The 134,197-nt window shown below is 39.2% G+C and overlaps 9 protein-coding genes and 1 non-coding gene across 12 annotated transcripts; 4 read left to right on the forward strand and 6 right to left on the reverse strand.

Moving 5' to 3' along the window:
- Nucleotides 1-2,906: 2,906 nt before the first annotated feature.
- On the reverse strand, nucleotides 2,907-32,086 carry LOC122639775 (UTP--glucose-1-phosphate uridylyltransferase 3, chloroplastic). The gene is made up of 17 exons (XM_043832734.1): nucleotides 31,355-32,086; nucleotides 30,937-31,117; nucleotides 30,663-30,812; nucleotides 30,352-30,513; nucleotides 30,061-30,233; nucleotides 29,869-29,935; nucleotides 27,710-27,876; nucleotides 23,033-23,191; nucleotides 19,023-19,114; nucleotides 18,831-18,925; nucleotides 7,480-7,557; nucleotides 7,136-7,231; nucleotides 6,711-6,785; nucleotides 6,531-6,622; nucleotides 6,274-6,436; nucleotides 5,527-5,587; nucleotides 2,907-3,367 (listed from the first exon to the last, which is right to left on the reverse strand). Exons 1-17 carry the CDS (start codon nucleotides 32,041-32,043, stop codon nucleotides 3,255-3,257), a joined length of 2,613 nt encoding a protein of 870 aa, XP_043688669.1. The 5' UTR covers nucleotides 32,044-32,086; the 3' UTR covers nucleotides 2,907-3,254.
- Nucleotides 32,087-36,742: 4,656 nt separating this feature from the next.
- On the forward strand, nucleotides 36,743-41,380 carry LOC122641596 (pentatricopeptide repeat-containing protein At2g30100, chloroplastic). Its single transcript, XM_043834887.1, has 2 exons — nucleotides 36,743-37,775; nucleotides 40,350-41,380. Exons 1-2 carry the CDS (start codon nucleotides 37,002-37,004, stop codon nucleotides 41,121-41,123), a joined length of 1,548 nt encoding a protein of 515 aa, XP_043690822.1. The 5' UTR covers nucleotides 36,743-37,001; the 3' UTR covers nucleotides 41,124-41,380.
- Nucleotides 41,381-61,784: 20,404 nt separating this feature from the next.
- TRNAA-CGC lies at nucleotides 61,785-61,857 on the reverse strand. Its single transcript has one exon. It is a non-coding gene; the product is annotated as a tRNA-Ala (tRNA).
- Nucleotides 61,858-67,931: 6,074 nt separating this feature from the next.
- LOC122670584 (ethylene-overproduction protein 1-like) lies at nucleotides 67,932-74,532 on the forward strand. The gene is made up of 4 exons (XM_043867526.1): nucleotides 67,932-70,176; nucleotides 71,054-71,345; nucleotides 71,449-71,758; nucleotides 73,890-74,532. Exons 1-4 carry the CDS (start codon nucleotides 68,201-68,203, stop codon nucleotides 74,126-74,128), a joined length of 2,817 nt encoding a protein of 938 aa, XP_043723461.1. The 5' UTR covers nucleotides 67,932-68,200; the 3' UTR covers nucleotides 74,129-74,532.
- Nucleotides 74,533-76,002: 1,470 nt separating this feature from the next.
- Nucleotides 76,003-79,564, forward strand: LOC122659203. Of its 2 annotated transcripts, XM_043854342.1 has the most exons (5): nucleotides 76,003-76,161; nucleotides 76,284-76,428; nucleotides 76,549-76,706; nucleotides 77,579-77,663; nucleotides 77,748-79,564. In XM_043854342.1, exons 1-5 carry the CDS (start codon nucleotides 76,070-76,072, stop codon nucleotides 79,254-79,256), a joined length of 1,989 nt encoding a protein of 662 aa, XP_043710277.1. In that variant the 5' UTR covers nucleotides 76,003-76,069; the 3' UTR covers nucleotides 79,257-79,564. The 2 variants fall into 2 exon arrangements, with proteins under 2 accessions (XP_043710277.1, XP_043710283.1); XM_043854348.1 differs by lacking the exon at nucleotides 76,003-76,161 and having other exon boundaries at nucleotides 76,290-76,438.
- A 626-nt stretch (nucleotides 79,565-80,190) lies between these two features.
- On the reverse strand, nucleotides 80,191-80,890 carry LOC122646972 (non-classical arabinogalactan protein 30). The gene has a single exon (XM_043840553.1). The coding sequence runs from the start codon at nucleotides 80,854-80,856 to the stop codon at nucleotides 80,323-80,325; it is 534 nt and encodes a 177-aa protein (XP_043696488.1). The 5' UTR covers nucleotides 80,857-80,890; the 3' UTR covers nucleotides 80,191-80,322.
- Nucleotides 80,891-83,514: 2,624 nt separating this feature from the next.
- On the reverse strand, nucleotides 83,515-89,324 carry LOC122648673 (inactive receptor-like serine/threonine-protein kinase At2g40270). Its single transcript, XM_043841890.1, has 9 exons — nucleotides 89,080-89,324; nucleotides 88,839-88,977; nucleotides 87,124-87,195; nucleotides 86,872-87,015; nucleotides 86,640-86,777; nucleotides 85,557-86,122; nucleotides 84,920-85,110; nucleotides 84,700-84,832; nucleotides 83,515-84,148 (listed from the first exon to the last, which is right to left on the reverse strand). The coding sequence occupies exons 1-9, from the start codon at nucleotides 89,186-89,188 to the stop codon at nucleotides 83,547-83,549; spliced, it is 2,094 nt and encodes a 697-aa protein (XP_043697825.1). The 5' UTR covers nucleotides 89,189-89,324; the 3' UTR covers nucleotides 83,515-83,546.
- A 7,729-nt stretch (nucleotides 89,325-97,053) lies between these two features.
- Nucleotides 97,054-98,549, forward strand: LOC122663697 (F-box protein CPR1-like). Its single transcript, XM_043859364.1, has 2 exons — nucleotides 97,054-97,122; nucleotides 97,234-98,549. Exons 1-2 carry the CDS (start codon nucleotides 97,054-97,056, stop codon nucleotides 98,464-98,466), a joined length of 1,302 nt encoding a protein of 433 aa, XP_043715299.1. The 3' UTR covers nucleotides 98,467-98,549.
- A 4,295-nt stretch (nucleotides 98,550-102,844) lies between these two features.
- Nucleotides 102,845-103,950, reverse strand: LOC122663790 (uncharacterized protein At5g39865-like). The gene has a single exon (XM_043859470.1). The coding sequence runs from the start codon at nucleotides 103,661-103,663 to the stop codon at nucleotides 102,845-102,847; it is 819 nt and encodes a 272-aa protein (XP_043715405.1). The 5' UTR covers nucleotides 103,664-103,950.
- A 4,106-nt stretch (nucleotides 103,951-108,056) lies between these two features.
- Nucleotides 108,057-117,622, reverse strand: LOC122648579 (ubiquitin-activating enzyme E1 1-like). Of its 2 annotated transcripts, XM_043841796.1 has the most exons (7): nucleotides 117,490-117,622; nucleotides 116,840-117,201; nucleotides 116,128-116,345; nucleotides 110,730-111,524; nucleotides 109,691-110,559; nucleotides 109,153-109,585; nucleotides 108,057-108,819 (listed from the first exon to the last, which is right to left on the reverse strand). In XM_043841796.1, exons 2-7 carry the CDS (start codon nucleotides 116,982-116,984, stop codon nucleotides 108,223-108,225), a joined length of 3,057 nt encoding a protein of 1,018 aa, XP_043697731.1. In that variant the 5' UTR covers nucleotides 116,985-117,201; nucleotides 117,490-117,622; the 3' UTR covers nucleotides 108,057-108,222. The 2 variants fall into 2 exon arrangements, with proteins under 2 accessions (XP_043697731.1, XP_043697729.1); XM_043841794.1 differs by lacking the exon at nucleotides 117,490-117,622 and having other exon boundaries at nucleotides 116,840-117,266.
- Nucleotides 117,623-134,197: the final 16,575 nt, after the last annotated feature.

Raw genomic sequence — 134,197 nt, forward strand, 5'->3', positions numbered from 1 at the left:
AATTAATTTTTATATATAGATTTTTTATTCTATATCCAATTTTCCACCTTTGTTATATCTTGATTTCATATCTGAAATTTGAATATCATGTTCTTATTAGGTTAGAAATATCACATATCTTCTCATGATTTTTATTAATTTTTTGTACTTTTATTCTGATTTTTCTTTCATGTTAGTTTAGGGTTTTCATTATTTTATGCATTTATTAGTTTCATCTTCAAGTAGTGATTTATTACCTAGGCTAATCCAATGCGTCATGGATTTGGATCCTCTGTAGTGCAACACAGAGTGTAGCGCACTATCTGACGGCCCACAATGCTCGGGCACACAGCCCAACACACAGGCGGGGTGTTGGGTTGTGTGCCCAAGCACTGTGGGCCGTTGGATGTGTGCTATTCACCTCTGTACTGAATCCGATAATTTTTTTTGTGCACTTAAAGTAGTTTTATTCTATTTTTCATGTAATAGGATTATTTTCATCGTTAGGGTTTCTATGTGTATTAAATGATTTCATGTTAGTAGCATAATCATATAATCCAGGGGCGTTTTGAATCTAAATTATTTTTGTTTTAGTTTTTCTTTAGCATATTCTAGCATGAGGGGCATTTCTATGTTTTCTTTTTGGGTTAAGCTGTTTGTAACCAACCCGGTTACAACTATGTATTGTAACCGGACATATTTGCCCATCCCATACCACTTATCAACCTCTTAAAATATAATGCATTTTGTAATTTTACTCTCAACCTCCCTCTCCTCTCTCCTTCTCCCCATCTTCTCCGTCTGCAGAGATATCCGTCATCGGATTCGGCTCCCCTGCCCTCCCTCTCCCCTCCCTCGCCGGAACAGCCAACCACTTCTACACCCAAACAAAGATTTTCAAGCTTTTCGAATATGCCGACAACTGTGCGATTTCTTCGAGGAATTTTCAAAAATCAGAGAAGATTTTACAATGCTCATTGTAGGATGGGTGCTCTGCTACAGGGTGGTGCTTTCCCGAGAAGACTTGCCGCTGCAAGTTCACCATCTATCAATAAGGCATACAACCTTATCTCGCTTGTGGCAAAGTTAATATTCTGATCCTCCTAGGAACCTCTCCTGATTGTGTGAAAGAAACAATGGTTGTAAGCTCTTCAAATATGTAAACCAATTAGGCCGGTAGTACACACCAGGTAGAAGGAAGACGTTTCAAGATCTCACTTTTTCGACCCAATTGCAGAAACAATTTGTTAACGCAAACCCAAGCTCGAAATTGCTTCGATCTTAAAAGAGAGAAATAGACTCTTCCCAAATCCCTTTCTTGAGAACCCCAATTTCTAAACAATAATTGACACAATCCCTCACAAGCCTGCTGCTGCAGCAACCCCCATTATCCCTTTGGCAATATTTGCTCTTAGCATTTAAGCAATACAGAATTGACCATGCCATAAATCACCTGTAACTTCCGCCCTTCCCAATCCCTGCCCCCACCGGCCATCCCTGTCACCGTTGCTCGGAGGGAGCAGCTATGGATGGGGACAGCGGAGGCGAGTTGGGAAGGGTCCATTTCTGAAACAAACACAGGGAAGGGTTTTCATGCCGGCGGGAATCAGGAGGAAGAAAAACGAAAAAATAAAAAATAAAATAACATGTAAATGTGAAATTACATCATGTGCCCCTCAACTAAAAACAATGCATTCTATTCAAGGACAAATAAAATCCGGTTACTGATTCTGCATGTAACCTTCTTGGTTACAAACAGACGCACCCTTTTTTTTATATGTTAGATTTGAATTTTTAAATAATTATGTTTTGCATAATTTCTGTGCTTATCAGTAGTTTTTACATCATTTTAGGATTTTTCCTATTGCTATCTATTTTTTTAAAATTTATTTTAATATTGGATGTATCATTAGGGGCATTTTCATCATTTTGAGCATAATATCTTCTTTTGATTTTCAAAAATTATTCTCTAGATTATTTTGAATTCAGTAAAATTGTTTAGGCCTGTCATGATTTATTTTTATTTTTCTGATATTTATAGGATATTTCGCACATTTTTTAGTACTTATGCATTGAGGGCATTTTGGTCATTTAGGATATAATATGTTGTCATGATTTTCAGAGACAGATTTTATGAATATTTTAGATCAGTATGTCATTTATGTGTTCTATGATTTATTTTAATTTTAAATTAATTTTAGAGTATAACCTAGATTTTGACCGGATTGTACACTTTTGTGTCTGGCTACATATATATATGGATGTGCATAAAGAAGGGATATCTCTCTTGACATGAAAAGAATTTGTTATGAGCAAGGATCGGCAGCCTTCTATGATCCCAATCCAACCATTAACCGCATTAAATGCTCCATTCTTCAGGAGGCTAACAAGATAACAATGCCATCAAGATGTGTGTTATAGCTCAATGGATGACCAGAAGCTCAATCAGAACTCGGCAGAAACAGTTCAAGCTCCATTCAAGAGCAATGCATGGATTGTTGTAATTGTTGGGTAACTGGGTACTTCATCCTGAAAGGGAAAAAAAGAGCATTAAGGATACTTCTTAATGAATAAATAACACAGAAATTTTTTTATTAGGAGCAAGCATGCATACTTGTGATCATCCCTCATGAGATTTTAGCCAGCAGTAGTGATATAGAACAAAAAGAGGCAAACTTCTGTCATCTGAAACTTAGGATGTGAGCATCAGAGCTGTGCTATAATGCAGATAGTAGAGCCATGGAGGAAGCCCCTCTTCCTATGTGAGCCATAAAGGAATGCAAAGCCAAAATTATAGTGGACCTGTAAGCTGGAGATTCTTCAAACGAGGTAAAATAATAATAATAATATGTTTTTATTAGTCACTAACTGAAGCTGTCTGACAATTTTACAGCTAAATCACTTGAGAAATGCATCAAACTATCACGATTGACAAGGATTTAAGCCTTTAACTCAACCTTTTATTACATGGCCAATGCATGAACTCTCATAGTCTACAAGGCTTTATCTCACCATTTTGTTACATGAACAACAAGTGGGACCTCCAATATACAAAGCTTTCATTCAATCTAATTACAAGAGCAACGCATTTTGCATCCTCAAAGGCTCCAAAGATTTTGAAAACCATTGTGTTACATACATATAATAGACTCTGCAAGATGTTGAACTTCTGTTCAATCGATCAGATGACAAGGGCTTCCAATGTGAAGGTGAGCTTTCAGTTGATATGTGCAATGCAATCAACAAAAGGTAGGGCTAAGGGCCCGGTTAGTCTTCTACAAGTCTACCATCTCCAATTGAATGTGTGTCCCATTTAACTTATACTTCCAGAACCAACTTCCACTATCCATCATATTCTTTTCAATAGGGTCTAACTTAACTGAGAAACCTGAATCATGAACATAATAATAAGAAACAAACTGCTTAGCTGAAAAAGGGAAGAAATCAGACCTTTTTTCTCCAAATAAAGATGTGCATTAAACTAGTAGCTAAATATAAATAAAAATAGTTATTAAAAGTATTATGGAATCACTGATAATATAATATAATGACATGACAGAAAGATTAATTTCTAAAGAGTGAACCCCTAATATTTTAAAGTCTCAAAGAGATAATTTTGATAATTAAAATTCTAAAATATCTCATCACAATCACACCAGTCAAATATAATAGATTTATTGTGGCTTCAGGGAAAATCTTTAATGGGAAGAGACATTATATTTCAATCCAAAGTCTCCCAATAGTTGCAACAAAATATAATTCATTGATTAGCAAAACCAATTTAAGAAGATTATAATCTGAAACTCACAGTTATTTATTAAAGATGGTGAATCAAACCACAAAATAATAAAGGAACAAGAACAGAGAAGAAAAGAAGTAGAAGAGGAACACAGGGATTTAACATGGTTTGGCCAAAGCCTACGTCCACAGTAGAGAATGAGTCATTAGGGTTCTTCCTTCTGGAATAGTGTAATATAAATACCATCGTAATTGCAGAAACACACACACGCCCCATTGGGTACGAGTTTTATCATAATCTGACCCAATACAAGTAATACTCCCTGGCCCCTCAAGGTGGAGCGTGGATATTATACACGCCCAACTACCTTAACGAATAACCAAACTGATCATGCCCAAAAGATTTTGTAAAAATGTCTGCTAATTGTTCAGTTGAAGCAACATATTTTGTCTTGATTAATCAACCTTGCAGTTTTTCCCAAACTATGTAACAATCAATTTCTATATGTTTTGTCCTCCTATGAAAGACAAGATTTGAAGCTATGAGTAACACAGTTTGATTAACATAGTAAAGATCCATCGGCTCTGAATGGGAGATACCAAAGTCCTTGAGGAGATATTTCAACCAAGCTAACTCACATGTGGCTATTGCCATAGCTCGATATTCGGATTCAGCTAAAGAATGTGAAACCGAAGTCTGCTTCTTACTTTTCCATCAAATCAAACTATTGCCTAAAAAATGCAATAGCCAGTGATTTATCTCCATGATGTAGAACAGGCTGCCCAATCTGAATCACATTATCCTCAGACATTTAGGTTACTGTCTGCTGAAAGGATAATACCCTTTCTTCAAATAACACAAAACTCAATGTGCTGCATTAAGATGAGGCTTTCTTGGTTGTTCCATGAATTAACTTACCACTTGAACATCATAACCAATATCTGGCCACATTACAGTTAAATAGATTAATCACCCAATTAATCTTTTGTACTCAAATGGATTGTTCAACATCTCCAAAATCACTAGTTCAAAGTTTGTCTCCTAATAAAGTGGGATAGCCCATGAAATACCACTTGGGGGTCCAACCCAGAAGCTTAAGCTATTGGGTGCAGATAGCCTAATGGTATATGAAGACACATCAAAGGTCCCACATAAAAGATTTGGGATTATACCTCTATAATTCTCAACATCTCACACTCCCCCTCACGTATAGCTTTGGCATGCCTAGCTCTACACTTGGACAGACAATTTAGGAAGGACAACAAAGGGATATGGTCTTTGATACCATGTTAATGATGGTGAATCCAACTAGAAAATAAAAAAGGAACAAGAAAATAAAAGAAGAAGAGGAACACCAGGAGTTAACATGGTTCAGCCGAAGCCTATGTCCACAGTAGAGAATGAGTTGTTAGGATTCTTCCTTCTGCAATAGTGTAATATAACCCTGACTGACGAAACACACACACTCCCACTTGGTACGGATTTATCATAATCTGACCCGATACAAGGTGTAACATGATTGGACGAAGAAAAATTCAGATGTAAGAATATGTTCATAATCAGTTCTCAAACACTTCACCAATATTTTATATAATTAACCATTCATACCAGCACACTGAATTGACATGGATTTTGTGACAGGAAGTGTTTGTCACAATATGTTTCTGATAAATGTTGAATCCCAATCAGAAAAGGGAAAAGGAAAGGTTCTAATCTTGTAAGCCAATGAATTGGTTCCCCTACGAAATAACTCCAAAACATCACTAAGTCATCGTGCTACAAAGCTAGAGTGAGTTTATAAATGGAACCTGGATTTCCTGCTGTAATCTGCAGTTTGTAGCCATTTGGAACTTCAAAAACATGATTTCCCTGAAATAAATGAGAAAGCATTAGGAAAGGCGAATTTTATCAAAGAATATAAGGGTGAAAAAGCTTACCAACTAACATTGTAAACAATAAGTCCTATTTATATCTGGAATACCAAGAAAAAGGTAGTATGGGACTAGAGGGAACCTCAATCCCACAGGTCCCACATAGGAGAAGTCCAAGGTTAACACTAATCCGATTGGCTGATTGTATCCACACAGTTTAGAAACTCAAGGATGTTTCCTAGGCAGGCCATTGGTAGCCCAAAAACCTTTCCTGTTTGGCTTGTATTCCAATACTCAACATAGGGAAAATTTTCGATCTCAGCATACAGAATTTGTAGAATGGCCGGAAACCCCAAATCTTGCCACAAGTCTGTGGACAGAGATGATTAAACAACCAATGCATGGTTCAATGTAAGATATTGCTACAACAACAATTGGCATGATCAGATTTTTCTACTAAAATTATTTTCCCATACTGATGACTACAGAAAAATTACATAACGGTAATATTTGGCCCAAGCATCTTTTATCAGTACATAACACTCTTCGTAAGGAACAGGCAGCCCAAACTGTTCTATAGGCCCACAGTTTGTAACATAACCTTTGATGAATTTAAAATATAAATTTGCCAATACGATAAAAAATAAAAAAAAAACAACTGTGATATTCTAATCCTAGTCTAACCTGTAGAACAACATCTGTAGCTTCAAATTCTGCATTTCCATGCAGTATGACCTTTAATGCCTCCAATCGCCGAACTTCATGCTTCCAATAAATATTCTTGCTATAATTCCAGTCAATCCCCCTATTTGATACTTTTACATTTTGAAGCTTACATCTTCCGCATCTTAAACCAAACACCAAATTTGTCAGCTTTGGATGCTTAACTTTCACAAAACACTTAACATTGTGAAGAATGGGGAAACAGGGCAGTATATTACCTGTGTCCGTACTGAAGTATCGGTTCACCATTTTCATCTATCTTAGTTGCCCCCATAATGTTTTCAGCTACAATAATTAGGCTTCCATCAAGCTGAAGTTGAAAAATACGTACTAGATTATTTAGGATCCAAACGCATGAACCATGGATGCATTTAGGGTGTGTATCTAATAATATCTACCTGTACATCCCTCCATAAGAACTCTGTAACCTCAATTTGTAATTCAGAGCCCATGGAAATGGAACCTCCATAGAACTGTGACATAAGAGACAATTAGAGTACAAACATGTCATCACTCACATGTTTTAGTAACAAAAGAAATTAAGGGAGAGAGAGAGAGAGAGAGAGATTAAGAGGAAAGCATATGAAGATTCTTAAAACATATCAAGAAAAAGAGTGGCTCATCCATTTCAGAGAAATGATGTGCCTACCATTATCATTAATAGTAGGATATTGATATTTGGTCCATTGGTCTGATATTTCTACTACATATGTCTATTCCATTGCATTAGTTTAAGTTATTAACTCCATCAGCAAACTTCACAAGATAACCCCTTTGAAACTAATCAATAGGGAAAAATTATAGCAATAAATAGAAAACCTACCTTCTGTCTGGTGACCTCCCAAAGTGGGCCCAAAGCAGGATGTAGAAGAATGAGAAATGGTGGCCCAGAATCGAAATACTTGTCATTGCCTTCTATCTGACACAAATGAAAGATCAAAATATGTCATAATATGGCTCAGGTTTGCAAGAGAACAGTGATATCAGAAGCTTGTTCATCATAAGCAATGATTACAAAGTGAACGTGCAAAAGTAACATATAACTCTTCTTTCTTTTTCTTTTCTTCAAATGGGAATCAGAAATATAATTTTAAAGGTATCCAACTCACATAAACAGGGAGGAGAAGTTCGGCACTAGCATTGCAGGTTTTATTTCAGAGAATATACCTTAGGAACTTTAATGTTACAGCCAGAAAGAAGATCAGAGGCATTCCGTATAATATCCAACAGTGAACCATCTGGGGTCTGCACATCAAATAGTTATCAGTAAATGGAAGAATTTGGAGAACACATTTCTGTAGAAGTTTTTCTTTGACAAGTAGGGTGTAACTGGGTAGGGTTCAGGCTGGGCTGAGGTAGGCCCAGCTGTCCAGGCCCATCCTGCATTAATAAATATTGGGCCAGGCCTAAACCCAGACCCCAAAAGACGCACAGCCTTAGAGCCCAAACCCAGGCCACCAAAATTAGACTCGACTTGGGCCAGCTCATACTTGGTGGGACCTATGGATCCATTCACTAGTTATTACTAGGGAAAATTGCCTTTACATGGTACCATTTTGAGCCCCATGGACAGATGCTGTGGCAATTCCAAATGTTGGATAGAGAGGACATAGTTTGGATTAGCCACATGTCAAAATTCAAAGCTTAATTCAATCAAATACCTTCCCGTGTAGTGAAATGCATACCATGTACGTTTATGCATGTCTACGGTACTCCGATCACTAGTGTGTTCTCTCTCATAGTCCTGGATTTTCAACGCTCTCTTACCACTTGGCAAACTCCGATTGGCCAGAAACTTGACATGTGAACAGGGGGCCTATGAGCCTACCTGTCCACAAAATTTGGCCCCCATCTGATCTGGCACATGTGGCAGAAATTTAGGACCGTTTAGGTAAGGCTTCCTAATAATAGTTTGACAGAAAATCTAATCCCAAGCTAGAAACTAGAGAATGATATGCAAAGCAGGATCTCCAACAAGAGAGAAAATTTATACAACTTGAAGAGATAAGTTGTAACTGCAGATAGAAAATAAGGAATGACCTGAAACTCAGGTCGAGTGGTCTATTTGAATGTTATATTAACCTACAAAAGATTTCAGAAATCTGAGATCAGGAAGAGTTGCGCAAGTGTTCTCCTAGTGACACTAGGAAAACAGAGTAGTGACATTAGAACTAATATTCCAGCAAATGTAACTCGGGTTTCAATTCATGATTAAAAAAGAAGGCTCAAGTACAAATTTGAGTCAATTCTGAGCAGTAATAAGCATGGTTGTAGGTTCAGTTGAAACAAACCAAAATCTCCGAGTTGTCTCGGTTTCAGGCCTGGCCAAAATGATACCCAGGGTCAAAACCCAGTGTTGAAACTTCGAAACGAGATCCGGCATGTCTCGGTTTTGGGCCTGACCGAAACTAGGTCCAAAACTGAGATCTCGATCCTTGGTAATAAGAAAGATAGGAATGAAGAAAACCAACTAGAAATTAAGTAAAAAAACAGGGGATCTGCAAGCTAGAGAAAGAGAATAAAAGAGAGAAACTAACATGGAATAGCAAATGGACGAAGGGGTAGAGGAGCAGGAAGTCCACGTGCATGCTACTGGAATATCAACAGATAGCCACGAGAGAATCTCAACGAAGTAGTATGCAAATCTCTCAGTGCACATAAGAAATCTCACACCTTTACCCATAAAGTTGTGGGTACGGCCTGTTGCCTTTACACATATATTGAGTTTCACAGAACACACTCAGAAGATTTGGACTTCCTAAGACTCATTTAAAACTAAGACTGAAACTAGAAAACTGGAAACTGGCTATTCCACACCTGCCGCATGCTGTGGACTATTCCTACTCCAACTAGGAGTCTAAAAAATATTAAAACTCAATTTCCATCGGTACGAGGAAATCAACTAGCATTCATATGAAAAAATTATCTTCTACCCGAACTGACAACCAGGCTAAAAACGAGACTCCTAATTACCACAGGAAAACTATGTGCCAGCTAAGGAAAAGTTGTACACAACCTAATTTCTTCTCCTCATGAAAATACTAATAATGGCTTTAATATCTATGTACATACTTATAGATAGTAGTCAAACAGTAACCATTTGCTCTCTAAATCAAATTATATAATAACCATATTTTTATCATTTCATTCAAAATTACACACTTACTATTTATTCTCAAATTGAAATTAAACCTCAAAAACCTAATATAATCTATAGTTATCATTTATACTGTCATTAAAAATAAATCCTTCACAATTCTATTTCCATTTAGTCTTTGATGTTTATATACACCATGCTTGAACAGTTTATTATGAATTGATAGGCATCACGTCAAGCAGTACATGTATTACATATGGTACACATAGATATCTACTATACCCCAGCATGATAGTAATATAATTAAATATACAATCCAAATAACGTATAGAAATAAAAGAATAACAAACACATGTCTAAAAATTACTTGTATCTATAATATGTAATTATTCTGGCTTGAGCTCGGATGAGCTTGGATAAAATTTTCTAGGCATAGACCCAAGTTATGCCATTTACAAGACATTCTGATGATTTAATCAATATTAAATAATGGATAATACCGATATAGCAGTTTTCTAGGCATAGACCCAAGTTATGCCACTTACAAGACATTCTGATGATTTAATCAATCTTAAATAATGGATAATACCGATATAGCAGTTTTCTAAGCATACACCCAAGTTATGCCACTTACAAGACATTCTAATGATTTAATCAATATTAAATAATGGATAATACCGATATAGCAGTAGAGAAATCCTCAATTGGCTGCGGATCCTTTACTATTATTGGTTAAGGTTTAACAAAATTACGGTCATAACTATAGAGATCCAGAATGTTAGCTATGACTAGTTGTAACTGCCATAATAATATATTCTACATTTTTCAACACTTCATGTTTTTTATGGGCAAAAATATTGGAACAACGCAGCTAATTTCCAGGTGTCGTTCAACCATATAACCTCACAGCACCTAGCCTTTTAGGTTGAAGATGTTGGCATCAACAGTCACTACAACCAGTCTAAAGCATGCTGCAAATATTGAGGTGACAAGTCCTTTTGAGATGTGTGAATTAATGGAGAAAAAGAAGAAGAACAAGAAGAGAAACCGAGAGGGAGAAGAGGAGAAGAGAATATGTTACTTTGGGTAGTCACACGATATGTGTAACTCTCCTCTAGACCTCAAATATATATATTCACTTAAGGGCAAAACAGGAAACAAAATAAAAAATAAAAGAAATAACTTAAACACCTCAAAGTACTAAACTACCCTCCTCACACCTCTCTCGGTATTAGCTCTTTGCGCTAATACCAAGCTCACGATAACACTCCCCCTCAAGCTGGAGGATAGATGTCAATCATGCCCAGCTTGTTACAAATATAATCCACTCTTGCACTTCCCAAAGACTTTGTGAACACATCTGCAAGTTGTTCTCCTGTACAGACATGGCCAGGAGAAATTACACCTTGTTGTAACTTTTCTCGAACGAAATGGCAGTCAACCTCAATGTGTTTCGTCCTTTCATGAAACACCGGATTTGAAGCAATATGGACAGCAGCTTGATTATCACACCACAGTTTCATTGGAGCACCATCAACAAAGCCAAGTTCAGTCATTAATTGTTTTACCCACATCAACTCACAGGTAACATGTGCCATAGCCCTGTACTCTGACTCTGCACTGGAGCGAGCAACAATTGTCTGTTTCTTACTCTTCCAGGACACCAAATTTCCACCAACAAATACACAGTAACCTGTAGACTGTAGTGGATCGCCTATCAACCGGAGATCCAGCCATAGTTGTCATGGCGTCGCCATGGCGGTGCCATGGCGTCCCTCTTTGATTTCTTCTTCCTGTCTCTCTTTCCCTCTTCGATTTCTTCTTCTTGTCTTTGATTTCTTCTTCCCTCTTCAATTTCTTCTTTCCCTCTTCGATTTCTTTCGATTTCTTCTTTCCCTCTTCAATTTCTTCTTCGATTTCTGAATTTTCTTCTTCAAACTTGAGAAACAATAGAGAAAAAATAAAACATGGCTTGATTATACATCTATTAAAACATTAAAAATAGAGAAAATAAAAAATAAAACATGGTCGACATGCTCGCCATGGCAACACCATGGCGGGCGACATGTCGATATATCGACGTGACACCCCTCCACCGACTTGGATCGCCGTAACGCCGTGACAACTATGGATCCAGCCCAATCAACATCTAAAAAACCTACTATCCGCCCACGACCATGATCACTGTAGAGAAGACCACGTCCAGGAGCCTTTTTAAGATAGCGTAAGATATGCATAACAGCCTCCCAATGAGACGTCCGAGGAGCAGACAAAAACTGGCTCACCACACTAACAGGAAAAGCTATATCAGGCCTAGTCACTGTGAGATAGTTCAATTTTCCAACAAGCCTCCGATACTTCTCTGGATCTCCTAAGACCTCACCATCCTTTGCAACAAGTTTTAAATTAGGATCCATAGGAGTATCTAGAGGTTTAGAACTTAGCATTCCTGTTTCTGACAGAAGATCAAGAACATATTTTCGCTGTGAGAGCGAAATCCCTTTCTTTGACTGAGTAACTTCCACACCCAAAAAATATTTCAACCTTCCCAGGTCCTTGGTCTGAAATTTCTGCTGCAAGTGTGTCTTCAAATCATCAATTCCAGAAACATCATCTCCTGTAATAACTATATCATCAACATAAACCACAAGAAACAATTTTCCAACCTCAGAACGGTGGAAAAATACAAAATGATCATGATCACACCGTGACAGCCCAAACTCTAACACAACTTCAGTGAACCTGCTGAACCAAGCTCTAGGGAACTGTTTCAGCCCATATAGAGACTTCTTCAATTTACACACCAAGCCAGACTCCCCCTGAGCAACAAACCCAGGAGGTTGCTCCATATAAACCTCTTCATGCAAATCACCATGCAAGAATGCATTCTTGACATCAAGCTGATATAGGGGCCAATGATAAGTGGCAGCAAGAGAGATCAAAATACGAACAGAAGTAAGTTTTGCCACAGGAGAAAAAGTATCCAAGTAATCCACACCATATACTTGGGCATAACCCTTGGCAACTAGGCGCGCTTTCAAGCGAGCCAATGACCCATCCGGGTTCACCTTCACCACATACACCCAGCGACAACCGATAGCAGTCTTCCCTGAAGGTAAGGGAACAAGATCCCAAGTCTGATTTTCTTCCAATGCCAATAATTCCTCATCCATAGTAGCCCTCCAACCTGGACTAGGCAATGCCTCTGCGACAGACTTAGGAATAGGATGGTTCTCAACAGTATGTAAACAAAAATGAAAAGTGGAAGACAAACCATCATAGGAAACAAAGTTAGAAATAGGGTGTTGGGTACAAGCCCTAACCCCCTTATGACGAGCAATAAGAACATCAAGATCAGAAGAAGGTTCCAAAGGAGGAGGATCATTACCTATCAGGATCTGTTGGCAAAGGAGGAGATGGTGTAGAAGTCGATGTAGCAGGGGTCCAAGCACATAATTTCCATTGGTGACGTTTATACACACTACGTTGAGGTGCCGGTAATGAGGCAGCCTGCGGAGCATGGTGAACAGTAGACCAAACAACAGTAACAGGAATATCATCATCCAAGTCAGACACAGTACTAGAAGAATGAACAAACGGTGTAGACTCAAAGAAAGAGACATCAGCGGTAACAAAATATTTTCGCAAGTCAAAAGAACAACAACGATAACCCTTTTGAGTGTGAGAATAACCAACAAACATACACTTGAGAGCCTTGGGATCCAACTTGGAAACACCAGGACGATGATCATGAATAAAGCAAACACTACCAAACACACAAGGTGGCAAAGCAAACAGTGGTGCAAAAGGAAACAACAAAGAAAAGGGAATACCACCACGTAAAACTAAAGAAGGCAGACGATTAATGAGATAACACGAGGTTAAAACAGCATCAGCCCAAAAGGATTTAGCTACCTTCATTTCAAATAATAAACAACGAGTAACCTCCATCAAATGTCTATTTTTCCTCTTGGCCACACCATTTTGTTGTGGGGTGTAAGCACAAGAGGACTGATGAATAATACCACGCTGAGTCATAAAATCAGCAAAAGGAGCAGAAAAATATTCCTTAGCATTATCACTACGAAGAACACGCAAAGGGTGTGAAAATTGATTATTTACTTCATTCACAAATGCACAGAAGATAGAAAATAACTCAGAACGTTGTTTCATTAAGTAGATCCAGGTAACCCTGGAATAATCATCAACAAAAGTTACAAAGTAACGAAAACCCAAAGTGGAAACGACAGGACATAGACCCCAAACATCTGCATGAACTAAAGAAAGTGGTTGGCCAGACCGTTTATTGACTCTAGGAGGATAACTCGCACGGTGGAGTTCCCAAACTGACATGACTCACAATTAAAACTAGAAATTGACCGAAAACGGCCATCAGGAAGCTTCAAACTCTCCAACGAAGGATGACCTAAACGACAATGAATCTGGTGGGGTGACGCCACACTGGTACACGCCATAGATGAAGTGTCCTCAAGTATATAAAGTCCCCCCGATGCACGACCTCTACCAATCATCCTCTTCGACGAAAGATCCTGAAATACACAAGAGTCAGAAGAAAAGGTTACACAACAGTTATGGGTTTTAATGAACCGACTAACAGATAAAAGGTTAAAAGGAAAATCAGGTACATAAAGAACGGAAGACAAAGAAAGAGAAGGTGTAATATGGGCAGTACTAATACCAGTCACTTTAGCCAAGGAACCATTAGCTAAAATGACACTCGAAGAGGATTTCTGAAAAGAAGAAAGTATACTTGAAACACCAGTCATGTGCTCGGAGGCCCCTGAATCAATAATCCAGGGACGGGAAGAGACAGTCGAAAGGCATGCAGTGGCATTACCTGTCTGAACAAAAGTCGCAGTTGGAGCCTGGGCTGACTAAGAAATCTGAAACTGTGTATAGCGAGCATATTCATCATCAGACATCTTCACAGTCTTACCTTCAGGCTGTGGAGATACAGGAGAATCAGCTGTAGCAGAGTTGGCAAACTGTTGCTGATTTGGTTTGCCATGAAGTTTCCAACAGAAACGTTGTATATGTCCCGGACGACCACAATGATGGCAAGTGCGCACTGAACCAGCAGAAACATCAGAATTACCTTGAGAACTCAAGGTAGGTGCCTTATTAGAAGAACCAGCCCCACTACCACCACCACCAGAACTGACATTACCACCACCACCAGCCCCACTGTTGGGCCCACGGTTGGATGGGAAAGAAGCCAGGGCTGAAGTATCACCATCAGTAGTATTCTCCCGAGAAACACGAAGAACCCTGGAAAAAGTTTCAGACAAAGTGGCTACCTTGTCACCACCAAGAATTTGGGAACGAACAGAGTCAAATTCCTTCCCAAGGCCTCCCAAAAAATCCATAACAGCAAGTTGTTCCCTCTGGTTCTGCATCTGTTCCACATTGGCAGTAATAGGAAGTAAGGAATTGAGCTCTTATACATTCTCTTAAAATCAGCAAAATATTGGGTCAAAGTACGACCTTTTCGATCAACCCTGTAGAACTCTTGGGACAAGTCATAAATGCGGGAAAGATTGTTTTGTCCAGAATACAAAACATTAAGATACTCCCACAACTCTTTCACTGTATCAATGTGTGTTACCAAATCTACAATTTGGTGATCCATGGAATTCAACATCTGTCCCAAGATACGAGCATCAACTGTATCCCACGAAGGGTCATTCTCAGGCTTAGTGTTGAAGAGGTGCTGGTGCTGATCACAGCCAGTCAACACTAGCCTAACAATCTTCTTCCACTGCAAAAAATTTGTAATCCCTTCCAACTTCTTGGTAATACGATTTGAAGAGGAAGAAAAAAATTCTGTTGTTACTGACTTTGAACCTTCAACAGATTTTAATTCATCACCCATTATGTACTTGATGAAGTGAAGGATAAATAGAATGAAGAATACTGGAAGCAGGGACAGAAATCGACAAAGGTGAAAAACCCTGATAGAAGTCGATAAAGGCAGCAAGGGCAGCAATTGATCCCCTCAAATAAAATCCTGATAAAGGTGCAAAGATGCAGCAAAGGTAGCAATCGATCCCCTCAAATAAAACCCTGACAAAAAATCGATACAGATAGTAGAGGCAGCAATCGATTCCTTCAACCAAAACCTTGACAAAACCTTCACTTCATCGAGAAACTCCTTTAAATATTCCTCAAACAAAAAGGGAGACCTAATTCTTAATTTATATCATGAACTAGTCTCTAAACAATCCCAAAATACAGCATAGGGTGCTGCACCCCTTCAAGCAGAAAATAGAAGAAACTGCAGGGTCTTCAAATCTTCAAAAAAAATTTAAAATCTTCAATTGAGTGCTGCAGATAAGGGAAGCAGTGATCTACAAAATCTGTAGCAGTCCTTACAGCTCTGATACCATGTGAATTAATGGAGAAAAAGAAGAGAAACCGAGAGGGAGAAGGGGAGAAGAGGAGAAGAGAATATGTAACTTTGGGGAGTCACACGATATGTGTAACTCTCCTCTAAACCTCAAATATATATATTCACTTAAGGGTAAAACAGGAAACAAAATAAAAAATAAAAGAAATAACTTAAACACCTCAAAGTACTAAACTACCCTCCTCACACCTCTCTCGGTATTAGCTCTTTGCGCTAATACCAAGCTCACGATAACAAGATGCAAGCCAGGAATTATGGGACTAGTAGCGAAAAAAGACGGTTTAAGCAACTCAAACCAAGTTAGACTGCAGGTAATATCCGCAAAAACAAAAACAAATTGGAATTGTTTAGAAACAATGTGTTTCAAAAGTATGGGAAAGCAATCAGGTTCTCATGGCAGCTGGGAGGTTTAGGCTCAAGTGCAGAAGAAAGCAAAGGATTTCTGGAAGGTTTCCTGGTTTACAGTGCTGCTCTTGATGGTCTATTAATAAAGAACGGAACTCTGCGACAGGTCAGAATTAAACACTAACAACCAGAAAATAACAGAGTCCAGAAATAGTAGCTATGAGACTCAGATGGGATCTATTTTCACATCGAGTTTAAGCTTCCACAGGGTAAATAACTCTTGAAAATCTCAGTCCTAAACTATTGGCGGTTGCTGAGATATTACAAGTTCACAGAATTAGAAACTAAAATCAGAATTAGAAACTTAGTGAATAAAAAACCAGCCAGTAGATCAGCCTCAGATTTGGATCGAGTCAAGCTCCTGTGGGTCTGAAATAACCCTCCAAATCTCACCCCTGTTGGGGGAAGGGGTACTGAGATCAGAGACTCGAACCAGCAACAGAATATAGAAGGCAGATGTAGCCGCAGGATCTGGACTGCCCCTTCAGGTCAGCAGTTGATTCAGCAGTGCTGTGGAACTCATAGGCTACAAGGATGAGCTAATAACCCCAGAAAAAAGTCTCGGTTACCTTGTTGCAGATCAGAAAATTAAACAGAGAATAGGAGGAAGGAGGGAGATCGAGTGGAAGAAGGGAATAGGGATAGGATGGCTATCTCAGCCTGGGCATCTCACCCTCACAGCCTCTCTCAGGACAATAACTTACGTAAAACAACATAATTCTTCATTCATAAATCGTGGGGAGACCCCTTGGGTCTATTACAATATATAGGCTCAAGTGTGGAGCCAAAATAGAAGGTTATTAATTAGGAAGTCTCTAGAACAATTGAGACTTGTATTACAAGAAATAAGACTTTGCTTGTCCTAGACTAAGTAACAAAAAAGGAAACAAAATCCTTCTAGAAGCTCCAATCAGGTCTTGCAGATTTACTTACTGTCTAGGCTAGATATCCCCCACGATCTGGTTTTGGAAGAACCAGAAACTTCCAGCTGATAGAGGCTGGCCCAGCTTAGCTGATTGGCCCTATGGCCCCTTGGATTGGTCCACTATCTTGGGTATTAGACCAACCCCTAGACTCATTCCTGTGGTTGTAGTGAAGCCCATGGAATCAATCTACAACACTCTCCCTTCGATTCTGCTTGTTAAGCCATGCTTCTTGCGTCATTCTAAAGACATGACCGCGACCAAGACCTTGTGGCTTAACTTGCATTATTGACAAGAACAAAATTGTAAATTAGAATATCAAATTGACTAGGATCTGATTCAGCACATGAATGAGGATCCAGTGAGGGGCTTATTTCATTTGGATATTATATGGCATTCTATTGATACATGGGAAACTCACCTCTTCTGAGTAGGGTTTGTCAACAAAGTTTTCCTTCTCCACTTACAAGATACATGAACCATTCCCCAATGTAGACCCAGTTTCAATTTGGGCCAGAATTTAATATGGTTTAGGTTTGGGCATTAATTTTTGGGTTTTTTATTGTTGAGCTGAAATATAAAGCCCAATAGTGGAGGTTTTAAGGGTGCACGAAAATTGCTGTTTTATTTGTGGATCCATGTCTAGAGTCCAAATCTGGGAAGTAATTTTTAACAATCTAAGAGTCCTATTTTTAGTTATTTTAGGCTAGTAATTATATTAATTTTAGTTATTATTTAGAGTAAGAGAGCATTAAGAGTCCTTAGTAGAGAGCCTATTACTGTTTTTGGGTCTCTATATATGAGTAACCAACTCCCCACATGACTTATGGTGATTTGGACTGGATTATTTTTAATTGTTTGGTCTTGTCTAATGTGGCTGCATTCTCTCTCTTCTCTCAATTGGGAAGGGATGTTCTCTCTCCCTTTTATTTCTTTTCTCCTTCCTCACTCCATGGCTCTCTGTCCCTCCTTATTTCTCTTTACTCATCAATCCTCTCAATCTCACATTATTTCTCTCTTTCCCATTCCCATGTTAAGAGATCTCCCTTTCTCTTTCCTCTTATCTTTTCTATCCTCCCCTACAGTTGGTGATATTCCCTTTCTATTTCTACTTCTCTCTTTTCTATTGTTAGTTTCAGATCCTAATTTCTAGGAGAGAGATTATCTTTTTCCTCTCACGATATATCTCTTTCCCTCCCATCACACTATTTCTCTCCTATTTTCTCCCACTTGTGAGCTGTCTTTTCTTGCTCCCTTCTTTCTTATTCAATTTCTATTATGTGGATTATCTAATTCCTGATTTTGTTCTGCAAAACTAATTGTTGAGATCTGGTAATTTAATTTAAAATCTGAACCGTCAGATCTCAATTTCAGATCTGGCCCATATCTAGCTGTCAGATCAGGATCTCTTCCATTCCATTTGTGGGCCCATTACTTGCAAGCCAATCAGATCCATTAGATCTGATCAAAACTGCATCACTCCCCTGCTAAAATGGTTAAAAAACATTACTTTTTTCTTTTGCTTTTTCACTGCAAAATTATGATTCGTAATATGTTTAAAAGTATGATAAATTCCTGATAAGGCCTTGCTTGAGTCGGGGAACATGTATATATTTCATACCAAAAGTCTTCAGAATAAAATATTAATAGGGGAAAAGAAATAAACCTGGTGCAAAGATTTGTCAGAGTGTCTTCTTTTCTTCTTGGCAGATGAAGTGACCCTCTTTCTTTCATTATAAACAATAAAGGTGTCTAGTGAATCTGCTGCCCATTAGCACATATCAATAGTGCATAGCAAAAGCATAGCCTGCATACTATATTGAGGAACCTTATCACAGGTAATCAGACAATGTTATACCTTCTACACCGGCGTAACAACGTGAGGAAAATGTGTTCAGAAAGTTATCTGCTATATTTTGCATTGTGCACTCTAACCTGCCACCAGATACACTGCCACATGGAAAACAATGGGTTATTACTCAATGGAAAATGTTATTTTATTTCTCCTACTTAAATCTCCTTTATTGGGATGTAAAAGATTATATGTGGCATGTAATAATCAGAGAAAGAAAAATATAATTACCCAGCTAAGGATTGATCAGCTTGGACTTGCCTTACTGATGCAGATGCATCACAGATGTGGCCTTTGTGTTGGGCCAATGGTCTAATGGGTTTTCTTTGTAATAGGACACTTTAATGGGCCAAAATCATAGGTAGAAGGTAGGAATACGGGATTTACTTTGTTGGTTTAGTTTGAGTGTGTTATTTCATTAAGTAATTATTATTTACTTGGTTGTTAAGGATAGGATAGAGTCTTGCCTGAATAGAACTCCTATTCCAACTTTTGGATAGAGTTTTTATAATGTGGGAGACATATTCTAACTAGTTAAGATAGAGTTTTAGTTATAAGGGACATCTATTCCTATTACGGATAGAATTTCCTATTTCTTTGTTCCTATTTCAAGTACACTCTCCTTTCTTATTGTAAGTAAACTTTTAGTTTCTATTTAAAGAATGTAAGGTCATAAAGCCCCCCAATGATTTTGCCATTGAATAAAAATTGGCTTTTGCTGCCTCTATGTTCTGTGGGATTCAGAATGCTTCGTTGTGGGATACAATAACCCTCTGTGAGAAGCTAAGGTTGTCTGATGGGATGTTAGCCTAGTTCCAGGGAGGATGCTTGGTCATATCTTTCTTCTATTCCTCCATTCTTCTAGTCTATCTATCACTGATTCAGGTTAGTAATTTCTGACTTTCTGTTCAGTGTTTTCATGTTCTAGTTGCTGGAATTTTTTTTTCTCATTGTTTACATCTCAGTTCTTAAATCAAACTTCAGATTTGGACATCGGACCCCATTCTAAACCATCCTACGGATTCAAAATCTGATTTTGATCTTGTTTTGATAGTCCTATTGCTACTTGAATTGCTGGAATTCTCAGAACTGGTTTCTTGTTCTAGCTTGATAGTTAACTGTTATTCTGCTAATGCTTGCTTTTGGTTGCTGATTGATCATCCTTTTAATACTGTTTTGGTTTCCCTATAATCTGAGATTGATCCCTTGACCTGGAAACCCTAATAAAGAGTCCTATCCTCGGTTGGATTCCTCGTAGATCCATATCCAGGCATTGGATCAGAATGATCTTATGAGGGATTGTTCCCTGCTATATTACACACCTTCTACCAAATTTTATCCCATTCTGATTCTTGGATTAATTGTTATTGCATTCTTTTTAAATCTGGTTTCTAAAGCTGACACTGCGATTCTGGTTTAACTGAGTTTTTGAAACCTACTCTCTTAGGCTTTAGAAACCCATCACTTACTTGCACATTACGAAATAAAGCATGATGCACTGATGAAATTGCCTTCATCAGTAGAAAACTAATAATGGCAATTAGAATTTAAAAGAAAAATCATACATAACAAATAGGGTGGGTATTAGAGGGAAAAGATAATCAGTTAGAAATTACAACACCACCATGTGATTGGTACTGTCCAAAATACCATAGAGAAACTTAGGAACTCCTAGTTAACTTTTACTTTTATAACATAATTTTTTTCTTTTTTTCTTTTTTTCTTTTTATGGGTGGAGGGGGATGTTCGGTTGGCTTTGGTTGGGGTGGGGTAGAGAATGTAAAAAATTTCCACATGGGAAGACAGAAAGGAGCAAAATGGCCCCAAAATACATAGGTATACCTGACAAAACATGCCTGGAGCCGCTAAATGGATACAACATGAAGCCAAAGCCTATTAAACCTTTTTGGCTTTTCAATATCAAGTTCATTAACCATTGCCTTCCCTCCTAAATACTCATCTTTCCACACATTTATCAATGACCTCTGGTGTTGCGTAAGGCTGACTCTTTGTGTTGCAGGAGGGCATCCGGGTGCTGAACGAGCTACCTGTCAAAACTATTTGTTGCAAAGTGGTTTCAGAGTGAATTATCGAACCATGAGCAGGGTTGCAAACATCTTGCAGGATGATGAAGGGAACTAGTGCCTCTACAACGGGACAACACAACAGCATGGGAAAACCAAAAGGAACAGATAGAGGACAGGGAGGTGCAAGCGTCTCAGCTGAGCACCGCGGTGGCCGAAGTGGCACAGCTTGGGGAAAGAAGAAATTCCTTGGAGTGCGATCACCGGACGTTGGCTACTACTGTGGAGGCCCTTGATGAGGACACATGGGGATGGTGGAGGCCCTGCAGACTCAGATAGGTTACCTTACCACCAAGGTGAATTTTCTAATACAGGGGATTGGCTCTACTCTTCTACTCCAGGAGAGGGATAAGCGGAACCAGAGGCGACAATGGGGAAATCAGAGAGGAGGAAGAGATGATGAAAGAAGGAAATAAAGATATCAAAGGAGACACAGGAAAGAAGGTGGAAGACGAGATCACAGTGGCAGAAGGACAAGAAAGTGAACCAAACCAGTGCACGCTCTGGTCAAGCGCATCTGCATGAGCAACAACTAAATGCATCTTGTCGTATATTATTTTTATCCACATGTAACTTCAATCTATTATAATTACTTTGAAAATAGGGAAGTACTTCCCTTTGGTCTGCTTCTTCCTGTGAAGTTACAGTGAATAAGAACTTTATAACACCATATGTCAGAATATGCAGTCCCACAATGCAAGATTTTCATCAATTACTGTTCTGTTCTTCATGAAGCACCCTAGAGAGGATTCTGTTGTAATCTTAAAAATATTCTCAACCAAATCAATCGATCCAAACTCCTTTGGACTTTCTTGTATATGATTTCTTTGGAACGAGGCAAATGAAGTTCATACTCAATTCTTTTGTCAATCATCCTACACCAAGAAAATTCACCATAAACCTTTATAACATCATATATTTTAACACTGCATTACATCCTATGCTTTAGACAAACATAGTGAGAGTCCATCCATCACAGTAACATTGTCTCCTCGATTTCAAAAATGGGTTACTTTTCCATCATAAATCTCCCTTCCACCAATTTAACTTAACATTACTAGAGGGATCCCCATTCTAATCCCTCCAGCCTAAACCCACTGGAGGGATAAGAATTAAACAGTTCTGGAATATTCGAAGCATGTATCCATTTTCTACTTATCTGTTATATTATTTCCATCCACAATTAACAAATCTATGTAACACTTTCTTTAATATTTTTGTTCAGGACCTTTACCCCAACAGATATCCTCTTCTTTTTTTCGATTCCTCTAGTACACTTATCTGTATTCAGTTATCAAACATCTCTGATTCTTAATTCTTTCCTCTTCAACCTTCAATTTTCATTGTCAACTTTTTATGCATAGGTATACATAATCCCTTCGCTTAAAATCAAGATGCTTCTACAGATGCTTCTACAGATGCTTTTAGCTTCTTCATAAATCTTTTCCTAAGTGCAGTTTCAACATCTTGCTCACCAAGCTGAAATGACTCCAAGTCTCCAACTATCATTTCCTGGTAACTAGGCAGTTATCCTTATTGGCCAAATAATTACATTCACAAATAATACCAAGGGGAAAACACAAAGATAATTTCAATCCCATAGTTGCCAAGGCAGCTAAGTGACCCAAGGTGGCCGAGGGGGTCAAAAAACCAAGGCGACGCCTTGACAACTATGTTCAAACCTCTGCACTATGATGACAGATAGTGTTTCATCAAATAGGTATAACTTGGAATGGTTTGCATCAGATGCATAGAACAGTCCAATTAATGAACAAGTTAAAACACAGCCTAGTCTGACATGTTTTATAATTGGAATCTACAAAATTCAGTGGCCACATGCCTACAGCCAACGAAGATCAGAGCATTGCACTGAATGCATGAATGAGAATACAAAATATGATAACATTGAGATGTGTGGAATTAAGTATGTACCTATGTTCGATGCCAAGATGGTCCACATATATAATAGACTTCTTAAGATTAAGCACCATGCCTGGCAAACAGGTTGTATTTTTGGATGATCCAACTTTCTCTGCAGAAGGTAAATCAACATATAGAATGTTTGTATTGGCAGGGAACTCTTCCTGCAAGCTTAAACACAATGACCAAGGTTGACGCTGGAATAGTTTAAGAACTCTTGGCAAAAGAGGTATATGTTGAAACAAAATATCATAAACGAATGACCAGATTGCCTTCCAAGAGGTGGAGATGGAACCATAAATGCATAAATTGTAGCACAAACTCAAGTTTAGAACCAAGACACCAAAACCAATAGACTGAATTCATAGAAAGACATATCCAATAAAAGACAATGAATGACTCAGTACCAATCAAATATATATTATCATAGAGAGAAGTAAAAGAAACTTAATCAATAATATAAGATTATGTTAGTGGGTGGTACACTTATGATTTATTTAAATCACACTGATTTTGTGCTTATTGTTTTGAGTTAATATGACACCATACTTTCTGTTCAAAATCTGACCTCTCAACACTTATGATTTATTTAAATCACACTGATTTTGTGCTTATTGTTTTGAGTTAAGATGACACCATCCTTTCTGTTCAAAATCTGACCTCTCAACCCAGGGGGGAGCCAACGACAGATTGGGGATGTAGGGTCCATTGAGACTTCCATCCACTGAGAAAGATGAGATAAATTGCTTCTTACGATTCTTGCAGATACTTTGTTCTCAAGGACACCTAGGTCAGCTTATTCCCTCACAAATGACCTGGTAACACAGTACAAGATCTCGTAAAAATTCGGTTTCGTGAAGTCTTGAGACGAGATGGTAGCCGATACAGGATTTGTGCAAGATCTCGCCAAGATCTCAGGTTATATCTTGAGCTAGGTTTGACTCGGTTCTATAAAAAAGCATGTCTCGGCGAGATTTCGACCTCAACTCGAAATCTCGCCTCTCTCTCTCTCTCTGCTGTGAAGGAAAAACACCTCCAAGTGAGGTTTTTGGTGCTTTTTTTTTGGCAAATCTCACATCAACTGGGAGATTAAAGCTTGGAGATTCAACATTGAAGCTTCAACATCAAGAGAGGGAGCTGCATTGCATCTCAAGAACATCAAGTTTCAACATCATCTAATCTATGTCTCTTTCCAAGTTTCTAACAATTATTAACAAACCGTCAAACCATCACCATGTATGATTATGAATATGATGTCTATGCTTAAATGGTTTATGGTTTGACGTTTTGTAATTCCTAGTGCTTAATTGAGTTGTTTTACACCTCTAATTTAATTATAAGTGTTCTAAATATTGTGTGGAGTAGCCTAGGGTATCACCTACGTCGTAGACTACCAACCTAGGGTCCGAAGTCAAAGTACCATTTTTGGGTTTGAATTTGTAAAAACTAATGTTTCCATTGTGTTTAGAAGGCATAAAATATGATGGATGTCAAGTTTCAAGACCTATCTTGGCCATATGGCCCCACCGAAACCCACCACCAAGTCAAGACAGGAAAAAATCCACCAACTCGCCAAGATCTCAGCAGAACTCGGTTTCGTGGCCTGGCGAAACCGAGACCTAAAACCTTGCCTGGTAAAGAAAGGAGCTCTAGGAATTTTTATGTATATGGAGGCTTCCCAAAGCCTAGAGAAGGTGCTCTAAGGAGTTCTTGAGGGTTGTATCTTTTTCTTCCTCTTTCTTTTTTTCTCCCCTTATCCCTAGTGGAGGTTCTTTATATTTTTCGTCTCGTTTTTTCTATTTCTGGTTCCTGTTGTCCATAAAGTTCTCTACTTCAGCCCTAGCTTGATAGGGAGACAACGGAAGAAAATATTGCTGGAGTAAAAGGAGAAAGAAATCAATGTGTTTGCAAAATCAATCTCTCCTTGAGAGAGAGAGAGAGAGATGGTATTGGTAAACTGCAACCAGACACACATCTGAGGTGCAGCAACAGCCTGCAACACTCACCTTCTGTTCCAAGCTTGCTACCGTGTGGATTAAGCACGGATGCAAACCAGCCATGCATCTAATTGAGTCAGGTTGATTTATCCTAACACTCATGTTGCTTTTAGTTTTTGTTTGGCAAGACTGCTTGCATTTTCTCCAAAGCCCAAACTGGGAGGAAGAACTCTAGGACAGGTGTAGCTGGAAGTGCTGAACCAAGTGGGACTATAGAAGGCAAGAACCAAAAGACTAGATTCCGAAATACAACGGAATCAAATATGTCCTCATCTCCCTTTCTAGCTTCTTTTTCCTGTTTACTCTTTTCTTTTTGTCTCGGGGGAGGGGGCTTGTGCTAATCCTTTTGGGCTAAACTTGGTTTGCTAGAACTTGGCAACCTATAGGAGCAGCTCAGTTTGAGTACATAGAGCTTAGAACCTACTTGTTGAACCGCAGCAGCAACTAAAGTAATGAGGGACATTTTATGGTGTTGAAGACCTAGAGTTGAAATATTACCAAAAGTGTTCAGAAGGCTAAGGGTTGATTCGGGTTTGAAATTACAGTTAAGTGTCTTCACTTTGGGGGGGGGGGGAGTTAATGGTTGTCATTGTTGGATTTTGGACCTCCAATTTAAGGTTTGGTAAAGCATGGAGAATATGATTTGAAGGATCAAGAACATAGAGAATAATGTGGGAGCATAAAAGCTTCCTAGTTTATTGGGGCACAAGGGTCACAATGAGAATTGAAGAGAAAAGAGAAGTCCTTCCCAAAGTATAAGGCAATTTAGAGACTAACAGGTTTTGTACCTTCTATCCCTTCAGATAAGTGTGAGAATTGCACTCCAAGAAAGAAAGAAAAAAAAGTAGCTCTTCTGAACAAGGAATAGATAGGGAAGTTCATGCAAAGAAGCATGAAATGACTTGAATGAGGATTTATTTTATCTTTTCATGTAACCATTTTAGCAATCTGGAATGTAGGATCAGAGTATAGTAGGGAAGAGGGATGCCAATTTGTTGGCCAGGCCTGGGCCCAGCATAGCCTAGCCTTTAGACCTCACACTCAGGCTTCAGACTGAAATAGCCTCCAGGCTTTCCAAGCTTTTCCATGTAGCAAATAGGGTAATTCATCTCTCTAAAATTTCCATCAAGTTACAAAGTGTATCTTAACTGGTTAGTATCCTAGAAACTTTTGTATGAGGTCCAGAATTCAAACCACAAACAAAACAGTAATATTTATTTTCTTCTTAAAAGAATTGCAATTTATACATACTGTAATACGTTATATATATATATAGGATAAGGCATGCAATATAGTACATGCATACCCATCCTCATAATACAAATATAGGACTATATAGATGTAAATTCATTTGTTTATAATATACATTTGAATGTTGGGATAGGCCAGGCTTCATATGTGAAGCCTAGCCCCCTATATTTGAGTGCTTGTTTTCTATTAGAGAACCCTTCTTTTTTCAGTAGGTCAACACTAATTACTGTGTGATTAGATGCCTAATTAACAAATCTATCCTTGATTTGATAAGGTAGGGATAGTTTTTCCTAGACCCCGTCACATACAAATGTAGGATCTTAAGACCATCCAACTATAAAGTTGAATTGAATAGGATGTGAAAATAACCTGTAACAAAGATTTTGATACTGCCCAAGGGTTTTAGGATTGAGGAAAGCGTTTAGGAAATAGCCACGTAGGTAACGCAAGCTATGATTACAACGGGGAAGAAGAGATTAAGGTCAATAGACGGAAAATGAAGTGCTTGTGGGGTTTACTGACTTGATGAAGTTTAGAGAAGATTTTAATGGATAAAGAAGTAGACTAAGTGAAAGAACAAAAATACAGCAATTGCAATAAGAACAAAAAGAACAGAGATAAAGAGAGGAAAGAAGAAGATATAAAATAAAGGAGTAAAGAGAAGAGAAGAAAAAAAGAAGATATGAAGTAAAGGGGAGCAGCAAAAGCCCAGCAAAGGGCTCCAAAATTGGAGATCTTCCAAGAAAACTTCAGTTATTCCATCAATAATCACACATGACATGTGGACCATCAATAAAGACTACTAATAGTATGATTTATACCTTGACTAGGACTCCAAGAAAAACCCTAACAGCTATTATCCACCTTTATCTACACATCACTGGCCTCAATTTACCCAAATCAATACAAGAATTTATAAGGACCACATTTAATTATTAATTGGACCTAAAGGCCCCCTGAAGAAAAAACCAGAATCTAATATTAGACCAGTAGACATAATAGAATTGCCTCGATATTCTGTACCTACAACAGCATCCCAATTGAAGCCAAGAAACAAATACCTCCCTTAATACATTTTTAGAGGGTTATCTGCTTGAGAAAACAGAACATCAGCCTCTAAGGACTGCTTTAGACATATTGCTTCTTTTTGTTTGAATTGTATAAGTCACTTTTCAGTATTTTAAATTACAATATTTTTTTTTTAAAATAGTGTCTCAGTTCATTCAGTTGCATTTGCATATGCACCACATGCTTTGTGGCTCAACGAGCTAGGAGGCATTTGTGCTTTTCTTCCACCTCATGAATTAAAAACACGACATATATCCTAAGGAATCGTCAGTTTCATTCAAGCAATTCAAGTGTTAAGCTCCATAAAAACCTGCCATATAGAATTCAAGTATCACCACGTAAAAATAAAGCTTGAAGGATATACATCATATACCTGTCAGGAGAAATTGGTCCATCTGTTATCCCATATTTATCAAACTCAGTGTATTCAATGCATGATAAACCATATGCCCACTTCCCATCAAGATTCTTTTTTTCAATGAGAACATTAATGCCTTCTGTAGCTCCCAACCTCCTGCTACATGATGCAAAACCAAGTTTCTGCAACATGTATATTTAGAGAAAATAAACAGAAAATCACTATTGAGCATACAGTAAGTGCTGGAATAACATCCTCTTTTTCCCAAGAGAAAGGGAATAACATTACAAGGTTACCAAGATCGTAAACTGCTAAGCTTCAAAACTAGACAAATACTGACATTTTAAATCATCATAAGACCGTAAAGATGAAAATAGAGAAGATATTAACAATTATGGAGAATTAATATATGCCTGATCAATGGTGGCAATAAAATTAATAGGAAACCTACTTGAGATATAAGTACAAACTATTTTCAGATTGGCCAATGAACAGAAAAACAATGTCTGGACAGAACAAGCACAAAGAAACGTTGGTATAATCTGTACTAAAGATTCCCTCCCAAGAATTACTCAAGGTGATTTTCACAAGGAATGAATTTTTAATATTAGATCTTAATCTAATTTGTCGCAGTTGTACTGCTTTAGTTTCCCTCATTGGTGTCCATCCACATTATTAATCACATAAGACTCATGCAACATACCATTTGAATGTCCAAAGTACCCAATCCCAATTCTTTATTCTTAAATGAATATGTAGGGCCTGCTAAGGCCTAAGATACAAGCCTGCAAGAAGTACCCACAGGCCACCAAACAGAGTTCTCTTAAACCATTAAAACCCAGTTGATATGGGTGAACTTCAGAACTCTCCATGACAACACAACTGAAGGAAGGCACTTACATTTGTAAGCAAGCTTATTGATAGGTTTAATATCCCTTCAGACTTTTCAGTATTATGAACACACTCAGATGAAGGCACTCTACAAGCTCAAGCACTTCTGCTCTTTAAGCAAAGGACATGTGAACTACATATACCCCTTCTGTGGAAGAAAAATCATACCCAGGCAACAAGCACAAAGGCTACAGTAAAGCACACTCCTCAAAACAGCCAGAAGAGTGAGAATCAGAGTGAGTAGCCCCAATCTTCAGAGATTTCAATCTTCTTCAAAGAAGCAAGATTTACACCTGTTTAGACCCTTGTCTTCGCTGTGATTTATCACTAAGGTTAACTTGCTGTTGCAAAGATGTAAGCAACCAAGAGAAGTTTGTATCCCACAAGACAATCAACACAAGTTAGTCTTGCTATTTGTCCCCCACATTTCACATAATACCTGATACACAATATTGTGATTGACAGTGGCTGCTCAAGAACCCCTTTCAACGTCTAAGGAAAGATGGCAGCATGCCTGCAACCCAGTTAATTCCTTGCCATGTGGTAGGCAACATGGTTGACATGCTCATCCATAAAAGAACATTTTGAAAGCCATCCAACAGTAATGCACTATTTTCTACAATCAATTTTCAACTCCAAATGCAATCCCACCAGACCTTAGTCCGTGTGGTAGGCAAGATGTTTGACATGCTCATTCATAAAAGAACATTTTGAAAGCCATCCAACAGTAATGCACTATTTTCTACAATCAATTTTCAACTCTAAATGCAATCCCACCAGACCGTAGTCCATCCATAATACTTTGGACCAGCATAGGGCTTGAACTTACTAGTACAAAGTACAAACAAGAGAGATTCTTCAAACCTGTCAAAACCTCTCCTTTGGTCCTTACCTCAATCCATTGTGGCACTTTGGTTAGGTTCTTATTAAATCTACAATTACACATCCTGTAAACCCCTCTAAACCCTACTCTTTGCCAGTTTCCTTAACCTAGAATGTGAACATGACATCAACCACATACAGACATGCTCTAAACTCATCCATTTTCATCAACAAAGTCCTAAGACTCCTTAGTTTCATGTACTTGCCTTCAATCCTCAGTTCTTTATGCTTACTTTTTGCTGGACCTTCAGACCAATAAATATCTTTTCTCACCACATTTTTTGTTAAAAGTAAGGGTCCAATACTTCTTTTACAACTTCATATCTTTTTATTCCATACAGTCACAGCTAACAAAAAGGGGGAGGGGCCAAACAGTTCTAGAATAGAAGAAAACTGCTTACCTTTTTATTGTGGAGACCTATCCCTGCTAATGATAAAAGAGTCAAATCTGTAGCAGCTACAACATTACTGCAAAGTCACCACATATTAGTGTCATACTCCATAATCTATGGTCACGGCCCAACAAAATCTCCAGAAGCCCAGAGAGGGGAAAAGAGGAATATCATATCAGAAATAGACTATCTAATGATAACCTGACTTGGCGGACGGTTGCACCCCTTCTTCCATGATCAACAAACCACTGGAAAATTCCTTTGTCATATGCAAGTTTCCATATTACACCATGGCCCCCAGGTTTGCATACTGGACTGAAAGGTTCGCTAACTAACCATTGGCCATCTTCTGCACTCACAGCTGGAACAAGTGGCTGGAAGTACTCAAACAAAACACCGAGAGCATATCTTTATTTGTATGACAGATAAAGTAATTAATATTGATTCTTAATTAAGGAGAAAAGACAAAGTGACCTCATATTCCCATCAAACCTGTTCAAAAAATTGAAAACTTATTCGACCTCTTCCAAACCACATTAGTCTTTCACATAAAGAAGTAACGAGCTCATGATTGTTCTTCGCTGAACTTGTCATTATTGCAACAGGGGTGATACATTGTTTTCCATAGATTTTGAAGTAAAGAAACTCCCTAGCCTGGTCACAGTGAGAGGTTGATAAATATCATTTTAAATGCAATCAAGTACAATTAATATCAATAGTTAATGATCCCAAATCTTGTGGGGTTGAATTCTCATCACAAGGAAGAATAATTGCGACAGTATTAACAAACAGGGATCTTATACCTGAAGATCTCTTATGAGACCTTCCAATAAGGTCCGTCCACAGTATGGAAGCATGGCGGCAGGAAGACATTCACCTGTATGAGGGTCAACCAAACCAAGTCTATCCCCAGAACCTCCCAAAGGATAAATTTCACCCAGTTCTGGCAAACCCTGTCAACAATGGAATCTTAACCATGATTATTATGTAAACACCTCCACACATCCAGATTGGAAGATAAATAAATAATGAAAGCTCTCTGCGTGCAAGATATAAAATTTTCAATTATTAAGCTACCTCAATCCCCCATAGAGCAGCTTGAGATGCATATTCAGTATCCCGAGAAAGATCCAGTCCTCTAGGAACATGAATTTCTTGGAACTGGTATTTCCCTCCCTCATTTAGGTGCTGAGACAAGCTCATGGACTGCATTTCCGATGATGAAGAGGATAGGAGCTCCAATACCGTTATCTGATATCTGCGATGGATATGTGAAAGAGTAAATGCAATAAGCCTGAACCCCACTAAACAAGTGAATTAGTCTGAGAGAAGCTGCAACAAGATTAAATGCAAGAGATACACTTTTTCTTTCCAATTTGCAATATGTGTTAATGAGAATTAAGCATTCAAATGCACTGGGTAGGCCGTTATTGTGTAATTAAAAAAAAATTCCAAGGAATTCAAACTTATGATGCATGTGTAGAGACCAATTTACCCGACAATTCCTCCAATGCAGTCGTAAAACTGTTCAATTTCTTGCAAGGTCCGCAGAAGCTTCTTCAACGGTGCAGGAAATCTTTCAACACTCCTACATTTTGTTTCTTCAACACCATCATTCTTAACATCCCAATTCTCAATCATATCCGCCAAAACATACAGCGTAGACTTCAAGGAGCCCTTCACCGACTCGAATTCATTCTCTACGGAATCAAACTCAGAACCGAAAATGTGTTCTTGGCCAGCGGCAACTAAACACTTGAGCAGAAACAGCTCAGAGAGGTCAAGCCCATTGAAAGAAGCCAAAACCCTAGTGCCAAAGAAATCCTTCACCCTGGAATCAGAGTCAATCACCCCGAGCTTCTCTCTCAAGTTCTTAGCACGCGAAAGCCTGGACCGAAGGTCTTGAAGACGTGCAATTTCCTTCTGGAAATCGAAGTCTTCTGGAACAGAGGCCGATTCAACTGGAGCTGTAGAAACGCGCCTCGCAGAATAATACGAAGGATAAGAAGAAGAGCTTGAAGAAAAGAAGGAGAAAGAGGTAAGGTCTCTTCTGAGACAGATTGTAGTGGGATGAGCATTGCCGGAGCTTAGAGAGATAGACTGAGAAGCAGCAGAAGACGATAAGGGATGGAAGTAGAGATGGTGGTGGAGGTGATGGTGCAGGATAGGAGTGTTGCACGCCATGCGCTGGCTAGCGTAGAATGGCTGGAGAGAGAGAGAGAGAGAGAGAGAGAGAGAAAGAGAAGAGGATGAAGAAAGCTAACAGAAGAGAGCTCAAACTGAAGTCAATAGAAGAGAGATATAGAGAAGAGAGGGAGACAATTCGTAATATTTTTTTATTTTTTTTTTTTTTTTGCTATTTTTATGAATATTTAAACAAATTAATTAATGGGCATAATAAGAGATGCTGGAAGCCTTGAGGGTATATCCGTATATGCGGTGTGGAATTGCTGATTGCGGAAATAGGGGAGAAGTTTTTTTTAAGGGAACAAATGTGGCAAAGAAGGAGGGAAACCTCATCTTTTCTGCTCTAATCTACGAATTCCGATTGGTTGGTTCTCTCTCTTTCTTCTCTGGCTAAAATCTGTTGATGCAGTTGTTACGGTTTGTCTTGTCCACACCTGCTTTACGTTAGATCAGTTGAAAGGAACGTTGAGCTAAGATTACACGATTGGAATTTTAGTATTTGGGACGGCTGAGATCTCCCAGACCCATAGGACCCATATCCGTACATAAGTGGGTCCCACGCTACAAGTAAATTTAATGCTATCCATTATTCCACGAGGAGAAAATTTTCTCACCAACCAATACTTACCGAATCGAAATCCTCTACTTCCACCTGTCCCTATTTCCGTGTGCGCCCTACACACAATGAGGTGCGCAAAGACTACCTTATCCCTGCTCGGGTAGGGGTAAGGCGGTCTTTGCGTGCCCCGTTGTGTGTAGGGCGCACACGAAAGTAGGGGCAGGTGGAATTAGAGGATCCGTACTCTTACTTATCTACCCTTCCCTTCTCCCATGCTATTTATAGGAAAAAAGAATTCTGTCTGGGAAAAAAAACTCCTATGAGTCTATCTTTCCTTCTCATATTAAAAGACATCTCTGCCCCTTGTTTTGATGAGGAGAGAGATAGACACATGGGATGACTGGCGTAGGCCACTGCCGGACAGAAAGCTGCTTCCCTTAATCTTAAAATATCATTGTTGTTTACTTCCATTTTATTAACAAAAGTGGGACCCATCATCATCATCTTCTTCTTTCTCCATAGAACATTTTCTTTGCATATCGCAATGAATCATGTTGTCGCCGTTGCACCCCCTCACCTTGCCCTGCAAAATGAAGAACGACATTAGGGGTGATTTTACAATCTCAGTCCAATCCGTCCCTGATTGAGCCAAGTTGGCCCTGATTTTTGCCAAGGGATGGGTTGGCCACTTGGCCCTAATTTACCCTTATTTTTGCTAGGGCCTGGTTGGCCCTGACTTGCCCTGCATTTTTGGCATTTACATTGTCCTATGCATTTGTCTTTTTTTGATAAACCAATAGATAATTAAATACTACACAAAAATCGCAAAAATGTAAACAATAAACTGTAATGCTTAACCTAACATAGGATCGGGCCGGGCTAGGCTTAGCCAGAGGTCTCAACCCTGGCCCAGCCCAACCCTGACCCAAGGCCTGAAAATTTCACCCCTAACTTGCCCTCAGGGTTGAAAAATCTAGCCCATACCCTGTTCGGGGTCACGGCAGGCTCGGGCCGACAAGGCCAAACTTACACCTTGTCGATGTATGAAAAAAGTAATAAAAAGTAGAAACATTCATGTGGGTATCCATTACTTAGCAATGTTTGGTGTTATTGGAATTATGTGTCCATTAATTCTGGATTTTAATTAGTGGAATTAATTTGATCATTTATATGCGTGACATATTATTAATAGGCTATGGTTGTCATTAAGTTTGTACCTAAAACATTTTTTACTAGGGATAAGACACCTTATTCAAATAGTACTCATGTCATGTGCTTCTAGAAACGCTGATTCCAGGGGCATAGATGAGAGTATGCATACAGTATGTGTATTGAATTGGATCATGTGAGAATCTTGCATGTGTTACTATTTTTTATATTTTTTTTTGGTAATAGCATGTGTTACTATTAGTTGTTGAGGAACGAGATTTTTCTTATGTAGAATTTGGTTAGCCCTTTGATGTGAGAAGTCATTGTCGTTGCGTTAACACATCACGGTTTTTGGTGCATCAATGGTTGATGTCCCTCAGACTACATATGGTGTACTAGATTTGTGGTGTCGTATCTTGAACGAAAGTGACGCTCAACACGGAATCCACTGCTTTAATTTAGGAATATTAAGGAGAGAGAGTGTTAATATATGATTAGACAAAAACCTAAATCAATGTTGTGTTTTGTAAAATGTTTACAAAAATATTTTGTATTAATATTATTATTTAAAAAATGTATTCAAAACCTGATAACAATCGTAGAATCTTAATGCAAACATGTACAGTGAATTTGGGGTTGACAGTAATTTTATATATGCCCTATAGCTCACTATATGATATTGTTAAGCAGAGATTCTAATTTTAATTAATGAGATTAATTGTGAATATCTACTTTTATGGGGAGAAAGCTGTTTAATTTATCTAGAAAGTTATTATCATACAATATCTATAATTGGATTAAAGATGTGGCAATATAAATTATATTAGGCAATTAAATCTTTTATGTAGCTGAGATTTTCCTGATTTACTAGACTAACCTCTTTTCTCTTACTTACATCTTTTACTTTCCATTTTGCTTATCCAATTTCTTTTAAGTTTCTCTTACTTTCCTTCTTTGAGAACCTCTGTTTTTCCCACTTTCCATTGTTTTTTAAAGGATCCATGTAGCCGATCCCATTTAGTTGGGATAAGGCTGGGTTGTTGTTGGGTAATTTACGAAACACCCCTTGAAAATGGAACGATACTCAAGTCACCCCCTCTTATTTGAAAATACTCATCCGTCCCCCTCTACAGTAACGGTGTTATTTTAAGTCAAACAAAAAAGTGAAACTGTCTAAGAGATTGACACTGGGCAAGATTGGGTTTATGGAATCCCAACTGCACACAAAACTTGGCAACCCAAATCTTGTGATTTATTATTTAAGAGAAAGGGAGGCGTGCACGCTATGCCCTTCCCTCTCTTTAGTAGCATGCTTGAATAGGAAACTGTTTAAGAGATTGACACTAGGCAATATTGGGGTTATGGAATCCCAACTACACACAAAACTTGGCAACCCAAATCTTGTGATTTATTATTTAGAAAAAGGGAGAGAGGGAGGCATGTACGCTATGCCCTAACCGTCCTTCCCCCCTCCATCGTTATCTCTTTTTCCCTTCTGTGGTTTGAGAATTGGGTTTGAGAAACCCCAAAGTGGGAGAAAAATGTGTGCATCTTTGGAGTTTCCAATCCATTTAAAGTGTTGCAATGATCAATTACATACGTTGCTCGGGTGTGGAAGAGCTATTATCAGGAGGAGAAGCTTCATTTGCTGAGTTCTAAGGTAGCATGTTTTCCTTTCCGTTGATTTACAACGCGAGAGATATCTGATTCGATTATTTCGATGCACAATTATTTTTCGTCAAATAATTGGTATCAGAGCCTCGTTCTTTCATCCAAAATCACTTGTTGAGCACATAGTGATTTGATTATTCAATATTTTTCGGTTAAACATTATTTAGATTAAAGTTTAATTTTTAGTGTTTTTTATTTTAATTGGCTTCAAGACAAGCCTATCAGATGTATAGTAGGAAAGAACTTAAGACCAAGATTAAGGGAATAGATAAGAAAATAAAACAGATAAAAGAAAGTATTTATATTATAACAAGGACGGTCATTAAAAATGGAATTGTTGTGCGTATTTGGTATCTCTTAGAAAAAGCCGGATGAAAAGGAAAAAGACAAAGAAGGTATATTTATCTTTTATTAGTCGAACCATCTAACTCATGGTTGGTGGACTCTGGATTTACCACCTACATTTTGCCATGTATTGCAAGTGTTCAAGCCGATGAGAAGATTGGACATGAATGAAGTACATCTCATAATAGGCACTGGAGATGAAACCATGGTGATGGTTGTAATAAGGACTTTTATATTAGAGTTTCATTCATCAGTATTAGTTTTAAAATACTGTTATTATGTCCCTTCATTTAAGATAAACATTATTTCATTTTCGAAACTTGTTTCTGATGGTTATGTCTTTTATTATACTTCAAGACTATTTATTGTTTTTGAACCGAATCTAATCTCGTGGTCATAAAAGAAGTGTCTAATGACCAAGAACCGCCTATTCCCGTAGACAACCTAGTAGATTCACCCACAATAGAGTATAGACTGGACCTTCTAGAATTGCGACGTAGTAGGAGGAATGTTAGATCTTAGATCCCTCATTCGGTTTATCCTCCTCACTCAGGTGAAAGACAAAATGAAAGAGTTTCATATGCTCTCTAACGATTTGATCTGAAATTCTGAATGCTTACACTGATGCTCTAAAGGATGCAAAACTTGTAAAATGATTGGAAGCAATCCGCTTTGCAATAGACTTGATGCATCCTACCACCTCTTGTTCTTCTCGGGGAATATAATGATCAGCACTGAAGATAGGGAGTGGGGAAGAGGTGGGGTGGGCCGGAGCTGGGCTAGGTGAAGGGGACTACAGGAGGTGAGGAGGGGGGTCAGAGGTAATTTTGGTTTTGCATGTCTCTACAGAACCGTTGGATTCGAATCTCATACGAATTGTGGCCACGTCTCTGTTTCTTCTACTCGGCACAAAACACTTCGGTGATCACATATTTTATATCTAATTCTCAGTGAAATTCTGTCGTTGGCTTCTGTTGGTGGCGAAGGACCGCCATTGCTGTCTTCTGTCCTTTGTAGAAAAGGACTGACCAACAGAAAATTGTCAACAAATTCGACTCTTCGGGATAGGCACTTCGCTGCTCGACCGAACCATTACAGGGTCAGTCTTTTTCTGGGCAGTTTTCATTCATGGGTTCTTCCTTCCTTAGTGCTTTCGTCATTCTCCATGTGAGTTCTAGAACTGAAATCCAGTTCAATTTCTGGCGGAGGTAGAAGAGGAAAGCCGAAACTGATGGCTGTTGCTGTTGCTGATGGTTTAGCTTCTCTAATCCACTTGGCCTTTCCTTTTTCTCCTTCTTGTCATTCACTTCGGCGGAATAATATTTGTTCGTTTCCTTCTTTTAGTTCTAGAGGTTGGGCTTCGGTGCACTTTTGCTCTAGGTTTTCTACCAGGATATGCAAAGAGAAAGGTCTGAGCTTTCTTGGTCATCTGGGGAGGCATGGAACTGGGGAATTCAGGGTGTTTGGGTCAGTTGAAATTGGCCAGTTCTTGACGAGTGACGACGAAGATGAAATGAGTGAGGGATTTTTTGAGGCGATTGAGGAATTGGAACGGATGGTTAGAGAGCCAGCCGATGTTCTTGAGGAGATGAATCACCGGCTTTCCCCCCGGGAGTTGCAGTTGGTCCTCGTGTACTTCTCTCAAGAGGGGAGGGATTCGTGGTGTGCACTGGAGGTGTTTGAGTGGCTTCAAAAGGAAAACCGTGTCGACAAGGAGACCATGGAGCTCATGGTCTCGCTCATGTGTGGTTGGGTCAAGAAGTTAATCGAAGGTGAGCATGATGTTGGAGATGTAGTTGATCTTCTTGTGGACATGGACTGCGTTGGGTTGAAACCGAGTTTTAGTATGATTGAGAAAGTCATTTCTTTGTATTGGGAGATGGGCAAGAAGCAGAGAGCAGTTTTGTTTGTCAAAGAGGTTCTGAGACGGGGAATCGCTTATACCGCGGAGGAAGGGGACGGTGAGAAAGGAGGCCCAACTGGGTACCTTGCTTGGAGGATGATGGTAAGCTGCTGTTAATTATAATTTTATCTGCCTCTACTTTTATGCATTTATATTTGAATTCTAGTATTGTTTTAGTTCTAATGATGACAATTAGAAAGAAAATAGTTCCATCATATTTTCCTGAGATTTACATGTTCCTGTCAAGGAGATGATTTCTTGCTATGTCAAAGTTTACCACAGGAGAACAGGGGAAAAAAAAATCAATCTGTAATGGGCCTGTTGCTTTTTATTTTGCGTCTTTTCTGTTTTCTACTGTGTTAAGTTCATAATTGCTTGTTATGATTTCAGGCTTTCAGGGTTAACTTTATATTACTTCCTTTTCATGTTTGCGAAGCAGAACTTTAACAAATTGCATTATAGGCTCTAATTTTAAAGGTATTAATCATACAACAAGGGTGTACCCAATGCACGAGGCTCCCTCCACTGTGTGGTCTGGGGAGGGTCATAATGTACTCAGCCTTACGCCTTTACCCCCCTCCCCCCCCGCTTTGCGGAGAGTCTGTTTCCCGACTCGAACCTGCGGCCACTTGGTTGCAATGAAGCAACCTTACCGTTGCGCTGAGATCCGCCCTCAACCTAAAGGTATTAATAGCTACATATAATTGCTTACGTGATACATACATCAGGGAGAAATGTTAGTTACGTGGAAAATATTTTGAACCAAACAGTTACTTTCAAAATTCATCAAAACAAAGAATCCAACTTTGTAGAACAGTAGAGATCATGGGGGGTTTGCTTTATGTTTGTAAATATAAAGAGCATGGTTTAGTAAGGGGAATGATGTAGTCCAATTTCTCAATTGGGGCTCCAAAACTGGTTCACAACTTGGCCCATAAATTGGGGCTGCTATATTTGGTCCTAATTCATCCATATCAAGCCAGCAGCTGAAGGAGATGTTCTTAGGTTTCGAGTGGATCCATGGCAGCTGGTGGAGGTTTAATTGAAGACCAAAACACTGTTCACGTTAGTGTTCATGTGAACAGTGTCACAGTCCATATTACCTTGTTTAGGAATGCCTCTATAAGATCCTGTGGGGCTCGAAACTAGATTGTATGGAGAAGAAATAATCCAGCATATCATCTACTTTCTATTTTTTCTTAGTTTCTAATTTCAGATTTGGATAGTTGGCTTAGCTTTAATTTAGAAGTTTCTATTTCAGTCCTTTATTTCCTTTTAGTTGGTCTAGACTAAGTTAGACTTGAGAGACTTTCTAGTTTCATTACTTGTATTTTGTAATCCATGCATCAATAGAAATAAAGAGAAGGGGCTTGACATTAGGCTAACGATTGAATAAAGTTAATTGAATGTTTTGCTTTGCGCAATGTACTGCTATGAGATACAGTGAGGTGGGAGGCCTTTTGAGTAGGTGAGATGCCTAGGAGAGAGTGAGAGGCTCGATCCACCCTATTCCCCTTATCTATCCCATATTCTCTATTTTCTGTTTATTCTTCAATTTCTATTTCCTGTTCTGTGTTATACTCAACATCTGAAACATATTCGAAGACCTATTGTTGCTGCTGGAATATTGTTTGGTTCTTAGAAAAGTGAAATGTTGCTGCTTCATCAGTGGCTGGTTGGAGAAGACAAGATTATACCCTGCGTTTCTACGTCCCTGGTTTTCCCTTTCTGAGGTCTTCAAATCCCAAGAACTGCAGATCCAACCATCAACCTGTTGCAATATTTTGTCAGCCATATACATTCCATACAATCTCCCTTTGATTACAGCTTGGAGATCATCACATGGTTGAGTTAGTGATGTTCATTAGTTGCTATTTTGATTCTTAACCTTCTAATTCTGAGTTCCTTCCGTAGTTCTTTAATCAGCCATCAGTTTAGGCTGAAAATCTCAGGAGTTCTTTTCCTCAACAAGGCTACCTTCGACTGGAAGGCCTGGTCCGTCAGATCTGTCAATTGCTATTTCTGAGATACTAATTCTGTAATTTGATCCACCTTGGTGTTCTGTCGACAGTACAGGCTGAGTACTGTCTATTTTCTGGAATTGATTAACACTTAGCATTGTGTTTCTGACCCTAGATTGTTTGGTGTATTAAGGGTTACATGAGTAGCTTGGTAATTGACTGAATTCCTTGAGAAGGTGTTGCTGGAACCACTGGTTAAACCCTACTGTTTGTCAGTACCTATGATCCTACTGTAGGTTAGACATCATTGACCTAATCCTACATAAGGGAATGACAGTGGAAAGTAATCTGTTAATTCCATTGCATATAAATATGAAAATTTCTCAATTCATATTGGACTGAACTGACTGAACAGATGAAAATTTTCTTGCCATTACCATTACTGTGGTGGCATATTTAAATCCTGTTTTGGAAATGAAAAGTGAATAAAATATTACTATTTACTAATATATTATAGCTTTCTTTCTGAACCTAACACCTTCACCCCCCCCCCCCAAAAAAAAAAGAAAAAAAAAGATTCCTCTAGCATGATAGTCAGTCAATGATACATTGTACAGTTTCTTTTTTCATTTTTAAACGATCCATTGTTGCAATTTTATGAGTTCAGGTTTTATTTTGAATGTATGCTTTATTATCTGCCCCTGTCTGCTCCCAGGTGGAAGGAGACTACTGTGGTGCAATTAAATTGGTGATTGACTTCAGAGAGAGTGGATTGAAGCCAGAGATCTACAGCTACCTAATTGCAATGACAGCGGTGGTTAAAGAGCTTAATGAGTTCTCAAAAGCTGTACGGAAGTTAAAAGGTTTTGTAAAGACTGGTCTAATAGCTGAAATTGATGTAGAAAATGTCGAACTTATTGAAAAGTATCAGTCAGATATTCTAGGAGAGGGTCTCTGCTTGTCCAACTGGGTGATTCAAGAGGGAAGCTCTTCATTTTCTGGGGCGGTTCATGAGAAGCTCCTTGCGATGTACATTTGTGCTGGCCGAGGACTTGAAGCTGAAAAGCAGTTGTGGGAAATGAAGCTTGTGGGGAAGGAAGCTGACCGAGTGTTTTATGACATTGTCTTAGCTATCTGTGCTTCCCAAAAGGAGGTTAGTGCTGTAGCACGGTTGCTGACCGGACTGGAGGTTACAAGCTCATTGCGTTGGAAGAAAACCTTATCATGGTTGTTGAGAGGTTACATCAAAGGCGGGCATTTTGAGGATGCTTCTGAAACAATAATAAAGATGCTTGATTTGGGCTTCTATCCTGAACGGTTGGACAGAGTAGCTGTACTGCAGGGTCAAAGGAAAAGGATCCAGCAGTCAGGAAAGGTTGAACCTTATCTCAAGCTTTGCAAGCACCTTTCTGATGCAGATTTGATTGGTCCTTGTCTTGTATATCTGTACATAAATAGGTATAAACTTTGGGTCATAAAAATGGTGTGAAGAAATCTGATGGAAAGCAATGTAACCTGGGAAGTTAAATGTCTTGTTGCTAGGAGGTCTGGAGCCTTTCTTCAGGCAGTTTCAATTTTTATATATGCAAGTCCTGTATAAGATGAGAGCAGTAAATATATTTCCTCAGTTCTGAGAAAAGCAGCTTATGAATAAATGTCAAGGAGGTTTTGGATATGTTGTTCTTGGTTTTGTGTACTTGTATACTGGTTTACTTCTATCATAATCATGCTCTCCTCAATACAACATGATTATCAGTGTCACATAGGCTACAGGTATGCTCCAACATCACCTTTTCCCCCTTTACCCTTGTTTCTTTTTTTATTCAATAAGTAAAATGCATCAGACACCGGACTTGTTGAGTTGCTCTGTTGGATCTCTTTATCGTTTGTGCTCTCCAATGTAATATTCTTTTATGAGAATTATGTCATAAAACTTGAGAGAGAAAGTTTTCTGCCGCAGTGATCATTTTTGCTGGTCAGATCTCTTTGATCCTTAATTGAAAACTGCCATTCTCTAGTTTACTGTATTTTTTTGTCATCTGGATTTTATATCCTATTGCAATATCTTGTCCATTATAATTGGATGCAGGATTTTTAGCTGACAAAAAAAGAAAAAGAAAAGGAGAAGAGAGGAAAATTCTTTGATCTCTAAAATGTAGTAACTGCCTTTATTTGCTAAAGGATCATTTGTATTAAAGGAAAAAATACAGTAGAAAGAAAAATAGGAAAACTGGGCTAAGCCAGACACAAATAGAATGAGTAGCGAAATATTCCTACTCCCACCTTTGACATTGCCATCCACATTAGAGAAAATTTGCTAATGCTGACAATAAAAAACTAAATAAATCAATATTTCGGTCTACATTGGGCATCAACTCATTGGTACTAAATCTCGTTTCGTTTCGGTGTTTCGGTCTGACCGAAATTTCCTAGAGAAATATGGTATTTTTCTGTGGGTGTAAAATGCCAAAATGCCTGAGATTTCCGAAATTTTCGAAACGAGATTACCGAAATTACCGAGATTTCCGAAATTTCCGAAACGAGATGACCGAAATTACCGAGATTTCCGAAATTTCCGAAACGAGATGACCGAAATTTCCGAAATATTCGAAATATTGCACGTGACACTTTTAGTGACTTTTTCAATAACTCGCGATATATCGTGAGTCCACGATATTTCGTCGATATCTCACGAGATATCGTCGAAATATGGTATTTTTCCATTTCGGATTGGTATCGTATCTCGGACAGCTCGAGATATACAAAATTGGCGAAATATCGCCGAAATTTCGCGAGATTTTGAACCTTGCTAACAACTCATCCTTGGTCGAGGAAGGAAAATCAATCATCACCGAGGAGATCCTCAACTTTGCCGCTGATTTAGCTAGGAAGTCAGCCACCAGGTTTGCTTCCCTGAAGCAATGAGTAATCTTCCACTGGATAGATCCAAAATAGGATTGAAGTGCAGACCATTCCTGGCGGACAAACCATGGTATTTTCAATTTAGATACTAGGATTGACACAGCAGCTGAATCACATTTGATCTACAGGTAAGATACCCCCATCATCTTAGCGTGTTTTATGCCTGAAACAAATGCCAAGAACTCCACCTTGAAATTAGTTTTGACGCCCAAGAATTCACTGAAGGAGAATAGCACATTGGCATTTGCATCACGGAAAACACTACCTGCGCCCGCTCTGCCTGGATTTCCCAGGGAACACCCATCTATATTGAGTTTCAGCCAAGGCAGAGGAGGGGAAGCCCAGAAATTTCCAGCATGGACTTGGGGCTGCGGGGACGAACCTGGAGATTGATACTTCTAGCTAGCATGAGATCCCAATAGAGGAGAAACGGTGGGTAAAAGATGATGACAAAACACTTAGTTCTTTCTTCGCCATGTTCCAGACCTGAGAATGGCTTTTCTTTTTCTCCTCAAAATGCCTACAGTTCTGCTCCAGCCATATAAAGTATGGAATTAGAACCAAGCCAGCTAACCAAGCTTTCTTTAGAGAGATTGTGGAGGCCTTTCTTTTCCACCACCTACTCACCTCAAAGAAAGAGGGATAATGCTGCCACCCCAAACTAAAAGCAGAGACAAAGGAAGACCAAACTGAATGAGCAAAGTCACACTCCACAAATAAATGATTTAAGGATTCCTCTGTTTTTAAGCAGAGATCACATCTAGAAGTCAATGAAACTCCTCTGGTTCTGACATTATCATCAGTTGGGACCTTGCCATGGAGAAGTCTCCAACAAAAAACTGATTGCCGGGGTTGGAGACCTTTGCGCCAAACCATCGAGGACCAGGCCACTTTTGGATTTCTCTTTCTTATAGCCTTCCAAGTGGATTTTACTGTAAATACACCTGAAGGAGAAAGAGACCAGACACATTTGTCCTCCAAGTTGGAAGAGCTACATCATGAATAGAGGCGAAAATATCTTTCAAACAAAGAGAATCCACTTGGGAAGGCGTTAGTCTGAGTTTTGGATCAAGTCCGAAACACGGCTGGTGTATCCCTGGAAAATAGAGGGTTCTAGGTTCAAAAGCTCAACAATAGAAGAGGAACCAAGCCACCTATCATACCAGAAACAAGTTTTTTGGCCATTCCCCACCAGCCATCTTTCTTGGGCAGAAACAAAACTCCACAGCCTTTTAATTCCTGGCCAAATAAAAGAAGATTTGTAGTTAGCTTATAGCGAGCCATCCCGATTAATGAACCTGGCCTGGAAAAAAACGCCCCATAGCTGTCTCCCCATGTTTGATCTGCCACACTAGTTTACAAAGCAGCTGGCCTTGTTCATATCCCTCAATCTGCGAATCCCCAGCCCTCCTTGCTTCAGGATGCAAACTGAATCCCACTTGACTGAAATTTTCTTGGAGTATTCCAAATCATCAAACCAAATAAAATTACGCATCCATCGTTCCAAGGTCTTCACAAGGGACTTTGGCCACCAGTAAATGGAGCAGTTATTTCATGTAGTAACTGTCTATTTACCCATTCTTTTTTTTTTTCCCTTTCCCGCCCTATGGCTACTCATAGGATTGAAATAGCATCCAGGACAATTTCTCTTATTCTTCCTCCACCATCTTCTGTTGGTGCATAAATGTCCATATTTAACAGCATAATGGTGGGTCCAGTGTGAGACTTCCATACCTGCTGCATTCTTTTAGCACATTATTTGTAACTATGACTACATGACAACTTAATTTGCATACTACATGTATGAAAAAGGCTTTTCTGGAGTTAGAAATTCTTCTCATGCACAGGTATGCATTTTAGGCTGCTAATACTTCCTATGAACTAGTTGAGTTAAAACTGCATACCCCGTATTGCCAAGGGAGTGAATTTCATTTTTGATGTTTTTTTGGCATTTGCTTTTGTTGAATTATTTTATCCACCCGTGTCCACCTTTGGATAGTCCGCCGTGTTAGAGCTCATGTATGATATACTTATTGTTTCCTCCTATTCCTACAAGGTCGGCCTTTTAGAGGAAGCGGTTCCAACATGGTATCAGAGCAGGTAGGGGTCACGGTATCGAGTCCCCCTGGGAGCGGGCATGTGTTGAATTATTTTATCCACCCGTGTCCACCTTTGGATAGTCCGCCGTGTTAGAGCTCCTGTTTGATATACATGTTGTTTCCTCCCTTTCCTACAAGGTCGGCCTTTTAGAGGAAGCGGTTCCAACATGCTTTGGAAGCTTTTTTGAAGTGATCTAAAGAAATATGTGTTGTATAAGGCTTCACTACTGAGGAGGGGTGGGGGATGAATCAGTAGTCACAAAATTTCGTTCCCAAAAATCAAGTCCAATTAACGGCCACCAAACTCACACACACACAATTGGCTGCCAGGGGCTGATTCAAGTAACCTATAAGCACCATTGGCTGGGGTACCCCATTAGCCAGCTACAGTTTGTGTGTACCCCTGCCTTCCACCAAGATTGGTAAGGCCAACCAGGAGTAACACACCCACTTTGCACACACCACAACACTTCACAAAATACAAGAGACAAACCACAACACACAAATATACGTGGTTCGGCAGTAAGCCTACATCCACGGTGCAATACCCAAGTTGGGTTTTGTATTTGCACAATACTCTCCAACATTGCTACAACAGATATGGCTTCGGTCCTTGATCGTACAAAGATGAAGGGTAGGTATCCCAAACACTCATAGCCCCAACTATAAGTACCTAGGTCCATCTAGGATTTTTATCAAACACCTTATGAGTAACAACTCAAAAGGGTGCATTAAAGTGGTTGAAAATAAAACCCCAATCCCAACTAAGATCAACTAGGCATTTACAATAACATTCACCATAACCTAGAAGCTAAGAATGTAATAGTTGGGAAGAAATCACCTAAGTGGGCTAGCCACTTGAAGTTCTCGACACTCAGCAACAACCACAAGCTCCACCATGCTCTTGAAATCCTCAATGACGTGATCAAGCTTGAAGGATATGAATCCAATCCTCCAAATGATCAAAACATCAAAGAACTTCAGATCTACGATTTTAGGGCACACTTGAGCTCTATCTCTTCATTCTAGCAGATTCCTCTCTTTTTTGTGAGAAAACTGCAATTTGGAACACCCAAATCCGAGCTACAATGACCAAGATATGGCCATTTTAAGTTCTAGGGGCAAAACTATCCTTTCAGGGCCTTTTCGTGAAACTTTGACTGTCACTACTTAGTCGTTAACGATCCACGCGTCACTCAAGGTCGGCAGAAGTTCCAGCCTTCAGATATCAAAGATTTTGGCGCTTTGCTTGAGGATCGTCGGATTCGAATCCAACAAACAATTGAATGACAGGTGCGATAAACCCAATGAAGTGGAATCTAGGATGTTGTGCATGGCGTACTGGAACTGCAGTAAAGCAGCCAACAACTTAGACCTCGGCCTTTGTGAAACACCGTGTAGGCACGCTTCTTTGTGCAGCAAACCAAAAAGCATAAAACAGAATCTCGCAGAGCCAATAGCATTCAATGGGATGCCGTTTACCAATGCATCTGTGCACTCGACGAATAGGAGATTGCACGCGAGAATCTGACGCGGCCGACACACTTCTGCACCATTCGATTGGTATAACAGCCTGTGTGGTTCAATCTGAGCATGAGAATCAGAATCTCGTGAACTTCTCATATTTTCACTTTGCCCCCGTGCCATTTGCACAATTTTCTCTGATACCCTTTCGTGTTTTGGCCTTTATTATTTAGGGTTGCTGATTTATGGAAATAATTTTGCTACGCCCTTGTGGCTAAAGTGGCCCCGGTTAACTCCAGTAGCCTCTTAAGGGAAAACACCTTAAAAAAAAATGCCAAGGCAATGAAATGTCGTCCATGCTTCAGGAGGCCATGCGCTAGGCCCAACATGGCCAGCCGCGTCCGCGTGGGCCTCTACGGGCATGCGGCTAGCGCATGCGGTGGCAGCCCATAGTACCGCACTTTTGGTTTTTAGTAATGTTTTACCATATTAAGATTTATGGAATTTTTAGATTTGAGAGAAACCCTAGCATTAGAAAGTTGAAAATTGCACCTACCGCCGAAAATCCAATTTTTGTTCTTGAATTGGGGGATTGACTTTTTATCCTTTTGGAATTTGATTTTTAAATATTTTTATTGGATTCAAATAGGGGGTATTTGCTTATTTATGAATAATATCTTAATTAAATGAAATACTATTTCATTTACTTAAATGATCTTTGCATAAATAAGTGTTTGGCCAACATCTCGGTCGAAACCATGCATTTTTTTCAAGTACCTGGCCAACTCGTCTTGGAAACCTGCGAAACCTAGATATCTCGGTGGTTTCGACCGAGTTCTCTTTCCATGCTTGAAAGTCATTACCCACCTTGGAACAAGAATCAAAGTATTGAAGCTTGCATCAAGGCATAGAAAGTTGTTCTAGTTTTGGAGACTTCAACAAAAATCTAAATTCAGTTTTTGTTTTCCTTGTTATTTGCTAAGATTGTTTGGGGACTGCAACTTGGGTTAAGTAGAGTAGCAACTCTCAATGTAATGGGGGGAGGGTTTTTCAGTCTTTTAACATCACCCAAGTAGCCTATATAAAGGCTGACCGAACTCTCTTGTAAGGCATTCCATTGTTGTTTTTGAATGAAATTTCAAGTTGCCTAGTTGCATCTTATGTGAGCCTAGAAGAGTTCTAAAGAAACCTTGAAGAGTTTCCCTTGCCTAGAAGAGTAAGGTATTCCTTGTGCAGCCTTGAAAACCTTGCACCCTCAACCTTGAAGAGTTGAAGGGCTTCACTTCAAAGATCCACCTAGAAGAGTAGATCTCTTAAAGTTTCTTGTTTCCCTACTTTCTCTTCTCTATTTTTCTTTTTTTTATCCTCACCTTTAACTCATCTACAGAATCCTTCTTATCCTTTAACCTAAGCCTTTTTCCAACCCCAAACCAAACCCATAACATTTCCCTTTCATTACCTTAATGAACACCAAATTCTGAAAGTTACTCTTTTAGTTTCCCAGATTCGGATCTGTGCAGTGACCCTCACTTCACAGCCCATTATCACCCCCTTCTGTTCTTACTTTGCAAAAACTTAAAGAACCAAAGTCGTAGCCCTTTTTGTCTTCTTCAAAACCCATTTTAAATCATCCTAATCCCATATTCCAGTACAAAGTTATTCCTAAAATACTACCTTGAGGTCATTTTGCTAGAATCTTTGTTTTGAGAAATACTCTCCCGATCCATTTTTTTTAAGCAATCCCGTAGGGGTGATTGCACCATTTGGTATCAGAGTGAACAACGTGCCCATCACAATTCCTAGACAGAGCGAACAACGTGCCCATTACTACTCCTCGCAAGAGGACAACTTCTACAACAGGAGCTGTAGAGACAGTGGTAAGGATTAATGTGAAGTTGGAGTTATGGAGATCAAGTTTGGAATCAAGAGGTTTTAAGTTAAGCAGAACAAAGACAGATTATATGATGTGTAACTTCAGTCAAACCAGGAGAGGTGATGAAGTGGTGAAACTTGAGGACCGAGAGCTACCACAAAGTGAATGCTTTAGATACCTGGGGTCAACCATTAACAAAGAGGGTTGATGTAAACTGGCTGTCTAAAACCAACCGCAAGTGTAGGGATTCTTCCCTACACCAGCATAAGTAACCATCGGGTAGGTGTAGGGGAATTTCCTTACACTAGCAGCAGTTAGCAGCAGTTATGGGGTTGTTAGGATTTAAATTAGTTTTTTTTTTTTATTATTCTTTATTGAGTTGTAATTCTAAGTTAGGATTCCTAGTGCAAGTTTGAATCCTAATTAGAAGTCCTAGTCTTAGTTAGCATTCCCATTTCTATTTTGAGTCCTAGTCATAGTTAGAATTTATTTTCTGTCCAGCCTTAAAGGCTATATAAAGTAAGAGCTCAATTGAGCCCCCCACGATTTAATAAAGAAGAATATTGTTTTAATGCATTCCACTGTCCTGAGATAGGCTGTGAAGGTGAGGCTGAGATAGCCTTCACTAGTTCACTGTTTCTCTCCTTCGAGTGCATTCAAATTTGTTCAAGTTTGCTACTGCCGAGTATGTGAAGATTCATAGCTCAGTTATTCAGATCTGCTATCAGTTCAAGGATCCATCCAACAACAAGTATATAATCCTCAATCCTCCAAACCCTTCTTCTCCTAATCCCTGCCCTAACTCTAACTCCAAACCCTAGATCTCTTCTCCTTTCACTTTCCCCAAAACCCAAAACCCAAACCCTAAATTGATACCTATCTTAGTTTATATCTGTAACTCCATAGAACACTTCAAGACCTTCAACTCCTCCACATCAGCTTATCCTATCCATACCATCAAACCCTAAACTCCATTAAACATGTTGGAAGTCATGTAATAGGGGTAGTTTAGGAACTAGTTCTATTACTAGTTGCCTTATTATGTAATTCTGTTTTTTCTTCTTTATTTCCCTTATACCTCCCTAGGGAGGTGGATGTAATTCTTTATTAGTTATGATTGAATGAATATATGGTGTATGGAGAAGCCTCTCCAACACAATTGATTACAGCCTAATATTCTCTTCTCTCTTCTCTCTTCTCTTGCTATGTTCTTCCTCCTCCAACTTCTTTCTTCTCCCTTCTTATTTCCTAAACCTAGAATCTAACTTGGTATCAGAGCAGGCTCAAGGTTTGAGAGTCGTGTTCAGTCCCTGTTTTCATTCTTTCTCTTCTCTTTGAAATCCTTTGTGTCTAAGGATTCCAAAGAGGAGATTTCTGTGTACAGCTTTGCTTAAAGAATATGGAATAGGCTCATTCTAGCCTCTTTTGATGATTGAAGGCTCTACTTGAGACCTTTTGAAGCTTCTTTGGAGATTTGTTCCGCCAGTCTCAGTTTCAGGTTGCAGTTGCTACCATTCTCGGATTCTTTTTGTGTGTTGGTTTGGCCCTTTTGCATCGTCCAAGGCCACTTATGAGAGTGGATATGATCTCCCTTGCTGATTGAAGAAGCTATATGAGCAGTTTTGCTCTTTGTGTGGGATCCTCTGTTTTGCCCAGGTAAACCCGAGAGTGTTTACTTCTTTTTTCTTTCTTCGAGCGGCAGTTTGATGCTCCCTTGGTTTAGGGATGTGTATGCATAGCCTTTGTGAGGCTCTTTTACTTGTTTGAAGTTATTACTACACCTTGCAAGCCTTTGTGAGGCCTCTTCTTAGGGACTGCCTGCTGGACTGCTGTTGTTATGCACTAGAAGTGTTTGATTTAAGTCCTTTTAGAGATTTACTGCTAGGACTGCTTCGGCAGTGTGCTATCCTAGGCTGCTTATTGGATTTTTTGCTTGTTTGGGTTGAGTATGTACTCCCCACTTATCTTTGGTGTTCTTGTTTATTGTCAAATCCCTTCCATCATGGTTGTTTCAGATGCATCTGTGCTTAGTACTGCTGATTCACAACCCCCTACTGTTGTCCCTTAGTTGGCTTATGAGAGTACTCACCAACAGATTTCTTTTGTGAAGCTTGATGGTACTAATTACCTAGATTGGTCACATTCTGTGAGACTTTCTCTTAGGAGTAAGGGGAAACTTGGATATATCACAGGTGCTATCAGGGCTCTCACAACTGATTCACCTGGGAGACTGAAAATTCTACAGTTATGACATGGTTGATCTTCTCCATGAAGCCCGAGATTGGGAGAAGGTTTATAAGGAAGGAAACAGCCAAAGCTATTTGGGATAGTGTCGCTATGGCCTTTGACAGAGTAGGTGACACTGCCAAGGTCTATCAGCTCCATCAACGAATCCACTCATTGAAACAGGGTGACAACACTATTTCTGAGTACTACAGTGCGTTCCTTAGTCTTGTGGAAGAGTATGATCACTACAGAGACCTTCATTTGACCAACCCAGAGGATGAAGCCAAGGTGTATCTGACTCTTGAAAAAGAGCGTGTCTTCTCTTTGCTTGGTGGTCTGAACTTTGACTATGAGCCAGTTAGACTCCAGCTGTTAGGCCGGTCTCCCCTTCCCTCTCTTAGTGAAGTCTGTAGTTGCTTACAGAGTGAAGAGACCAGGCGACTTACTATGGCACCACCACCAGCATCATCTGAGAGGTTAGCCCTCAATTCTAGTTCTGTTCGAGACACCCGTGGAGGTGGTAGAGGCCCAGAGCCTAACCGTGAGGAAGCTAGTACTGTGGAGACAGTTGGTGCCAGTGGAGTTGGGCGAGACAGATTTAAATGTGATAATTGTGGACGCACTGGACACACCAAGGATAGGTGTTGGTCTCTCCATGGTCATCCTCCTGGTATACGTGGTCGTGGTGGCCGTAGAGGGGGAGCTCGAGCTCATTCTGCATCGGCGACTGATGCTGATGCCCCACAGGATGACTCTACCTTTATGGATGCAGTGGTTCACAAGGTTGTGTCACAGTTGAGCATATCTTCTACATCTAGTATGGCTGGATCCTCATCATCCTCAGCTTTGCAGGTCTCCACCTCAGCTTCCACTGCTGCCCAGTCTTGGGTCATTGACTCGGGTGCCACGGACCACATGACTGGTACGTCTCATTATTATGATTCCTATAACATTTGCTCCGGTAAGGACAAGGTTAGGGTAGCTGATGGCTCCCTTTCCTCCATATCTGGTAAGGGTAATATCCCTGTGACATCATCTATTTCCCTCTCTTCTGTTCTTCATGTCCCTAACCTTACACTGAATCTTTTATCTGTGAGTCATTAGACTAAATCTCTTAACTGTTGTGTCACTTTTTTTCCTTCTCACTGTCTTTTTCAGGATTTGGTGACGAAGAGGATTATTGGTAGTGGACGTAAGGAGCAAGGCCTCTACTTTTTTTATCCGTTTTTGCCCACGGCTCATTCCTATGTGTGTGGTCAAAATGATAGTAGTTCTGTAGATTCTGTTATGTTATGGCATCGTCGTCTTGGCCATCCATCTCTTGTAGTAATGAGGAAACAATTGCCTCACTTATTTTCATCTATTACCTCTTCTCATGTTTTTCAATGTGAACCATGTATGTTTGTCAAACATTGTCGGTCTTCATATCCTTATCATGGTAATAGAACTGTTGCTCCTTTTCATATTGTGCATACTGATGTTTGGGGTCCTTCCCCTACTACTTCTTTATTTGGCTTTTGTTACTTTGTGTCCTTTGTTGATGATTTTTCCTGTGCCACATGGACTGTACTTTTGAAGCATAAGAGTGATGTTTGTGATGCCTTTTAGAATTTTTATCAAATGATCCTTACTCAATTTGAGACTCGCATCAAAATTGTGCGATCTGATAAAGGGGGAGAGTATATGTTTGGTGGCCTTCAAACCTTCTTTACTACTCATGGCATTATCCATCAGCTAGCGTGTGTTGACACGCCCCAACAGAATGGGGTTGCTGAGAGGAAAAATCGCCATCTACTGGAGGTCACCCGTAGCCTATTGTTTGGCATGCATGTCCCCAAGACCTTCTAGTCCGCAGTTCTTCTCAGTGCCTCCTTTCTCATCAATCGTATGCCTACCAAGCTTCTTAATTTCAAATCTCCCTTAGACATCTTATCTCCCAAGGCCTCTGCTTTTTCTCTTCCACCTAGAGTCTTTGGCTGTGTTTGTTATGTGCATATTAACAAATCTGCTCGCACTAAACTTGACCCCAAAGCTCTAAAGTGTCTCTTCCTTGGGTACTCTTCTACTACCAAGGGGTACAAGTGTTATCATCCTTCTTCCCGCCGCTGTCTCATTTCCAAGGATGTTACCTTTCTTGAGTCTATCCCTTTCTTTGTCCCTTCTCAGCATCCTCTTCAGGGGGAGAATTGTGGGAGTGAACAGGCTACTGATGATTTCTTTCTTTCTCCTCTACCTACATCCCCTTTTATGCTTGACATTGGGAAACATAGGACTGTAGATGTGGTTGAGGTTGAATACAGATTTGGTTGTTGAAAGTGGTTCTGGTAAAGAGAAGGTAAAAAAGGATTACCACCTTACATACAAAAAAGGTGAAAGCTTGCATAATACAAGAAAGATGATCTACCAAGAGTCCTCTTCAGATCCAGATCCAGATCCTGAGATCTATCCTCCTCAATCAGGTGACATTTCTTCTCCTCCATCTGATTTGGACCTTCCTATTGCTATTAGGAAAGGGAAAAGAACTTGTACTATTCCTATATCCCAGTTTATTTCCTATGATGCAATTTCTCCTACATGCCTTACCTTTATTACTGCTCTCTCAACTGCTTCCGTTCCCAAGAATGTCATTGATGCTATGTCTGACCCAAAGTGGAGACAAGCCATGTCTGAGGAGATGATGGCACTTGAGAAGAATGGTACTTGGCAACTTGTTGACCTCCCCAAGGGACGTGTCCCAGTTGGATGCAGATGGGTCTATACAATCAAGTATAAATCTGACGGCAGTATTGAGAGATACAAAGCAAGGTTGGTGGCCAAGGGGTACAGTCAAGTCTATGGAATTGACTACCAGGAGACATTTGCTCCTGTGGCCAAGCATAACTCGATAAGAGTTCTTTTATCCTTGGTTGCCAATAAAGATTGGCCTTTATATTAGTTGGATGTGAAGAATGCCTTCCTTCATGGTGATTTGGAAGAGGAAGTGTACATGCACACTCTACCAGGCTTCAAGATGTCTTCAGCTGAAGGGAAAGTGTGCCTCCTTAAGAAAGCACTATATGATCTCAAACAGTCACCAAAGGCATGGTTTGAGCGCTTCCGACAGGCTATTCTGAAGCATGGATCCTCCCAGAGCCAAGCTGATCATACTCTCTTTACCAAGCGGAGTAATGGTACTATCACAACCCTCATTGTCTATGTTGATGATATCGTGGTCACAGGAGATGATACAGCTGAGATAGGTAGACTGAAGAGCTACTTGGCACAGCAATTTGAGATCAAAGATCTGGGTCCCTTGAAGTACTTCTTAGGAATAGAAGTATCAAGGACCAAGAAAGGAATCAACATATGTCAGAGGAGGTTTATTCTTGACCTGTTGACAGAGACAGGGATGTTAGGTTGCAAACCAGCAAACTCTCCTAATGAACAGAATCACAAACTAGGAGAGGATTGTGGTCCTTCTCTTGTTGATGCGGGAAAGTATCAAAGGCTAGTGGGGAAGCTTATCTATCTCTCTATGACTCGGCCAGATATCTCTTATGCAGTGGGAGTTGTCATCCAATTCATGCATGCTCCCAAGAGTGGCCATTTGGATGCTGTGTATCGCATTCTGAGGTATTTCAAGTCCTCTCCAGGGAAAGGACTGTTGTATGCAAGGCACAACCACTTGAGAGTGGAAGGTTTCACAGATGCCAATTGGGCTGGTTCCATTACAGATAGGAGATCTACCTCCGGCTATTGTACCTTTGTGGGAGGTAACTTAGTCACATGGAGGAGTAAGAAACAACATGTTGTGGCCAGATCTAGTACCGAGGCAGAGTTTAGAGCTATGGCACATGGAGTGTGTGAGCTCATCTGGCTGAAAAGACTGGTTCAGGAACTGGGATTTGACACTGAAGGACCTATGAGGCTGTACTGTGACAACAAGGCTGCCATCAGTATCGCTCACAACCCCGTTCAACATGACCGAACTAAGCACATTGAGGTTGATAGACATTTTATCAAGGAGAAGATAGACTCTGGCTGTATTTGTACTCCTTTTGTGAAGACTGGTGATCAGCTGGCAGATATCTTCACCAAAGCTCTTGGCTCTCCTCAGTTTAGCTCTTTCCTAAGCAAGCTGGGAATGCATGATATATATTCTCTAGCTTGAGGGGGAGTGTTAGAAGTCATGTAATAGGGGTAGTTTAGGAACTAGTTCTATTACTAGTTGCCTTATTATGTAATTCTGTTTTTTCTTCTTTATTTCCCTTATACCTTCCTAGGGAGGTGGATGTAATTCTCTATTAGTTATGATTGAATGAATATATGGTGTATGGAGAAGCCTCTCCAACACAATCGATTACAGCCTAATATTCTCTTCTCTTGCTATCTTCTTCCTCCTCCAACTTCTTTCTTCTCCCTTCTTATTTCCTAAACCTAGAATCTAACTAAACCCTAACCCTAATTTCGTCTAATCATCCATTCTGCCCTAGCCGATTGCATTAAACCCAAGCAGATCCTAGTTCTGGTTCTAGTTGGCTTTATCTCCAGCTGGAATTATATTAAGGGTGATATAGAGGATGATGTTTCCCACAGAATTAAAGTAGGATGGATGAAGTGGAGAGGTGCATCGGGAATATTATGTGACAAATGCATGCCTGTTAAGCTTAAGGGGAAATTGTACAGGACAGTAATAAGACCAGCTATGACATATGGGTCGGAATGTTGGGCAGTTAAGAAGAGTAATATAGATAAGATGAGTATAGCGGAGATGAAGAAGTGCGGGAAGACCAGGAGAGATATAGTAAGGAATGATCGTATTAGAACCGAATTGGGAGTTGCATCAATCCAGGACAAGCTCCATGAGAGCTGCTTGAGGTGGTATGGTCATGTCCAACAGAGACCCATGGATGCACCAGTAAAGAAGAGTGACCAAATTCAGTTTGACGGAGCTAAAAGAGGTAGGGGCAAGCCTAAAATGACTATTGGAGAAGTGGTAAGAAAGGATATGCATGTGGTAGGGCTCGATCCTAGTATGACCGCAGATAGAGTTGTTTGGAGGACAAGGACCCGTGTAGTCTACCCCTTGTAGGGGGATGTTCTTAGGATGCTACTTTGACTTCTTCCTTGACTTATTTTCTTTTTTACTTCTTTTCACTTCTCTTATTTCTATTACTGTCATAGCCTCCATATATATATATAGATATAAAACCCTCACAAGTACTGTTTCCTGTATGTATTAGAACATTTAAATCAGAATATGGTGTTGGATCTGTGGCTTCAATCCCCTCCTGAAAATTATGCTTGTAATCATAGTTATCAAGGCAGGAAGGTGACCATGGCGTTTTAGAGGGTCAAAAACCAAGACGACACCGCCATGGCGGCAAGGTGCCCTTGGTCGCCTTGGGCGCCATGGCGGCAAGGTGCCCTTGGTCGCCTTGGGCGCCATGGTGACGCCTTGATAACTATGCTTGTAATCAATTCAGAACTTGAGAAACCAGAATACAGAGGAGAGGAGAAGAAGATTGAGAAGTCGAGAGATGGGAGAAAAGGGTTGTGCGATAGAATGGAATGGAATTCTATCGCACCATCCAATCTTATTTATAATAACAACATAGATTACGTAAGCAAAATATAACTCTATCTCAGCTGAGTCTAAAGTCTTATCATGATAGAATCCTAATGCCTAATTACAATAGGAAAGATAAGAAATCGTAAGCAATTAAACTACTTAAATAAAGGACATAATCCCATGGTACAGAGGTCCATGGACATCCATGGACCTCCAACCAAGACATACACTCTAACAATGCTGAAAGGAAGTGTCCATGAACATGTGGCGAGAGTAGGAGATGGCTAAAAGGAGATGTTGGGTTTGGATCAATAAAGTACTGGGGATAGTGCCAGTAAAATGGATGAGTTGAGCTCCACAATGAGTTGTCAGACCTCATAGTGAATTCCACTTAGAAGCAATCCATAGTGCTGTATGTTTCAGCAATTTGTATTGTAATCTCCTCTGCCTACACAAACCCCTCAGGGCATACACAAACCCCAAAGGACCATTTCTGAAACCATCTCATACCAGTATCCAGGCGGCTGACATCACCAGGTTTCCTTCCAACACCCCATCCATGTTTGAATTTAAGCCAGCACTAGAGGTGTTTCCAGAAGACAGTGACTTGAGCGACATGGTTTTGTATTGACTTCATGCAGCCCTTGCTCTTCAAGGCCCCGAGAATATTCACAAACCAATACTTCCCATTGTGCAGTGGTTATATTTTGTTAGGGTTGGCCTGGAGGCCTTTTGAGTTTCAATTTTTCTAAATGCTTCATGTAGCAAAGCAAGGTATTCAAAAGATGACCCAAGGACAGGTGGTTTAGTGATATGCAGCTTGAGTAATTCAAGAGAAGAATTTTGGTGGCCAAGTGTATGTTTCCCTCAATATGAACACTGGACAAAAAACTGATTGTCACCCCGGAGAATAGTCATTTCCTCAAGACTCTAAGGTCCCGTTTGGTAATACTCCTGGAGAGTGTTTCTGGTGTTCTTTTGCTCTCCGGGAGTGCATATAGAATAGAAATGCGTTTGGCACACATGGTCCAATCTTGTGTTCTCCAAGACTGAACCGGTTCAAAAAACATGAGAAGATCAGGAATTCAGAAACACCAAATTGAAGCTTCTTCGATTCTTCAGCACAAATTAAGGATCAAAAGGGTAAAAACCTAAAACCTACTCCCGATAAAATACTCGAGTGAAAAGGCTCTCCTCTCGCACCATTCTCTTCCACGAGCTCCACACAACCCATGCTGCATCCGGTTTCCTCTCTAGCTGGACCCTCTCTGCAACAACGAAGGTCTCTGCAACTACGAAGGTGACTCTCTCTCTCTCTCAAGCAGAATCTTTGAGATTTCAGAGAGTTATTACAATCGAAAATTTCTGAAATGAAGCCCTTAGATTAGGATTTCTTCCATGGAAAAGAAAAAGAAATCTAAAACCTGCGTTTTTCCTTTATTTCTCTCTGGAAAAGAAAAAAAAAACGAAGAAGAAAACCCATGGAAAAAAAAGAAATCCAAAACGCAGCCCCTCCCCTGTGTTCTTTCTTTTATTTTTCTCCGAAAACCTGCGTTTTTTTTCCTTTTTTTCTCTCTGAAAACCCCAGCCTTCAGCCCAAAAAAAAACTCTGTTTGCAGTTTTGTTGTGGCCCTTTGCGACCTCTTGCTTTGCTGGTTATTGGATTTCAGGCTTATGGACTCAGATGTGGTGGCTCAGTGGATTCTAAGTGGGCTGCTGTGGATTCTGTAGCAGAGATTCTGGTGGAATCCTAATTATTATTCTGTCCCATCCCATCCTGAACATCAAATCTGATTCTTATAATTTTGTTGTTACTGTTTATTCATTAGTTGAATTCAGTTCTAGAACCTAAAATACTGCCATTAGGACCCTGTTTTAGGAAAATCAATAAAATAGTTAGAAGAAATACGAAAGAGAAAGAGAAGATGGAAGAAGGTTAGAGGAAGAATTGCCACAGCAGCGAAACTCACAAAAGAGCATTATGTTGTTCATCAAAATCGTGGGGCATGGTTCCCTACTTGTAGTTTACATTTAGAAGGATAAATACATATTTAGTAAGCTTTTCCAAAAGAGCATTCTATTTGGACCCATAAGCTGCAGCAGCTTTTTTAATTCTGCCTGTGTCATGTATGCTGGTCTTTCTCCTATGGATGCATTTCTTGGGTCTATTTGCATATGCATGGACAAACCCCCCCCCCCCCCACACACACACAGACACATAGGCTGGAACATGATTCTATCAAAATGCTATTTGGTAGACAATCTAGAAGGAAAGAAATGGAATGAACCAGGATTTTGTGATGTTGCTTCTATATTCCATATTTCATGCCATGTGCTCAAGTAGCCCAGGTATATCCACAAGTAATATATTAATCATAATTATTATGGATTAATAATGAACATAATGACATTTATGTAATTTTTTTGTTCAAAAGAAGTGATTTTGTAAAATGTCAGTCAAACATTGTTTCTATTCTTTTTTTGTTTGTGGAACACTTCTGTAACAGTTTTACCAAACGCTCTTTCTCTTCCACGAGAGTATTCTCACAGCAAGAAATTGAAAAAGAGCACTTCTGTGAAAAGAACATTCTCCCAGAACGGAAGTGTTACCAAACGGGACCTAAGCTTTTGGGCAGTCATACAAGGATGTGATTTAGTTTCCTGTTGTATTTTGTAGCATAAAGAAACAATTGCATTGCTTTAGATCTAGCATGATAATCAACAGAGAGTCTGCTGGATTCAAATGAGAAGAGGAAATGGTTAATGGGATGAAAGGCAAGGTGTTACTTAGAGATTGAATAGGGTACTTCTGCCTGTGAAGGAGACAGTCAGGATTTTCAGCTGTCAAACTTCTGATTATTAGAATCTGACATATTTAAGTGGTAGAACAGACTTATTTATGGAGGGGAAGCCCTAGATAAGGTCTTAAATCACTAGTCTACTGCATCTTCTTGTTGTTTGTAAGCATTTTCTTGGGTTTAGTTCTCTCTAGCTTCTAGAGAAGAAAATGTTAGGTTTAGTTACATTGACCATTTGATCAGATTCAAAGAACCTCTGCAGTAGTCCTGCAAATTTTGGCATTACAATAGTTAGCAAAAGCTGCATGCATATGTCATTGGAAGAAAACTATTGTGAAGATGTATGACCAAATCAAGAAATTTGACTGACTCCGCACTATCCCTTGGAATTGACCTTAGAGTTGATCCTGCAAAATAATAGTTGCAGACAGAGAATAAATAGCAGGAGTGTGGGGGGGGGGGGGGTTTGTTTCCTTGACGAAGGCTTTGAGATGGACCCAACCTTGGATTGGTTAACCATCGATAATTGAGTTGGAGGCAAATGTATAATGTACAATCATAGCTTTATAACTTAAACACAATGTTAGAGAATTGAAACTAGACAAATGCTTTCTCTATTTGAACAATGATTCCTTCAGTTGGGGTAAATTGGGGCAAGTCAACTTGACCTGTCGCACCTAAATACCCAGCAGTTCAACTCTCCATGTCTTCCCTCTCCCCCCCCCCCCCCCCCCAAACACCCTTTTTTTCCTTGGTTGATATATCCCAGTGCACATTAATTCTTAACATATATTACCTGCACCAAAAAAAAAATATTTTGAATGAATGAAGTAGCTGTGGCCACTGGCTTTTGTCAAGTCTACTTCAGAGTTTTTTATGCATCCACATTCCACCACTTTGTTCAGTTCTAGTTGGCATGCAAGTTTGAGGCACCCCTTTTAGGGTTGGTGGTAGTTGGACTTATCTGGGATCAAATGAGAGGATTTGTGTCTCCAACCCAGTTTGTCAGAAAATCATATTCAATTCGGACGAGCTATTACTAAAAGGGGCGTATCCAGTACACGAGGCTCCCGCACTGTGCAGTCCGGGGAGGGTCATAATATATGCAGCCTTTCCCCCGCTTTGCAGACAGGCTGTTTCCTGACTTGAACCCGCGACCACTAGGTTGCAATGGAGCAATCTTACCGTTGCGCCGAGGTCTATACACTCAGACGAGCTATTACTATGAAGTGTAATTAATGCAGTGTGGATATGTGGCTGCGTGACACGTGAGTATGGGTCCCGGTAGCTCACCACATGTCTTACATGTATAGGTTCTGGGCTGATAGATTGATGGGCCCTGCCATACCAGATAGGAGTTGGCTTCCCTTTGACATCGTAGCAATAGATAAGAACCCCTAGTTCCTGCTTTCTTGTTTTGTAGTTGATACCACCGTACAAAATGTGAAGTTTGGCATTAATACCACCTACTAGATAGACAGTTGGGTACCAGAGCTGGTTAAGCTTAACAAGGGAAGCACAACCTTATTGAAAATGGGCTTTTGGAGAAAGGAATTGGGTAGGGGAGGCAGTTCAGTTTGTTGGGGAGGATGCTAGATCTGAATGTAAATGTAAACCCCATGAAATGGGTTTGCTTGGAGAAACTGTGGAGAACTGTCTGGCACCAAAGTTTGACTTATTTTGTCATGACTGGTATATGTTTGGAGGAGCGACATGATCCTGATTGGGGGAACCAAAAGAACCGGGGGCAGGCCGAAGATAACCTTAGGAGAAGTGGTGAAGAAAGACGTGCTTAGCTTAGGCCTTGTGCCTAGTATGACCCCAAATAGAGGAGTTAGACTTAGATGATGTGATGTTTTTTTTTGGTTTTTTTTTTTTGTATTACACCCCACTTCGAGGACTTGAGCAGGATGTTGTACAGTTAAGAAGCGGTACGTAGCTAAGAAGGGTTGATGCCTTAGAGTTTGTGTCGATGTTGTATGCCCCCGCCCCCCTCTTTTTACTCACTTTATTTTCTTTCTATCGACACCCTTTTAGTTTGTGTTGATGTTGTATGCCCCTCCTCCCTCTTTTACTGTAGGCCCCTTACTTCTTTGTTCTTATTTCTATTTTCTCTTCTAGGATCCATGTAGCCGACCCCATTAAGTTGGGATAAGGCTGGGATGTTGATGTTGTTGTTGTTGTTGTTGTTCTGACTGGTTTCTGTTTCTAAAGATGATTAAAATTAGCTTTCTCAGTACAAAGTTGTATTTCATTCAGAATTAAATCTTACATAGATAAATGTAATCACAAATTCTTGATATATTTGATATATTTTATTCAGAACTACTTGTAAAGAGAATCACAAGGAAGCAAAGGAAGTAGTAGTGTTTTTCTTCATGTTATGCAAAGCAGTAAAAGGGAGGTGGGCTAAAGGGCAACTCACAGTACAACATCCTGCAGGAGGCTTTCTGTTATGTGCATGGCTTATTATCTGTCTCCTATCATCCACATTGAAAGGGATTTGTGTACGTGGCAGCAGTAGTTTATATTAAGGACTGTATATAGAAGTTATGTATGTAAGAGTAATTATTAGTATTGTAATTAGAAGTAGTGGCTTATGTTGGGACTCTCTCATCTTATGGGAAATGTGGGTAACTAATAGTTATCCAAACTGACTTGTAATTGTAATATTTAAGTAGTGTAAGTATGAGGTAGCCTTCCTCACCCAAGTCAGGACACAAGGCTTCGTTGATAAAGCCAAAACCCCTTTTTTTCTCTATTTTCTCTCCTCCCTCTCTTGTGCACATATTGCTTTCTCATGTTGATACATGCAAGAAGTGTAGGACTCGGCAATCGAAAGGGTGGAGGTATGACTTAATCCTAGATATAATGCAGCAACCCCAGAAAATTCTGGTTTACTATGATGGTACTGGTGTTCATCTACAAGAAAGATTCATTGCCAGGAATGTGTCATTCCATAAGGGAAAGAGAGCATAATTCATTGGTAAGTACAAATGTTTCCCTGAGCTATTATGATATTGATGTGTCAAAATTTTATCCTAGTGGTTGTTAGTAATCATCAGAAGAAATAACCAAGCATAATCAATCTGAAGTGAGGGCTTGGATTGTGGGAAATCCATCAGGCATGATAGAGAAATGTGGCCACAACACAATGTCTTAGTGCGCAGATCGCTTTGACCAATTGGTCCCTGGCGAATCAGGAAAAAGGAATAATTGGAGGTGCGGGGAATCGAACCCCGTGCCTCTCGCATGCGAAGCGAGCGCTCTACCATATGAGCTACACCCCCTTATTGTTTATTGTATTTAATATTTAATAATATAGCTTTTTGATGAAACCCCCTAATATGTTCAACACACCTCAATGGTGGCCGATGTAGTATTTGGAGGGAGAAGAACCTATGAGGTCCTAGATAGCTCCCCCACTCAACCCATGGAGTCCTCGTTAGGGGGTCCACACCTTACTGGCCCACTCAATCTTGGGAATTGGGTTCCTTTGCATGTACCTATAAGTGAATATACATGTGAGAGTCATCACATTTAAATTTTGTTTCCATAAAAACCCTTCCTCCCCTTGTAAATGGCAAAAATAGGACAGGTGGTTGGCTCTCACATGTACATTCACCTGTTGGTACGTGTAGATGATTCATTCTCCAATCTTGGTGCCTTTGTTACGAAACCCATATCTTGCGTTGGACTCACAATACAATGCCCTCGAACCTAGATGTGCCCTTGGATCTACTCTAATACCAAATATCATGGGTCTGGTTCACACCCCAAAAGATGCATTCATTGGGGGTTTCCCTTTCTTACTAAGAAGCCCAAGACAACCCCAAGGGGTGGCTGATATGGATTGGGGTTGGGGGGGGGGGGGGTTGTGGAAATCTTTGAGGCCATGCTGTCCTTGAAATTTCATGGTGAGAGGAAGGGGCAGTGGCTGGATTAGGTTCTCGTACGAGAACCATTTTTGTATGCTATAAGGCACATAGATGGAATCCACTCACTCAATTGGTTGAGTAGGATGAGTACTTTTCACAGCCGTTTTACCCTTCATGTTTTTCCTCTATGCTAGGAGTTTTCCCTTTCTGACCGATCCCTTGTGGCCCAAAGTCAATCAGTTTTTCATTACCGGTCAATCGATAATTTTAGGGTGTAAACAAAGACCGATAGATTGAATGAACCGAAATAGGACAAATTGGATAAAAATAAGACCCCAGTAAAATCAATATATATTTTTTTTGTATATAAAAAATTGAGATGAACTATTAATAGACCGATAAGATATGTTAAAAGAAACCGATAAAAGATCGAAATCAATTGGACCAATAACTATCAGTTTCGATTTGGACTTTATAAATTGACCCTCTTATTGGTTTTGGTTTTGGTTTTGGTTTTGATTTTGATTTGATCCAATAATATATGTAAACAAAAAAAAAAGGGAGGGGGGGAGAACTTTGTCTGGGAGCGTGGCCTATGTCAGTGCTTCCATGTGTCCATCTTTCTCTCCCTCTATGAAAAGACATCCCTATCCCTTGTTTGGGAGAGATAGACATAGAGAGTGCTGATGTAGGCCGTGCTCCCGAACAGAGAACCACTTCTTTTAAAGAAAAAAAAAGAAAAAAAAAGGACAACTAACCGACCAACCTTTTGAGTTTTGACACCCTTATCTTGAAATCAGTAGGGGAATGATTAAGGGTATGGTATGAAAATATGATGAGAAGTAGTTCTCAATCTGGGAGTGCAGGCTACGCTAGCACTCTTGTGCCTATCTCTCTCCTTACCTAAACAAAGAGTGATAGGACTCTTGACGTATTCAGCTCTTGTTTGGTGAATGGTTGGAGAGAGAAACGTGTGTAAGTGGGGAAGGGAAATAGAAAAGTGTGTAGTGGGGTTAGTTATATAGATAAGGAATTAGTAGTTCAAGATAAATTATTAGTAGTGCGACTAAATGTTGACGTGGAAAGTTAAATGTGATGTATGTGGAATATGTTAGTTGCAATAGGTTGTAATATTTATTGGAAATAATTGAAGGTAAAAATAGATTGGATTTCTCTTTACGATTTCTCTTTGAAAAAAGAGGTTCGGCAACCTCCAAATATCGCCAACCAATCCTAAAATCTCTCTCCAATGGGCATTCTTATCTTCTTGAAGATAGGTAAACGTGGGACCTTGATCTTCTACGATGCGCTGCCCGTAGCGGCGAGAGCGGCGCAGAGTGTGTTGCATGTACAATGACCGCCTTACCCCCTCTTGGGCAAAGTGTTGGGCAGGGGGTAAGGTGGTCATTGCGTGCATGACACACTCTACGCTACTCTCACCGCTACGGGCAGGCACGTTGTAGAAGATCTCGATTGGTAAACGTGTGTACGTACCAATGGATGTCTCTTCATGGAGTGCTGACACATGTTATGTTTTTCCAAAACATAATAAGGAGAAGAGAACGCTGTTTGATCGCGTGGTTCTAGATACAAGAGTGCATGAAATTACTATCCAATACCTCTTGAAATAAAAAATCTTATCCATGTTGTTGCCCCTATGTGCTCTCATTGGCCACACACTGATGCAAGTAGTATTTGGAGGTCCCCATGATAATGCACCCAAACTTATTGGGAACATCCGTATGGGTTTGTCTCAAGTCTCTATCAGTCACAGTTATCATTATCCCCTCCAATTGGCTGTCCGCTCCAATTCTTTCAATTCCTCACATAGGAGCAAAAATGACCACCCTACACCTGCCTGAACACAGTACCCAAGGTGGGGTACTATAGTCATTTCCGCTTGTATGTGAGGAATTGGAGAAAATTGAAGCGGACAGCAAATTGGAGGTGATAATTATTCGTTACAGCTCCATCACAGACTCCAGGCTAGCTCTTTTGTTTGTTTGGGTATTAAATGAGTTTTGCCATTATTCTTATTTGTCTTCCACATCATTTTTGTGTCGACAACTTGATTTTGGTGTCTACCTTCCATTTCAAAAGCAATTTCCAATTCTCTATCTTCCCTTTGAATATCCACAACCACAGAAGCCTGACACTATTTTGATTCTCCTGTCTCTCTCTATCTTGTCAAATATGGAGTCAATCATGAAAACAAACATCAAAGGCCGGAGACAACAATAAAGAAAGCTCATGTTGTGGAGCCTATAAATAAACAGTGCTTGGGAGTTGGGACCAAGGTTTTAAAATCTGGATTGGATTGGATTGGAATGGGTTCATAGATCCAAATAGAGAGAAATTTATAGGGTTTTACGTGTGAATTGGCTGTGTTATATCGGTCAAAATCAGGATCAGTTACCGTGCATTCCGATATGAATCCACTTGTTAGTAACACTTATCACCCGAGGAAGTGAAAATTTAGAATTCTGAAACACACTTGTTTTGAAAGAGGATCCAGATCCTCTACAGTGCGCTCCCCATAGCTGTTTGAGCGGCGTAAACCGAGCCACGTGCACAATACCATCTTAACCCTGTCCAAACGTCTTGTTCGAGCGGGGGTAAGGTCGTCATTGCACGCACGGTCCAATCTACACTGCACATGCCATTTTAGTTCCCCAGTGCCTGTAATAAGGGGATGCAATGACCATCCTACCCCTGTTCGAACACTCTACCCAGGTAGGGTCCACCCTCCCTCTCTATTACAAGCATTGGGAAACTGGAGGTGATAATTTTATGATAAAATGGAGATGATCACCTTTCATTAAATGCCAAGCATAAGAAATAGAGAAGAATAATTGGAGAAGTGGAGAAGATCAGAGAGACTCAGTATACAAACCAAGAGGTCTAACAAACCCAATCCTTTTTGTCACATTAAAAAAGGCGTACCTAGTGTATGAGGCTTTAACCACTGCGGGGTCTGGGGAGGGTAATAATGTACGCAGCTTTACCCCTGTTTTTACATGGAAGTTGTTTTCAGACTTGAATCCATGACCACTTGGTCACAATGCTCTTTTTGTCACATTACAAGATAAAATGTAACGCTCCCAAATCCGGGTTAAGGATATGGCACAAGCCCTCAAAGGCCGTCGTCAATAAGTAACGATTGATCATTCAGTTCTATCACTTTCTATGTGCTGAAACATAATATCGACCAGATAATATCAGAGTTCTTTACCATTGTTTTCTCTCTTTTAGTCAGTAAAATATCAGAAAATCAATTAAATTTAACTCTTATATCAAGATCCCAAGTATATTGAATCAAAAACTCTAAAAAAAATTATAGATTTTGAGAATTCTTTGTTTCTTCTTCCTATTCCAAACATAGAAATCTAAATATTTCTTAGGACTACTTAAAACTCATAAGGGTCCTTTATCCATAATTAAAACTCAAGACCCTAAAAGGAAAAAAACCACTTATGACCTGCTTCAAGCCTTCAACTAATTCCCCAATGGTGCTTCTTTCACTGTTGACCTTGACTGCTTCAAAAACGCTTCTTCATGTTTGACCCTTGACTGCTTCAATATAAATTACTAAAGTCGTGCTTGAGAGCAATTGTTTTGTCTGTCTTTCTGTCTTTCCCTAGTTAGTTATTTCTATCGGTTTATGTTATGTTATGGTTTAATATTGGTTAAACCCGGTTTAAACCAACCCATCAGCAATCCTTCATATACTTCATTTAATGTGTCTTTGCTAAGAGATCTTGAGATCTTGTTTGGTGGTAGGTCCTTATTCAAACTTGTTTCTATCATCCCAAGTCCCAACCACCTTGCTTGTTTTATTTTCACTACTCTCATGTGGGTCAGCCATTATCCCATTATTACCCATTAGGTGGAACCATAACCAATGATCATCATCCAAGTGTATTTGGAGAGAGAGACAGAGAGAGAGAGGGGGAGATTCCATTTGATGGGACCTTAAGAAGGTAGATATGGCCTATAGCTCCTTAGTCATTGCATCAACCTTAAGCCTAATTATGATTAAGCATTAAGAAAGCAAAGCAGAGTCCTAAAGGGGTGGCCGACCAATCAAAATGGCATCTACTTATCACATGGTGTGGACAGACAAAATGCTTAATCAGAGGCTAATTCCCAAATCAAATTGGTGAGAGAGAGAGAGAGAAGAAACTTATGGACAAGTTAGATAATATTTTTATGTCTGGGTACATCCATTCTCTTCTTTTAAGTACAAATGCAGTCTCTATAAATTTATAGTAACTCTTAATTGAGTTATAACTAATCTCAATAAAAAGCTCCTTGAACTTCATCTTAAAAGCAAACTATAGCCCTCTCTTTCTCAAGAGTCAAGATCTCATCCCTCATGACCTTAGTAACCCAAAATTGGAATGGTGGATTTATCTACTAGAGTCCTAGATATGGGTATCCTCTTGATCATTTTCAGGACTAAGAAAGGTCCCTTGGACTGAGATCGGCCAATTGATTAATAAAAAAACTTTATATTTTGAAACCAAAATTGAATCATTTAACAAAATATCAAGTTCTGTTTTCAATTTTCGTCGGGGTCAATCGGTGCGGATCTAGAAATGACACCTCCAACTTAGAGGGAGACAATCAGATTTTTCCATATCATTCATAGCTGTCTATGTCTATAGGGGTATATCTTATAATAATTTAGGATAAATTTGTTTATTAGTGAAGGGTTTGTGAGCCCCCCCCATCTATCTCCACTAATATCTTAACTCCATTGGAGATAATGATTGCAACTACTATCAATTTCAACCCCACAAGAAATGCTAACTTTACTACTTCTCCTTCATAATTCCCTTTTTCTTAATAGGAACAGAAAAGGGCTGGATCTGGTTAGAACTTTTTGGTATTTGAAAAATCTCATTTTTATAGATTTAAAAAAGGGGAAGGTTAAAGGTATTAGAATATGAGCAATTGAGGAAATGGCCATTGGTTGTAGGGTCAGGTGACGTTGAAGGTAATGGGCCCAAAAAATGGGAAAATTAAGATCCCAAAAAATGGGTCCAATTTTGAGTGGAGTTGGGAGCTTCATGCCTTCAACACAACAGTGACTACTTCTCTGATTTAACAAAGAGTCAACAGAGAGAGGGAGAGGTCAGAGGAGCATGGAGATTTCTGCGGCTCTCCTCTTCTAACGGAATTAACACGCTCGTCCAGCAAACCAGAGATAGAGATTAGAGAGAGAGAGAGAGGGGTAGAGGGAGAGATGGAGTAAAGATTTGCAGTTCCAACGAACGTTAACCCAGCAACATCTGGTTGGCGACCAACGAGGGATGAAGAAGAAACATCCCTCAAAATTCTTTCTTTCTTGGTTTATTAAAAATAACACCATAAATTAATAAGCTTTTTATTTTTGTTAATTCGAAGGAGGAAGAGGAGAGGAGAATTACCCATTGTTTGAATCTGTGTATTCCTCCATCACGATCGTACTTTAAAAAAAAAAAATTGGAAAATAAGGGAAGGGAAAATTCGAAGGAGGAGGAAGAGGAAGAGGAAGAGGAGAGGAGAATTACCCATTGTTTGAATCTGTGTATTCCTTCATCACGATCGTACTCCCCTTCTCTTTCTCTCTTGGTATCTGTCAAATTCTTCCTCCTGGTTGTGGGTGTTTGCAGGTCAAAGGTAATTAATCGCTTTGATTATTTCTTGCTTTATTTTTTCATTTCTCTCTCTCTCTCTCTTTTTGGAGATCAAAACGGGAAGGAGAAGAAAGATGCAGCACAATTTGTTCACAACGATTCGTAGTTTGAAGATTGTGGATGGTTGCAAGGGTACACAAGTTTATGCCCTAAATCCAGCTGCAAATGCCGCCGGAATTGGTGGTTGTGTTGGTGTCGGAGATAAGCTCCATGATCATCTCAAGGCTAGTTCTATTCGGTGTAAATCTATGCACAACAGCTCCATAAGCGACATTCTTCTCCCTTTTGGGCTTCCTGTGACTGACCTCCTTGAGCCCCCAATTGAACCTTGCCTCAAATCTGTGAATTTTGTTGACACTCTCGCCGATGTCTACCGACGCCTTGACGACTCTCCTTCCCTCGACAAATCGATCATCTACCTTGAACAGTGCACCGTTTTTCGTTGCCTTTCTGACCCAAAGCTGCTCCGACGGAGTCTGCGTTCTGCACGTCAACATGCGGTTGACATCCATTCCAAGGTTGTTCTCTCCGCGTGGCTTCGGTTTGAGAGGAGAGAGGATGAACTCGATGGGTCATCTTCCATGGACTGTGGCGGACGCAAGATTGAATGTCCCAAGGCCTCTTTGGTTTCTGGGTATGATCCAGATTCGGTCTATGACCCTTGCCTGTGTTGTCGGAGCGCTTCAGAGGCTGCCGATGTAGAGGTTCCAATGGGGCAAGAAGAATGTTCAACGTCAAATGAAGATGGGGACATGTCATTCTGCATTGGTGATGAGGAGGTCAGATGTGTTCGATACCATATCGCTTCACTCTCGAGACCATTCAAGGCGATGCTTTATGGTAGTTTTACAGAGTCACGGACAGAGACGATTAATTTTACGCAGAATGAGATTTCAGTAAAGGGAATGCGAGCCGTGGAGATTTACAGCAGGACAAAGAAATTAGATGGGTTTCCTCCGGATATTGTATTGGAGCTGCTTTCATTTGCAAACAAGTTCTGTTGTGAAGAAATGAAGTGTGCTTGTGATGCCCATTTGGCTTCGCTGGTTTCTAATATTGATGATGCTTTAATATTGGTTGATTATGGGTTGGAGGAGATGGCATATCTTCTGGTTGCCTCTTGCCTGCAGGTCATGCTAAGGGAGTTACCTAAGGTTTTGTACAATCCTAATGTTATGAGATTGTTCTGTAGTTCGGAGGCGAAGGAGAGATTTGCCATGGTTGGGCACGCATCGTTTCTGTTGTATTACTTCTTGAGCCAGGTGGCAATGGAGGATGACATGAAATCAAACACTACCGTGATGTTGTCGGAGAGGATGGTGGAATCTGCAGTGTTGGGGTGGCAGAAGAAGCTTGCCTTGCACCAACTTGGCTGCGTGATGCTTGAGAGAAAAGAGTACAAGGATGCCAACAAATGGTTTGAGGCAGCAGCAGAAGCCGGCCACGTTTATTCGTTGGCAGGTGTTGCAAGGACCAAATACAAACGGGGTCACAAGTATTCAGCATACAAGCTATTGAACTCTCTAATCTCAGATTATCAACCAGTTGGATGGATGTACCAAGAGCGATCTTTGTATTGTAATGGGAAGGAGAGGGTGACAGATTTGCAAACTGCAACAGAGTTGGACCCTACCCTTTCGTTTCCATACAAGTACAGGGCAGTTGCAATGGTGGAAGAGAACAAGATTGGGGCAGCCATCTCTGAGATTAACAAGATCGTTGGGTTCAAGGCTTCCACTGACTGCCTTGAGTTACGTGCTTGGTTCTGTATTGCCCTCGAGGATTATGAGGGAGCTCTAAGAGACATTGGTGCGCTCTTGACTTTGGACCCTAATTACATGATTTATCATGGAAAGGTTCATGGGGAATACCTGATTGAGCTCCTTCAACAACATGTTCAACAGTGGAGCCAGGCTGATTGCTGGATGCAACTTTATGATCGATGGTCTTCTGTCGATGATATTGGTTCCCTCGCTGTTGTACACCAGATGCTGGCAAATGACCCTGGGAAAAGCCTTCTACGGTTTCGGCAATCCCTCCTCCTTTTAAGGTAAGTGTTATCATTTTTTTGTACATTGGTTGCTTTGTTAATGCTTTGTTCAACTGTCTTCCTCAGCGATGTGTAATTTCAGTTCCCCTAAGCTCTGCTGAGAACCAATTTTACTCAGTTGCTCTTAACAGCCTTCTGCGGAGAGGGAAGAAAAAAATTAAAGACCAATATGTCAAAATCTCATCTTCTCTTTAAATCCAGCAAATTTTGAAGCTCTCTTAGGTCCACCTCACTTTCCTTTAGTGATAGTTTAGCATCTCCTTAGAAACTAGGTTTTGCTCTTTAATTCTTAACTATTTTTCAACAAAGAGAGCAAAAAAAAAAAGCAATTACCAAGAATGAAAGAAAAAGGATGTCATATTGATGCACTTAGTAGGGGCTGTGTGGTGCAAAAGATGCTAATGTTGACGGCATCCAACATGTTTTCGATATTTATGTCCTTTATGTGGCTTCTCAACAACTTTCTAGTGGGTCATATTAATAAACCATGTTATGTTTCTTCTCCATATTTCATTTGTCATTTCTCATCTCTTTTTCCATCCCTTTTTTGGTGCTGACCTCTATTTTCTCTACTTTGTTTTGTTTGGATCCATGTAGCTGACCCCATTAAGTTGGGATAAGGCTGAGCTTGTTGTTGTTGTTATGTTTCTTCTCCACTTTGGAATGTTGAAGTATGAATGGCAGTTTCTTGTTAAATCACATGACACAGTTATCCTTTTCAGTCACAGATACAAGAACAAAGTTCTGAAGCTAAATTTGAAAACATATTAGAGCTATGATTTATGTTGTTAGAAGAAATTTATGTTTTCTACCTGTATTTTTGTCTCTATTCAAACTTATCATATTGCAGCAACATCCCTGATTTTGAATGATATAGGTTAAATTGTCAAAAGGCTGCAATGCGCAGTTTGCGTTTGGCTAGAAATCATTCTAGTTCTGAGCATGAAAGGCTTGTCTATGAAGGATGGATTTTATATGACACGGGCAATCGTGAAGAAGCATTAGCTAAGGCTGAGGAGTCCATTTCCATTCAAAGATCATTTGAAGCTTTTTTCCTCAAAGCATATGCTTTAGCTGATACAAGCCTAGATACAGAATCTTCATCTTATGTTGTCCAACTTTTAGAGGAAGCTCTGAAATGCCCTTCTGATGGTCTTCGGAAAGGACAAGTATGTATTACTAACTGATTTATGAAGAATGTTGTTAGTGGACCCTATTATCGTTGTCATGTTACGTGAAATGTGTTGTTTCATGCAAATGTGATGCATGCAGGCATTAAACAATCTAGGGAGTGTCTACGTAGACTGTGATAAACTGGATCTTGCTGCAGACTGCTACTTGAATGCTCTTAACATAAGGCATACACGAGCACATCAAGGCCTGGCACGTGTTTATCATCTCAAGAATCAAAGAAAAGCTGCCTATGATGAGATGACAAAACTGATAGAGAAGGCTCGAAACAATGCATCAGCATATGAGAAACGTTCAGAATACTGTGACCGTGACATGGCAAGAAGTGATCTCAGCATGGCAACACAATTAGATCCACTGCGGACTTACCCATACAGATATAGAGCAGCAGGTATGCTCCATGACCCTTCACAAATAAGCTGTTTCATTTCATTAGTTCTACAAGTATGCAATTGTTTATTGGTTTTTTCTTCTAGGCATGTTCTAAAGTCCTATGATTCAGTTGTTTTTTTGGATTGTATATGATTCAGTTGTTATTTCTTCTTAGGTTGTTTTTTTTTTTTTTAAATTCTTGTCCCCTATTCGGTAATCTCTAGCTGTAAAATCTTGATGAATGAATCAAGTCATCCTTCTTGTTACTTAGAGATCTCTTTTACCTCTTTATTCAGTAGTAGATTTTCAGGCACTATTTATTTTCCCTTGTAGCTGGGGGACATAAAGCTCCGAGTGTATATGTATGTGATTACCCATCTATGGATATCAAGTATTCCCAAGTTCGTTTGACAGTATACTTTTTCATGCTATAGCTATGCATGGCTTGACATGTACAAGCCAATTTATTCATATAAAAAAATAAAATTAAGAAATCCAATTCGGAAGCTCAGGCACTAAGGTCTGTTTGGTAACATTTCTATTCCAAAGGAATATTTCTGAGTTGGAATTTTTTTTAAAGGTTTCTGTTATTGAGGAGTATTTATGGATGTCCAACATCATCATGATTTCTTATAGCTTGTGAGATAAAGATGTAAGTAAATTTCTGTAACTGATTGCCCTAAATTTTGTTGTGGTTGAATCCAAAACAAACTCTTGATTCTACAATTGAAAGAAAGAAAATGCTAGATTCATAAGAAAGAGAATTTCTTTGTTGTCATCCAATCCATTGTGAGTATGGACTGAAAATCTAGAATCTTGTGAAATTAGTTCCTAAAGTGATAAGCTTCCTGATATTTCTAGTTTAACCTATTTTCCAAAATTGGCTACCAACCCTTTTGAACTGCCAACTCTTGAATCTAAGCACAAGATTCCATAGTTCAGTTGGGATGTCTCTTTCATTTGGAGGATGGGACCTGCTAATTGCCTGGCTGATGAGTTAGCCAATGCTAGGGTGGTTAAGAAGCTAATATATTTTTGTGCTTCAGTGGAATCTGTTGTTGAAGTACGGAATGTTTGTGTCGCTTCAGATCTCTTTTCTTTAAAGAAATTCTGTTATTTAATGCTGGGGAGCCTGGGGGGAATCTTAGAACTGCCAAAACAACGGTAAAGACTTATATAGAATAATAGCAAAGAACAAAATGAACAAAAATAGACTAACTTCTTTCATTTGGAAGAAATTTATTCAAGTTGAAAGCCTACTATGCAATCCCTCTGAAGACAACTTTGTCAGGAATTGATGACAGAGACAAAGAGTCATTATCATTTATCCTTCAAGATTTGTTGTACCAAGTGCTTAGAAAGATGTGCATTGTCTGCAAAAGCATTTGCCACTGCGTTTGCAAGAGCAAGGACCAACAAACCTTAATGAATTGATCTAGTGAGTAGTGAGTAATTGAGGAAAGAAGGATGTCTCCTGCTATGGGTGTTGTGTAGGCTAGCATCTAAGGAGGTTCAGTGACAGAAATGGATTCAACAGTTCACTATTAATGATTAATTTAGAACCACTACTCCCCCCCCCCCCCCCCCCAAAAAAAAAAAAAAAAAAAGATTCATTTAGAACCAAGATGAGCAACAGAAATTTATTGAGAAAAGGACACTAAAAAAAGGAGCACTGAAGGAGACTTCTGCAAAGTCCACAATGTTTTTCAGTTATAGACTACCACAACCTTTTCCAGTTATCTTCTGTATCCTGTTGGTTGCCTTGTATTAATAAAGGTTCTGACAATCTGCCACAGCACAACGATGAAAGGTTACAGCTAACATGGAACTGAAGAGAGAGTGTATATAAAAGATGGTTCCATTTGAATGTGTTAAGACTGTGTCTCAAACCCAAACATAGATTAGCAAGGAAGGTGGATGTATCTTTATTGGTGATTACAGGAAATCTATGCATTTCTGTGAAGTAGGAGGGCTGAAATTATGATGTTTACCCATATAATTTACTTAGGGTACTTGTGCTTTGCGAGTAATTTTTATGAGGCATTAACAATAGTACAAAATCAGCTTTGACATTACGTTCCACTTTTAATTTATCTACTACTTGCAAATCTAAATAATTACTAACACTTTGTATTTGGGTCCCCCTACAGTGCTGATGGATGACCATAAAGAAGCAGAAGCCATAGCAGAACTTACAAGGGCCATAGCTTTCAAGCCAGATCTGCAGCTTCTTCATCTTCGGGCCGCATTCCATGATTCAAAGGGTGACACTGCTTCCACACTGCAAGACTGTGAGGCAGCACTCTGCCTTGATCCCAGCCACACAGACACACTTGAACTTTATAACAAAGCGCGGGAACGAGTCACTGATCAACAAGAGAAAAAGTGAAAAAGTGAGATGATATTTTTTTGTAATCAAAACCCTAATATGGGCGCACTGGTTGCCTATTTTTTGGTTACGGTTGAAACAAAAACAGTTATCACCATACCTCTCCGGTTTTGGGATTCTGGACTATTGTTTCTAAAAGCATCCAAGTACAGACTTATCATGGCCATGAGGGAAAAAGTGGAAGAAGACAATGAGAAAGAAGAGCTGACAGTATTATGTATATATTCATACCCCGGATATGTATTTCGAGATGATCAAGAGTGCAGGGTACAATTGCTGCCCATTAGACTGCTCCATTGTTAGGGTGCTGTAAAAAGGAGGGAACAAAGAAAGAAAGAAAGAAAAATTGTGTACATGACGAAATGAAAGCTTGTGATGAATTGTCCGTTCAGTTGGAAGGTTTACTTATTAACCACGTCGTGTAATATTTTTTTTTGTTTTTTGGTGTCATAGCCATTACAAAATTTTCCTCACAATAGATGGCAAAGGGTTTTCCCTTGTAGTCTTTTCTATCCTTTAAAATTCTCTCGGACTTGAATTCAGAAAGCATTCACATTTCCTAATATTTCAGCAACTGAGAATTTTGATTTGCTATTCTGTTAAGCTGATTCCAAGGCCTCTGAAATCTTGTTGCAACCACATAAAAACCCATATTTGGCCCTAACTATTATGGATGAATTTTTTTATTCTGAGGGACATATCCTCCTCATCTAGAAAAACTGGACCTCCAACCAAGAGAAAATGGTGAAAGTGAAATTAAATCCCTATAGTGTGTGGCCCACACCAGCCCTCCCATGAGTGAGTCTATCTCTCTCTTCATATTAAAAGACACCTATTCTCCCTTGTTCTGAGGAGGAGAAAGATAAACACATTTTACGTCAACAACAAAACTACAGTGACACAACCCTATCACATCTCATTTATACCTCGGATGCAATATTGTTAGAATTTGAAAAAGGGGCACACAGAAATTGTAATTACATTTTAAATTTTAGTTTCGCATAAATCAAAATAAATGGTTTGTGTGATCACAAATCACAATAGCTCTCTAGCTATTTGTGATTTTTAATTTATTTATCAAAAATATTTTTAATTTATAATAAATAGAAATAAGTATCATAAATCATACCAAACATTTACAAAAATTAAAATATTAAATAAATGCAAAGGTAAAGGCCAGGCACGTTGGTGTTGTGCCCAGCCTAAGTCTCTTTCTCTCCCACCCTCTATGGAAATGACCCCCCTACCCTCCCCTTCCCACCCTCTTCATTGGGCATAGCCGCTAGGTGTACCCAACCCTCTCCCAAAATACAAATATAAACTATATCAAAGAGTAATTTAAGAATTAGCCTCCATAAATGTATTCTAGTAAATAGAATTTCAATTGGATAGATAGTTAGGTTTGAATCAAGTTCTCTTGGATTACTATAAAAGGACTCGCATTTAACAATGTGTTTTCTCAAATTATTTTGACAACATAAATTGAGAAAAGAGAATCCATTCACCAAGATGAATTCAGATATGCATGAGGTATCAAGAGGGTATTTTTGAGAACATATTAAAAGCTTATAGGGGTTGTGAACCCTAGGATGGTGGTTGAAGGTTCACAATGCGGTGGATGAAAACTTTGTCCATTTTGGATCGAGTTTTCCTCCACCCACAGTGAAAAAGGTGAACGAACACCTAGGAAGTTCTTTTTATTCTTTTCTTTTCTTAGTATCCAAACACAACCTATAGAATTTAGAATCCAAGAAAAGAAAACAAATGAGGAGAAAATTTTTCTTTTTTTTTCTTTTCTTTTCTTGGCTTCCAAACATAGCCTAAGAATCCCCCGCACTACATATTTCAAATTTAAATAAGTTCTCCTTATCTTCGCCAAATCTGCTACTCTGTGTTATTTATTAGTTATTATTGTTGCTCCCAGAGAAACGGGAAGAGAAAATGGCGGATGGGCTTCACAATGAACTCTTCTCTTCGTTGATCACTGATATAAAGACCTACACAGGCAAAGACCCTCTTCTCCCATGGCTCCGGTAAGAAAAACCCATCTCTCCACTTCCTTCCCTTTCATCGTTTTCGATTCTCTCTCTTTTTTTTTTTTTTTTTTTCTTTCGATTTCCACTTTTCCTTATTCCTATAATCAAATATCGATCAGAGGAGTTCGAAAGATGAAGGAATCTCTCCCTACTCAGCTTCTCAAGGGGAAGCTCCCCCGATTCCTACAGAAATGCGCTCAAACCTTCGAGGCTGATCGGTGTTACCGGAATGACTTGCGATATCTTCGTGTTTGGATACAACTGGTAACTGAGAGTTACTATCTACATGCCATAGTTTCTCGAGCATTTTATTTTTGAGCAATTTTTGCCTTTTCTGTTCTGTTTATTAATCGAAATTCCTCTACCTTTACTTCATTTGGGTAGTTGGATTTTGTGCATGATCCTCGGGCACTTTTGAAGACGATGGAGGCGAACCGGATTGGAACAAAGCTGGCCCTATTTTATCAAGCCTATGCTCTGTACTATGAGAAGCTCAAGAAATTTGAGGATGCAGAGAAGATGTACCATTTGGGGGTTCAGAAGTAAGCTATTTTTTTTTTTTTTGCTAATTCCAATCTTAACTCAGTTACAAGTTTTTTTGTTTTAACCTTCACGATAGATGTTCTATTTAGTGTTTGATTGATGTAAGTTAATATTACTTTGAGTTGCTGAGATTGCTCCAGTAATTTCTTTTGGGCTTCCTGGCATGGAAATTGAAATTCTGGATTACCCTAAGTAATAAGCTTTTTACAAGAATCTAATCATAACATCCTTTCTTTAGTCTGGTATTATCAAAGCCTCAACATTGCTCCTTGAAAGAATTTAGATCTTGATGTAAACTTAGGGAAATCTAGCAGGGTCAGAAAGGTATACATTGCCTCAATTTACACTATAGACTGTACAAAGTTAGGTTCACTGGAATCAAGATGCTTATTGTTTTTAGTTCTTTCATCTGGAAATTGTTTCACTTTCAAATTTTTAAAAGTTTCCCAGATTGAGAAATTGCCACCCAAAAAGAAGTGGTATACTGTTTGATTATTTTGTATTGTGTCTGCATTATTTATGAAGCAGTAGGGTGACATATACAGCATTTATGGCTTCTATTGGTCTAAATTTTCACTCTTAAGTATATTGGCATGACAATTAGGTATTCACCTGTAATGAGCTTCAAATAGTTTCTAGTTTGAATCAGTGAAGTTGAGGTAATATGCAATCAAGAGTTACTCTCCCCTCCTAAAGGTAGACTGACAATATTATTTTTTGACTGAATGAACTATGTCTGCTTCATAATGTACATTGATCAATAACCCTTCCTTAGCACAGTTTAGTTCTTGACAAGCTGAATTGTTTGACTAGTCATTCATCTGCACTTGTTCTAATAAAGCTAATCCACCACATAATAACTGTTGAACAGCCTCGCAGAGCCTGCTAATGAGTTGCAGAAGTTGTATGAGCAATTCCTTCATCGTATGGAGCTCTACAAGAAAAGGAAAAGCAGGGTATCACTTCTGTTGTTTTTTATTGGGTTATTCTTGTTGTTGTTCTCAGTTATCTGACTATCGAAGAATGTTCATCGATGCCAGGAAGGAAGAACTGCCTTGAGGCTCCTGGATACTAGGACCGTCCCTGCCCATTCCAGAGAGATTGAAGAAACCAAAGAAGATAGCAGCAGGTTGGAAAGTAGGAAATTAGGAGCATGCTCTGGGACTGCATTACTCAAAGCAGAGAATAGCAACAAAAATGCTCAGAGCAAGAAGATAGTAGAAGAAAGCTCTCCTGATATCATGAGGGGGAAATCAGATTCCGAGGCTCACTTTCAACGTAGCCATCTTGAGGTTTTAGTAGAATGCTGTGATACTGGAATATCCAGTGATTTTTCTCCAAAGAGGGAAGTCATGGGAACTGTGGGCCCCAAAAGCTCCATAAAGCACCAAGAGTCCAATTATGTGGAATCAGATAATCCAAGCACAGTCTACATTGAAGACACAATTGTGGTGAAGTATGTAGATACTGCAATAGTCGGGAAGTCCGGACCTGAAGATGCCTGCCATAATGGTTTGGTAGATCCAACAATCAACATGAAGGAAGCCATGAATGCCATTAACTGCATGTTTCGGGAGCCTTTGGAGCCAGAACCAGTGGCAGTGGGTAGGAGAAGATCACATAGAACCCAACCCAGATTAAATCAGGCTGTTAGCAATGAATTTGAGGTGTTTATTGATGAAGGCTTGGATAATGGGGTTGTGTTATTTGATCAGAGAGTGGAAAAGGATTGTTCACTTCCGTTGGACTCTGTGCATACTACAAACCAGACATCACTAAAGAAAAACGGCAGATTTGAAACAACGAAGCCTGTTCAAGAACCCTTCAAAATATTTGTTGATGATGAGTGTGACTTTGAGGGAGGTGACAGCAAAGACAAGAACAATAATTTAGCACACCATGCGGTCCAGCATCCTTCTGGAAATACTATGGAGCAGGCTGTTCAAGAACCCTTCAAAATATTTGTTGATGATGAGTGTGACGTTGAGGGCGGTGACAGCAAAGACGAGAACAATAAATTATCACACCATGTGGCCCAGCATCCTTCTGGAAATACTCTGTTACCTGCTCCATGTGTAAATGCATTTCAATTTCCATGTCCAAATGATCTCTTATCCAATGGCTCTTGTAATCAGGACATAGGGAGCTCAACCAACTTGAAATTCCAGGACGATACAGTTGTTTGTAGGTTTGTGGGGTCTAATTTGGATGAGCCAGAGGTGGAGAATGCGTGCCACCATGGATTAGTAGAACCTACAATTAACTTGAAGGAGGCTATGGACGACATAAACAGCATGTTTGGAAAACCTCTACATTTTGTGAAGTTCAACAGATCAAAGAAACAGTGTAAAGTATCAGATGGTAAGAGGGACCACAATGGGTTTTTCATTCTGTCTGATGAGGACGTAGAAGATGAACCAAAAGTAAAAGCACCATCGAGATCGTCTAGCAAATTGGGCAGGGATTTTGATTTATTTGAGCCAACTGCTGTTACAAAGGAGGCCATGTCTGAGATAAATGAGATGTTTGGAAAGCAACTGGATTTTTAGGAAGATGTTAACTTAATTGCTTGTTCAAAGTAGGTAGAGCTTTCCCTATAGGAAGAAAGGACTGCTTGCTATAGCCTCTACTGTTTCCCTTTTACCAGAAATCGTGAAGGGTGGGAAGACATTTTTTTTTCATCCCTGTTTGTTGCAAGGCCATCTTAGTTTTTCCTAGAGCCTTGTTATTGATTCGGCAACTGGGTAAAATTGAGGAATTGTATATGCCTTTTTTTTTTTCCGTGTCAAATTAGTGGGATTTATGGACATAAGGGAGGCTGAGGGTCTAAGACACTGGCATTGCCGATTTACTTTCAGAGCTTTGATTCGTTTTTACATGTGCAAGACTTGAAATTTAAAAAGCAGGAAGATAAAAAAGAACAGAAATTCTGTAATTTGTATGTTACTAAATTTTTTGTTTTTATTTTCTGTCATCCCATCAATATTCGCCAAATTATTAACTTGGTTGCTCACCTTTATCAGTTTCCAAGTCGTCTACTAAATGGGCTTTTGACAGTGCAAAATTTGTCCAGCATCATCAAATTCAGTTGCAATTGAGGGGTGAAGCCATGATCTTGTGACCATGAATCACTTACACATAACCCAGCTGTGCAGAGTGAAGAATCAAACTGCACTGCAGCCCAAACCATCTAAAGGTAATGATTAATGGTAAGCAGGGTCATCTATTTGGGGTGTGATCTAGATTAGTGGTTTCTTGTAGGGACTTAGAAGCACTTATCCCACCATCAGGGAGTTCACTAGGTCGCAATTATTAATTTTAAGGGGCTTAATGATCATAAAGTTATCCAGTTTAACTTGTAAGCAGTGCACCTTAAAGCAGTTTTTCTGCTTTTGCTAGTTTTGCATCAGCATCACCAAATGGCTGAAAAGTTTTTAAACAACTTACAATCAAAACAGCAGCATAAGCAATAGCCAAAAGAACCCAATAAATAGAGATGAGGGGTATGTAAATTCAATGGGAAATTGTTTGTTGTACAACACTTCAACAGGAAGGAGAAAAAACTCAACTCTTTGATGTATAATAATATATGGAATATAAATGAGATTGCAGTGATCAGTAGTGAATCTTTGGAGGGCAATGGGCTGGGCGGAAAGCTAACGGACCAGCAGTATACACCACAGCCTCATAGTTTGTTCCAAACAATCTCTTGTCCTCATAACGAAATGATGCGCCATCAAGACCATAGTTGATGTTGGTGACAAGTCTGCAATTGGCAAGGGGAGATGAAACAGGGTGCACAGTGCATCCATGAAGGGGATGGTCCAAGATATAATGTTTCATTGTGAAACCTTTAAGGATCTCATAGAAATATCCAGACTTATCAGTTGTAGAAACCTTGTAGAAGCTCACTCTATTCTTGTGATCTTTGCAAATAATACTTACATTTGCAGCAGGGATCGGTTCAGCCTTAGTCAATGACCATGTCCCATGATGATCACAGCTCTGGCAGTAAACTGTACCTTCTACAGCCACATCTATGTTGGTCTCTAAGGGTAAGTATTCTACATGACCAGCAGCTACAGAAGTGAAAGCCAAAGGAAGTAAGAGAAGCAATGAGAGAACGGTAATGAGCTGTTGGTTTGCCATCTCCCCTGAGAGATCACAACAGCTCTTTGACACAAAGTTGTACAAGAAGGATGAAGAGAATGTGCTGCTTAGAGCAACTATATATAATTACATAGATTCTTTGTTTCTGAAAAAAAAAGATTTAGTGGAATTTGGTGAACGTGTGAGCAACTAAATTCCTTAAGGAGATGTACGTGAAGACCACCATCTATTTGTTTAATTGGAGAACGAGGGGTAGTTAGATTTGGTTATGAGGTTGGATGGGTTGTGAATGTTGACCACCACGGCTATACTATCATATAGAATGCCGTTGATTTAGAAGATCAGACCAGGTTTGTGATCATGTTGTATTAGGTGATTGCATTTCATGGTCTCCAATCCAACGGACGTGAAGCTAACACGTTGGTGTCGATTATATGGAATAGAACATATCACACGCCACTCTCTATAATTATTAGGGGGAAGAGTTCTCTGTGGGGGAACATGGCCCCGTGTGGGGGCCACTGTGAACATATATGTAAACATCAACAAAACAGACATTTCCAGCTTTATTAGGGGCGGGATGGTCATTTTTCCAATGGGCAGAGGGGCCAGACTCTCCCAGAAATCATTTTCCAAATTATTAGATTATTCAGCCATACAAAATAAAGAATAGAAAAGGAATGCTAGCGATCTGTTCCCAGTCAAGGAAGAGTTCAGGTCTGCTACACACATGGGGATGGGTGGGGGACAGATCTGAACCCTCCATGGGGGTGTGAGACCCACGTCCCATGGAGGGGTCAGATCTGTCCCCACCCATCCATGTGGGTAGCTGATCCGGATTCTCAAGGAACGGCCCAGCCAATCATTACAATGAGCCCTACAATTTCATATTACAGGGCCCTAGACATTTTGGGGCGGGATTAGGATTTTGAAAAGCTTTTCGTATTGCAATTTTTTGTTTAGAATGCCTGTGTTTCTGTGTCCTTTTCCTACCCATACATCCCTCAACAAGAAATTAGAAGAAATTAGAAGTGCATCCTCTCTAAGGGAATAAAAAGAAGACAAAAGGGTTAATCGACATCCTCTATTTTCGGCTGCCCCTATTTTCGTGTGCGCCCTACACGCAATAGAGCATGCAAAGACCGCCTTACCCCTGCCTGAGCGCATACAGAAATAGGGGCAGACGGAAGTAAAGGATCTGGACCCTGAAGAAAGAAAAAGAGTTGTCGTTACTCTCAGTAACCACATCATTAGTTTATTACCATCCACTTCCCCAAGAACCCTGTCCTCAAAGTTCAGCTCAGGATATAACTGCTGCAAGGTGGTAACATCATCCCAAGAAGCTTCTTCGAGTGGCAGCCTTTCCCACTGAATCAATGCCTGGGCCACAAACTGCCCTTGGCATTCCCAACGACGATAGTTCAGCACAGCAGTTGGAGTTTTGGATGGGTCTGAAGAACTGAATTTGATAGTGTTCAGGAACCTGGTCGCTCAGTCGGATTGCCGATACACTGCTTGAGAGAGAAACATGAAATACAGAGTGGATATTATAGGCTGTATCGGGTAAATCCAGCTTGTATGCTACTGGACCGATGCACTCCAAAATTTGGAAAGGACCAAAGAAACGATGATCGAGTTTCTGGTGGGTGCGTAGAGCGACCGATTGTTGGTGATATGGCTGAAGCTTGATGTAGACCCAATCACCTAGGCTATATTTTTATCCATGCAGCCCTTATCGGTCTGAAAGTTCATGCGGGATTGAGCTCATGCAAGGTTAGATTTGAGTGTTTGCAGAATTGTATCGTGCTAAACATCGTCACATCATCATATTCGAACAAGAAGAGTTGTTGAGTCTTACAGCGATGACCTAGAGAACTTCTCGTCACAGTTGTAACAGAGCCCCTTCTCGCATCGAACTTACATCTCCCTAGGAGTGAGTCACTTGATAGGAATGCATGAAGGCAAGGGTGATGTTACAAAGCCTGAAGGGTTTGATGGAGAAGGAAGCAGTGGTGGTCAGGGGGGCCAATGGGAGGGGTAGGAGGCATCGAGCATCACTAAACTTAGAACCACATCAGATTCCCAAGCAGCCAAATTTACATTGGAGTGCTTGTGAGTTGTGACATTGAAACTTCAGAATCTCTAGTTGCAGCACAATATGGTCTTCATGCAAAACACCCACACACAAAGGTTGAGGTACTAAGTCCTACCTTTGTGTGTGTGTGTGTTTTTCCTTTTTCGGATCACATTCAGTATTAGGCCACTTTGAACACTGAATCTCACCCTTTTTCCATTGCATCATGAAATCAAAGCACAAAATTCAGGCAGGTTCACAGTTAGTAACAAGATTTCAGCACGAAAGATGAAGCATACCTTCTTATCTCCAAATTAAGAAAAGGAATAAAGCAAGAAGGGCAGATGGCGTCAAGAGAAAGAGACAGAGTGAACAGGATAGAACTAAAAATGGAACTCTTGTTATTATTAATTTGAAAAGTAAATTTTGGTGTTGCACAATTTCAACTGACTTTAACACAGCTAAAAAAGTGTAAAAAAATACATATAGCCTCTCCTTGTCTCTGTTATATACAAATACCAGTAAATTTTCAAACACTAGATACAAGCAGTACCGACCTGCACACGAGTGCATTTATGTGCAAAAGAGAGAAAAAAACAAAACCAGGTGGGGTGATAAAATAACTCATAATACTAACAAGCTTCGGCTCTTCCCATTAGCATGCCTCTGTGGACAGAATCTCAAGTTCTGCCCACCAAAGAGGAGATAGTTTTGGTACTGCTCCATCAGGTCCGAGTGCTGTAATCTCTCTTAATTGGCCAACAACCTCTCTCATTGTAGGTCTCTGCTTTGGGTCAGGATGTATGCAAGAAGCTATAACTGCACAAAGTTTATCAATCTCATTTTCTTGGAAAGATTTCAGCATCGGATCTATCATGTCTTTGCAGGGCTGCTCTCCTCTCAAATAGATCGATGCCCACCCCACAAGTTTTCCACTCTCTGCCGAGTACGGGAGCCTACCTGTTATCATTTCCAATAGTACTACCCCAAAACTATACACATTACTCTCTGGATTGGATGATGGTGTATCCAACAGATCTGTGGCAGCTGATCCCACTTGGGAAGTTACTACTACTTCATGCCAGAAATCAAAATCTGAAATTTTGGCAGCATAGTCTTCAGTCAAGTAGATTGTGGATGAGTTCAGATTCTCATGAACTACAGGTGGGTTCAGTTGGTGCATGTACTCCAGGCAGTATGCCATTCCCATTGCGATCCTCAACCGTGCCCCCCAGTCCAAGTGCTCTGCTTCTTTTACTGCAGGAGACCACCACAACTTGATGTCAGTCAAACTATAGGATCTCAATAGATTTTATTAATTTGATTTTGTAAACTCCACGACCCAATGGCTGCTATGCAAGGCAACAGACAAATACAAAATCATCTCTATGGTAACATATCAGAGACTCTCATAATTATATCTTGCTTTTCTCATCCAAGCCACACCACAACTTAGGCTTTTTTAGTTTCTTCAAAGTGAAAAAAGCTGGATCACACTTAGTACTGAAATTGAATGAGTTGGAAGATTCAAACTTTTTTATTCTAAAATTCGAATCTTCAAAGTGACAGTGTTTTGGGCATTTCACGTACTAGTCCTGGGCATCCAAAGGAATTTAATTGTGATTATGATATCGTGATAGGTTCAACCTGAGGCCTCCAAAATTGGATTCATCAAAAGTGAGTCCCAAACCTCTAACAAGTGCTTCTTATCATAATACATAGGCTTGTTAGTGGCAATCAACAGTTGGGAAAACAATTGACCAAAGTACCATATGGTTTAGAATTGGAGACTAAGATATTTTACTCACTGTGTAGATGCTCAAAGAGTGTACCATTCGGAGCATACTCAAAAACCATCATCCTTGTGAAAGGTTCCTCTTCCTCGCAATACCCAATATGGTTCGCAAAATTCTTGTGGTTCACTTTTGACAATGTGTCTACCTGAAAACATGACCCAAGGAAACAATTAGGAACTGCCAGAGATTATGTTAAAGTTCCAGGAAAATCTTTCTGTAAATAACTTGCTACCTTTTTCCTGAACTGGGCCTCAAAATTCTTTGACCAATCCTTAGTAGACATCACTACAGTAGATACCACAGCTATTTCAACTCCACTCGATAGCGTCCCTTTGTATATTGTGCCATTTGATGAGGAACCAATTATATTACTGAAATCTTCACAAGCAGTTTGTAGCTCTGATCGCCCTAGTTTTGGTACACCTGAAATGAAGATTTCCAATCAAGAATAAAGAAAACAATATATGTGGCTGGAGAATAAGCAATAGAAGGATAGCAGAATGCTGTCTTCCTGTACTGTAATTTTGGCATTCATGCAACAAGGTTAAGACAAATGATTTCATAACAAGGTTAAGACGCATGATTTTATGGATCTCTCCAATGAGATCTTGTAAACTGAAAACCTAACTAAGCAGATGATCACAACCATACAATCTATACTTTCCTATCTCTCTAAAATACAGTCAATAGGAAGGTTATGATCATCCAGTAGGTAGGAACTACTAGATGATGGGACTAACCCTTCTGCATGACTGCTGTGTGCTAGAGACACTGTTGGGGAATAGCCTCATATTGTCTAACTTATTCTTAGCTGCACTCAGAATAGAAACATAGGAAAATGATTAAATTCAACAAGGAAGAATAATGACCTGTTACAAATGCTTTCTGCAGCTGCCCACTTAACCCCGTGGCCCAAGGTTTGACAGTGACCACCTTATTGTTTCGACAGAGGAGAAAACCGGTGGCCACAACTAAAATGAAAAAGAAAGCCCCTATGGATGCAACCAGAATTACAATTTTGTGATTTGATTTGGAACTTGCAGCTGGGCTTTCAGAAGATGTTTGAGCAGAAGTTACAGAAGGAGGCTGGGCAATGCTTGGTGAAGGAGATTGGGCAGGGCTTTCTGAAGGGGAAGGAACTGGAGCAGAAAAGGATGGTGTTGGTGCAGGAACAAAGATAGGTGGATCTGCTGGACTAGGGGAAGATAAATCTGGTGTTAGAGCAGGTGAGGATGCGGGTGTTAGAGAGATGCTATTAGGAGATGCTGCTGGGGAAGGTGATGGAGAATGTGATGGAGTTGATAATGAGGCTGGTGAAGGCCACTCTGAGGGAGATGGATTTTTTTGGTGGGGCAGGTGGGTTTGGGAGGTGGTAGAATTATCTGGCACCTGTAGCAGGCTCCTTTGCGCTACATTTCCAGATTTGGCATTGCTCCTACAAGAGATAAAAGGACTAGTCATGAAATATGCAACAAAATCCTCTATTAACAATTCTAACTAATTTAGTAGTGAAAACAAAAAGAAAAATCCAGTTTAATATAAGTTTCAGTGGGAAGGAAGAATTCATTATAACAACCTCTGAGTTACACATGGGACGAATGCATGTGTGGTGAACTCACCGTCCAATTGGACCAAGATCTAATCCATTCATACCATATATCATATAGTGACAAGAACTATATGTACTATTACTGATATGCTTATTATTCGTCATGATCAAATGACTGAGGTATAGGATGGTCAACATCGCATGAACTGTTAATTTCTATCTATTTTTAAAATGCTAATCTTTGCTTTAGAGATTATCCGAGTGATATCAATAGAATGATGAAACCTAAATCCTGCATGCTACATGTACCAATAGACAATTTCAGGATGGTCCTTGTTGTCCTCCCAATGGTTATACTAAAACTAGAAAACGGATATATTACCCAACCAGTATATAATCTTACTGTGCAGTGGATCTTCTTCGGCATGATGTTCCTTGAGCAGTATCAAGTAGCTGGCTCTCATCTACCTGAAGTTCAGAAAGCATATTAAGCTCATGAATCTCAGGAGAAATGCCTTCGAGAGAGTTGTTGTCGAGTAAACTGCAATATAATCAGAGGCGGAGTTAATACAAGAATATTATGCCAGACAAACCTAATGGAAATTTAGCAGTTAGAAAATGTGGTTTTCACTAACAGGATTCCCGGGGATAGGTTGTCGCCAATGTCAAATGAAAGTGTTCCACTGAAGTTATTAAATCCCATATCTAACACCTCCAGCTCCTTAAGTTCTCCAAATTCTTTAGGAATGACACCATAAAATAAATTATTGCGTAAGATGCTGCAGGAGAAAACAAGAATTAACACGAGAGAAAAATTGCAAGAGGACGTTACAAAGGTCGGGCAGCATAATTTTTAAGAGATTAGGTACTGGACTGTATATGCTTACATAGACTTTATGTGAATAAGATTCCCAAGTTCAGGGGCTAGTGTTCCTCCAAGACAAAGATCTTTCAAGTTCCTGCCAATGGAATAAAAGGCATTTTTCAAAGCACAATAAATAATAAATGTTGCTTCGACAAAGAATTGGATAATCCATTGATAACATTGTAGTGAATATTGCACAAAATAATATACCTAGCGCTTTAATTTCACTTTGTATTCTGAATCACTTTTCAAGGACGTAGATTAATTTCTCATGTAATGTTGTAGCAGTTTGACTATACTTCCCCTATAAGTATATTTTACTTTAGTGCATAATGCAGATATTTTTAGTTTGCTAAACATTCATCCCTACCGAGGGTGGGGCTTGGTGCAACGGTAAAGGTTGCTCCATTATGACCAAGTGGTTACAGGTTCGAGTCTGGAAACAGCCTCTTTGCTAACGCAGGGGTAAGGCAGTGTACATTATGACCCTCACCAGACCCCGCAATGGCGGGAGCCTCGTGCACTGGGTACGCCCTAAACATTCGTCCCTACCAAAGATTTTTAGTTCTCTTAACAGGAAGTCTCAGATCAAGGCTGAGAAGATCGTCGTCTTGTGCCATTTAGACTCGGTTGGGAACTTTTGGGCTTGGGCTCATGGAGGTTCAATAATATGATTTCCTGAATAAAATGAACATGAGGTAATGCTTTCTCTTGGTTATGAGTATCTGTACTCAATTTTATCATATGATGACCCAAGTCCTTTATCACTTATGATGGTTATTTTATGAAGACCCAACTACTAGATGGAACAACTTTGCTTCTTCAGCAATTTTATGTTCTGTACTGAAGTGAACGTATCAAAGTTTCTGAATTATTTATTATAGTCTGGTTAAGAACCTAAAGTTCTTTTCACAATATTTTTTAATGGCTTTCCAGTTTCATGAAATGCAAACATCAATTCCCATTTTCTAATGAGTTTGTTAAAGGACTACATTCTGAATCTCTTATGGAACAAGTCCATCTTACAATCTAGTATCTTGAATGGAGTCTCAGTTAGCACACTTCAAAGAATATAAAGCAGCTCGGATACCTCAATCCAGAACCAATTCATCCACCTAGCTCACATAGCTGCCAAGGCATCGCACCCAGGCACCTTGATCGCCTAGGTGGGTGCCTTGATACCCTTGTTGGTGTCACCTAGCGTCCAGGCCCCCTTCAATGCTTGTTGATAAAATATCATTATTAAACCCGAAACTCTCAATGGATGGTCAGTAACCCAAGGAAAGAAATGGTTCCATTTCATACGATCTCCTCTTGTAGATTGGACTAACAAAATCGAACAGAGTTCTTTCTGTATCACTTCGCCCCTTTTTGAAAGGGCTTACTTTTAATTATTTCAATTGAATTTCCAACAAGAAGATACTTATTAGAATCAGATCTCAGGCCTACGTAATCTCCCATTTAACATAGGCACGCCGAGGAAGATCAGATGTCTGGAATTGATAACCTGTACACCCCCTCTATAATCACACCCAAACTCAGGCTCTGAGTCTCGGGTGACCTAAACGCCATGATAACTATGCTAGTTCATAAACCAAATGCTTAGGAACTAAATTGACTGAGACAAAACTTCATATACGTAAAGCACCAAAAATTGAATAATTGTTTTCATCATATATGGGGAAATACATAAAACAAAACAGAGTATTTCATGGAATGAAAACAAGAATCACTTACAAAACCACAACTTTACCGTCGGAGCACTCAACTCCGAACCAGGAACAGGGATCATTGAGTCCATCATCATCATTCCAATTCGATAGAGCACCAAAAGGATCTGTCGCCACTCCCTCTCGAAATCTCAACAGTGCCAAACCTGTATGCAATTAATCACTTAAATCTCTCAGTAAAATCCAACCCTCCAACTTAAACCTCTAAAAATGCAAATATTATCGTTAGAGCAGCAAAGTTCACATACCTTCTTCATTAAGAGATAAACATAACTCCCAATTATGATTGAACAAGCACATCAACAGCAACACCACCACGCGAGACCTGAACTTATCGAGTCTCCACCGCTCACCCATTTCGATTTCGATAATACCAATTAAAATTTCTCAGTTCATCCAATTGCAGATGTAATGGAAAGGAAGAAAGCTCGTTCAATTTGAAACAAGGCTTCGAAAAATAAAAAAATCAAAAGAAAGAGATATCAAATTCTCGAGTTTCCGAGTAAGCTAAGTACGTAGAAGAGACGGAGAGAGAGAGAGAGAGACAGAGATCAAAAAGGAAATGAAATTTGAAACCGCGTTTATCGGTATTAATTTGACTAAAAGAATAAAAAAGTTACCGAAAATCTGCAAAAGAGGGTCTGAGAGAAGCAGCTAAGGTTCTCCGTTATCTGTTCTCTCTCTCCTCTCTCTACTATTATATTATTGTAAGCTGAACACGAAATGTAGAAGAGGAATCCATTAAAGCTCTCTGACGCGTTCCGGTTTCCCGGATTTGGAATGTTGTTATTGTTATGTTTCAGGTGCCGCCACCTACGACCTTTCAAAACAAAACTCTGAGCTTCGCCTTGCTCTCTCGTATGGCTATGACTGATGACTCTGTCTACTTATCTTTCTTATATACAAAATTACAGACAGACAGACACACAGAGAGAGAGAGAGAGAGAGAAATGTTTGACTTTGACCCTTCATCCGTGCAGTTACCATATGATAATTTGTGATTTAAAGCATTAATTATGTAAATCCACGTGCTTACAAGAATAGCGACAATCAGAAAGACGAAGATGGCAAGAAAAAGGTAGCTCTAACTCTACTCCCCAGAGGAGTTCTAAATCTGAGAGGATTCCGACGAATTGGATCGGAATCGGCCTGAATGGGTTCAGGAATTGGGCGGTGGAAATTGGGATCGGTGTTAGCGAATTCCAATCCAAATTGGCCTATTCATCGATCCGATTCTTGATTTTTAAAACCATGACAGGTAGTTCTTTTTGTGACTCGCATTGAATTTGATAGAATGCAGTAAAAGTAATTCTTATTATATTTTAGGTAACCTTCTCTTTAATATCTGATATCAAATGTTAGATACTTGACTGATACATCAAAAACTCGAGAGTGGATTGAACATTTTCCTTTAACTTACCCCATATTAAACTGATCCAATCTAATGTTCATACACTAAATTACGTCAATTAAACACACAATACAAACTATCTTTTACTTAATTTTATTTTTATTTTCTCTCATAGAGTTACATCCAACTTTAAGTTATCTTTATTAAATAAATAAATAAATGTTTTTTTTTCCTATTTGGTGAAAGTGAAATCTAAACTCTGTGATGCTGATTTGTCATATAGATGGGGTTGCGCTAACTTAATCCTTTTTTTAAAATCCACCGGTCACTATTGGCTTTAAACTTCCCGTCTAATTATGGAGCCCATACAGATGGGCCTAACAATCAATGATCCATACTTTAATGTTATTCTAATTCCCCAAGTATCAGCTACGCGTAATATTATATCAAGTGCCTAAACCTTAGTTCAAATGTATCCGTAGTGAAACTCAATGTAATAATAATACCAAATGGTATTTGATATAGTCTGGGTCTTGTGCCAAGTATGACTTCAGATAGTATGTATTAGAGGAAAATGATCCACGTTATCGACATAAGTAACTGAGATCTTCCTAATTTTCTAAGTTATCTTCTTTATTTCTATTTTATTTATTTATTTATTTTATCATTATTTTCTAAAAGGATTTCTGTAATTGACCCCATTTAGTTGGAATAAGGCTGAGTTGTTGTTGTTGTTGGTATTTGATACAATCCTAATCTAGACCATGTCATCTAGATCCAATGGTTGAAATAGATATATCATTTGCCTACATTATAAAATATGTGTTCTATAAAAGTTGGAAAATGACCTACCATTTGTGACGACAATATTTTTTATTCTTACTTCAAGAATTTTTTGAAACTTTATACCTTTTTTAATTAGCATAGATTAAGTTTACATGTGAAATGCCATGTCTGGGGTAAAAAAAAAAAACACATGTGAAATGCAAAATTACAACGAATATGATTGAGAAAAATATTGTCACACTGTCAATGTGCAATTTCCCTCTTGCATAATTTTTTTTTATTTTTTTTTCATTCATATGTTCTGAAAATATGGACCCTATATAAATGATAATTTTTTCATTGTGTGGTGTGCAAATTCCTCCTCACACTAGCAATGTGAGGAACCCTGTCTCTCTTAGATAGGGTTTTATTGATTTAAGCCCCTCCTCATCCTTTAAAAAAAATTTAAAAAAAAAAAGGAAAAATAGAAACACCTACATAGTTCTAGAAAAGAAAAATGAGCAGTCAAGAGGGTCAAAAAGAAGAATTTCTGACCTAGGGAGAAAATGGGAGATTAAGAAATGACAGTTTTATTTTCTTTTTTTTTATTCTCTACATATTTTACAATTATGTCATTTTTATGTTTTTAATTGAGTTAACCTCTCACTATATTACAAGGAAATTTAATATCTTTGGTAGTAGCTCAAGAATTGCATAAAGCTTACTCATATTCAAAATATTTGCCATGTGGTAATGGGATGTACCCAAAATTTGTGGCTAGGTAGAATAAAAAATTCATTGTATACATATAAGGTATTTGAATCCAAATAGAGTTTGTCCAGTGGAAAAAATAAAGATTCAGTATTTATTGTTAAACATGAATCTCTCTCTCTCCCTCCCTAAAGTAAGTAAAAAATACCCGATGAAAAAACAAAAATATACATATAATATTAAAGTCTCCACCTTCAATATCACCATCAGTAGAGAATTGTAAACAAAATTAATCACGAATCTATATCTTTTGTAAGGAAAATATTCTCTTGTATCTAGGGCATAGGTTGTGCCTAGACACATTGAGAGGTGGGCGAAATGACCGTCCCACCCCCCTAATAGTGGAAATATATCCCCATGTGTTTAGATGCAACTTGCCCTACGGCACAGAGAACATCAACCATATTTTGTATTACAAAAGATCCCAAGTATAATGTATACATTATTTAGATGAGACTCATCTCCTTATCATCCTTATCCTTTAAAAATGAGGCGTACGTTGAGTTATTGGGTCCCTACACTCCCTACACCCCATGTTCAGGTCCAGTAGCCACAAACTCCTCTTTTGTCTGGATAAACAAGACCGGAGAAAATTATACAATATGTACTTTGGGGTCCATAGAATTATGTCGCGTAACGTAGATGGTTTAAATGGTTAATGAGGGTGGAGGGACAAAGACAGCCCAACATTTTATTTGTTTTTGGGTTAAAAGATGGCCCACCTTGCGTAAGAACAAATGATCTGGGGGGCCTGTTTGGATCGCAAAAGCACATCTTATTTGCAATTTTCTTTTTCTAAATATGGGATTGGACCCACGGACATGCCCACACCAAGGCCACACCTGACCTTTGTGTTCCAACTTCCTTCTAACTAACTTTATAGAAATGAAATAGGGCAGGGCAGGGCAGGGCAGGGCAGGGTTAGTCTGTTCTGATTAAAAGACTACCCAACCGTCCGGGCATTAGAAAATGGCGTGAGACCAATTCGTATTGTGACAAAAGGTAATGGTTGAGCTGCTGAGCCTCTTAGAAGCTAAAAATACATGACAAGGAGATTGAATCTACTACACTCCACATGGAACTGTTATTGACTTACTCTACACTCCTCCACTGGTTATGGACCAGAAGAAGGGAAAGAAGAGTGGAGAGAAGGAGAAGAAGAAGAAGGGAAGGAACAGGAACTGTCAATCTTCTTCTCAGTCATTATCGTTGGAAGGGTGAATGAAACTTCACTGCTCTGGTAGAGTTGTGCGTGTGAGGTGGGAAACGTGTGAGGGCTGGAATGTGAAATCTGGAGTGGACTAGGCCAAGCTGCCGTGCGTGGAACAGGTGAACGTTCATAATCTGAAACCTGGGCCCATCAAGTTTTGGGCTTTTTATTAATAATCCCTTTTATAGAAAACGTCCAAACCAGACCTACATTTGGGAAACGCGTACGGACCCATTCTAGCAGGCTGCAAGTGTAACCCGGGTTGCAGCCGGAAAATTATCTCCTCCAGTTCCCTGTCCGGCCCAGTTCCCCAGTTCCTTTAATAGGGGGGTGGTGGACCCCCACTCGGGCAGAGTGTTTGGGCAGGGGTAAGGTGGTCATTCCAACCCCCCTTGTTAGAGGAACTGGGGAACTGGGCCGGGCAGGGAACTGGAGGTGATGAAGATCCAGTTACAGCCATGGTCTTGCTACACCCAATCATTGGCATCAACTTAGAATCATCTTCTTTCCTTTTTGGCTTCACAAATACCTTCTCAAAGTTAATATCGGAGAAGGAACGCCACCCATTCCCACACCACACGCCGCCCCCTGCCCCCTGACACAGGGGCACGCGTAATGACTGCTGCACCCCTTGGAAAGATAGAATCATAGAAATGATAAGGGGTACAACAGTCATTTCACATGACACAGGCACAAAGGCAGTGTGCGCTGCGCAACTGGGCCGTGTTCTGTTTCCTATTTTATATTTTTTAAGGGGAAAAAGTTCTCTGTTCGGGAGTGTGGCCTACGCCAGCACTCCCATGAGTCTATCTCTCTCCTCTCCATGTGAAAAGACATCTCTGCCCCCTTGTTTTAAGGAGGAGAGAGATAGACACATGGGAGTGCTGGCGTAGGCCACACTCCCGTACAGAAAACTACTTGCCTTTTTTAAAATATCCTTCAAGATTCCAAATCAGCACCTATGATTGGAGCAGCAGGCAGGAACATGGTTACAACCTGGTTGGTTGTAATAAACTAGTCATATGCGTAATAAACAGGGACTCTTACCTATTATATTATGTGAATTTTCCATGTTCTTAAGTTAAGGGGCTTGGGAAGAGATCATTAGGATTCGTTTTGACTTTGACATTTTCTATTTTAACACCCGATTTTTTATAAGAATCTAATTTTTATTTTTATTTTTATTATTAATTTTTTGGTTTTATTCCTCAAAGTTAGTTGTCACAGGTAGAAAACGATTTTGACTCATGATTCTATCATTTTGAAGAACTGAAATGTTAAATGAGAAATGAAAAGACTATCTCTACATTAAGTAACTTCTGAACATTAGACAAATAACAAAATAAATAAAGCTACAACTTCTTAATTCACCTACTTAGTGACAACAAGAGGCACCCTATCTTAAATCGTTATATTAATAATATTCATAAACGTAAGACGCAACAACCAGGTTGGATCCTTCAATGCCTCTCAGCGTCATACGGAAGATAACCGCCCGTCATTCAACTAAGTATTATACTACTTTAAATATACATACGTCTGGCTAGGATACCACCATCAAGAGGTAATGGCAGGCTAAGAACCCAAGACCTAGGATCTTAATCCTTGAATGGATCCTGGAGCCTTACTATGAAATTATGGGAGGGAGTTATTGAAGCCCACTTGAATAATGTCTATACGAGGGGTTGAGCATTTAGCTCAGATGGCGCTGCTAGCTTTAGGTCTGGTCATAAGACGGTGGATGTCAGGTGTTCGACTTTCCGAGTTCCCACTTTCTTCTCACAAAAAAAAAAAACAGATCTATACAATAAAAGCTATTTACTTACTTAGGAGACTCATGGAAAGATTTAGAGTTTGCAAGAACCACCATTTGGTCTTTATTGACTTAAAAAAAGCCTATTACAAAGTCCCTACAAAATTAATATGGCATGTCCTAAAGAAGAGAAGAGTGTCAAGTAAGTTTTTTGATATAATAAAAGACATGTATGATGACGTAGTGACTAGTGTGAGAACTGTGGGAGATAAGGGTGTCAAATTTGGACTTGAACCAACCCACCCAATAGCTTATTGGTCCAGTTATAGATCTACCCATCACGTTATTAGTCCGACTCTGAATCTTCTAATTAAGTTATTGATCTCCCAATGGTTCTAGAACCGATAGACTAATTAGGAACTGTTGGAACCGATACAAATCTATATCCTACCCTATATATTATATAATTGGTAAGACTTAATGTTATGATAGCTAAGGTCAAGTTCTTTAACTTTGTAGTTTTTCAAATTTGATTGGTACCTCTTGTCCATGTACTATTGTACTGAAGATTCGACTATTAATTCAAATGTCCATTTGGGAATGCTAACTTAAGAACATGCCTTAAAATAATCTTAGTTTATGAGGGTGGTGATGTTCTTACTTATTAATTGAATATAAAACAAGAGGTACTATGGACTAGTTTTGTGATTTGAAAAAAAAATGATGGTGGGATGCATATTCCATCTATATCCTATGTTAAGATAGTTATGGTCAAGCTCTTTAACATTTTAGTTTGTCAATTTTGACTGGTACCTCTTGTCCATATACTATTTTACTGAAGGTTCGACTATTAATTCAAAGGTCCATCAAGGAATGCTAATTTTAGAACATGCCTTTAAATAATTTTAGTTTATGAAGGTGGTGGTGTTCCTACTTATTAATTGAATCTAAAACAAGAAGTAATATGGACTAGTGTAGTGATCTTAAAAAAATGATGGTGGACTGCATATCCCATATTCCCATAGATTGAAATTAGTCTTATATAATGTTATTGAATATATGTAGTATATATTATCTTTTTTTCTTTTTTTTAGACTACTTGGAATCGATTAGGAACCGAAAACCAACCCACCCATTAGTTAATGATCCTGAATCTCAAGTTTGGAATCGATTAGCTCATTGGTTCGATTATGGTCATGACCCCTTAGGATTGAAATCGTTAAGAAACTGGACCAATAGCCTAGAACCGGATCAATTGACACCCCTAAATAATAACACAAGTAACCTTCCTCATAAGTTCTTAATAATGACAATCACAGAAAGACACATGGTGTTGGAATTTTTTCCATAATTGTGTGGACGGTTTTGGATTAGAATCTTTTAATCCTATCCACTCATGTCAATGGACACACCCATTCCATGAGGTGTCTTGAAGGGATACATCCACCAGTATAAATAGAAGTGAACTGGACAGTCCAAATCATTCAATTTTTGTGGGACGATTTCAGTCAGTCAGGCATCAACAAATTCTCAATAGTTTCAAGTGATTACTGTCTCTGCAAATCAATACTTAGTCCAGCCTGTTTTATCTTAGGAGGTAGATTTGCTGCAACCCAGTACAGTAATAGGGTGCAAATACTGTCTTAAGGACATAGCGTTCTCGTTCGACTCAGGCTATTTTTCTATCCTCTTCTTTTTTATATCAGTGTTTTTCTAACACATGGCCTTACCGGCTTGCCTTAGGCTAAATCAAATGATTACCTTTAAGAGCCTTCTGATGCTAAAGCAAGGGAAGATATCACTCCTGTTGTGTTGAGCTTTACCTTAATTTTCTTTTGTTGAAAGTTTTCCCCTCCTTTTGAAATTGAATATTTGAAAAAGACGTCTTTATCATTTTTTTTAAAAAAAATTTCTTCCCTCCTGCCTCTCCCGCGTTTTGTGTTGAGCTTTACCTTTAAATTTTCTTTCGTAGAAGGTTTTCCCCTTCTTTTGAAATTGAATATTTGAACAAGAAGACCTCTTTACCTTTCTTTGTTTTCCCTCCCACTTTTGCTTCAAGATACTCCATTTATCCTGATTCGAGGTAGGAAATGGTGTAATTAGGTTTCGTGAAACCCTCATGGCAATCTCAACTAACAAGACAACCCTCAATTGAGAAGAGCAGACCTTCTTCTCCAAATTCCAACTTGGGCACCATTAGAACAATCAGTTAAGGTGGATTTTCTTGAGCCTTTTTTCCGCCTTGATCGAGTTCTTGAGCCATTTTTATTTGGATGTGTTGGATTAAGGTCTCTCAATCGAAGCACGGAAATAATAATCGAGAATTTTGAGGATCTACCCTCTCTGTGGCGCCTGATAAACTAAGAAAATCAATGGAGGAAGTAGCAGTAGCAGTGGCAGCAGAAGAGGAGCGAGCAATGATAACGATTCTGAAGCCCACCGTATTTCATGGCAATTTATTCTCAGGGTGGAAGGACATGCAGAAGACAAAGAAGAGAAAACGATCAAATACGCCACCTTCAATTAACCAAGAAGAAGAATTTTCAGTGGAGGAAGTTGAAGAAGAAAAAGGGCAATTGATCGCAGTGGTGCCGCAGTTACCTCAAGAAATTCTGATGGATATCCTCTCCAGATTACCAGTGAAGACGCTATTGCGATTCAGGTGTGTATCCAAAGGCTTGCGCAATCTAATTAGTGACCCTAATTTCATTACCCAACACCTCAATCGTTCAGCTGAGGACTGTTCCCGTCTCATCCTTGGGACTTCAGCAATTAAACAGATTTTTTACATAAACTACGAGACATTTAGTGAGATGCTAATATATGATTTTTCCAAATTTTCTCATGGTTTCTCATGGTTGGAGATTGTCGGTTCCTCTAATGGCTTGCTGTGTTTAAGCTTTTCCCATGTTTCATTTAGAAAAAAGGGGAATATTCTGTACCTATGCAATCCAGCAACCCTAGAAATCAAGCATTTACCAAATGCTCCCATTGAGTACACAGGAGCATGGGATTACTCATACACTGCGTTCGGGTTTGGTTTTGATTCCATAGCTAACGATTACAAGGTGGTAAGTATTGACTACTTTCAAAAGCATGGAATGCTGGACGGAACTATACATCCCTCAGAAGTCAAGGTGTACTCTTTAACCACGGGCCAATGGAGAAGACTTGAAGATGCATCATTTAATATCAGTCCAGCTCAGAAAACTAAATTGACGAATGCAGTAGTGAATGGTGCTATACATTGGATGGCAGATAATGTGAAGTTTTCTTCTGAGTTTATTATATCATTTGACCTTGGACTTGAGATATTCCGCCCAATCCCAGAGCATGAATATCGACATGGAGGTAGATTGTATTCCAAAAACGTTGGGGTCTTAGGAGGATGCCTTTCTGTGTTTGATGTTTATTGTTACCAATGTATTGAAATATGGGTGATGAAGGATTATGGCGTGAAGGATTCTTGGGCTAAACTGTTCACCATTGATGCCCCGTCAATATATGAATTTGATTTTGATTCTACAAACTTTCCAGCACCTGATTCATTCCATTCCTTAATGCCAATAGCAATACAGAAGAATGGTGAAGTTCTATTGGAGAATTATTATCAACTTGTTTCTTATGACCCAAAAAGCCGCAGAGAGAGGGCAATTGGATCTGGCGGGCTTCCCAAATGTTTTCGGTCTGTTACTTATGTGGAGAGCCTTGTTTCACTCAAGGTTTGCTATGGACAGCAGGGGAACCTTAAGCATAAGGGAGAAGAAGATGAATCAAGAATATGAACAGGTATATAGGAAACTACCCTGCCCCTTTTAATTCATTCTATCTGCTACTTAGCTCATGACTAAGTAGTTAGTGAGATCTTTCTGTTCATTTGTTTGCCATTGTATTTGTTAGAAATTCAAATTGATTCATAACTTGCTTACCTGTTCTAATTTTGTTGCTGGATTAATATATATAGTTTCTTTTTTTTTCTTTTTTTAATAACATTGACTTAAGGGTTGGTTTTTCATTGTAGGACTGATTTTCTGTGTAGAAAATAAGGGTGAAAATGATTTATCACATAAATGGCTTCATAATGATCTCTTCTTTTCTCCATGAAATATAGTGATATTTCATCTGGATAGGATGAAATGGAAAATTGAGATAATTTCAATTGCCTGATCCTTATTAGGCAAGACAAAAGGTCAGTTAAGGTAATTGAAAATAATTTGCAAGGAATCCAATTATTGAAGGTGACTCTGCATTGTTCACTAGGTAAATGTCATCACGAGAGGCACTCAATTAGAGATATCTCCACCTTATCCAAAGTTTATTTTTCCTATGATTAGCTCATTATGATGAAGCCAGCACTTGCAACTCCTCCCCTTATTAGCTTTCAATAGGGAGAGCATATAAGTTTGATCTTACATGGTGAAGTAGTTTTACTTATTTGTGGTCTTACCTTGAATTAATGATGTTTTACTCATATTTGTAAATATTCATCATGTTCTAATCAATGGAAGTGCTATTCACAAAGTGAAAATAAAAATCAAAGGAATGGTAACAAATAAAATGATTTAGAGATGGATTATATAAAGTATATTGCTTCATGCTGTATCAAGGAAACACAACCATAAAAATATTGGGTTTACCTTTCTTTGACAATTAGGAGAGGTATCAGCATGATGTGAACAAAGATGCTCCCTAAGAATACTAGAAGGAACTGTGTTTCCAATTGGTCCATATTGCTTAACATGCCAGTTCTTTTATTTTGGTTTACCATATTTGAGCTTTTTTAGCAATTTCTTGTTTGAGTTTTTGTTAATGGTGTGTTATCTCTTGGTGAAAAAGTTGGAGGCTTTACTGTTTGTAACTTAGAGAATCCTCTAGTAAGTTACTTTGATTAGTTAATTTATTATCAAATCTTTATTGGAGGGCTGGGTTACTGGGTGTTGGAGGGCTGGGTTAGTGGGTGTTCTTGGAGGGAATTTTTGAGTAGTTGGTGAGATGTGTGTGAAGGTGCTGCATCTTTTTTCCCTTCTCATACAGGCTGAGATCCATATGCCCAACTTTGAGTGTCTTTTTTTAAGGCCCAATAGGCGACTAGGTCTTGTATATGGACCTCCGTTTGGCCTCATTTTTTTGGTTGTTTAATGAAGGGCTAGTTAGATTGTGTCTGAGGTTGTGTTTGGTTGGCTTAGGAGTTTAAATTTCAGTTCCATTTTATTGGGCAAAGGTTATCCATCATTATAGGCTTTTCTGTACTGGTGTCTCCCTACGTTCCCTGTTCACATGCTAAGTGTTTCATCCCAAATAGAATTTGTCAAGTGATAACATAAAGTTTTAAAAATCCAGGATTATGGAGAAGTTCACAGTAGTGGTCCGAGTACCATTAATGTACTTGTACATAGCGTTCCAATCATAACCAGACCCGTTGATGCCTATCAAACAGACAGAATTGTCACATCATTTTACAGCATGGAAAATTTTTGTGAACCATAAAGAGAAGCTTATCTTGATAGTTCATGAAGTGGCATTTCCTTTTTTTTAACAAGTCAAAATAGTTTATTAAGAAGGGAGGGGGGACCAAAGAAAGCTATACAGGGCATAAAAAAACTATAGAAATCTCAAAGAGATGATATCCATCTCAACCTTATTAACTTACACCATAAACATCTTTCCCTTGGACATGATCATTTGGAAACTTCCAATAAGTTCAATATTTCTCTTGTTTTATGGAAATGTTTAAATGAAATGAAATAGTACATTGTCAATTAACCTATTCCATATGGGATGGGAAACCCGTAATCGGGTTTTGGATTGGATCAGCCACAGAATCGTCATATTCTGGGATATGGAGAATGACAATATGACATCAACCAATCCTCTTTGTGAACATCTCTGATGGTAGTTACTACATATCATTTGATTTTTCTAGATGGTTTGCATGCAATTCCTGTTATGCCAGGTACACCATGCTCTAGAGTGCGGAATGGAAACTGCAGTTGCTTACACTCGAAGCAAAACCGAGGGAATACAGATGGCTTTCTACATGGTCAAGGAGTTGATCCTAGATAAACAATGGTGTTTTCAGACCGCTTGGAAGCAGTAGTGAACAACAGCAATTCTGATAGTTTTGTTTTTTTTTTTTGACATGTTTTTGGTTGTTGGGATTGGAACTTATTTTCGTTACTACTTGATGGGTATTGCTGTTTAAAATTATTATTTTTTTGATAGAACGAACAAACGTATATTAAAAGGAGCAGAAGTTTGCTGATATACAAAACAAGACCTAACAATACCAGCCAAATGATCTTAAAGGAGAGGCAGCAGAAAAAAAATGGAGTGACAACTCACAAAACAGGAGTGACGGATGGAACAAAAATTTGCAAGAGTATAATCTTCAATGATATGACCTCTCCACCCCACCATGGTGATGTTTCAGACTTCTGGTTCAAAAAAATTGATATTATTAAGCTGTCACTTTCTAAGATGTTATTGTGAAATCCTAGAACAGCTGCAAGGAGGGTTTGGCGTCCAGCTAGAGCTTCAAAAAACACCCCTGCGCCTGGGCATACCCAATTGGAGTGGGGGGGGGGGGGTGGAATTCAGCAAATATTTAATATGGAAGCAGGATTAGTGTTGTTAGAGGAAAGACTACAGTAATCTTGAGTAAATTGGATACATCCGAGATATGGTTGAAATCGAGATGAATTTGATTTTTGATTGATCGAAACCTAGGTTGAAATCCGAGTTTTAGAACTTCAGTCAGAAATAGAAACCAAAATCAATCTATAACATAACATAACATAACATAACCAAAAAAAAAAAAACAAACCCAAAATCAATTAATTTAAATGCCGCACCAAAAAACCAAAAGAAAAGACTCGCTATTTATTTATGTAAAACGGATGTTTCTGACACGCACCTCTTCGTAGCAACTTTTATAGCCACAGCTCCCACTACCAGCCTAGCAAACCTATTGCCTACCGTCCTGGCCATGGCCTCCAGGACATGGTTTTAGTGGTAGGGACAATTGAGAGTGCACACAAAGGCATTGTTTAGATGAGATACTCGATTTCACTAGAGACGGAAGTCTCTTTGTGCATTACTGTGTTTGAACCTCTGTTAGTGAAAATACGTTTAAAATTCAAATACGTTTTATTGTATGTTTCCCAAATATATGGGAAAAAATGGCAAACAGCAAGCATTGTCATCGCGTTTAAAACATGTTCTCCTTTTTTTGACATTTATTTTAAGACCTTGGACTATTTGAACAATGGCTTACTTAACTGAATATATCTCTCTTTCTTGACCTTTGATCGGCCTGATTTTTTCATTGACGTAAAAATGACTCGAAAGGTTACATTTTTCATGATATCATTTTCAATTCAAAGGCAATGCACGAACACCAAAATTAGAAACATATATTTCAAATAAAAATTCCTCAATTTATATGAGAATAATGCTAGGTTTTTTTGTTCCATTTTTTGGAAATATAAACATTTAGAACCCGTATTGTCCATTTTCCATTTTTTACTGTTCTCTATTTTTTAACTGTCTGTTTGCAATTTTTTACCATTTAAAACCTATACCGTAAGACTCCATTTTTTTGCCGTTCCCAATTTTATTACTTTGGATGAATGAACTAACTTGGAATGGGACCCATGCAATTCAGATCCTCTATGGCGCGCGTTCGTAGCGGCTTTAGCGACGCACAAACAGGATGCAGTGCAATGACCGCCTTACCCCTGTCCGAATACCTTGCTCAAACGAGGGTAAGACGGTCATTATGCTATGCCCTGTTTGTGCACCGCTCAGACCGCTATGGGCAGCGCTGTAGACGATCACGATTCTGAACGATGCCATCCAGATGACAGTAAGCAAGTCGGACCATTGAATCCATAATGTGCGAGAGTTTTTTTTTTTTTTTTTTTTTTTTTGATCTATCCTACTCAAGGGCCCACCGGCCAACTACAAGCTAAGGGGAAGCGTTAAGACAAGCCCACAATCTACAACTAAAAGGGAGGGGGGGAGGGGTGCCCATAATGTGCGAGAGTTGATAGTATCAAAATACGTTTTAATTTGTCCTACGACAAAAAAAAAAAAAAAAAAAACTGAGAACTTATTTCTATTCGTAATACATTCTGTAGCTGAACATTGTGAAATTAATACAAACTAATTTGTGTTTCTGAGATTGGGTAGATCAAAAGAGGCCACAGGAGAAGAACAAAATGGAGAAGAAGAACAGGAAGGGCACCTGATGAGACCATTCTCGTTGCAAGCCGAGCAACTCCTGAACCCACCACCCTTCTCTATGTAACACTTACGGCTACCGTTGCACTGCTCGCATAACACGAACCGATACCCACCGCATTCCTCACAAACACCAACCTCCGCCGCCGGAAAAACTTCCACGAACCTCTTCAGCTCTCCTGTTTCGTTGAGCTGTCGGATCTCTTCTGCTCCACCGAGGTACCTTCCGCCTATGAAAACCCTAGGTAGCATCAGCTCCTTACTACCTAAGATTGTCTGCAACTCTTCCAAGAACCCTGCGTCCATCGATAGATCCCTCTCGTCTGTGGAGACTCTGAACCCTCTCAAGATGGATCGGACGGTTCTGCAATCCTCGAAGGTCTTGCGAACGACGCGGAGGCTGGTGTAGTATACGACTATGCGCTTCTCGGCGCCTGGGAAAGAGATTGAGCGTGTCGTTCTTGGATCTGATTGAGGCGGTGGCGATGGCGATGGCGATGGAGAAGGCGAAGTAGTGGTCTTTTGAGGAGGTAGTGGAGGGTGACATTCAGGCAGAACAGGACAGGACCAGGTGCGGTGCAGTGTGTTGGCGATGCGAACACGGTGGAAGATGTGGGGTTTCTTAGGGGAAATCTGTTCCATCTCTCCATTGACCAGTTTTTGAATGTCTTTGAATGAAGAGCATGAGAAATTCGATGAGGTGTGGTTTCGACCTGGTGATTTTATCCATGGTGGCCACATTAATGGTGGAACGGGAGAGAAAAGAAGAAGACTCTCAATGAAAGATAGAAATCAAAAGCGAAACAGAGAGGGGGAGATGAAAATGAATCTCTGCTTTCCTTTGTTATTCCTTTAGTGGGTCTGGGGAGGTGAGGTTAGCTTAAAGTGGATGTTTTGGTGGGACGGGCACGAGGAGCTGCGACCTGCAAAAGTGAGAAGTTGCAGGTTCTGAGAGGTGGTGGGTTCTGCTTCTTTTTTTTCCCTTAATTTTAGTGGGGCCGAGAGGGTTGGAGAAAGAGCGGGAGAGAAGATACAGAGACACCAGAAACGAAAACACATTGTTTTAGAGGGAAGGGGCCAAGGAGGGATGGGATTGAGAGAGAGAGAGAGAGAGTTTGGGGCTATGGGGAGGGGGGAGGGTTGTTAACAATAGTTGGTTAAAATAGGGGTTTTGCCCAATTCAGACTTTTAAGAGAGGAAGATCAAAGCCCTCGGTCACCAGTCCTAGCAAGTGAGATTGGGAAGGATTATTAGAGATCGTTGACCAAGTCAAACATTATTCTCCCAAATACTTTTTTTTTTTTTTCTTCCCTTTGTTAGTATTTGAAGTGGGGGTGATGATGGGCCCTCTCATGGTTTAATGGGCTAATTAAAAGTCAGAGACATCAAAACTATACCATGTTTCACTCACAAATGTGAGTCACTGGATTTCAAAGCATAATGAGCTTTAGAGCTAGAGGTACTAGAAGCTCTAAGTATTACTTTACCCATCTGTCCCGGTGATGTGATCATGTGATTGAAATGTTGTGTCATCATTAAATTTTTTCTTCATTGTACAAGGTCAAAGTTACCTCTTTCCATGTTAATCTAACGATATCGATGTCAATGGTAAAGAGATTCCTCTTTCACCATAGTAAAGGAAAACTCGATCCGTTGGTCTGAGGTTCCAGTCCTAGTTAGTTTATTTTTCTTACCTAAAATGGTTAATCTCCCCAGTGAAGCTGAATTCATATTGTAATATTTTGTCACAAGATAGAATAAACCTTTATGTTATTAGTGAAGCCTGATCTTAGTCCAAAAAGTGCAGTAGGGATCTTCAGAGGATCATTTCGACCACGAAACGTGTCTGAATGGCCTAAAAAGTGCATACATCATCGCCAAAGGCTGTGTGTCCTGTAGAGCTCATCGAGACCTTTGAAATGATATGTATTTTGACATATGTTTAGTTCTAATCCGACCTTGACCGGGTGGTCATTTTTGAGTCTCTAGGGGCAAGTCTGTCATTTTTGGGTTAGGACTTCCTATAAAGTGTTCTTATATCATTGAGAGGGATATGTGAGATTTGAGGGTTTTATAACATTTCTTCAGAGAAGTAGTGAAACCATTCCTGCTGCTCAGCTGTGGATGTAGTCTATCTACTTGGGGACGAAATACATGGAATTCCTAATAAGCAGGTGATTCATCGTCATTGGGGATACTTGGGATTTGGATTTTCTATTTATTTAAATTCATGTGAGTCACTATAACCGACCACCACTCTAGAGTTGTTACTATTGATTGTTGGAGGTTTTTCAACATAATGACATTGAGAATAGTCCCACATCGGAAATGTAAAGTTGATTCCTTAGGTATATTTAATAAAGCACTATTTGTTGTTTAAATTAACAAATATGGTGAATGCTATAGTGTATGCGCGAGGACTTTCGTCCGAGCACGCACGCTTGCCGTGGGTTGTAAAGGCGTTAGTGGCGCACGCGCGGAGTGGATAATGGGCTGGACTATTCCTTTTGATCTAGTGGTCCAATTTGAATCTAGATAGGATCAATGTATACAGTTATGACTGTTATATTTTTGGACGGTTTAGATTGTACAGTTACGAAATAACGGACCAGATTCAAATATGGAAGAATTCATCTGTTGGGAACAGGTGCCAAGTGGCTTATTCATACCCAAAGTTATTTCAAACTTGTAGATATCCAAAAAACGTTCTTCTCCTCCCTCATTCTCAAAGGTGATCTTGCAGGGAATCTGTTTTGCTACAGGAAATTGTGCAATATGCAGCCAAGATAATCAACAAGTTTGGGCTTCATTGTATCTTAGGAGACAATTCGTCTGCAACATATTTGCATATGGAAGTAGGGACGAATTTCGTCTTAAGGAAAGCGACTCTGTAACGTGCCTTGAAGATTCAAGCCAACTTTTGTTCTAACATTGATCACTCAGCCACGTGAGCAGTAACAATTCAACCGACCCAGACGATAAAAGGAACAATAACAGTCAGGGGTAGGTAATTACATTTATCACTCTTACCGAATTTCACTCTTTATATTAATTATTGTCTGGCTCTGACTTTATCATAAGAGATTAATCTCAGGTTTACCTCAGGTTCATCACCCTATCATCATCCATTCATCTCTTACAAGACATCCACATCAACAATGTCGGATTCTATCAGCAACTAATTGAAATTCTAACTAGAGGCATAACACCCCCAACCCAAACTTGTTTAGACAACTCGCATGCATGAAAGAACTGTCTTTTTTTCTTTTTTGCAAAATACACACAAGTCATCCACCCCCGGATGACACCACTGCCCATGTTTTTTTGGTTAGATTCTTAGTGTGGTGCACTCGATAGTGCACCGCATTTGAGAGGATAAACTTCCTCCACACCACACCCCCAACTTTGTTAGCCTAGCTTTTGCTAGGACGCCATCTAATAAAGCTCTCCAAATTAAAATCTTAAATTTAGGATGAATTCTTAATTTTCAAAAAACAAAAAAATAAAACTTCCACCATTTGGAAACTATACAATCATTGCCTAGACCTTCCTCACTAACTAAGAGTGCAAGTTTGGCCCTGTCGACCTAGCTCTGAGTCCGAACAAGGCCTAGATTGAAATGCCTGGCCTTGAAGTGTGGTGCTACAACAAAGATCTTGCTCTCTTCTCCACCTTATTGACTCAATGTGTTTACCTTGAAACTTACTTAATCCCACACTACAACAAAGATCTTGCTCTCTTCTCCACCTTATTGACTCAATGTGTTTACCTTGAAACTTACTTAATCTTTACTTCAACTTAAATGATGAACCTGCAAAACTTTACTAGTGTTAGTTTTAACTAATGTAGTAATGAACTCTTTTATCGAGAGGTTATGAACATAGTTCGGCCAACCCTCAACAACAAATGTTTCATGTCAAATCTTAACCACTATAAATTTTACTTTCTAAGAAATATACTGTTTCTCTTTCCATTAAAAAAACAAAAAACATGAGATGAGCTGAATCCTTCTACAAAAGAAACCCACTTATTCTTTCAAAAGATAGTATTCCTCCCATTCCTACCTCTACCATCCAACACAATTTCCCCAAGGATTGGTAATGCTTTAAGGGGTGATGTTCTCTGTGCCACAGCGCAGCCTGCGCCCAGCCCCCTGCATAGAGAACATTTGGCATATCATTTCACATCCAAGACCCTCTCTTCCGCTGGGAAGAGACATCTAACAAGAACTTAGAATTGAAATCCTCAGCCTTCAAGATTGAAAACCATTCAACCACCTCCATGCCACATTTACTAATAGGACTTTATTATGAATTTCAGACTTCCCAATATCAAGAACACCAAGGTGCTTAAACAAACACACTTTCTTCCAAGCAATTTAAATGCCCCCTTTTTTTTAACACTCACCCACTCACCAGAAAAAAACCTAGCACAGATAGAGTCTGGTATGTCATAAACACTAATCGGAAAGTAAAAGCACTGCATCCAATATGGTGGTATAACAGATGATGACACTGATTGGATCAGCACACTTCTACTTGCCTAAATTAACAATTTTGCTTTCCATGTTGTCAAACGGTTCTCCACCTTAACCTTTTAGAATTAGCTCTAGCATTAAAGAGCTTAATTCCCAAGTAATTAGCGCATTCTCCAACACAACTAGAACACCTTAAAACATATTACTCTCCTTGTACACTCCATGATGCCTTGCCTAGACAACACTTCCATCACAGAGATATAAATGAAAGGACTCAAAAAACAACCCTGTCAAATACCCCAAGTAGGCTCATTTGAACACCACCCCCGGAAGAATGCCAACCATTGTGGTCCGCAAACAGTTGAAACATAACCCCAAACGTTTGAGGCTTTAAGATTAGCAAGATGAAGCTCATTAGATCTCCCACTACATGAGACCAACCCGCATTTCAATTCTTATACATATAGCCACAATACCACCATTGCTGAATAAATAAGCATATACACCCTAATGCATATAAACAAGATGGATAAAATATGCACTTCCAACCTATGAAAAAGTTCCACATGCATTACTCTACCTCCCACCTAAAATAAATGACTACTTTTCCAACCATGTCAGCGCATTATGAGCAAATAATAAACAGCAAAGCTTGAATTGTCACCATATCACGCATACAAAGTTGGTTTCAATTATGTATGAATTTTCTGTAGAGTTATAATCTCCAATGCTTGTGTATCAACTGAATCAGGTTGGAAAGGCAACACTGTGAATAAACACCCGACCATGTCAACCAACTCACTCACCTATCTAACAGGATAGCCTACCGGAAGTAAATTGAGACCTGAGGGATGTCAATGTCATTGTCTTCGTCGTCCTCACATGCCACAACAACATCCAAATGACTTCTGTATGGAGGCACTTCAACACGAGCCACTTCCCTAGCAAGATCCACCAACTTCCTGTCCATTCGGTCCCTATGTCTGGGGAACATACTGTTGTATAACAAGCTACTTCCACATGAGATGCTGTAAGCATTCAACCCCTTGTCCTTCAACCATTGCAGCAGATCCCGGAGGGTGGGATTGTCCCTTAAGATCCAGCGGTCCCATACAGTCCAGCTCATATCCCGGTGCTTGATTACCTTGGGTGGGACAGGTTCTGCCATAGAAAAAAGTGGGAGTGCCAGATTAGCAAAGGTGTTGCGGTAGTCTTCCAGCTTGTGTCCCCCATCCAAAACCTTGTACAGTTCCAGGCAGACAAGTCCGGTTGCCATTGCTGTGGCAGTTGCAATGGCTGGGATGATCCTTCCTGCAATGAATTTGGCCTTGAGCTTGTCAACTTCTGGAATACTGTAGTTCCTTGCCCTCATGTTCGCAAGTGCAGCTATCAAGTCCATGTGGTAATTGGTGTCATCATCCTGCAAAATACAGAGAAGCATTATGTATGAGGTTGAAGGACAATTTTAGAGCGATTTATAGTCATTGAGAGAGAGAGAGAGACAGGCATACACATTAAACTTATCTCGCCTGCAATATCTCGCCTACAATATACGCACAAGGAATAATCAAAAGGGAGACCTTTTCATTCCTAAATCAAAAGCATTTGCCTGTCCCTATTTCCAACCAACAGAAGAGTAATGGCTTGTATAAAGTTCTGGCGGGCTCACTATTGAGATACATAGGCCACATTTTAAGGTATATCCATACCCTGACACACACACAAAGAAAAAGAGAGAGAGAGAGAGAGAGACCTTCTCAAATTGTATGGGGTTCATCCTGAACCCTGAAGGAAGTTTGTTCCGGCATTGTTCCAGCCTCATGATCAGATCATTGATGACAGCTGCATCATCTATGGATGCAGTAGACAGGCTTGTGGCTTTCTCATCTGTGACGATTTTGACTCCTTCCTTGGGCTGGAAATCTGGAACCATCACCTTATTAACAGCATCAGCCAACTTCCTAGGATTTTTAGTCCAATCAGGAATTGGTATGCCAAATGTCTCCGCACGCAATATGGATCCTGCCATAACGAAGTGGAGGTAACCAGGACCATCAGCAGAGAACTGCAATGGGCGAGGGAAACGCTTGGGAGCTGACCAGAACGGGGCACCATTACTGGTTGCTGCATCCTCAGGGAAAGTAAAAGTTAATTGCTTCACACGGTTAGCAAAGTAGTCCTCAAACCTGATTACATAGAAAAGGCTAGATCAGTGACTGAGGAATATGTTTCTATGAAGAATCAAAGTAAACAGGAAGAAGAAAGAATGAAGTAATCATCATAAAATGTACTTTAAACGAGCCCAAGTAATGCAATCTTGGAATGTTTCACATCTCTCCCTATCAAGGCACTCAATAACACGTTCCAGATTGTCCCTGGCCTGAGCATCACCAGCATTCTTCATAGACACTGTGTATTCACTTGGATTGGATAAATATGCATTTACTTCTGCTGGTGTCTTCTCAAGCAAGCCCTCAAACTCGGAACGTGCCCATGTCAGGCAGTGATCAATGTTGTGGGGAAATGAATGCACTGTACACATGGGCGCTTGCTTCTCAGGTGGGTCCCTTGAGGCACCATAATTTTCAGTGAGATGAGGAATTACCATCTGTGTGTTACATTTGGCACCTAGTGTTCCAGACTCCAGGAGCGACTTCTGGAAATACAAGCACCTCTGATCAATGTACAGCCTAGCATTAACATTATCCAGGGCATTGATGACAACACCTAGATTCTCCCAGAACGCATCATTGAACACATTTTCTGTCTCAGGGCTTGCACGGTTCTGCAGAGCCTCAACATGAAAGCGGGGGTTTAATGAAGCAGCAGCAGATGCAGCAACAGTAGATTTGGCCTGTCCAATGTTCCAATCCCGAAAGAGGAACTGCCTGGTGAGGTTACTCTTCTCTATTACATCATCATCTGTAATGGTTAGCTTCCCCTTCTCACTGCAACAAACTCCCATCAGAGCTAGATTCTTCAAGAACTCGCACCCTAGTGCACCAGAACCAACAATGAATACTTTGGCTTCCTCTAGTTTCTTCTGGAGCTTGCATCCAAACACTGAAATCTGTGCATCATAACGGCTGTTTAATGGTTTCACATCAATGGGGTCTAGCGGTTCAGTAGGAAGGGATTCGACCGAGTCAAAGTAGAAGAACTGTAGGAAAACCAATAATACACAACATTAGATATAAAACTGAATTTGTAAAAGATAAATTTGGAAGTTTAAGCAAGATTCTCAATCAGGATGCATAGTTAAGGGCTAAATTACACCAAGTGACTACTCAACTGGCAAGATATCGGGTTATAGTTAACCAAGTATCTCACCTGAAAAAGTGGATGGAACTTTCCAGAACATGCTTTGACAACTTCTTGACCAACAATACCACCAAACATGGCAGCCATGGGATTTAGAACTGCTCTTGCACCAAATGCAAATTGCCGCATAAGTTTCTGGTCAATCTCGTCCAGCTTCCCATCTCCTAAACCCTGATTGATGTTAACGGCCAAAGATATCAGCTTCTGAGCATCCTCCTCTATCCCGGCAACAGGAAAACGTCCAACCTCGCATATAAACTTATCTAGTGCTTGAAATGCTAAGTGTAGCAGAGGAGGACGATCAAACTTGGAGAAATCACTCAGAAGGAAATCACCTGGATCCTTGAGTGCTTCTCTCAATGTCTTAAAGTTCAACACCTTTGGTTGCTTCACCTGTGTGACAATACCACCTTTCTCATATGCAGCATAATATGATGTGTCGTCCTCAAGAGCGAATGAGTAAGGCCTTGCATTCTTAACCTTTCTTGGCTTCCCATCATTCAATTCAGTCATGCCCTTGACTTCAGAGAAAACAACGAGATCCCCATCCTGAAATTCAAGCCTTTCATCATCAACACAAGACACAAGAGCCGGGTTGTCATTGCTGATGGATGCAATTATACCCGTATGTGGTTCCTCACCATCGACGTCAACAACAGTGAACTCAGGTCCAAAGTCACAGAAAACACTACCAAAAAGACCCCTGACTTCAGTTTTGATGAAAGAAATTGGAGGCTGATGATTATGGCAATACTCATCATATTCGATTGCTTTATCCAAGCTGATATCAGTAAAAACTACAGCCTGTAAAGAGAGAAAAAATCAGAAGGCAATACTATAGCAAGAAATAGTCCAAGAAAGAAAAAGGAGAGGGGAGGAGCGTCAAAAACATGCACGGATGCAAATTCCATTTTTACATGGCAGTCAAATATTGCAGTATACAAATGAGACTGCAAGATAAGTTGATGGATAGATCAATAACATATGAACAATCTACATTTCCACATCCTGAGAAGGGAAATAGTATGTCTCATTTTCAAGGGTTTCACAGCTTTGGCAAAGACAAGCAACATTCCATCCACCTGCAAGACTGCAAGCAATTCCAAATACCCCAACTTAGGAGAGCAGAATTTAAAGACAACAAGGAGCCATGATCAGAATAAAGAATATACAAATGAATGATGGGAATTAAGAATCCTCAAGTATAATTAAGATCCAACGATTCAAAAAACTCAACTAAAGTATTAATTTCATTCTCTGGTTCTAGTATTATAATCAACGATGAAATAACATACTGATGCAACAGAAATAGTTAGATCAAAGCCCCTTGAATTAAAATGTTTAAATTGGACCCTTTATAATGGGGGATGAGATACAATGAAGCTCTATGACCAAACTTCATCTATGTAACAATCATTCCATTGCAGGCTTCGAATTCAGAGCACAAGGCCTAGAATATCAATGTAGAAGCCTGAAAATATCTCATCAATGTGAGTTCAAGTTTACCATGTCTGACCTGGAGGAAAACCATGGTGATCTTCATAGATTTATCACAACCTTCTAAATATATAATTTTTAATCCACATGTTGAAAACCTCTGAGAGTTGGCTCACGATAAGTTAAATGAGGCCTTTCTCCTATTTCCAGTTTGTCAGATTGGTACATCAGCAAACTTGCAAGCCACCAGGTTAGATAGTTACAGAAATACAACCGCATGATCATGCATTGTACAGCAGGCATTGATGTATAATGCATACAATGGGAAAGTTGTATTTCTCAGAACTACTAGTTCTGATTTTTTGCTTCTAAAAAAACAACAGTTTCGACTGACAATGAGGCAATGCTGGAATCCATGAGACAGCTTCTAATACAGATTTGGATGCATAAAATTATATAGTGTGCAACATGACACTATATCATAGGCCAAGCCATTGTCTTTGTTAAAGACAAGGTTCTGCTTTCAGTTATGCAAGCGAGGAACATTACAAAACCAAATGCACCAAGTAGAATATCAGGATAATTTTTTTTTTTTTGGGGGGGGGGGGAAGAGATATCAGATAAAAGACTAAAGAATGTCCTGTCTTGTCAGTTAAATAATTTAGCAGCAAAAATATGAAAATTGGTTCCATCAGAACTGGCTGTTCTGAGAAGGTGGAAACCTGCAACCTTGGAAGGAAAATGGCTTATCATTCAGATGGGAACTTGCAGTAATTGAAGGTTCCATTAGCAGTGCAAGTTCATTTAGGACACATTAAGGATCAAGAAAAGAATGCTCTTCACCATCACTTAAGTCAAAGAACCAAAATACTTGAAGGTCAGAAGACAAAGACTACAATAACAAAGCACAATTAGGAGACACCTAGATCCACAAAGATACTGAAGAAAATAGCACCCACACCTTTCAAATGATCCACATCATAGATACACAAGAATGTCTTGCTATCTTATAATTTGAAAGTATAAATCTGCACCAACATCCCAGTACACAAACAAAAAAGGAGGGAAATTGTTCCAACTTAGCACCTAATAAAGCTATTGATTCCTTTTTGTGTATGGAGATAATGACACATGGTAATGGAGATATGAACTCCCACAGTAAAGATACAACTCTTCAAGTCAATATGCCAATTTAATGTTTTAAGCTTGTAATTTTGGTGCTAAATGCCTCCTTTCTTAATTATGCCAGCTTTACAAGAACATCCAATCATTCCAAAGTTTATCATAGTAACGATTGTTAAATTCCATAAGAGAGGTTTATCAACATGATACATAAGTGTCCAAAACCGAATCAAAAGCAGTCTAAAAAAATTAATTTGGAAATCTGTGACATGCTTCCAGACTAACCTAGTTTCAAATGTAAAAGGAACATCCTCTAAATAAGTTTATGCCATTGTAACAAATTATATGCAGTAAAGTATCAGTTGGAGGCAAGAAATATATTATTAATAATGTTTTGAAAGATTGGAGTGGAAGAACGTTCCCAGAACCATCTGACAGAGCCAATTTTTAGAAGATAAAATGAGTTGTTGCCCCTTGCCAGGGTTATAAATATCAGTATTAGTGGCCTTATTGGTCACCAATACCGATACGATTTGGATCAGGCCATATTGGCTAAATGGAGTCCGTACCAGGCATAAATTCAAAAACAATCACTTTTTGGTCAATATTCCCAATCCGTATTGGTTTAGGGTATTGGCGATACCGATGAGTAACAGCCGATACGGCCGATAACTTGATACATGGTTGCTGTGTATCTCACAGAAGTTAACATACTGTATTCCTATTTTAAAAAGCAAATGGAAACCGTCCATCTAGCATTCCATAAGTTCTAATTCTACACAACATTATATTAGGGACATGATGCCCATTTTTTCCTCCCAGCAGTTAAAAAAGCTTGCATGTCTGGCTGACATAATACTATCCTCAGGGCTTGTGTCAAAAGTTTACATTCTAATTTTATTTACAAATAGTTGGCTGGGAGAAATGTTTAGAAATTCACGAATTGGTTCTAGAAAAAAAAAAGTTCTTCCAAAAAGCCGTGTCAGCACTCAAGAACCATCTTCTAATAAGGAGAAAACGGGCCTGATGCAATCTGAAAATCCAGATTAAGGATCTCAGATGCAAGTACGCCCAATAATCAAATCTTTAATCAAATCTGAGATAAAGGAAGCAACTGCGTTGTCAAGGGAAGAAATCAGATTGATGAAACAGGAGGGAAGAGAAATGAGATCGATCTTCTTGGGAGGAAGAAGACAGAAAAAGAGAATAGAAGATAAGCGAAGCAATCAGATTTGGGATACCAACCCCGTACGCACAGCTCAACAGCACCAAAACTCTTTAAAAACACTCAGATTCTTTACTCAAATCATCTCTCATTGATGGGGAATGTACTACATATATATAGACCTTCTAAATTCCTAATTTGACTCATAAAAGGACTCATAATCACTCTAATACACTCAATAAAGTAAATAAACTCAAAACAGAATTCTATCTAGCTATTAAGTATCCTAATCAAACTCAAACACTCAATTTAACTACTAATCCTGTGTACTAACATTATCCCCACTTTATAGGCTTGTAAATTAGGCTCATTATATCAATAAACCCAAAAACAAGAAGCCTAAGGTCTATAGAACCCAACCATGGGCCAAAATAAATTTTAAATGAGGCCCAATTGACCCAATTGTACAACTTAACTGCATCAAGGCCTTAGACGAAGAAAACTACAGAGCATGTTAGCGCAACAATTTGAATGCTGGGCATGCAAGGCACTCATGGAGTTGCTTGTTAGGTAAGGGATTTTATATGCTGAGTTGATTCACCAATCCATTTGTTTGGTCTAGCTGCTTGGACAAACCATTTGGTAGATCTTTTTGGGTGGGTAGGATGCACAGAAGAGATGCACCCTTATGGTTTCAGTTTGGAACATCAACCAAATGAAGAAACAAACAGGAGCCCAAGTTTATGGACAAGATCAATGGCTGAAAACCTTCAGTTTAAAGTAATTTCCAACAGATGCCAAGTTGTCATTTATCCGCTAACAACCAGACTACAGATTCCAACTTCTACCAATTGCAAGACAAATTTCCATAAGGATTTCGTTGAAATAGAACTCTATAGTGTAAGATTACTCTGGTATAAAAGCAGTGGTGCCTTATATGCTCCTAAGCTTCTTTAGTGAGTGAATGGTCCAAAGGAAAGGTGAAACATTCCCAACCATATTTATATAGCTAATCTGTAGAGAGTAGCAAATCATCAGAAACAAATCTCTTTTAACAGCTTCATCAGCCATGATTGCTCTTAGTTATGAAATTATCAAGATTCAAATAGAGCCCCAACAGCAAAAACTCAACCAAAATAACAACTGCAAAGGTTAAAAACAGTGTAAGATGCAAATGCTAACAGCATTCAAAGTGCTAAAACCTGATGCCTGAATGCACCAGTTCTCTTTGAAACTTCTAAAATTGAAAACCCAGTCATTTCAGATGATGAAAATGATAAACATCATCATGCTTCATGGATAAGAAAAACTAGAAACACAATCTAGGTTATTTGCAAGAAGTTTTAAGTCTCACAACTAGACCAGAAAATTCTAATAATTAATTCTGACACAGGAATTTCGTACAAATTGTGGATGATGAATACAATAGAACACTTCATTTAAAAATAATCTGCAACAAGTTTCAAGTCTCACAACTAGACCAGAACATTCTAAAAATCATTTCTGCCGGCAGAATTTCAAACAAGTTGTAGATGATGCATACAATGGACCACTTAACTAATGGCATCTATACTCGTATTAAAAAGCACTAAAGTACCTAAATTTGGCACATTTAAGTGAAAAGCTGAAACCATAAAAAAAATATAAAAGAAAAAGAGTATAGGATAAGCAAAGTAAAAGCACCTGGAAATCAGAAAGCTTTTCTTTGGTCAATTCAGTGCTTAAGGTAGAAATGAGCACTGCATTGTTCAATTCTTGCAGCTTCTGAATAGAAGCAAGTGCACGGTTCTTGCCAACGTCATCTTTGGAGAAAATGAAGTTGCTGGACAAGTCCCACAACTCCACCGTTCCTTCATCATGCAACGTCACAGATTTGACACCAGCAAGAATAAGATTCTTTGCTGCAAGAAGTATGGAAAACGCAAGACCATATTAGGCAACTGAGAAAGAAACAGGGGGAAATTCTTTGCTGCAAGAAGGATGATGGTGATCATAAAGCCTCAAAATTTGGGTGGGGGGGGGGGGGGGGAGTTATTCACCAAATATGTAACTTACCACCAATCCTATTCTACCCCTATGAAACTTATTTGAATAACTGGACCAAGAAGTGTCTAGGCCACCAGCTGCCTCTAGCAAAACAATAATAGGCATAAAGATGCCACAGAGTTACCGCCAAACAATCTGACGAATAATCACATTTAGATAAATCAAGTTAAACTAGTCCAAGTCCACTCTTGTCACAAAATCAAGGATCAGAAAATGCAACGATGACAGAATGAGATCGGCCATTACCATATGATTCAGTAACTAAAGCCGATGAAAACATCACCAATACATCTATCGAGAAGGCCAAAGTTTAGCACATGGAAAAGAAAATGATCGATCGTAAACGCACCAATTTCACAACCGAGGCCCTGCATCCCTGAGATGAGGATGTTGGAGCCGAAGAGCCGTCTCATCGTGTCCCGGCCATACACAGCGAGCTGCCGGCTGTGCAGATCCTCATCGATATCCGGTGGATTCCCATCACCCAATGCCATGTTCGGCAGCCCAACGATGTTGCTGCCGCTGTGGTTGTTGTTGCTGCTGCTACTGATACTGCAGTTGTTTCCGTCGCTGCTGCTACTGCTGCCGCTGCTCTTCTTGTTGTTCTCCGTTGCGGATGAAGAGATCAAGGAATCAATCCGAGGTTTCTTGAGCAAAACTTCCGTGTTGTGACGATCGTCGTCCACTATCTCTCCTCCAACAGCTCTCTTTCTAGGAAGCATATAGTGCAATAAACTGCTCAAACCCTCGCCGCATCCCATTGAAAAGATCAATAACAGAGAAATATTCAAGAAATTGAGATCGAAAGAGTTCCCAAAGAAAAAAGCGAAAAAAATCGATGTCAAAACCGAAAACCCTAATACTATTCCTAGAACTAATCTGTACGGCATTATTTCTATGTTTTCAATGAAAAAAGGAAAACAGAGAGCAGAAGCAAAGAGATTTATTGATAGAGACATAGCATGTTACGTAAACAGAAACGAAAAGCAAATAACGTACCGAATGAAACTTTGTTGCAGAAAGGAATTGGATTCTGGTTGTAAGAAGAAGGAGAAGAAGCTTGCTCTTCTTTCTCTGATGATTAAAAAAAAATCTAGACTGGATTTCTTCCCCTGCAATCTGCTTATATATAAGTATCAGTGTATAACTGTAATAGTTATAGGGTTTCCGTTTTTCCTTCAGGAGTTTTTTTTTCTTTCTAGGGTTTTGAGCTCAAACAAAAGTCATGACAAGGTACGGTGGGTGCAGGTCGGTTCATCTCTCATTCTCTCTTCTTGTAGAGGAGAGAGGAGAGAGGAGAGAGGAGAGAGGAGATCTGGAGAGAGTGCGTAGCGTGTGGCGAAATGAAAGGAGCTTACAAGCTCAGGTTCAGAGATATTCTAGATTTCAGACCTTTTCCAATTTTAGGTTGGGTGAGTGGGCCAAACTGGTTTTCTCGCTGTCGGAACCGTTGAATTGGACCGGATCTTGTTTGTTTCGTATGTACAGCGTATTATGATCTATGATGCGTCTTCTCTATGATCTCTTGTTTCCTGTTTGGTGGGGTCATATAACATTCCTTGATTTGATGGGTAGGGAATTTGTTCGATTGCCTTTGCTGCTTTTTTTTTTTAAGTTGGTCCCAAAGAATAGAATCTCTTCAATAAGATTAGGGCAAGAGATTGCTCTTTGGTCGTGTAGCGCTTACATTAGCGTGGAGGCCAATGAGAGAATGCACAAAAGGGTCTATTTAAATAGAATTTTTTATTTCATTGGGAGCTGAATGATATATTATATGTGTATATTCAAATATTCCTATATCTGGGTAAAGAACTCGGTGATCAATTAGCATTTTTTATGGGAAAGAGTTCTCAGTCTGAAAGTGTGACCCTTGTACCAACACAAGGACCAATGGTAGTGTGTGTGGAAGCATTAATGGGGGTGGGATTTCCACCTTTCATTGGGGGTGGGGGGGAGGCGATCATTTCACCAATCAAGGGTTTGAACTAAAGGTGTCAATTTTCTGCTGAAATTGGGAATCGGACCAAAACCTACCTACCCAATAGCTTATTGGTCTGATTCTAGATCTACTGATAAGTTATTGGTCTGATTCCAGATCTACCAATTAAGTTGTTGGTTTCCCAACGGTTCTAGAACCGATAGACCAATGAGGAATCGTTAGAACTGGAATCAAAACAAATTCACATCCTAAGCCTATATTTTGTATAATTCATCATGAGAACTAACGTCAAATCCTTTATTATTGGGAGAATGTTTTTTGTGCCGGTGGCGCAGGCTGCCCCAAACACATGGGATGGGCGAAATGACCATCCTGCCCCCTGAATGGCAGGCCCATGTGTTTGGGCACAGACTGTGCTGCGGCACAGAGAACATCACCCCTTAGTCTTTCATTTTAATTGGTACCACTTGTATTTTACCAAAGATTTGAATCGGACCTTAATCGGGCTATGGTCTGTTTAACTCTTAATGGGGTCTTAATTAACCGGGCCTTAACAAATTAATGGTTTTCAGCTCAAATACCTTTGCCCGCTTAGACTGGCAGCCCTTGTAACAGGGCTAAATTGGAACCCACAACCCCGATTCACTAATCCTCAGCTTAGATTGACTATTATTCACACCATCAAAATTCGGTGCCTTTGCCTGGGATGCGACTTAAGCTGGCCCATCATGGTGCCCAACTAGCCCATCAATGGCAACAGGCAGCAGCCCAATTACCTTGGCCAAGCAAACCCAAAGATGCCCTTAGGTGTGGGCCTGTTTAACTTTTTTTGATTTATTTTAATATGTATAAAATAAGTCCATCTTTAACCGGACGGATTAGGTCGAGCTAGTAATCGGTCGATCCGATCAAGCATCAAACGGGCTAGAACCTCACACTAGGACCACACAATTATTAAATGTGTCAGGCTTAAGTCCGATACATTCAATAATCGGGCGAGCTGGGCTGGGATTGGAATTGACACCCCTAACCGCAACCGAAGACAAGGCAATGACATTTATAGAACTATTGGTACTTACTTTTGTACGACAAGCTTCAGTACGTAACTGAAATTAAGATGGAGAGGAAAGCAAAGAAAGCAACGGGAGTCATAGAACATAGGTGGAAGGTTGAGCCTGAGCCCATGATGAAGTGAAGTTTAGTGGATTAGTTCCACTTAATTATTTGTTATAAAAAAGGAAAGTTAAGCTGCATTTTAGACTGCTAATAATGTAGTAATCTCCCTATTAATTGAGATACCTTGTATGGACGTACAGTCATAAATGAACCAAAACAGGAAAATAGCCTTGAGGCAAAATCTAGAAATTTCCTTCCAACGAACTATTCCATGTAAATGCCAACATACCAATACTCCAATTTCTAATCTTCTATCCAAACAATGCCTTAATGCTCTTTTGCTCACGAGTATAACCACAAGAGTCATTCTCACACTATCTATGGGGTCTGGTTTCACACTATCATGTGTTCCTTCTTGTTTTTTTTTTTTTTTGTAATGCATAGAATCAGGGTCAATCAGGGCCAACCCAGCCTAGCCTGACCTGATCAGGGTCTATCAAGGCTAGGTAGGTTGGGCCTTGGCTGAGATATCTCAGCTTGACCTCAAGGCCGGATTGGGCTTGGGCTGAGCTTAGAGGACACAGGATTGAACTAGAGTTTTAAAAAACCTGGCTCTATTTCACCCCTAATAATTATGGTATGAATGTAACTATGTGATGGTAGAAATTTATCAATTAGATAAAATAAGTAAGATCCAATATCTACAGTAAAATTGCATTATTTAACTAATCGATCCACGATCATTGATAGGTATGGTGAATCGTGCAACTATGCCTCCCAATACCGAAACATATTATCTTAGGATTGCATTTAATTAACTAAACTAGTTTAAATAATCGATCGATCCATAGTCGTTGATAGTTATGACAAATAGGGTAACTATGCCTTCAAGCCCCGAAACAAAACATTGTAGGATTTCGTTTAATATGCATGATCTTGTTAGTATCGATATAAATGATCTTTCCCTCACGTTCTGCTAAAATGAAAACTCCCGAATGTAAAGCCCGCTTAGCATACATGTTACTAAAATATGTTGAGATTTCATGTTTAATATAATCATAGATAATTTCATAGTTCATGTACTATTTGCTTTTGTTGCAAATTTACAATGCAAAAAGACCTACTATTGACACTCACCGGCCAGGTTTTCAAGTTTTAGTATTTTCACCAATTCTGTCCCAAAGATTCTAGTGTTCGGGTTAGAATACAAGAAAATAACTTGAACCTGTTCTTACAAGAAATGCATATGAAAGAAGTTTATTACAGTTGTCAGTAACTGCTCGTCTCCACGTGTTCAAGTGATGTTTGGACTTTGGAGTAGCAAAGAAGGGTATACATTAATTAGGAACTCTTGGGCCCACATTATGGGCGAGTTCAGTTCCTCTGCATGTACATGTAGGTGCATGTACATGTGAGCGGCAACCACCTGTCCCACGACATCGCCGACGTTGGAATATAGGTTGAAAAGCCTGTTTGAGAAGAAGATGACCTGGGCATTCCCAGAAACCAGAAGAAGTGCGTGGATGCATTTTGCGTGGTGAGTTTTTGTGCAAGAGAGGAAGAGAGTACCGAAATTGAAGTCTTTGGTCTTGTTTTAGCTAAGATTGCAGAGATACGACTGCTGCTCCATAGGAGAATGGGCAACAGGGTTCATGAACCATGAAGATGGTCTCTGAGGCTCTTGTGGACGAAGAGGAGAACAAGAAAAATGTTCTATTCCGTGTTTTTGTTTTATAAGGTTGAAATTACTTCTTTGCCCATCAAAAGAGCATTATTTTAATGTGTGCTCATTAAAGTGAACAGGCACAGTTCCCTAGTGTCTCTAATAAGATGGGGTGGATCCCCATCCCGGCAGTGTGTTCGGGCAGGGGATAAGTTGGTCATTTCTGCCCCCCTCCCCCACTATGAGAGCAAACGTACAAATTGTACCGGCAGGAAATCTGAGAGGATAAAGATCCGTTTTAAAATTGAAAGGGCTTCTCATCTATTTCAGAATTTCTCTTTCATTTGATTTCTATTTCACTTTAATATGGTATATAAATCAAGGGAAAAAGATCTCTACTTGGTGGTGTTTCCTACGCCCTCTCACAGGGCATCGTGAGATGACGCCTCTGCCCCCTGGGTAGATACCCATGCATGCTCACCCATTGACCCAGACGCTTTTGTAGAGACTATGCAACCAAGTAGAGATATCTTGACCAAATCAACCAATTTTTTAAATCGAAATCACCCCCATGAAATTGAAATAGAAATCATACCAAGCTATGACATGTTATATATTTCTCACCATTTCTGCTAAGGTCATTTAAGTCTGCACCTGGCTCTTTTAGTTCCTTCAATCTAAATCAAATCACTCCTCTGTACTGGAAGCCCTCCATTGAATATGACCAAGCCACCTCATACGATTTTTTCGTACCTTATCATGTATTGGAGCTACTCCCAAATCAGCTCTAATATAATCATTCCTTTTTTTATCATTCTTAGTTTTGCTACTCATCCATCTCAACATCTTTATCTCCATTACAATAAGTTAATCTATATGATGTTTTTTAACTGCTTAACATTTTGCACTATACATCATGGTCGGTCATATATATATGATTATGCTATAAAAATTTTCTTTAAACTTTAAAGGAATGTATTGATCATACGACACTTTTTCACACTTCTCCATTTAATCCATCAAATTTTAATTTTCTGTGAAACACCATCCTCTATATCAACTTCTTAATTTATGATTGAACCCAGATACCTAAAACAATCACTTTGTGATCTCCCTCTCTTCAATTTTCGTCATCTCATTACATTATCCCTCATAGTGTAACTAAAGTTGCACACCATATACTCCATCTTCGTTCTATTTATCTTAAAATCTTTTTATTCTAAGGTTGATCTCCATAACTGAAACGTAATGTTAATCCATGCTTTTGTCTCATCCACTAAAACGATATCATTAAAAAAAAAACATATACCAAGGAACTTCATCTTGAATGTCTTTGTTCCAATATTGATGATTATTCGAAACCCAAACCCATCAATTGTCACTTTTAAACCATCAATTTCATAGCAAATTCACTTAAGTTTGTACTATTAGACCTTCATTTGCCAAGTCCAAAGGGTTGATTAGCTATATATATTATATCTATGAATTCAGTTTATGCAATGAGAAGATACTTCTACTAGAAATAGGAGCAAACCCAAAAGTTTTTAATAGAGAGGGAGGGGATAGAAGTGGAAATGAAAAAGAGAATTTTTTTTTTCTTTATTTAACATGAGGGAAAAGGAATTGCACGACACCAGTGTGTAGATTCCTACAGACACCCTCATACATCTCGCTCATGGACCTCACACCCTTTCTTCTTGTTAAATGTCATCCCTATTGGAAGATTCGTAACCCTCTCCCTCATTGGTGTAAAATTGCACTTTGGTGTCCTAGCGTACCCTCCCCCTTAATATAATTACAGTATGAATTAATGCATCTATGTGTTGGTAGAAATTTATCAGTCAGATAAAATAAGTAATATCCAATATCCACAATAAAGTTGCATTGTTTAACTAATCAATCCACGATCGTTTATAGTTATGGTAAATCGTGCAATTATGCCTCCTGACAACGAAACATTTTATTTTAGGATTGCATTTAATTAACTGAACTAGTTTAACTAATCGATCCATGGTCGTTGGTAGTTATGATGAATCAGACAACTATGCCTCCAGATGCCGAAACATAACGTACATTGTAGGATTTCGTTTAATATAATCTTGTCATCATCGATATAAATGATCTTTCCCTCATGTTCCGCTATAAACGGAAACCCCCGAATCTAAAGCTACTTAGCATACGTATTTCGTAAATATGTTGGGATCCATGTTTAATACAATCATAGATAATTTGATAGTTCATGTACTATTGTGTTTTAGTTGCAATGCAAAAATACCTAGTATTGACACCCACCAGGTTTTCAAGTTTTAGGCTGTGTTTGGCATGGTTCTAAGTATCGGTATCGTATCATCCGTATCGGGCAATATGTACCGGTTTTACTAGTCACTGATACCGATATCGTGTCGAAACCGTATCGGTAGCACGGTACGGACAAGGGGTAAAATGGTTAGAAAACTCGTTTTTTAAAGAAATTTTAGGGGTATTTTTGTTTGTTACAGTCGATCCAGGCCAATACCATATCGATATTGTATCAGTTTTGCGTGTTGTCGATATCCGTTCCGATACCGTGCACTAAAACCATGGTGTTTGGTATGCATTTTTGGTCGATTTTTGCATTCACGAATAATAAAAATAACTATTTTATCATTTGAGAATGTGAAATCGATCTAGAATACATATCAAATGCAGCCTTAATATTTTCTTTCTAGGCTAATCCAGTTGTGTCCGAAAGATTCAAGTGTTGGGGTTAGAATAGATGAGAGTAACATAAACCTGTTCTTACAAGAAGCACACATGAAAAAGGCATATTACAATAACTGCGTGTCTCCACATGTTCAAAGAAGAGTATAGCTTATAGGAAGGTTGTTTTGGATTCGGTTGGCAAAGTAGGGAAGCTTGAATTCCCGGGCCCACTTTTTGAGCATTAATATTATTTTATGAAGAGCCAGACAGGAAAAGAGGATAATAAGAAGGCTGCAAATGAAACTGATGAGTGAAGAGATGAGTTTTAAGGGTTTACTGCAGCAGAATTTCTTCATTCCTTAGTAAGTGAGTGAGTGAGTGAGTTACTCATCCATCAAATCATTCTTCCTTTAATCTTTGATATCAAGCTTTCTCTGTCCATCTTCTTGCTTAATTTGATCCCTTTCTTCTTCTTTTCATCAACAAAATGAAAAATAGGGTTTTTCTCCTTCCAAATTGGTCTGTGAAAGGTAGACGAGGAAGAGAAGCCGTTTTATTCCCAAGTTGGTGTGTCAAAAATAAGCGAGGAAGAGAACCCAAACAACCCACTCTGCGAGGCCAAAACAACTTATCCAAAAGCATCACCCACATCTCTTCCTCATCCTCACCATCTTCATTTGAAGATGATGTCCATAAGGCGGCCCAATCCCTTATTAGTCTTTCCTCTACTACCACAAGCACAAACAGAATATGTGAGACCTGTGGGAGAACTTTTTCTTCCTACTATGCTTTCGGTGGCCATCGTGCCGGCCACACGAAAAGGCTCAAATCTGGTGGTGGTGGTGGTGGTGGTGATGACGATGATGATGATGGTGGAAATTCTAATCTTCCCCACGAGAAGAAGCATGATTGCAAAATATGCGAAAAATCATTTGCTTCTGGTCAAGCTCTTGGGGGACATATGAAATACCATGGGAAAAGGGAGAGGGAGGAAGAGCTCATATTCTCAATTTTGAGATCAACAAGGACCAAGATGATTGATCGATGAAGATTACAGCTTTCTTCAACTCCTTAGATGCATGTATGGTGGTCATCATCATCATCATTTTCATCACTGTATATAGTTTCATTGTATATATAAATAAGTAGTGATAGTCTTTCCTTTACTAGTCTTATTTCTTTTTTAATCTCTTGAGTTGTTCTATTTGTAGTTTTGACCCTTAAAGTTAAATTTTACAATCAATATATTGGATTGAATCGACAGGGTTGAATGGATTCCCTCTTCCAATAGGATGTTCACTTCGGCGTCAGCTTGGGAGCTTATCAGATCTAAAGGAATCAAAGTTCTTTGACAGAACATGGTTTGGTTTGCCCTGTACATTTCTAAGCATAGCTTCATTGTCTGGCGTGCTCTCTCTAGTTCTTTCTTCCCTACTCAGAAATTCCTCTCTCACAAAAATATTTCCATTCCCAATTGTTATCTTTGTTGGAATGCTATAGAAAATATTGGTCATCTTTTCTTTTGCTGTCCTTTTTCTAATACAATTTAATGCATGCAGGGGGGGTTAGGCTTGACCACATGAATCAAGCAAAATATTTAATCTCATCTTATTTTTAAGAGTACCTGGCTATATATACTCAATTCCATACACACTCCATGACCAAGAGAATCCCTCGGAGGTGGATCCTTTAATCCATCTGAGGCATCCAACTCTCTCTCTCTTTCTCTCTCTCTCTTCTTGCTGAATGGAGTTGCAACTGCAGCTAGAGAGCATCTCTTTACAAGCATTTAGCAAGGGCAGCGCCGACGATGAAGAAGCTCCTTGTTGCGGCGGAGAGCAGGTGTGGAGAGAGAGAGAGAGGTATTGGGAAGTAAATAGCTTATAAAAGTTGTGGTCATTTTACATTTTTAACCTCAAAATAGAACCGCTGCAACACGTGCATATTAGAGGTCCTTAAGTTGAGTTCACATCGTCTACGGTTCCCTGACTGGTGCGGTTTGCTAGTGCCTCTCACAAGAGGGGATGGGACCCACCTAGGACACCTGACCCAACACTCTGCCCGGGTGGGGTCCACCCTCCTCTTGTAAGAGGAACTAGGGAACCGCACATGAAAAAAATTCCCTTAAGTTCAAGTCCGGATCTTCTCCAAGGTCATTGAAGAGGATTCCTCTCCAATAACGCTTTCCTAAGGCCACATCTCATAGCCATTCAGGGAGACTTAACTTCGTTTCCTCATTCTTTTTTCTTTTTTTCTATTTTTTTTCCTCTCTCCCTCTTTTTAAAGAATCCATAAAATATGATTGAAGAAGAAATAGGTAATTAAATCCAGAATCTAATCTCAAATCCCTCTCTCTCTTAAGTCCATAATCTTATCTCAAATCTCTCTCTCTCTCTCTCTCTCTCTCTGTTTCCTTATGCGAAACAATCCTGCAACTCACATTGGTTTTGGTGAACACAACCGATTGGGTATCGATCACTTGTAAAACCGATACGATATCATCGACACTGATCGGTTGTATCAAATAAGTTTACCCCTTGATTTTCTTTTTAAAAAAATAGGTTTGTTACTACTATACCCATTGTCTGTATCATTTCACCAATACAGTATCGACACAATATCATGATCATAGTTTAATGAATCAATATCGAATCGGCTGATTCGCATCAGTATCGGTTGAGACCAATACCGATTCCTTGCCGATACAATCTCAGAGGACCAGTACAGACAAGGGTAAAATTTTAAATTAAATTAAAAAATCTAATTTTTTTTCAAGGAAACAAGGGTGAACCTAACCGATCTGTATCGATAGAGACTGTTATCAATCACTAAAACCCATGGTTTTACTGCATGGCATTGGATCAGGTATCAATCACTTGCAAAACCAATATGATACCGCTACGATAATGACAAGGATCGGCCGTAACTAACAAAATTACCCTGATCTCCTTTTAAAAAAGATATTTGACTGTTTTACCCCTTGTCCGTAACGTATCACCGATACAATATTGGCACAATATCAAGATCGGCCACAACCAAAACTGTTACATATTGCCCCAATACGAGCGATATGATACCGATACCTCACGATGTGATAATATCCCAGCCCATAAACTGAGTTGTAGGATTGTTTCTCATAAGGTATGAGAGAGAGAGAGAGAGAGAGAGAGATTTGCCATCTCATTATCTGTCCTAGTGTAACTAAAGTTACACACAATATACTTCAACTTCGTTGTACTTATCTAAAATTCTTTTGATTTTAATGTTGATCTCCATAACTCCAACGTAACGTTAATCTATGCTTTTGTTTCATCCATAAAAACAATATCATCAACAAAAAACCATATATCAAGGAACCTGGTCATCTTATATGTCTTTGGTACGTTAAATCATCTGTGATAAGCGTAAACAAATTAATTTGCCAAGGAATCTCATCTTGAATGACTCTGGCCCAATTTTTTTATTATTCGAAACCCAAACCCATCAATAATTATGGTATGAATGTACCTACGTGATGGAAGAAATTTATCAATCAGCTAAAATAAGTAAGATCCAATATCTACAGTAAAGTCGCATTATTCAACTAATCGACACACGATCCACGATCGTTGATAGTTGTTGAATCGTGCAACTGTGCCTTCTGACACCGAAACATATTATCTTTGGATTGCATTTAATTAACTGAACTAGTTTAATTAATCGATCGATCCATGATCGAATTGATACTTAATTATGATGAATCGTGGCAACTATGCCTTCAGACGCCAAAACAAAACATCGTTAGATTTCGTTTAATATGATCTTGTCAGTATCAATAGAAATGATCTTTCCCTCACGTTCTGTTATAAAAGGAAACCCCCGAATCTAAGACCGCTTAGCATACGCATTACGTAAATATGTTGTGATTCCATGTTTAGTACAATAATAGATAATTGTTGACGGTTCATGTACTATTGTGTTTTAGTTGCAAATCAAAAAGACCTCTACTATTGACACTCACCATGCAGGTTTTCAAGTTTTAATATTTTCGTTTCTAATAAGCTAATCCAATTCTGTCCCAAAGATTCAAGTAGTGCTAGGGTTAGAATAAAAGAGAATAACGTGAACCTGTTCTTACAAGAAGTGCACATGAAAAACGCTTATTACAGTAACTGCTTGTCTCCACGTGTTCAAAAAGGGTAAATACGTTAAAAGCAAAAATATTCCTACGTTAAATTAAGAATCTCCGGGCCCACTTTCTGGGCAAGTTCACTTCCACTGCATGTAACCACATGTCCCACGATATCGTCGACGTTGGAATATAGTTTGAAAAGCTTGTTTGACAAGAGGAAGACTATTATCTGGCAAAGATTGCAGAGATACTACTGCTGCCCCATAGGAGAATGGGCAACAGGGTTCGTGAGGCATGAAGATGGTCTCTGAGGCTCTTGTGGACGAAGCAGGAGAAAAAGAAAACGGTTCTTTTTTGTGTTTTGTTTATAAGGTTGAAATCACTTCTTTGCCCATCAAAAGGACATTATTTTAATATGTGCTCATTAAAGTGCAGCGACGAAATTATTAGGCCAGATTTAGTATGATTTCTATTTCAATTTTGGATTGATTTCATGAAATAGTCAACAAATAGATTTTGGTCAAAAATTGAAATTGTTTTGATTATATAAATATGAAATATTTTAAGAATAAAAAAATCCCTTTGGTAGTGATTCTCTATATTTCTTTGGGAAGGGTGGTGGTGGCGGTGGGGTGATGTTTTATTTTTAACAAGAAATACTATTGTGCCCATCAAATTAACCATGTGCTCATAAAAAAGCAAAAGCAAAATCAAATGAAATAGAAATTTCGATACAACTCCTCAACCTATTTCATAATTTCTATTTCACTGAAATAAGGTACAAAAATCAAACCAAACAATTTCCAAAATAGAAGTCACCCCCTAAAATTGATATAGAAATCATACCAAATCAGGCCATGCAATTTCAATTTCGAAATTGAAAGGGCTTCTCATCTATTTCAGAATTTTTCTTTCCTTTGATTTCTATTTCATTTAAATAAGATATATGAATCAAATCAAACAAGTTTTGAAATCAAAATTATCGAATGAAATTAAAATAGAAATCATACCAAACTATGCATGTTATTCCTCACCACTTCATCTAAAAGTCAGAGCTTGGCTCTTTTAGTTCCTTCAATCTAAATCAAAGTGACAAGGTTTTTTTTTTTTTTTTTTTTTTTAAATATTCATTGAATCTGTGGCTGCACTGTTTAGAGCCCGGTTAGAGTTAATTAAACATGCCCACAGCCCGGTTAAGGCACGATTACATTAGCTCGATTGTAGCTTGAAACCCGACCAGGCCAAACATGAAGACTTAAATTGGCGGTCACGGTGCAGGCTTTAAGCATCGTGAGCCCGGCTAGCCCGACCGAGTCCGACTGGTTGACACCCCAGCCCGAGCCTGTACCTGCGCCTAGACGCAGTCCAACTCGAAAACACCAACACGACCCCTAGAAAGGTGGAAAGGACCAGGAGCAGCGCCGGTCTTTTCACATGGGGTTGTGTTTGGGTGCAGGTACACGCCCAGGCACAGTGTCGGTTGGTGTACCTTTTCCCATATATATATATAAATATAAAGATTTCTTGATTTACCATAAGGGAAAAGGAATCACACGACATCAGTGTGTAGATTCCTACGCATACCCTTATACATCTCACCCGTGGACCTAACACCCTTTCTCCTCGTTAAATGTCATCCCTATTGGAAGATTCATAACCCCCCCCCTCCTTCATTGGTGTAAAATTGCACTTTGGCATCCTAGGGTACCATTCCCCTTAATATAATTACAGTATGAATGAATCTACGTGATGATAGAAATTTATCAGTTAGATAAATAAGTAAGATCCATTAAGATCCACAATAAAGTCGCATTGTTTAACTAATCAATCCATTATCGTTTATGGTTATGGTGAATCGTGCAACTATACCTCCTGACAACAAAACATATTATCGTAGAATTGCATTTAATTAACTAAACTAGTTTAACTAATCGATTGATTTATGGTCGTTGGTAGTTATGATGGATCGGGCAACTATGCCTCCAGGCGTCGAAACATAACGTACATCGTAAGATTTCGTTTAATATGATCTTGTCAATATTGATATAAATGATCTTTCCTTCACGTTCCGTTATAAACGGAAACCCCCGAATCTAAAGCCGCTTAGCATACGTATTACGTAAATATGTTGGGATTCCATGTTTAATACAATCATAGTTAATTTGATAGTTCATGTATTATTGTGCTTTAGTTGCAATAAAAAAAGACCTAATATTGAAACTCACCAGGTTTTCAAGTTTTAGGCTGTGTTTGATATGCATTTTAGGTCGATTTTGCATTCACAAATAATAGAAACTACTATTTTTTCATTTGAGAATGTGAAATCAATCTAGAATGCATTCTAAAAATACATATCAAACGCAGCCTTAATATTTTCTTTCTAAGCTAGTCCAATTCTGTCCGAAAGATTCAAGTGTTGGGGTTAGAATAGAAGAGAGTAACGTAAAGCTGTTCTTACAAGAAGCACACATGAAAGAAGCATATTACAATAACTGCTTGTCTCCACATGTTCAAAGAAGGGTATACCTTATAGGATGGAAGGTTGTTTTGGATTCTCTTGGCAAAGAAGGGAAGGTTTAACTCCCAGGGCCCACTTTTTGAGCATATTAATATTATTTTATGAAGAGCCAGACAGAAAAAGACGATATAATAAGGCTGAAAATGAAACTGATGAGTGAAGACCGAAAGGATTCTGTCCAGCACCCTGTCCGGCAGCATGTGTAGCGTCAAACACAGTGAGATGTGAAAAGACCGCCTCACCCCTGCCCGAGCCCCTGAACTTTAAGGGTTTACTGCAGCAGAAGTAAGCAGTAAGCAGAATTTCTTGATTCCTTAGTAAGACAGTGAGTAAGTGATCAGTGAGTTACTCATCAAATCATTCTTCCTTTAATCTTTCTCTGTCAATCTTCTTGCTTAATTTTGAGTATTTCAATCTCTAGTTTGGTCGATCAGGACAACAAGAAGAAAATGAAAAATAGGGTTTTTCTTCCTAGTTGGTCAGTCAAAGATATTCGAGGAAGAGAACCAAATTTATTCCCAAGTTGGTCTGTGAAAGGTAAGCGAGGAAGAAAACCCAAACGACCCACCCTGCGGGGCCAAAACTACACCTTATCCTTCCCGTCCTCATCTAGTGTTGAACCTGCAACTACCCAAAGCATCAACTACTTCAACATCTCTTCATCATCGTCACCATTTTCATCTGAAGAAGAAGATGTCCATAGGGCGGCCCAATCTCTTCATAGGCTTGCTGCCTCTAGCAGAAATATAAGATGTGATATCTGTGGAAGAACTTTTTCTTCCCACCAAGCTTTGGGTGGCCATCGTGCGGGCCACATGAAAAAGCTCAAATCAGCTAATGAGAAACAATCTGATTACAATATCATGTGTGCAAATTCTGCCTTACAACATTTTCTTGGAGGTCATATGAATTATCATGCGAAATGGAAATCAATGAAGAAAAAAGAAGAGGGAGGAGAAAAGCTCACTCTCAATTTTGAAGATCGACAAGGACCAAGATGATTGATCGATGAAGATTACAACCTTCTTCAACTCCTTAGATGCATGCAATGTAGTTTCATTGTATATATAAATAAGTAGTGAAGGATGATTTATGAGTTTTCTTTGCTCTTTTCTACTTCTCTCCCTCATTCCCAAGTTTTAGTTTGATGGTCTTTCATTAAAGCTGCTCAGCATTTATTTACTTTCCTACCTTGGCTCATGGAAAGAATTAATAATGGCAAAAAAATTTTTATTAGTTTGAAGTTCAATGGTTAATGGACTACCTAGGTTTAGAATTACATTGGGCCAATTTATATCTGGGATGATATATCTTGGTTGATTGAGTACTTGATACAAGGACTAAGCTATTCATGTTATTCCTCACCACTTCTCCTAAGGTCATTTTAGGTCTGCTCCTAACTCTTTTAGTTTCTTCAATGAAAAAAAAAGAAAGTACTCCTCCATACTGGAAGGCCTCTATTGAACATGACCATACCACCTCAAACGATTTTCTTGTAGCTAACCATGTATTGGAGTTACTCCCAAATAAGCTCTAATATGATCGATCATTCCTTATTTTATCCTTCCTAGTTTTGCTATTTATCCATCTCAACATCATTATCTCCTCTACAATGAGTTTTTCTATATGTTGTTTCTTAACTACCCAGCATTCCGCACCATACATTATAGCTGTATGACTGTCCAATGAAATTATCCTTTAAGTTTTAAAGAAATATGTCGGTCACCCAACACTTCGAATGCACCTCTCCATTTCATCCATCCAATTTTATTTCTCTTTGAAACATCATCCTTTATATCACTTTCTTTATTTATGATTGAGTGTAGATACCTAAAACAATCACCTTGTGAAATTTCCCTCTCATCAATTTTTGCCATCTCATTATCTATCCTAGTGTAACTTTCGATAGACTCCATCTTCGTTCTACTTATCTAAAAATCTTTTGATTCTAAGGTTGATCTCCATAACTCCAACTTAACGTTAATCCATGCTTTTGTCTTATTCACGCCAAAACAATGTCATCAACAAAAAACATATACCAAGGAACCTCATCTTTTAACTCTTTAGTTAAATCATCCATGATAAGCGTAAACAAATTAATTTGCCAAGGAACCTCATCTAGAATCCTTCAATTGCCACTTTTAAGCTATCAATTTCATAGCAAATTCACATAAATTTGCAATATTAGACCTTCATCTGCTTAGTCCAAGGGGTTGATTAGCTATGTAATATTTATGAATTCAGTTTATGCAATGAGAAGATACTTCTACTAGAAATAGGAGTAAGCCTGACAGTTTTTAATGGAGAGGGCGGGGATAGAAGAAGAAAAGAGAAAGAGAAAAAGGAGATTTCTTGATTTAACATAAGGGAAAAGGAACTACACGACGTCAATGTGTAGATTCCTATGCATGCCCTCTTACATCTCACCCGTGGACTTCACACCCTCTCTCATTGTTAAATGTCATCTCTATTGGCAGATTTGTAGCCCTTCTCCTCCATTGGTGTAAAACTGCACTATGGTGTCATAGCGTATCCTCCCCCTTAACATAATTACTAGGGTGTAAGTTTGGCCCTGTCGGCCTGAGCCCGCCCTGAGCTTGAACATGGCTTGGGCTGGATTTTTCAACCCTAAGGGCGGATTAGGATTGAAATTTTTAGGCCTTGGATCAGGGTCGGGTTGGGCATGGATTGAGGCCTCGGGCTAAACCTAGCCCGGCCCTATGTTAGGTTATGCTTTACCTTCCACAAATTTTGTTTAGAGTAAAATTCTCTATTAAACGAAAGTTTGACAAAAGTATTTAACATTTTAATTTTTTGGTTAAATCGTAAGATAGCATCTCACCAGAGACCTTCATTTTCAGTAGAATTGTGACACAAAGTTGTATGTGTTCATGATGCGATGCCAATAATGTGTTTTTTTTTTTAATGCATAGAATCAAGGTCAATCAGGGCCAACTCAACCTAGCCCGGCCCGATCAGGGTCAATCAGGGTCGAGCTAGGCTGGGCTAAGCCCGACAGGGTTGGGCCTGGGCAATATCTCACCCCTAATAATTATGGTATGAATGTACCTACGTGATGGAAGAAATTTATCAGTCAGCTAAAATAAGATCCAATATCTACAGTAAAGTAGCATTATTTAACTAATCGATACGCGATCCACAATCGTTGATAGTTATGTTGAATCGTGCAACTATCCGTTCCGACACCGAAACATATTATCTTAGGATTGCATTTAATTAACTGAACTAGTTTAACTAATTGATCGATCCATGGTCGTTGATAGTTATGATGAATCGGGCAACTATGCCTCCAGGCGCCGAAATATAACGTACATCATAGGATTTTATTTAATATGATCTTGTCATATCGATATAAATGATCTTTCCCTCACGCTATAAACGGAAACCCCCGAATTTAAAACCGCTTAGCATACGTATTACGTAAATATGTTGGAATTCCATGTTTAATACAATAATAGATAATTTGATAGTTCATGTACTATTGTGCTTTAATTGCAATACAAAAAGACCTCTACTATTGATACTCACCATGCAGGTTTTCAAGTTTTAATATTTTCGTTTCTAATAAGCTAATCCAATTCTGTCCCAAAGATTCAAGTTGTGTTAGGGTTAGAATAAAAGAGAATAACGTGAACCTGTTCTTACAAGAAGTGCACA

This window comes from Telopea speciosissima, chromosome 1 (genome assembly GCF_018873765.1).
Source record: "Telopea speciosissima isolate NSW1024214 ecotype Mountain lineage chromosome 1, Tspe_v1, whole genome shotgun sequence".
Lineage (NCBI taxonomy): Eukaryota > Viridiplantae > Streptophyta > Magnoliopsida > Proteales > Proteaceae > Telopea > Telopea speciosissima.

What these genes read in the sequence shown, in the direction of transcription:
- LOC122659203 (XM_043854342.1), top strand. Translation starts at nt 76,070, where the DNA reads ATGGCGGATGGGCTTCACAATGAACTCTTCTCTTCGTTGATCACTGAT. An exon ending in CCTCTTCTCCCATGGCTCCG is followed by an intron (nt 76,162 to 76,283) that starts GTAAGAAAAACC and finishes AATATCGATCAG; the next exon opens with AGGAGTTCGAAAGATGAAGG. An exon ending in TTCGTGTTTGGATACAACTG is followed by an intron (nt 76,429 to 76,548) that starts GTAACTGAGAGT and finishes TCATTTGGGTAG; the next exon opens with TTGGATTTTGTGCATGATCC.
- LOC122646972 (XM_043840553.1), bottom strand. Translation starts at nt 80,856, where the DNA reads ATGGCAAACCAACAGCTCATTACCGTTCTCTCATTGCTTCTCTTACTT.
- LOC122648579 (XM_043841794.1), bottom strand. Translation starts at nt 117,251, where the DNA reads ATGGGATGCGGCGAGGGTTTGAGCAGTTTATTGCACTATATGCTTCCT. An exon ending in AGTTCCATCCACTTTTTCAG is followed by an intron (nt 110,560 to 110,729) that starts GTGAGATACTTG and finishes GTTTTCCTACAG; the next exon opens with TTCTTCTACTTTGACTCGGT. An exon ending in ATTACTTGGGCTCGTTTAAA is followed by an intron (nt 109,586 to 109,690) that starts GTACATTTTATG and finishes CTATGTAATCAG; the next exon opens with GTTTGAGGACTACTTTGCTA.
- LOC122639775 (XM_043832734.1), bottom strand. Translation starts at nt 32,043, where the DNA reads ATGGCGTGCAACACTCCTATCCTGCACCATCACCTCCACCACCATCTC. An exon ending in TAGGTCTCCACAATAAAAAG is followed by an intron (nt 27,877 to 29,868) that starts GTAAGCAGTTTT and finishes TACATGTTGCAG; the next exon opens with AAACTTGGTTTTGCATCATG. An exon ending in TTGTTACGCCGGTGTAGAAG is followed by an intron (nt 18,926 to 19,022) that starts GTATAACATTGT and finishes AATGGGCAGCAG; the next exon opens with ATTCACTAGACACCTTTATT.
- LOC122670584 (XM_043867526.1), top strand. Translation starts at nt 68,201, where the DNA reads ATGCAGCACAATTTGTTCACAACGATTCGTAGTTTGAAGATTGTGGAT. An exon ending in CAATCCCTCCTCCTTTTAAG is followed by an intron (nt 70,177 to 71,053) that starts GTAAGTGTTATC and finishes TGAATGATATAG; the next exon opens with GTTAAATTGTCAAAAGGCTG. An exon ending in ATGGTCTTCGGAAAGGACAA is followed by an intron (nt 71,346 to 71,448) that starts GTATGTATTACT and finishes TGATGCATGCAG; the next exon opens with GCATTAAACAATCTAGGGAG.
- LOC122663790 (XM_043859470.1), bottom strand. Translation starts at nt 103,663, where the DNA reads ATGTGGCCACCATGGATAAAATCACCAGGTCGAAACCACACCTCATCG.
- LOC122648673 (XM_043841890.1), bottom strand. Translation starts at nt 89,188, where the DNA reads ATGGGTGAGCGGTGGAGACTCGATAAGTTCAGGTCTCGCGTGGTGGTG. An exon ending in GCAGAAAGCATTTGTAACAG is followed by an intron (nt 85,111 to 85,556) that starts GTCATTATTCTT and finishes TCTTCATTTCAG; the next exon opens with GTGTACCAAAACTAGGGCGA. An exon ending in AGGCCCAGTTCAGGAAAAAG is followed by an intron (nt 84,833 to 84,919) that starts GTAGCAAGTTAT and finishes TCATGTTTTCAG; the next exon opens with GTAGACACATTGTCAAAAGT.
- LOC122641596 (XM_043834887.1), top strand. Translation starts at nt 37,002, where the DNA reads ATGGCTGTTGCTGTTGCTGATGGTTTAGCTTCTCTAATCCACTTGGCC. An exon ending in ACCTTGCTTGGAGGATGATG is followed by an intron (nt 37,776 to 40,349) that starts GTAAGCTGCTGT and finishes GTCTGCTCCCAG; the next exon opens with GTGGAAGGAGACTACTGTGG.
- LOC122663697 (XM_043859364.1), top strand. Translation starts at nt 97,054, where the DNA reads ATGGAGGAAGTAGCAGTAGCAGTGGCAGCAGAAGAGGAGCGAGCAATG. An exon ending in TAACGATTCTGAAGCCCACC is followed by an intron (nt 97,123 to 97,233) that starts GTATTTCATGGC and finishes TTTTCAGTGGAG; the next exon opens with GAAGTTGAAGAAGAAAAAGG.